The sequence below is a fragment of the Rhineura floridana genome, chromosome 6, assembly GCF_030035675.1.
Source record: "Rhineura floridana isolate rRhiFlo1 chromosome 6, rRhiFlo1.hap2, whole genome shotgun sequence".
NCBI lineage: Eukaryota > Metazoa > Chordata > Lepidosauria > Squamata > Rhineuridae > Rhineura > Rhineura floridana.
Genome location: NC_084485.1, coordinates 130,315,880 through 130,457,418, shown reverse-complemented (window position 1 = coordinate 130,457,418; position 141,539 = coordinate 130,315,880).

Sequence of the window (141,539 nt, the reverse complement as noted above, 5' to 3'; positions counted from 1 at the left end):
AGGAGAGAAAAAGCAGGCAAAAAGTGTGACCCGCGGGTCAGGATTTTTTCAAAAAAATGAAAAGTATCCAAAGCGTCTCAAACTCACGTCATGTGATGCCCGAGATCTGAAAGGGCAGATAAAGTTTACAGAACATGTTTCCCTGCTCTAGATTCTGAACAAGCTGCAGAAACCTGAGTGCACCTCAGGAGATAAAAAGCAGGCAAAAAGTGTGACCCGCGGGTCAGGATTTTTTCAAAAAAATGAAAAGTATACAAAGCGTCTCAAACTCACATCATATGATGCCGGAGATCCGAAAGGGCAGAAAAAGTTTACGGAACCTGTTTCCCTGCTCTAGATTATGAACAAGCTGCAGAAACCTGAGTGCACCTCGGGAGAGAAAAAGCAGGCGAAAAGTGTGACCCGCGGGTCAGGATTTTTTCAAAAAAATGAAAAGTATCCAAAGCGTCTCAAACTCACATCATATGATGCCCGAGATCCGAAAGGGCAGAAAAAGTTTACGGAACCTGTTTCCCTGCTCTAGATTCTGAACAAGCTGCAGAAACCAGAGTGCACCTCGGGAGAGAAAAAGCAGGGAAAAAGTGTGACCCGCGGGTCAGGATTTTTTCAAAAAAATGAAAAGTATCCAAAGCGTCTCAAACTCACATCATATGATGCCCGAGATCCGAAAGGGCAGAAAAAGTTTACGGAACCTGTTTCCCTGCTCTAGATTCTGAACAAGCTGCAGAAACCTGAGTGCACCTCAGGCGAGAAAAAGCAGGCAAAAAGTGTGACCCGCGGGTCAGGATTTTTTCAAAAAAATGAAAAGTATCCAAAGCGTCTCAAACTCGCGTCATATCATGCCCGAAATCCGAAGGGGCAGAAAAAGTTCACGGAACATGTTTCCCTGCTCTAGATTCTGAACAAGCTGCAGAAACCTGAGTGCACTTCAGGAGAGAAAAAGCAGGCAAAAAGTGTGACCCGCGGGTCAGGATTTTTTCAAAAAAATGAAAAGTATACAAAGCGTCTCAAACACACATCATATGATGCCGGAGATCCGAAAGGGCAGAAAAAGTTTACGAAACCTGTTTCCCTGCTCTAGATTCTGAACAAGCTGCAGAAACCTGAGTGCACCTCAGGAGAGAAAAAGCAGGCAAAAAGTGTGACCCGCGGGTCAGGATTTTTTCAAAAAAATGAAAAGTATTCAAAGCGTCTCAAACTCGCGTCATATGATGCCCGAGATCCGAAGGGGCAGAAAAAGTTTACGGAACATGTTTCCCTGCTCTAGATTCTGAACAAGCTGCAGAAACCTGAGTGCAGCTCAGGAGAGAAAAAGCAGGCAAAAAGTGTGACCCGCGGGTCAGGATTTTTTCAAAAAAATGAAAAGTATCCAAAGCGTCTCAAACTCGCGTCATATGATGCCCGAGATCCGAAGGGGCAGAAAAAGTTTACGGAACATGTTTCCCTGCTCTAGATTCTGAACAAGCTGCAGAAACCTGAGTGCACTTCAGGAGAGAAAAAGCAGGCAAGAAGTGTGACCCGCGGGTCAGGATTTTTTCAAAAAAATGAAAAGTATCCAAAGCGTCTCAAACTCACATCATATGATGCCCGAGATCCGAAAGGGCAGAAAAAGTTTGCGGAACCTTTTTCCCTGCTCTAGATTCTGAACAAGCTGCAGAAACCTGAGTGCAGCTCAGGAAAGAAAAAGCAGCCAAAAATGTGACCCGCGGGTCCGGATTTTTTCAAAAAAATGAAAAGCATCCAAAGCGTCTCAAACTCACGTCATATGATGTCCGAGATCCGAAAGGGCAGAAAAAGTTTACGGAACCTGTTTCCCTGCTCTAGATTCTGAACAAGCTGCAGAAACCTGAGTGCAGCTCAGGAAAGAAAAATCAGGCAAAAAGTGTGACCCGCGGGTCAGGATTTTTTCAAAAAAATGAAAAGTATCCAAAGCGTCTCAAACTCACGTCATATGATGCCGGAGATCCGAAAGGGCAGAAAAAGTTTACGGAACCTGTTTCCCTGCTCTAGATTCTGAACAAGCTGCAGAAACCTGAGTGCACCTCAGGAGAGAAAAAGCAGGCAAAAAGGGTGACCCGCGGGTCAGGATTTTTTCAAAAAAATGAAAAGTATCCAAAGCGTCTCAAACTCGCGTCATATGATGCCCGAGATCCGAAGGGGCAGAAAAAGTTTACGGAACATGTTTCCCTGCTCTAGATTCTGAACAAGCTGCAGAAACCTGAGTGCACTTCAGGAGAGAAAAAGCAGGCAAAAAGTGTGACCCGCGGGTCAGGATTTTTTCAAAAAAATGAAAAATATACAAAGCGTCTCAAACTCACATCATATGATGCCGAAGATCCGAAAGGGCAGAAAAAGTTTACGGAACCTGTTTCCCTGCTCTAGATTCTGAACAAGCTGCAGAAACCTGAGTGCACCTCAGGAGAGAAAAAGCAGGCAAAAAGTGTGACCCGCGGGTCAGGATTTTTTCAAAAAAATGAAAAGTATCCAAAGCGTCTCAAACTCACGTCATGTGATGCCCGAGATCTGAAAGGGCAGATAAAGTTTACAGAACATGTTTCCCTGCTCTAGATTCTGAACAAGCTGCAGAAACCTGAGTGCACCTCAGGAGATAAAAAGCAGGCAAAAAGTGTGACCCGCGGGTCAGGATTTTTTCAAAAAAATGAAAAGTATACAAAGCGTCTCAAACTCACATCATATGATGCCGAAGATCCGAAAGGGCAGAAAAAGTTTACGGAACCTGTTTCCCTGCTCTAGATTCTGAACAAGCTGCAGAAACCTGAGTGCACCTCAGGAGAGAAAAAGCAGGCAAAAAGTGTGACCCGCGGGTCAGGATTTTTTCAAAAAAATGAAAAGTATCCAAATCGTCTCAAACTCGCGTCATATGATGCCCGAGATCCGAAAGGGCAGAAAAAGTTTACGGAACCTGTTTCCCTGCTCTAGATTATGAACAAGCTGCAGAAACCTGAGTGCACCTCGGGAGAGAAAAAGCAGGCAAAAAGTGTGACCCGCGGGTCAGGATTTTTTCAAAAAAATGAAAAGTATCCAAAGCGTCTCAAACTCACATCATATGATGCCCGAGATCCGAAAGGGCAGAAAAAGTTTACGGAACCTGTTTCCCTGCTCTAGATTCTGAACAAGCTGCAGAAACCTGACTGCAGCTCAGGAAAGAAAAATCAGGCAAAAAGTGTGACCCGCGGGTCAGGATTTTTTCAAAAAAATGAAAAGTATCCAAAGCGTCTCAAACTCACGTCATATGATGCCGGAGATCTGAAAGGGCAGAAAAAGTTTACGGAACCTGTTTCCCTGCTCTAGATTCTGAACAAGCTGCAGAAACCTGAGTGCACTTCAGGAGAGAAAAAGCAGGCAAAAAGTGTGACCCGCGGGTCAGGATTTTTTCAAAAAAATGAAAAGTATCCAAAGCGTCTCAAACTCGCGTCATATGATGCCAGAGATCCGAAGGGGCAGAAAAAGTTTACGGAACATGTTTCCCTGCTCTAGATTCTGAACAAGCTGCAGAAACCTGAGTGCACCTCAGGAGAGAAAAAGCAGGCAAAAAGTGTGACCCGCGGGTCAGGATTTTTTCAAAAAAATGAAAAGTATCCAAAGCGTCTCAAACTCACGTCATGTGATGCCCGAGATCTGAAAGGGCAGATAAAGTTTACAGAACATGTTTCCCTGCTCTAGATTCTGAACAAGCTGCAGAAACCTGAGTGCACCTCAGGAGATAAAAAGCAGGCAAAAAGTGTGACCCGCGGGTCAGGATTTTTTCAAAAAAATGAAAAGTATACAAAGCGTCTCAAACTCACATCATATGATGCCGGAGATCCGAAAGGGCAGAAAAAGTTTACGGAACCTGTTTCCCTGCTCTAGATTATGAACAAGCTGCAGAAACCTGAGTGCACCTCGGGAGAGAAAAAGCAGGCGAAAAGTGTGACCCGCGGGTCAGGATTTTTTCAAAAAAATGAAAAGTATCCAAAGCGTCTCAAACTCACATCATATGATGCCCGAGATCCGAAAGGGCAGAAAAAGTTTACGGAACCTGTTTCCCTGCTCTAGATTCTGAACAAGCTGCAGAAACCTGAGTGCACCTCAGGCGAGAAAAAGCAGGCAAAAAGTGTGACCCGCGGGTCAGGATTTTTTCAAAAAAATGAAAAGTATCCAAAGCGTCTCAAACTCGCGTCATATCATGCCCGAAATCCGAAGGGGCAGAAAAAGTTCACGGAACATGTTTCCCTGCTCTAGATTCTGAACAAGCTGCAGAAACCTGAGTGCACTTCAGGAGAGAAAAAGCAGGCAAAAAGTGTGACCCGCGGGTCAGGATTTTTTCAAAAAAATGAAAAGTATCCAAAGCGTCTCAAACTCACATCATATGATGCCCGAGATCCGAAGGGGCACAAAAAGTTTACGGAACATGTTTCCCTGCTCTAGATTCTGAACAAGCTGCAGAAACCTGAGTGCACTTCAGGAGAGAAAAAGCAGGCAAAAAGTGTGACCCACGGGTCAGGATTTTTTCAAAAAAATGAAAAGTATACAAAGCGTCTCAAACACACATCATATGATGCCGGAGATCCGAAAGGGCAGAAAAAGTTTACGAAACCTGTTTCCCTGCTCTAGATTCTGAACAAGCTGCAGAAACCTGAGTGCACCTCAGGAGAGAAAAAGCAGGCAAAAAGTGTGACCCGCGGGTCAGGATTTTTTCAAAAAAATGAAAAGTATTCAAAGCGTCTCAAACTCGCGTCATATGATGCCCAAGATCCGAAGGGGCAGAAAAAGTTTACAGAACATGTTTCCCTGCTCTAGATTCTGAACAAGCTGCAGAAACCTGAGTGCAGCTCAGGAGAGAAAAAGCAGGCAAAAAGTGTGACCCGCGGGTCAGGATTTTTTCAAAAAAATGAAAAGTATCCAAAGCGTCTCAAACTCGCATCATATTATGCCCGAGACCAGAAAGGGCAGAAAAAGTTTACGGAACCTGTTTCCCTGCTCTACATTCTAAACAAGCTGCAGAAACCTGAGTGCAGCTCAGGAAAGAAAAAGCAGGCAAAAAGTGTGACCCGCGGGTCAGGATTTTTTCAAAAAAATGAAAAGTATCCAAAGCGTCTCAAACTCGCGTCATATGATGCCCGAGATCCAAAAGGGCAGAAAAAGTTTGCGGAACCTGTTTCCCTGCTCTAGATTCTGAACAAGCTGCAGAAACCTGAGTGCACCTCAGGAGAGAAAAAGCAGGCAAAAAGTGTGACCCGCGGGTCAGGATTTTTTCAAAAAAATGAAAAGTATCCAAAGCTTCTCAAAGTCACATCATATGATGCCCGAGATCCGGAAGGGCAGAAAAAGTATACAGAACCTGTTTCCCTGCTCTAGATTCTGAACAAGCTGCAGAAACCTGAGTGCACCTCAGGAGAGAAAAAGCAGGCAAAAAGTGTGACCCGCGGGTCAGGATTTCCTCAAAAAAATGAAAAGTATCCAAAGCGTCTCAAAGTCACGTCATATGATGCCCGAGATCCGAAAGGGCAGAAAAAGTTTGCGGACCCTGTTTCCCTGCTCTAGATTCTGAACAAGCAGCAGAAACCTGAGTGCACCTCAGGAGAGAAAAAGCAGGCAAAAAGTGTGACCCGCGGGTCAGGATTTTTTCAAAAAAAGAAAAGTATCCAAAGCGTCTCAAACTCACATCATATGATGCCCGAGATCCGAAAGGACAGAAAAAGTTTACAGAACATGTTTCCCTGCTCTAGATTCTGAACAAGCTGCAGAAACCTGAGTGCACCTCAGGAGATAAAAAGCAGGCAAAAAGTGTGACCCGCGGGTCAGGATTTTTTCAAAAAAATGAAAAGTATACAAAGCGTCTCAACCTCACATCATATGATGCCGGAGATCCGAAAGGGCAGAAAAAGTTTACGGAACCTGTTTCCCTGCTCTAGATTATGAACAAGCTGCAGAAACCTGAGTGCACCTCGGGAGAGAAAAAGCAGGCGAAAAGTGTGACCCGCGGGTCAGGATTTTTTCAAAAAAATGAAAAGTATCCAAAGCGTCTCAAACTCACATCATATGATGCCCGAGATCCGAAGGGGCAGAAAAAGTTTACGGAACATGTTTCCCTGCTCTAGATTCTGAACAAGCTGCAGAAACCTGAGTGCACTTCAGGAGAGAAAAAGCAGGCAAAAAGTGTGACCCGCGGGTCAGGATTTTTTCAAAAAAATGAAAAGTATCCAAAGCGTCTCAAACTCACGTCATGTGATGCCCGAGATCTGAATGGGCAGAAAAAGTTTACAGAACATGTTTCCCTGCTCTAGATTCTGAACAAGCTGCAGAAACCTGAGTGCACCTCAGGAGATAAAAAGCAGGCAAAAAGTGTGACCCGTGGGTCAGGATTTTTTCAAAAAAATGAAAAGTATACAAAGCGTCTCAAACTCACATCATATGATGCCGAAGATCCGAAGGGGCAGAAAAAGTTTACGGAACATGTTTCCCTGCTCTAGATTCTGAACAAGCTGCAGAAACCTGAGTGCACTTCAGGAGAGAAAAAGCAGGCAAAAAGTGTGACCTGCGGGTCAGGATTTTTTCAAAAAAATGAAAAGTATCCAAAGCGTCTCAAACACACATCATATGATGCCGGAGATCCGAAAGGGCAGAAAAAGTTTACGGAACCTGTTTCCCTGCTCTAGATTCTGAACAAGCTGCAGAAACCTGAGTGCACCTCAGGAGAGAAAAAGCAGGCAAAAAGTGTGACCCGCGGGTCAGGATTTTTTCAAAAAAATGAAAAGTATCCAAAGCGTCTCAAACTCGCGTCATATGATGCCCGAGATCCGAAGGGGCAGAAAAAGTTTACGGAACATGTTTCCCTGCTCTAGATTCTGAACAAGCTGCAGAAACCTGAGTGCACTTCAGGAGAGAAAAAGCAGGCAAGAAGTGTGACCCGCGGGTCAGGATTTTTTCAAAAAAATGAAAAGTATCCAAAGCGTCTCAAACTCACATCATATGATGCCCGAGATCCGAAAGGGCAGAAAAAGTTTGCGGAACCTTTTTCCCTGCTCTAGATTCTGAACAAGCTGCAGAAACCTGAGTGCAGCTCAGGAAAGAAAAAGCAGCCAAAAATGTGACCCGCGGGTCCGGATTTTTTCAAAAAAATGAAAAGCATCCAAAGCGTCTCAAACTCACGTCATATGATGTCCGAGATCCGAAAGGGCAGAAAAAGTTTACGGAACCTGTTTCCCTGCTCTAGATTCTGAACAAGCTGCAGAAACCTGAGTGCAGCTCAGGAAAGAAAAATCAGGCAAAAAGTGTGACCCGCGGGTCAGGATTTTTTCAAAAAAATGAAAAGTATCCAAAGCGTCTCAAACTCACGTCATATGATGCCGGAGATCCGAAAGGGCAGAAAAAGTTTACGGAACCTGTTTCCCTGCTCTAGATTCTGAACAAGCTGCAGAAACCTGAGTGCACCTCAGGAGAGAAAAAGCAGGCAAAAAGGGTGACCCGCGGGTCAGGATTTTTTCAAAAAAATGAAAAGTATCCAAAGCGTCTCAAACTCGCGTCATATGATGCCCGAGATCCGAAGGGGCAGAAAAAGTTTACGGAACATGTTTCCCTGCTCTAGATTCTGAACAAGCTGCAGAAACCTGAGTGCACTTCAGGAGAGAAAAAGCAGGCAAAAAGTGTGACCCGCGGGTCAGGATTTTTTCAAAAAAATGAAAAATATACAAAGCGTCTCAAACTCACATCATATGATGCCGAAGATCCGAAAGGGCAGAAAAAGTTTACGGAACCTGTTTCCCTGCTCTAGATTCTGAACAAGCTGCAGAAACCTGAGTGCACCTCAGGAGATAAAAAGCAGGCAAAAAGTGTGACCCGCGGGTCAGGATTTTTTCAAAAAAATGAAAAGTATACAAAGCGTCTCAAACTCACATCATATGATGCCGAAGATCCGAAAGGGCAGAAAAAGTTTACGGAACCTGTTTCCCTGCTCTAGATTCTGAACAAGCTGCAGAAACCTGAGTGCACCTCAGGAGAGAAAAAGCAGGCAAAAAGTGTGACCCGCGGGTCAGGATTTTTTCAAAAAAATGAAAAGTATCCAAAGCGTCTCAAACTCGCGTCATATGATGCCCGAGATCCGAAAGGGCAGAAAAAGTTTACGGAACCTGTTTCCCTGCTCTAGATTATGAACAAGCTGCAGAAACCTGAGTGCACCTCGGGAGAGAAAAAGCAGGCAAAAAGTGTGACCCGCGGGTCAGGATTTTTTCAAAAAAATGAAAAGTATCCAAAGCGTCTCAAACTCACATCATATGATGCCCGAGATCCGAAAGGGCAGAAAAAGTTTACGGAACCTGTTTCCCTGCTCTAGATTCTGAACAAGCTGCAGAAACCTGACTGCAGCTCAGGAAAGAAAAATCAGGCAAAAAGTGTGACCCGCGGGTCAGGATTTTTTCAAAAAAATGAAAAGTATCCAAAGCGTCTCAAACTCACGTCATATGATGCCGGAGATCCGAAAGGGCAGAAAAAGTTTACGGAACCTGTTTCCCTGCTCTAGATTCTGAACAAGCTGCAGAAACCTGAGTGCACTTCAGGAGAGAAAAAGCAGGCAAAAAGTGTGACCCGCGGGTCAGGATTTTTTCAAAAAAATGAAAAGTATCCAAAGCGTCTCAAACTCGCGTCATATGATGCCAGAGATCCGAAGGGGCAGAAAAAGTTTACGGAACATGTTTCCCTGCTCTAGATTCTGAACAAGCTGCAGAAACCTGAGTGCACTTCAGGAGAGAAAAAGCAGGCAAAAAGTGTGACCCGCGGGTCAGGATTTTTTCAAAAAAATGAAAAGTATCCAAAGCGTCTCAAACTCACATCATATGATGCCCGAGATCCGAAAGGGCAGAAAAAGTTTACGGAACCTGTTTCCCTGCTCTAGATTCTGAACAAGCTGCAGAAACCTGAGTGCACCTCAGGAGAGAAAAAGCAGGCAAAAAGTGTGACCCGCGGGTCAGGATTTTTTCAAAAAAATGAAAAGTATCCAAAGCGTCTCAAACTCACGTCATGTGATGCCCGAGATCTGAAAGGGCAGATAAAGTTTACAGAACATGTTTCCCTGCTCTAGATTCTGAACAAGCTGCAGAAACCTGAGTGCACCTCAGGAGATAAAAAGCAGGCAAAAAGTGTGACCCGCGGGTCAGGATTTTTTCAAAAAAATGAAAAGTATACAAAGCGTCTCAAACTCACATCATATGATGCCGGAGATCCGAAAGGGCAGAAAAAGTTTACGGAACCTGTTTCCCTGCTCTAGATTATGAACAAGCTGCAGAAACCTGAGTGCACCTCGGGAGAGAAAAAGCAGGGAAAAAGTGTGACCCGCGGGTCAGGATTTTTTCAAAAAAATGAAAAGTATCCAAAGCGTCTCAAACTCACATCATATGATGCCCGAGATCCGAAAGGGCAGAAAAAGTTTACGGAACCTGTTTCCCTGCTCTAGATTCTGAACAAGCTGCAGAAACCTGAGTGCACCTCAGGCGAGAAAAAGCAGGCAAAAAGTGTGACCCGCGGGTCAGGATTTTTTCAAAAAAATGAAAAGTATCCAAAGCGTCTCAAACTCACATCATATGATGCCCGAGATCCGAAGGGGCACAAAAAGTTTACGGAACATGTTTCCCTGCTCTAGATTCTGAACAAGCTGCAGAAACCTGAGTGCACTTCAGGAGAGAAAAAGCAGGCAAAAAGTGTGACCCGCGGGTCAGGATTTTTTCAAAAAAATGAAAAGTATACAAAGCGTCTCAAACACACATCATATGATGCCGGAGATCCGAAAGGGCAGAAAAAGTTTACGAAACCTGTTTCCCTGCTCTAGATTCTGAACAAGCTGCAGAAACCTGAGTGCACCTCAGGAGAGAAAAAGCAGGCAAAAAGTGTGACCCGCGGGTCAGGATTTTTTCAAAAAAATGAAAAGTATCCAAAGCGTCTCAAACTCGCATCATATGATGCCCGAGACCAGAAAGGGCAGAAAAAGTTTACGGAACCTGTTTCCCTGCTCTACATTCTAAACAAGCTGCAGAAACCTGAGTGCAGCTCAGGAAAGAAAAAGCAGGCAAAAAGTGTGACCCGCGGGTCAGGATTTTTTCAAAAAAATGAAAAGTATCCAAAGCGTCTCAAACTCGCGTCATATGATGCCCGAGATCCAAAAGGGCAGAAAAAGTTTGCGGAACCTGTTTCCCTGCTCTAGATTCTGAACAAGCTGCAGAAACCTGAGTGCACCTCAGGAGAGAAAAAGCAGGCAAAAAGTGTGACCCGCGGGTCAGGATTTTTTCAAAAAAATGAAAAGTATCCAAAGCTTCTCAAACTCACATCATATGATGCCCGAGATCCGGAAGGGCAGAAAAAGTATACAGAACCTGTTTCCCTGCTCTAGATTCTGAACAAGCTGCAGAAACCTGAGTGCACCTCAGGAGAGAAAAAGCAGGCAAAAAGTGTGACCCGCGGGTCAGGATTTCCTCAAAAAAATGAAAAGTATCCAAAGCGTCTCAAAGTCACGTCATATGATGCCCGAGATCCGATAGGGCAGAAAAAGTTTGCGGACCCTGTTTCCCTGCTCTAGATTCTGAACAAGCAGCAGAAACCTGAGTGCACCTCAGGAGAGAAAAAGCAGGCAAAAAGTGTGACCCGCGGGTCAGGATTTTTTCAAAAAAATGAAAAGTATCCAAAGCTTCTCAAACTCACATCATATGATGCCCGAGATCCGGAAGGGCAGAAAAAGTATACAGAACCTGTTTCCCTGCTCTAGATTCTGAACAAGCTGCAGAAACCTGAGTGCACCTCAGGAGAGAAAAAGCAGGCAAAAAGTGTGACCCGCGGGTCAGGATTTCCTCAAAAAAATGAAAAGTATCCAAAGCGTCTCAAAGTCACGTCATATGATGCCCGAGATCCGAAAGGGCAGAAAAAGTTTGCGGACCCTGTTTCCCTGCTCTAGATTCTGAACAAGCAGCAGAAACCTGAGTGCACCTCAGGAGAGAAAAAGCAGGCAAAAAGTGTGACCCGCGGGTCAGGATTTTTTCAAAAAAAGAAAAGTATCCAAAGCGTCTCAAACTCACATCATATGATGCCCGAGATCCGAAAGGACAGAAAAAGTTTACAGAACATGTTTCCCTGCTCTAGATTCTGAACAAGCTGCAGAAACCTGAGTGCAGCTCAGGAAAGAAAAAGCAGGCAAAAAGTGTGACCCGCAGGTCAGGATTTTTTCAAAAAAATGAAAAGTATCCAAAGCGTCTCAAACTCGCGTCATATGATGCCCGAGATCCGAAGGGGCAGAAAAAGTTTACGGAACATGTTTCCCTGCTCTAGATTCTGAACAAGCTGCAGAAACCTGAGTGCACTTCAGGAGAGAAAAAGCAGGCAAAAAGTGTGACCCGCGGGTCAGGATTTTTTCAAAAAAATGAAAAGTATCCAAAGCGTCTCAAACTCGCATCATATTATGCCCGAGATCAGAAAGGGCAGAAAAAGTTTACGGAACCTGTTTCCCTGCTCTACATTCTAAACAAGCTGCAGAAACCTGAGTGCAGCTCAGGAAAGAAAAAGCAGGCAAAAAGTGTGACCAGCGGGTCAGGATTTTTTCAAAAAAATGAAAAGTATCCAAAGCGTCTCAAACTCGCGTCATATGATGCCCGAGATCCAAAAGGGCAGAAAAAGTTTGCGGAACCTGTTTCCCTGCTCTAGATTCTGAACAAGCTGCAGAAACCTGAGTGCAGCTTAGGAAAGAAAAAGCAGGCAAAAATGTGACCCGCGGGTCAGGATTTTTTCAAAAAAATGAAAAGCATCCAAAGCGTCTCAAACTCAGATCGTATGATGCCCGAGATCCGGAAGGGCAGAAAAAGTATACAGAACCTGTTTCCCTGCTCTAGATTCTGAACAAGCTGCAGAAACCTGAGTGCACCTCGGGAGAGAAAAGGCAGGCAAAAAGTGTGACCCGCGGGTCAGGATTTTTTCAAAAAAATGAAAAGTATCCAAAGCGTCTCAAACTCACGTCATATGATGCCCAAGATCCGAAAGGGCAGAAAAAGTTTACGGAACAGGTTTCCCTGCTCTAGATTCTGAACAAGCTGCAGAAACCTGAGTGCTGCTCAGGAGAGAAAAAGCAGGCAAAAAGTGTGACCCGCCGGTCAGGATTTTTTCAAAAAAATGAAAAGTATCCAAAGCATCTCAAACTCGCGTCATATGATGCCTGAGATCCGAAAGGGCAGAAAAAGTTTACGGAACCTGTTTCCCTGCTCTAGATTCTGAACAAGGTGCAGAAACCTGAGTGCACCTCAGGAGAGAAAAAGCAGGCAAAAAGTGTGACCCGCGGGTCAGGATTTTTTCAAAAAAATGAAAAGTATCCAAAGCGTCTCAAACTCGCGTCATATGATGCCCGAGATCCGAAGGGGCAGAAAAAGTTTACGGAACCTGTTTCCCTGCTCTAGATTCTGAACAAGCTGCAGAAACCTGAGTGCACTTCAGGAGAGAAAAAGCAGGCAAAAAGTGTGACCCGCGGGTCAGGATTTTTTCAAAAAAATGAAAAGTATACAAAGCGTCTCAAACTCACGTCATGTGATGCCCGAGATCTGAAAGGGCAGATAAAGTTAACAGAACATGTTTCCCTGCTCTAGATTCTGAACAAGCTGCAGAAACCTGAGTGCACCTCAGGAGAGAAAAAGCAGGCAAAAAGTGTGACCCGCGGGTCAGGATTTTTTCAAAAAAATGAAAAGTATCCAAAGCTTCTCAAACTCACATCATATGATGCCCGAGATCCGGAAGGGCAGAAAAAGTATACAGAACCTGTTTCCCTGCTCTAGATTCTGAACAAGCTGCAGAAACCTGAGTGCACCTCAGGAGAGAAAAAGCAGGCAAAAAGTGTGACCCGCGGGTCAGGATTTCTTCAAAAAAATGAAAAGTATCCAAAGGGTCTCAAACTCGCATCATATTATGCCCGAGATCAGAAAGGGCAGAAAAAGTTTACGGAACCTGTTTCCCTGCTCTACATTCTAAACAAGCTGCAGAAACCTGAGTGCAGCTCAGGAAAGAAAAAGCCGGCAAAAAGTGTGACCCGCGGGTCAGGATTTTTTCAAAAAAATGAAAAGTATCCAAAGCGTCTCAAACTCGCGTCATATGAAGCCCGAGATCCAAAAGGGCAGAAAAAGTTTGCGGAACCTGTTTCCCTGCTCTAGATTCTGAACAAGCTGCAGAAACCTGAGTGCAGCTTAGGAAAGAAAAAGCAGGCAAAAATGTGACCCGCGGGTCAGGATTTTTTCAAAAAAATGAAAAGCATCCAAAGCGTCTCAAACTCAGATCGTATGATGCCCGAGATCCGGAAGGGCAGAAAAAGTATACAGAACCTGTTTCCCTGCTCTAGATTCTGAACAAGCTGCAGAAACCTGAGTGCACCTCGGGAGAGAAAAGGCAGGCAAAAAGTGTGACCCGCGGGTCAGGATTTTTTCAAAAAAATGAAAAGTATCCAAAGCGTCTCAAACTCACGTCATATGATGCCCAAGATCCGAAAGGGCAGAAAAAGTTTACGGAACAGGTTTCCCTGCTCTAGATTCTGAACAAGCTGCAGAAACCTGAGTGCTGCTCAGGAGAGAAAAAGCAGGCAAAAAGTGTGACCCGCCGGTCAGGATTTTTTCAAAAAAATGAAAAGTATCCAAAGCATCTCAAACTCGCGTCATATGATGCCTGAGATCCGAAAGGGCAGAAAAAGTTTACGGAACCTGTTTCCCTGCTCTAGATTCTGAACAAGGTGCAGAAACCTGAGTGCACCTCAGGAGAGAAAAAGCAGGCAAAAAGTGTGACCCGCGGGTCAGGATTTTTTCAAAAAAATGAAAAGTATCCAAAGCGTCTCAAACTCGCGTCATATGATGCCCGAGATCCGAAGGGGCAGAAAAAGTTTACGGAACCTGTTTCCCTGCTCTAGATTCTGAACAAGCTGCAGAAACCTGAGTGCACTTCAGGAGAGAAAAAGCAGGCAAAAAGTGTGACCCGCGGGTCAGGATTTTTTCAAAAAAATGAAAAGTATACAAAGCGTCTCAAACTCACGTCATGTGATGCCCGAGATCTGAAAGGGCAGATAAAGTTAACAGAACATGTTTCCCTGCTCTAGATTCTGAACAAGCTGCAGAAACCTGAGTGCACCTCAGGAGAGAAAAAGCAGGCAAAAAGTGTGACCCGCGGGTCAGGATTTTTTCAAAAAAATGAAAAGTATCCAAAGCTTCTCAAACTCACATCATATGATGCCCGAGATCCGGAAGGGCAGAAAAAGTATACAGAACCTGTTTCCCTGCTCTAGATTCTGAACAAGCTGCAGAAACCTGAGTGCACCTCAGGAGAGAAAAAGCAGGCAAAAAGTGTGACCCGCGGGTCAGGATTTCTTCAAAAAAATGAAAAGTATCCAAAGGGTCTCAAACTCGCATCATATTATGCCCGAGATCAGAAAGGGCAGAAAAAGTTTACGGAACCTGTTTCCCTGCTCTACATTCTAAACAAGCTGCAGAAACCTGAGTGCAGCTCAGGAAAGAAAAAGCCGGCAAAAAGTGTGACCCGCGGGTCAGGATTTTTTCAAAAAAATGAAAAGTATCCAAAGCGTCTCAAACTCGCGTCATATGATGCCCGAGATCCAAAAGGGCAGAAAAAGTTTGCGGAACCTGTTTCCCTGCTCTAGATTCTGAACAAGCTGCAGAAACCTGAGTGCACCTCAGGAGAGAAAAAGCAGGCAAAAAGTGTGACCCGCGGGTCAGGATTTTTTCAAAAAAATGAAAAGTATCCAAAGCGTCTCAAACTCGCGTCATATGATGCCCGAGATCCGAAGGGGCAGAAAAAGTTTACGGAACCTGTTTCCCTGCTCTACATTCTAAACAAGCTGCAGAAACCTGAGTGCAGCTCAGGAAAGAAAAAGCAGGCAAAAAGTGTGACCAGCGGGTCAGGATTTTTTCAAAAAAATGAAAAGTATCCAAAGCGTCTCAAACTCGCGTCATATGATGCCCGAGATCCAAAAGGGCAGAAAAAGTTTGCGGAACCTGTTTCCCTGCTCTAGATTCTGAACAAGCTGCAGAAACCTGAGTGCAGCTTAGGAAAGAAAAAGCAGGCAAAAATGTGACCCGCGGGTCAGGATTTTTTCAAAAAAATGAAAAGCATCCAAAGCGTCTCAAACTCAGATCGTATGATGCCCGAGATCCGGAAGGGCAGAAAAAGTATACAGAACCTGTTTCCCTGCTCTAGATTCTGAACAAGCTGCAGAAACCTGAGTGCACCTCGGGAGAGAAAAGGCAGGCAAAAAGTGTGACCCGCGGGTCAGGATTTTTTCAAAAAAATGAAAAGTATCCAAAGCGTCTCAAACTCACGTCATATGATGCCCAAGATCCGAAAGGGCAGAAAAAGTTTACGGAACAGGTTTCCCTGCTCTAGATTCTGAACAAGCTGCAGAAACCTGAGTGCTGCTCAGGAGAGAAAAAGCAGGCAAAAAGTGTGACCCGCCGGTCAGGATTTTTTCAAAAAAATGAAAAGTATCCAAAGCATCTCAAACTCGCGTCATATGATGCCTGAGATCCGAAAGGGCAGAAAAAGTTTACGGAACCTGTTTCCCTGCTCTAGATTCTGAACAAGGTGCAGAAACCTGAGTGCACCTCAGGAGAGAAAAAGCAGGCAAAAAGTGTGACCCGCGGGTCAGGATTTTTTCAAAAAAATGAAAAGTATCCAAAGCGTCTCAAACTCGCGTCATATGATGCCCGAGATCCGAAGGGGCAGAAAAAGTTTACGGAACCTGTTTCCCTGCTCTAGATTCTGAACAAGCTGCAGAAACCTGAGTGCACTTCAGGAGAGAAAAAGCAGGCAAAAAGTGTGACCCGCGGGTCAGGATTTTTTCAAAAAAATGAAAAGTATACAAAGCGTCTCAAACTCACGTCATGTGATGCCCGAGATCTGAAAGGGCAGATAAAGTTAACAGAACATGTTTCCCTGCTCTAGATTCTGAACAAGCTGCAGAAACCTGAGTGCACCTCAGGAGAGAAAAAGCAGGCAAAAAGTGTGACCCGCGGGTCAGGATTTTTTCAAAAAAATGAAAAGTATCCAAAGCTTCTCAAACTCACATCATATGATGCCCGAGATCCGGAAGGGCAGAAAAAGTATACAGAACCTGTTTCCCTGCTCTAGATTCTGAACAAGCTGCAGAAACCTGAGTGCACCTCAGGAGAGAAAAAGCAGGCAAAAAGTGTGACCCGCGGGTCAGGATTTCTTCAAAAAAATGAAAAGTATCCAAAGCGTCTCAAACTCGCATCATATTATGCCCGAGATCAGAAAGGGCAGAAAAAGTTTACGGAACCTGTTTCCCTGCTCTACATTCTAAACAAGCTGCAGAAACCTGAGTGCAGCTCAGGAAAGAAAAAGCCGGCAAAAAGTGTGACCCGCGGGTCAGGATTTTTTCAAAAAAATGAAAAGTATCCAAAGCGTCTCAAACTCGCGTCATATGATGCCCGAGATCCAAAAGGGCAGAAAAAGTTTGCGGAACCTGTTTCCCTGCTCTAGATTCTGAACAAGCTGCAGAAACCTGAGTGCACCTCAGGAGAGAAAAAGCAGGCAAAAAGTGTGACCCGCGGGTCAGGATTTTTTCAAAAAAATGAAAAGTATCCAAAGCGTCTCAAACTCGCGTCATATGATGCCCGAGATCCGAAGGGGCAGAAAAAGTTTACGGAACCTGTTTCCCTGCTCTAGATTCTGAACAAGCTGCAGAAACCTGAGTGCACTTCAGGAGAGAAAAAGCAGGCAAAAAGTGTGACCCGCGGGTCAGGATTTTTTCAAAAAAATGAAAAGTATACAAAGCGTCTCAAACTCACGTCATGTGATGCCCGAGATCTGAAAGGGCAGATAAAGTTAACAGAACATGTTTCCCTGCTCTAGATTCTGAACAAGCTGCAGAAACCTGAGTGCACCTCAGGAGAGAAAAAGCAGGCAAAAAGTGTGACCCGCGGGTCAGGATTTTTTCAAAAAAATGAAAAGTATCCAAAGCTTCTCAAACTCACATCATATGATGCCCGAGATCCGGAAGGGCAGAAAAAGTATACAGAACCTGTTTCCCTGCTCTAGATTCTGAACAAGCTGCAGAAACCTGAGTGCACCTCAGGAGAGAAAAAGCAGGCAAAAAGTGTGACCCGCGGGTCAGGATTTTTTCAAAAAAATGAAAAGTATCCAAAGCTTCTCAAACTCACATCATATGATGCCCGAGATCCGGAAGGGCAGAAAAAGTATACAGAACCTGTTTCCCTGCTCTAGATTATGAACAAGCTGCAGAAACCTGAGTGCACCTCAGGAGAGAAAAAGCAGGCAAAAAGTGTGACCCGCGGGTCAGGATTTTTTCAAAAAAAGAAAAGTATCCAAAGCGTCTCAAACTCACATCATATGATGCCCGAGATCAGAAAGGACAGAAAAAGTTTACAGAACATGTTTCCCTGCTCTAGATTCTGAAGAAGCTGCAGAAACCTGAGTGCAGCTCAGGAAAGAAAAAGCAGGCAAAAAGTGTGACCCGCGGTTCAGGATTTTTTCAAAAAAATGAAAAGTATCCAAAGCATCTCAAACTCGTGTCATATGATGCCTGAGATCCGAATGGGCAGAAAAAGTTTGCGGAACCTTTTTCCCTGCTCTAGATTCTGAACAAGCTGCAGAAACCTGAGTGCAGCTCAGGAGAGAAAAAGCAGCCAAAAAGTGTGACCCGCCGGTCAGGATTTTTTCAAAAAAATGAAAAGTATCCAAAGCGTCTCAAACTCGCGTCATATGATGCCCGAGATCCAAAAGGGCAGAAAAAGTTTGCGGAACCTGTTTCCCTGCTCTAGATTCTGAACAAGGTGCAGAAACCTGAGTGCAGCTCAGGAAAGAAAAAGCAGCCAAAAATGTGACCCGCGGGTCCGGATTTTTTCAAAAAAATGAAAAGTATCCAAAGCTTCTCAAACTCACATCATATGATGCCCGAGATCCGGAAGGGCAGAAAAAGTTTACGGAACCTGTTTCCCTGCTCTAGATTCTGAACAAGCTGCAGAAACCTGAGTGCACCTCAGGAGAGAAAAAGCAGGCAAAAAGTGTGACCCGCGGGTCAGGATTTCTTCAAAAAAAGAAAAGTATCCAAAGCGTCTCAAACTCACATCATATGATGCCCGAGATCCGAAAGGACAGAAAAAGTTTACAGAACATGTTTCCCTGCTCTAGATTCTGAACAAGCTGCAGAAACCTGAGTGCACTTCAGGAGAGAAAAAGCAGGCAAAAAGTGTGACCCGCGGGTCAGGATTTTTTCAAAAAAATGAAAAGTATACAAAGCGTCTCAAACACACATCATATGATGCCGGAGATCCGAAAGGGCAGAAAAAGTTTACGAAACCTGTTTCCCTGCTCTAGATTCTGAACAAGCTGCAGAAACCTGAGTGCACCTCAGGAGAGAAAAAGCAGGCAAAAAGTGTGACCCGCGGGTCAGGATTTTTTCAAAAAAATGAAAAGTATTCAAAGCGTCTCAAACTCGCGTCATATGATGCCCGAGATCCGAAGGGGCAGAAAAAGTTTACGGAACATGTTTCCCTGCTCTAGATTCTGAACAAGCTGCAGAAACCTGAGTGCACCTCAGGAGAGAAAAAGCAGGCAAAAAGTGTGACCCGCGGGTCAGGATTTTTTCAAAAAAATGAAAAGTATCCAAAGCGTCTCAAACTCGCATCATATTATGCCCGAGACCAGAAAGGGCAGAAAAAGTTTACGGAACCTGTTTCCCTGCTCTACATTCTAAACAAGCTGCAGAAACCTGAGTGCAGCTCAGGAAAGAAAAAGCAGGCAAAAAGTGTGACCCGCGGGTCAGGATTTTTTCAAAAAAATGAAAAGTATCCAAAGCGTCTCAAACTCGCGTCATATGATGCCCGAGATCCAAAAGGGCAGAAAAAGTTTGCGGAACCTGTTTCCCTGCTCTAGATTCTGAACAAGCTGCAGAAACCTGAGTGCACCTCAGGAGAGAAAAAGCAGGCAAAAAGTGTGACCCGCGGGTCAGGATTTTTTCAAAAAAATGAAAAGTATCCAAAGCTTCTCAAACTCACATCATATGATGCCCGAGATCCGGAAGGGCAGAAAAAGTATACAGAACCTGTTTCCCTGCTCTAGATTCTGAACAAGCTGCAGAAACCTGAGTGCACCTCAGGAGAGAAAAAGCAGGCAAAAAGTGTGACCCGCGGGTCAGGATTTCCTCAAAAAAATGAAAAGTATCCAAAGCGTCTCAAAGTCACGTCATATGATGCCCGAGATCCGATAGGGCAGAAAAAGTTTGCGGACCCTGTTTCCCTGCTCTAGATTCTGAACAAGCAGCAGAAACCTGAGTGCACCTCAGGAGAGAAAAAGCAGGCAAAAAGTGTGACCCGCGGGTCAGGATTTTTTCAAAAAAATGAAAAGTATCCAAAGCTTCTCAAACTCACATCATATGATGCCCGAGATCCGGAAGGGCAGAAAAAGTATACAGAACCTGTTTCCCTGCTCTAGATTCTGAACAAGCTGCAGAAACCTGAGTGCACCTCAGGAGAGAAAAAGCAGGCAAAAAGTGTGACCCGCGGGTCAGGATTTCCTCAAAAAAATGAAAAGTATCCAAAGCGTCTCAAAGTCACGTCATATGATGCCCGAGATCCGAAAGGGCAGAAAAAGTTTGCGGACCCTGTTTCCCTGCTCTAGATTCTGAACAAGCAGCAGAAACCTGAGTGCACCTCAGGAGAGAAAAAGCAGGCAAAAAGTGTGACCCGCGGGTCAGGATTTTTTCAAAAAAAGAAAAGTATCCAAAGCGTCTCAAACTCACATCATATGATGCCCGAGATCCGAAAGGACAGAAAAAGTTTACAGAACATGTTTCCCTGCTCTAGATTCTGAACAAGCTGCAGAAACCTGAGTGCAGCTCAGGAAAGAAAAAGCAGGCAAAAAGTGTGACCCGCAGGTCAGGATTTTTTCAAAAAAATGAAAAGTATCCAAAGCGTCTCAAACTCGCGTCATATGATGCCCGAGATCCGAAGGGGCAGAAAAAGTTTACGGAACATGTTTCCCTGCTCTAGATTCTGAACAAGCTGCAGAAACCTGAGTGCACTTCAGGAGAGAAAAAGCAGGCAAAAAGTGTGACCCGCGGGTCAGGATTTTTTCAAAAAAATGAAAAGTATCCAAAGCGTCTCAAACTCGCATCATATTATGCCCGAGATCAGAAAGGGCAGAAAAAGTTTACGGAACCTGTTTCCCTGCTCTACATTCTAAACAAGCTGCAGAAACCTGAGTGCAGCTCAGGAAAGAAAAAGCAGGCAAAAAGTGTGACCAGCGGGTCAGGATTTTTTCAAAAAAATGAAAAGTATCCAAAGCGTCTCAAACTCGCGTCATATGATGCCCGAGATCCAAAAGGGCAGAAAAAGTTTGCGGAACCTGTTTCCCTGCTCTAGATTCTGAACAAGCTGCAGAAACCTGAGTGCAGCTTAGGAAAGAAAAAGCAGGCAAAAATGTGACCCGCGGGTCAGGATTTTTTCAAAAAAATGAAAAGCATCCAAAGCGTCTCAAACTCAGATCGTATGATGCCCGAGATCCGGAAGGGCAGAAAAAGTATACAGAACCTGTTTCCCTGCTCTAGATTCTGAACAAGCTGCAGAAACCTGAGTGCACCTCGGGAGAGAAAAGGCAGGCAAAAAGTGTGACCCGCGGGTCAGGATTTTTTCAAAAAAATGAAAAGTATCCAAAGCGTCTCAAACTCACGTCATATGATGCCCAAGATCCGAAAGGGCAGAAAAAGTTTACGGAACAGGTTTCCCTGCTCTAGATTCTGAACAAGCTGCAGAAACCTGAGTGCTGCTCAGGAGAGAAAAAGCAGGCAAAAAGTGTGACCCGCCGGTCAGGATTTTTTCAAAAAAATGAAAAGTATCCAAAGCATCTCAAACTCGCGTCATATGATGCCTGAGATCCGAAAGGGCAGAAAAAGTTTACGGAACCTGTTTCCCTGCTCTAGATTCTGAACAAGGTGCAGAAACCTGAGTGCACCTCAGGAGAGAAAAAGCAGGCAAAAAGTGTGACCCGCGGGTCAGGATTTTTTCAAAAAAATGAAAAGTATCCAAAGCGTCTCAAACTCGCGTCATATGATGCCCGAGATCCGAAGGGGCAGAAAAAGTTTACGGAACCTGTTTCCCTGCTCTAGATTCTGAACAAGCTGCAGAAACCTGAGTGCACTTCAGGAGAGAAAAAGCAGGCAAAAAGTGTGACCCGCGGGTCAGGATTTTTTCAAAAAAATGAAAAGTATACAAAGCGTCTCAAACTCACGTCATGTGATGCCCGAGATCTGAAAGGGCAGATAAAGTTAACAGAACATGTTTCCCTGCTCTAGATTCTGAACAAGCTGCAGAAACCTGAGTGCACCTCAGGAGAGAAAAAGCAGGCAAAAAGTGTGACCCGCGGGTCAGGATTTTTTCAAAAAAATGAAAAGTATCCAAAGCTTCTCAAACTCACATCATATGATGCCCGAGATCCGGAAGGGCAGAAAAAGTATACAGAACCTGTTTCCCTGCTCTAGATTCTGAACAAGCTGCAGAAACCTGAGTGCACCTCAGGAGAGAAAAAGCAGGCAAAAAGTGTGACCCGCGGGTCAGGATTTCTTCAAAAAAATGAAAAGTATCCAAAGGGTCTCAAACTCGCATCATATTATGCCCGAGATCAGAAAGGGCAGAAAAAGTTTACGGAACCTGTTTCCCTGCTCTACATTCTAAACAAGCTGCAGAAACCTGAGTGCAGCTCAGGAAAGAAAAAGCCGGCAAAAAGTGTGACCCGCGGGTCAGGATTTTTTCAAAAAAATGAAAAGTATCCAAAGCGTCTCAAACTCGCGTCATATGATGCCCGAGATCCAAAAGGGCAGAAAAAGTTTGCGGAACCTGTTTCCCTGCTCTAGATTCTGAACAAGCTGCAGAAACCTGAGTGCACCTCAGGAGAGAAAAAGCAAGCAAAAAGTGTGACCCGCGGGTCAGGATTTTTTCAAAAAAATGAAAAGTATCCAAAGCGTCTCAAACTCGCGTCATATGATGCCCGAGATCCGAAGGGGCAGAAAAAGTTTACGGAACCTGTTTCCCTGCTCTACATTCTAAACAAGCTGCAGAAACCTGAGTGCAGCTCAGGAAAGAAAAAGCAGGCAAAAAGTGTGACCAGCGGGTCAGGATTTTTTCAAAAAAATGAAAAGTATCCAAAGCGTCTCAAACTCGCGTCATATGATGCCCGAGATCCAAAAGGGCAGAAAAAGTTTGCGGAACCTGTTTCCCTGCTCTAGATTCTGAACAAGCTGCAGAAACCTGAGTGCAGCTTAGGAAAGAAAAAGCAGGCAAAAATGTGACCCGCGGGTCAGGATTTTTTCAAAAAAATGAAAAGCATCCAAAGCGTCTCAAACTCAGATCGTATGATGCCCGAGATCCGGAAGGGCAGAAAAAGTATACAGAACCTGTTTCCCTGCTCTAGATTCTGAACAAGCTGCAGAAACCTGAGTGCACCTCGGGAGAGAAAAGGCAGGCAAAAAGTGTGACCCGCGGGTCAGGATTTTTTCAAAAAAATGAAAAGTATCCAAAGCGTCTCAAACTCACGTCATATGATGCCCAAGATCCGAAAGGGCAGAAAAAGTTTACGGAACAGGTTTCCCTGCTCTAGATTCTGAACAAGCTGCAGAAACCTGAGTGCTGCTCAGGAGAGAAAAAGCAGGCAAAAAGTGTGACCCGCCGGTCAGGATTTTTTCAAAAAAATGAAAAGTATCCAAAGCATCTCAAACTCGCGTCATATGATGCCTGAGATCCGAAAGGGCAGAAAAAGTTTACGGAACCTGTTTCCCTGCTCTAGATTCTGAACAAGGTGCAGAAACCTGAGTGCACCTCAGGAGAGAAAAAGCAGGCAAAAAGTGTGACCCGCGGGTCAGGATTTTTTCAAAAAAATGAAAAGTATCCAAAGCGTCTCAAACTCGCGTCATATGATGCCCGAGATCCGAAGGGGCAGAAAAAGTTTACGGAACCTGTTTCCCTGCTCTAGATTCTGAACAAGCTGCAGAAACCTGAGTGCACTTCAGGAGAGAAAAAGCAGGCAAAAAGTGTGACCCGCGGGTCAGGATTTTTTCAAAAAAATGAAAAGTATACAAAGCGTCTCAAACTCACGTCATGTGATGCCCGAGATCTGAAAGGGCAGATAAAGTTAACAGAACATGTTTCCCTGCTCTAGATTCTGAACAAGCTGCAGAAACCTGAGTGCACCTCAGGAGAGAAAAAGCAGGCAAAAAGTGTGACCCGCGGGTCAGGATTTTTTCAAAAAAATGAAAAGTATCCAAAGCTTCTCAAACTCACATCATATGATGCCCGAGATCCGGAAGGGCAGAAAAAGTATACAGAACCTGTTTCCCTGCTCTAGATTCTGAACAAGCTGCAGAAACCTGAGTGCACCTCAGGAGAGAAAAAGCAGGCAAAAAGTGTGACCCGCGGGTCAGGATTTCTTCAAAAAAATGAAAAGTATCCAAAGGGTCTCAAACTCGCATCATATTATGCCCGAGATCAGAAAGGGCAGAAAAAGTTTACGGAACCTGTTTCCCTGCTCTACATTCTAAACAAGCTGCAGAAACCTGAGTGCAGCTCAGGAAAGAAAAAGCCGGCAAAAAGTGTGACCCGCGGGTCAGGATTTTTTCAAAAAAATGAAAAGTATCCAAAGCGTCTCAAACTCGCGTCATATGATGCCCGAGATCCAAAAGGGCAGAAAAAGTTTGCGGAACCTGTTTCCCTGCTCTAGATTCTGAACAAGCTGCAGAAACCTGAGTGCACCTCAGGAGAGAAAAAGCAAGCAAAAAGTGTGACCCGCGGGTCAGGATTTTTTCAAAAAAATGAAAAGTATCCAAAGCGTCTCAAACTCGCGTCATATGATGCCCGAGATCCGAAGGGGCAGAAAAAGTTTACGGAACCTGTTTCCCTGCTCTACATTCTAAACAAGCTGCAGAAACCTGAGTGCAGCTCAGGAAAGAAAAAGCAGGCAAAAAGTGTGACCAGCGGGTCAGGATTTTTTCAAAAAAATGAAAAGTATCCAAAGCGTCTCAAACTCGCGTCATATGATGCCCGAGATCCAAAAGGGCAGAAAAAGTTTGCGGAACCTGTTTCCCTGCTCTAGATTCTGAACAAGCTGCAGAAACCTGAGTGCAGCTTAGGAAAGAAAAAGCAGGCAAAAATGTGACCCGCGGGTCAGGATTTTTTCAAAAAAATGAAAAGCATCCAAAGCGTCTCAAACTCAGATCGTATGATGCCCGAGATCCGGAAGGGCAGAAAAAGTATACAGAACCTGTTTCCCTGCTCTAGATTCTGAACAAGCTGCAGAAACCTGAGTGCACCTCGGGAGAGAAAAGGCAGGCAAAAAGTGTGACCCGCGGGTCAGGATTTTTTCAAAAAAATGAAAAGTATCCAAAGCGTCTCAAACTCACGTCATATGATGCCCAAGATCCGAAAGGGCAGAAAAAGTTTACGGAACAGGTTTCCCTGCTCTAGATTCTGAACAAGCTGCAGAAACCTGAGTGCTGCTCAGGAGAGAAAAAGCAGGCAAAAAGTGTGACCCGCCGGTCAGGATTTTTTCAAAAAAATGAAAAGTATCCAAAGCATCTCAAACTCGCGTCATATGATGCCTGAGATCCGAAAGGGCAGAAAAAGTTTACGGAACCTGTTTCCCTGCTCTAGATTCTGAACAAGGTGCAGAAACCTGAGTGCACCTCAGGAGAGAAAAAGCAGGCAAAAAGTGTGACCCGCGGGTCAGGATTTTTTCAAAAAAATGAAAAGTATCCAAAGCGTCTCAAACTCGCGTCATATGATGCCCGAGATCCGAAGGGGCAGAAAAAGTTTACGGAACCTGTTTCCCTGCTCTAGATTCTGAACAAGCTGCAGAAACCTGAGTGCACTTCAGGAGAGAAAAAGCAGGCAAAAAGTGTGACCCGCGGGTCAGGATTTTTTCAAAAAAATGAAAAGTATACAAAGCGTCTCAAACTCACGTCATGTGATGCCCGAGATCTGAAAGGGCAGATAAAGTTAACAGAACATGTTTCCCTGCTCTAGATTCTGAACAAGCTGCAGAAACCTGAGTGCACCTCAGGAGAGAAAAAGCAGGCAAAAAGTGTGACCCGCGGGTCAGGATTTTTTCAAAAAAATGAAAAGTATCCAAAGCTTCTCAAACTCACATCATATGATGCCCGAGATCCGGAAGGGCAGAAAAAGTATACAGAACCTGTTTCCCTGCTCTAGATTCTGAACAAGCTGCAGAAACCTGAGTGCACCTCAGGAGAGAAAAAGCAGGCAAAAAGTGTGACCCGCGGGTCAGGATTTCTTCAAAAAAATGAAAAGTATCCAAAGCGTCTCAAACTCGCATCATATTATGCCCGAGATCAGAAAGGGCAGAAAAAGTTTACGGAACCTGTTTCCCTGCTCTACATTCTAAACAAGCTGCAGAAACCTGAGTGCAGCTCAGGAAAGAAAAAGCCGGCAAAAAGTGTGACCCGCGGGTCAGGATTTTTTCAAAAAAATGAAAAGTATCCAAAGCGTCTCAAACTCGCGTCATATGATGCCCGAGATCCAAAAGGGCAGAAAAAGTTTGCGGAACCTGTTTCCCTGCTCTAGATTCTGAACAAGCTGCAGAAACCTGAGTGCACCTCAGGAGAGAAAAAGCAGGCAAAAAGTGTGACCCGCGGGTCAGGATTTTTTCAAAAAAATGAAAAGTATCCAAAGCGTCTCAAACTCGCGTCATATGATGCCCGAGATCCGAAGGGGCAGAAAAAGTTTACGGAACCTGTTTCCCTGCTCTAGATTCTGAACAAGCTGCAGAAACCTGAGTGCACTTCAGGAGAGAAAAAGCAGGCAAAAAGTGTGACCCGCGGGTCAGGATTTTTTCAAAAAAATGAAAAGTATACAAAGCGTCTCAAACTCACGTCATGTGATGCCCGAGATCTGAAAGGGCAGATAAAGTTAACAGAACATGTTTCCCTGCTCTAGATTCTGAACAAGCTGCAGAAACCTGAGTGCACCTCAGGAGAGAAAAAGCAGGCAAAAAGTGTGACCCGCGGGTCAGGATTTTTTCAAAAAAATGAAAAGTATCCAAAGCTTCTCAAACTCACATCATATGATGCCCGAGATCCGGAAGGGCAGAAAAAGTATACAGAACCTGTTTCCCTGCTCTAGATTCTGAACAAGCTGCAGAAACCTGAGTGCACCTCAGGAGAGAAAAAGCAGGCAAAAAGTGTGACCCGCGGGTCAGGATTTTTTCAAAAAAATGAAAAGTATCCAAAGCTTCTCAAACTCACATCATATGATGCCCGAGATCCGGAAGGGCAGAAAAAGTATACAGAACCTGTTTCCCTGCTCTAGATTATGAACAAGCTGCAGAAACCTGAGTGCACCTCAGGAGAGAAAAAGCAGGCAAAAAGTGTGACCCGCTGGTCAGGATTTTTTCAAAAAAAGAAAAGTATCCAAAGCGTCTCAAACTCACATCATATGATGCCCGAGATCAGAAAGGACAGAAAAAGTTTACAGAACATGTTTCCCTGCTCTAGATTCTGAAGAAGCTGCAGAAACCTGAGTGCAGCTCAGGAAAGAAAAAGCAGGCAAAAATTGTGACCCGCGGTTCAGGATTTTTTCAAAAAAATGAAAAGTATCCAAAGCATCTCAAACTCGTGTCATATGATGCCTGAGATCCGAATGGGCAGAAAAAGTTTGCGGAACCTTTTTCCCTGCTCTAGATTCTGAACAAGCTGCAGAAACCTGAGTGCAGCTCAGGAGAGAAAAAGCAGCCAAAAAGTGTGACCCGCCGGTCAGGATTTTTTCAAAAAAATGAAAAGTATCCAAAGCGTCTCAAACTCGCGTCATATGATGCCCGAGATCCAAAAGGGCAGAAAAAGTTTGCGGAACCTGTTTCCCTGCTCTAGATTCTGAACAAGGTGCAGAAACCTGAGTGCAGCTCAGGAAAGAAAAAGCAGCCAAAAATGTGACCCGCGGGTCCGGATTTTTTCAAAAAAATGAAAAGTATCCAAAGCTTCTCAAACTCACATCATATGATGCCCGAGATCCGGAAGGGCAGAAAAAGTTTACGGAACCTGTTTCCCTGCTCTAGATTCTGAACAAGCTGCAGAAACCTGAGTGCACCTCAGGAGAGAAAAAGCAGGCAAAAAGTGTGACCCGCGGGTCAGGATTTCTTCAAAAAAAGAAAAGTATCCAAAGCGTCTCAAACTCACATCATATGATGCCCGAGATCCGAAAGGACAGAAAAAGTTTACAGAACATGTTTCCCTGCTCTAGATTCTGAACAAGCTGCAGAAACCTGAGTGCAGCTCAGGAAAGAAAAAGCAGGCAAAAAGTGTGACCCGCGGTTCAGGATTTTTTCAAAAAAATGAAAAGTATCCAAAGCATCTCAAACTCGTGTCATATGATGCCTGAGATCCGAATGGGCAGAAAAAGTTTGCGGAACCTTTTTCCCTGCTCTAGATTCTGAACAAGCTGCAGAAACCTGAGTGCAGCTCAGGAGAGAAAAAGCAGGCAAAAAGTGTGACCCGCCGGTCAGGATTTTTTCAAAAAAATGAAAAGTATCCAAAGCATCTCAAACTAGCATCATATTATGCCCGAGATCCGAAAGGGCAGAAAAAGTTTACGGAACCTGTTTCCCTGCTCTAGATTCTAAACAAGCTGCAGAAACCTGAGTGCAGCTCAGGAAAGAAAAAGCAGGCAAAAAGTGTGACCCGCGGGTCAGGATTTTTTCAAAAAAATGAAAAGTATCCAAAGCGTCTCAAACTCGCGTCATATGATGCCCGAGATCCAAAAGGGCAGAAAAAGTTTGCGGAACCTGTTTCCCTGCTCTAGATTCTGAACAAGCTGCAGAAACCTGAGTGCAGCTCAGGAAAGAAAAAGCAGGCAAAAATGTGACCCACGGGTCAGGATTTTTTCAAAAAAATGAAAAGTATCCAAAGTGTCTCAAACTCGCGTCATATGATGCCCGAGATCCGAAAGGGCAGAAAAAGTTTGCGGAACCTTTTCCCCTGCTCTAGATTCTGAACAAGCTGCAGAAACCTGAGTGCAGCTCAGGAGAGAAAAAGCAGGCAAAAAGTGTGACCCGCCGGTCAGGATTTTTTCAAAAAAATGAAAAGTATCCAAAGCGTCTCAAACTCGCGTCATATGATGCCCGAGATCCAAAAGGGCAGAAAAAGTTTGCGGAACCTGTTTCCCTGCTCTAGATTCTGAACAAGGTGCAGAAGCCTGAGTGCAGCTCAGGAAAGAAAAAGCAGCCAAAAATGTGACCCGCGGGTCCGGATTTTTTCAAAAAAATGAAAAGTATCCAAAGCTTCTCAAACTCACATCATATGATGCCCGAGATCCGGAAGGGCAGAAAAAGTATACAGAACCTGTTTCCCTGCTCTAGATTCTGAACAAGCTGCAGAAACCTGAGTGCACCTCAGGAGAGAAAAAGCAGGCAAAAAGTGTGACCCGCGGGTCAGGATTTCTTCAAAAAAAGAAAAGTATCCAAAGCGTCTCAAACTCACATCATATGATGCCCGAAATCCGAAAGGACAGAAAAAGTTTACAGAACATGATTCCCTGCTCTAGATTCTGAACAAGCTTCAGAAACCTGAGTGCAGCTCAGGAAAGAAAAAGCAGGCAAAAAGTGTGACCCGTGGTTCAGGATTTTTTCAAAAAAATGAAAAGTATCCAAAGCATCTCAAACTCGTGTCATATGATGCCTGAGATCCGAATGGGCAGAAAAAGTTTGCGGAACCTTTTTCCCTGCTCTAGATTCTGAACAAGCTGCAGAAACCTGAGTGCAGCTCAGGAGAGAAAAAGCAGGCAAAAAGTGTGACCCGCCGGTCAGGATTTTTTCAAAAAAATGAAAAGTATCCAAAGCATCTCAAACTAGCATCATATTATGCCCGAGATCCGAAAGGGCAGAAAAAGTTTACGGAACCTGTTTCCCTGCTCTAGATTCTAAACAAGCTGCAGAAACCTGAGTGCAGCTCAGGAAAGAAAAAGCAGGCAAAAAGTGTGACCCGCGGGTCAGGATTTTTTCAAAAAAATGAAAAGTATCCAAAGCGTCTCAAACTCGCGTCATATGATGCCCGAGATCCAAAAGGGCAGAAAAAGTTTGCGGAACCTGTTTCCCTGCTCTAGATTCTGAACAAGCTGCAGAAACCTGAGTGCAGCTCAGGAAAGAAAAAGCAGGCAAACATGTGACCCGCGGGTCAGGATTTTTTCAAAAAAATGAAAAGTATCCAAAGTGTCTCAAACTCGCGTCATATGATGCCCGAGATCCGAAAGGGCAGAAAAAGTTTGCGGAACCTGTTTCCCTGCTCTAGATTCTGAACAAGCTGCAGAAACCTGAGTGCAGCTCAGGAAAGAAAAAGTAGCCAAAAATGTGACTCGCGGGTCCGGATTTTTTCAAAAAAATGAAAAGTATCCAAAGCGTCTCAAACTCACGTCATATGATGTCCGAGATCCAAAAGGGGAGAAAAAGTTTACGGAACCTGTTTCCCTGCTCTAGATTCTGAACAAGCTGCAGAAACCTGAGTGCACCTCAGGAGAGAAAAAGCAGGCAAAAAGTGTGACCCGCGGGTCAGGATTTTTTCAAAAAAATGAAAAGTATCCAAAGCGTCTCAAACTCGCGTCATATGATGCCCGAGATCCGAAGGGGCAGAAAAAGTTTACGGAACATGTTTCCCTGCTCTAGATTCTGAAGAAGCTGCAGAAACCTGAGTGCAGCTCAGGAAAGAAAAAGCAGGCAAAAAGAGTGACCCGCGGTTCAGGATTTTTTCAAAAAAATGAAAAGTACCCAAAGCATCTCAAACTCGTGTCATATGATGCCTGAGATCCGAATGGGCCGAAAAAGTTTGCGGAACCTTTTTCCCTGCTCTAGATTCTGAACAAGCTGCAGAAACCTGAGTGCAGCTCAGGAGAGAAAAAGCAGGCAAAAAGTGTGACCCGCCGGTCAGGATTTTTTCAAAAAAATGAAAAGTATCCAAAGCATCTCAAACTCGCGTCATATGATGCCTGAGATCCGAAAGGGCAGAAAAAGTTTACGGAACCTGTTTCCCTGCTCTAGATTCTGAACAAGGTGCAGAAACCTGAGTGCAGCTCAGGAAAGAAAAAGCAGGCAAAAATGTGACCCGCGGGTCCGGATTTTTTCAAAAAAATGAAAAGTATCCAAAGCTTCTCAAACTCACATCATATGATGCCCGAGATCCGGAAGGGCAGAAAAAGTATACAGAACCTGTTTCCCTGCTCTAGATTCTGAACAAGCTGCAGAAACCTGAGTGCACCTCAGGAGAGAAAAAGCAGGCAAAAAGTGTGACCCGCGGGTCAGGATTTCTTCAAAAAAAGAAAAGTATCCAAAGCGTCTCAAACTCACATCATATGATGCCCGAGATCCGAAAGGACAGAAAAAGTTTACAGAACATGTTTCCCTGCTCTAGATTCTGAACAAGCTGCAGAAACCTGAATGCAGCTCAGGAAAGAAAAAGCAGGCAAAAAGTGTGACCCGCGGTTCAGGATTTTTTCAAAAAAATGAAAAGTATCCAAAGCATCTCAAACTCGTGTCATATGATGCCTGAGATCCGAATGGGCAGAAAAAGTTTGCGGAACCTTTTTCCCTGCTCTAGATTCTGAACAAGCTGCAGAAACCTGAGTGCAGCTCAGGAGAGAAAAAGCAGGCAAAAAGTGTGACCCGCCGGTCCGGATTTTTTCAAAAAAATGAAAAGTATCCAAAGCATCTCAAACTCGCGTCATATGATGCCTGAGATCCGAAAGGGCAGAAAAAGTTTACGGAACCTGTTTCCCTGCTCTACATTCTGAACAAGGTGCAGAAACCTGAGTGCAGCTCAGGAAAGAAAAAGCAGGCAAAAAGTGTTACCCGCGGGTCAGGATTTTTTCAAAAGAATGAAAAGTATCCAAAGCATCTCAAACTAGCATCATATTATGCCCGAGATCCGAAAGGGCAGAAAAAGTTTACGGAACCTGTTTCCCTGCTCTAGATTCTAAACAAGCTGCAGAAACCTGAGTGCAGCTCAGGAAAGAAAAAGCAGGCAAAAAGTGTGACCCGCGGGTCAGGATTTTTTCAAAAAAATGAAAAGTATCCAAAGCGTCTCAAACTCGCGTCATATGATGCCCGAGATCCAAAAGGGCAGAAAAAGTTTGCGGAACCTGTTTCCCTGCTCTAGATTCTGAACAAGCTGCAGAAACCTGAGTGCAGCTCAGGAAAGAAAAAGCAGGCAAAAATGTGACCCGCGGGTCAGGATTTTTTCAAAAAAATGAAAAGTATCCAAAGTGTCTCAAACTCGCGTCATATGATGTCCGAGATCCGAAAGGGCAGAAAAAGTTTGCGGAACCTGTTTCCCTGCTCTAGATTCTGAACAAGCTGCAGAAACCTGAGTGCAGCTCAGGAAAGAAAAAGCAGCCAAAAATGTGACCCGCGGGTCCGGATTTTTTCAAAAAAATGAAAAGTATCCAAAGCGTCTCAAACTCACGTCATATGATGTCCGAGATCCAAAAGGGCAGAAAAAGTTTACAGAACCTGTTTCCCTGCTCTAGATTCTGAACAAGCTGCAGAAACCTGAGTGCACCTCAGGAGAGAAAAAGCAGGCAAAAAGTGTGACCCGCGGGTCAGGATTTTTTCAAAAAAATGAAAAGTATCCAAAGCGTCTCAAACTCGCGTCATATGATGCCCGAGATCCGAAGGGGCAGAAAAAGTTTACGGAACCTGTTTCCCTGCTCTAGATTATGAACAAGCTGCAGAAACCTGAGTGCACCTCGGGAGAGAAAAAGCAGGCAAAAAGTGTGACCCGCGGGTCAGGATTTTTTCAAAAAAATGAAAAGTATCCAAAGCGTCTCAAACTCACATCATATGATGCCCGAGATCCGAAAGGGCAGAAAAAGTTTACGGAACCTGTTTCCCTGCTCTAGATTCTGAACAAGCTGCAGAAACCTGAGTGCACCTCAGGAGAGAAAAAGCAGGCAAAAAGTGTGACCCGCGGGTCAGGATTTTTTCAAAAAAATGAAAAGTATCCAAAGCGTCTCAAACTCGCGTCATATGATGCCCGAGATCCGAAGGGGCAGAAAAAGTTTACGGAACATGTTTCCCTGCTCTAGATTCTGAACAAGCTGCAGAAACCTGAGTGCACTTCAGGAGAGAAAAAGCAGGCAAAAAGTGTGACCTGCGGGTCAGGATTTTTTCAAAAAAATGAAAAGTATCCAAAGCGTCTCAAACTCACATCATATGATGCCCGAGATCCGAAAGGGCAGAAAAAGTTTACGGAACCTGTTTCCCTGCTCTAGATTCTGAACAAGCTGCAGAAACCTGAGTGCACCTCAGGAGAGAAAAAGCAGGCAAAAAGTGTGACCCGTGGGTCAGGATTTTTTCAAAAAAATGAAAAGTATACAAAGCGTCTCAAACTCACGTCATGTGATGCCCGAGATCTGAAAGGGCAGATAAAGTTTACAGAACATGTTTCCCTGCTCTAGATTCTGAACAAGCTGCAGAAACCTGAGTGCACCTCCGGAGAGAAAAAGCAGGCAAAAAGTGTGACCCGCGGGTCAGGATTTTTTCAAAAAAATGAAAAGTATACAAAGCGTCTCAAACTCGCGTCATATGATGCCCGAGATCCGAAAGGGCAGAAAAAGTTTACGGAACCTGTTTCCCTGCTCTAGATTCTGAACTGGCTGCAGAAACTTGAGTGCACTTCAGGAGAGAAAAAGCAGGCAAAATGTGTGACCCGCGGGTCAGGATTTTTTCAAAAAAATGAAAAGTATCCAAAGCGTCTCAAACTCACGTCATATGATGCCCGAGATCCGAAAGGGCAGAAAAAGTTTACGGAACCTGTTTCCCTGCTCTAGATTCTGAACAAGCTGCAGAAACCTGAGTGCACCTCAGGAGAGAAAAAGCAGGCAAAAAGTGTGACCCGCGGGTCAGGATTTTTTCAAAAAAATGAAAAGTATCCAAAGCGTCTCAAACTCACGTCATATGATGCCCGAGATCCGAAAGGGCAGAAAAAGTTTACGGAACCTGTTTCCCTGCTCTAGATTCTGAACAAGCTGCAGAAACCTGAGTGCACCTCAGGAGAGAAAAAGCAGGCAAAAAGTGTGACCCGCGGGTCAGGATTTTTTCAAAAAAATGAAAAGTATACAAAGCGTCTCAAACTCACGTCATGTGATGCCCGAGATCTGAAAGGGCAGATAAAGTTTACAGAACATGTTTCCCTGCTCTAGATTCTGAACATGCTGCAGAAACCTGAGTGCACCTCAGGAGAGAAAAAGCAGGCAAAAAGTGTGACCCGCGGGTCAGGATTTTCTCAAAAAAATGAAAAGTATCCAAAGCGTCTCAAACTCGCGTCATATGATGCCCGAGATCCGAAAGGGCAGAAAACTTTACGGAACCTGTTTCCCTGCTCTAGATTATGAACAAGCTGCAGAAACCTGAGTGCACCTCGGGAGAGAAAAAGCAGGCAAAAAGTGTGACCCGCAGGTCAGGATTTTTTCAAAAAAATGAAAAGTATCCAAAGCGTCTCAAACTCACATCATATGATGCCCGAGATCCGAAAGGGCAGAAAAAGTTTACGGAACCTGTTTCCCTGCTCTAGATTCTGAACAAGCTGCAGAAACCTGTGCACCTCAGGAGAGAAAAAGCAGGCAAAAAGTGTGACCCGCGGGTCAGGATTTTTTCAAAAAAATGAAAAGTATCCAAAGCGTCTCAAACTCGCGTCATATGATGCCCGAGATCCGAAGGGGCAGAAAAAGTTTACGGAACATGTTTCCCTGCTCTAGATTCTGAACAAGCTGCAGAAACCTGAGTGCACTTCAGGAGAGAAAAAGCAGGCAAAAAGTGTGACCTGCGGGTCAGGATTTTTTCAAAAAAATGAAAAGTATCCAAAGCGTCTCAAACTCACATCATATGATGCCCGAGATCCGAAAGGGCAGAAAAAGTTTACGGAACCTGTTTCCCTGCTCTAGATTCTGAACAAGCTGCAGAAACCTGAGTGCACCTCAGGAGAGAAAAAGCAGGCAAAAAGTGTGACCCGCGGGTCAGGATTTTTTCAAAAAAATGAAAAGTATACAAAGCGTCTCAAACTCACGTGATGTGATGCCCGAGATCTGAAAGGGCAGATAAAGTTTACAGAACATGTTTCCCTGCTCTAGATTCTGAACAAACTGCAGAAACCTGAGTGCACCTCAGGAGAGAAAAAGCAGGCAAAAAGTGTGACCCGCGGGTCAGGATTTTTTCAAAAAAATGAAAAGTATACAAAGCATCTCAAACTCGCGTCATATGATGCCCGAGATCCGAAAGGGCAGAAAAAGTTTACGGAACCTGTTTCCCTGCTCTAGATTCTGAACAAGCTGCAGAAACCTGAGTGCACCTCAGGAGAGAAAAAGCAGGCAAAAAGTGTGACCCGCGGGTCAGGATTTTTTCAAAAAAATGAAAAGTATACAAAGCGTCTCAAACTCACGTCATGTGATGCCCGAGATCTGAAAGGGCAGATAAAGTTTACAGAACATGTTTCCCTGCTCTAGATTCTGAACAAGCTGCAGAAACCTGAGTGCACCTCAGGAGAGAAAAAGCAGGCAAAAAGTGTGACCCGCGGGTCAGGATTTTTTCAAAAAAATGAAAAGTATACAAAGCGTCTCAAACTCGCGTCATATGATGCCCGAGATCCGAAAGGGCAGAAAAAGTTTACGGAACCTGTTTCCCTGCTCTAGATTCTGAACTGGCTGCAGAAACCTGAGTGCACTTCAGGAGAGAAAAAGCAGGCAAAATGTGTGACCCGCGGGTCAGGATTTTTTCAAAAAAATGAAAAGTATCCAAAGCGTCTCAAACTCACGTCATATGATGCCCGAGATCCGAAAGGGCAGAAAAAGTTTACGGAACCTGTTTCCCTGCTCTAGATTCTGAACAAGCTGCAGAAACCTGAGTGCACTTCAGGAGAGAAAAAGCAGGCAAAAAGTGTGACCCGCGGGTCAGGATTTTTTCAAAAAAATGAAAAGTATCCAAAGCGTCTCAAACTCACGTCATATGATGCCCGAGATCCGAAAGGGCAGAAAAAGTTTACGGAACCTGTTTCCCTGCTCTAGATTCTGAACAAGCTGCAGAAACCTGAGTGCACCTCAGGAGAGAAAAAGCAGGCAAAAAGTGTGACCCGCGGGTCAGGATTTTTTCAAAAAAATGAAAAGTATACAAAGCGTCTCAAACTCACGTCATGTGATGCCCGAGATCTAAAAGGGCAGATAAAGTTTACAGAACATGTTTCCCTGCTCTAGATTCTGAACATGCTGCAGAAACCTGAGTGCACCTCAGGAGAGAAAAAGCAGGCAAAAAGTGTGACCCGCGGGTCAGGATTTTTTCAAAAAAATGAAAAGTATCCAAAGCGTCTCAAACTCGCGTCATATGATGCCCGAGATCCGAAAGGGCAGAAAAAGTTTACGGAACCTGTTTCCCTGCTCTAGATTATGAACAAGCTGCAGAAACCTGAGTGCACCTCGGGAGAGAAAAAGCAGGCAAAAAGTGTGACCCGCGGGTCAGGATTTTTTCAAAAAAATGAAAAGTATCCAAAGCGTCTCAAACTCACATCATATGATGCCCGAGATCCGAAAGGGCAGAAAAAGTTTACGGAACCTGTTTCCCTGCTCTAGATTCTGAACAAGCTGCAGAAACCTGTGCACCTCAGGAGAGAAAAAGCAGGCAAAAAGTGTGACCCGCGGGTCAGGATTTTTTCAAAAAAATGAAAAGTATCCAAAGCGCCTCAAACTCGCGTCATATGATGCCCGAGATCCGAAGGGGCAGAAAAAGTTTACGGAACATGTTTCCCTGCTCTAGATTCTGAACAAGCTGCAGAAACCTGAGTGCACTTCAGGAGAGAAAAAGCAGGCAAAAAGTGTGACCTGCGGGTCAGGATTTTTTCAAAAAAATGAAAAGTATCCAAAGCGTCTCAAACTCACATCATATGATGCCCGAGATCCGAAAGGGCAGAAAAAGTTTACGGAACCTGTTTCCCTGCTCTAGATTCTGAACAAGCTGCAGAAACCTGAGTGCACCTCAGGAGAGAAAAAGCAGGCAAAAAGTGTGACCCGTGGGTCAGGATTTTTTCAAAAAAATGAAAAGTATACAAAGCGTCTCAAACTCACGTCATGTGATGCCCGAGATCTGAAAGGGCAGATAAAGTTTACAGAACATGTTTCCCTGCTCTAGATTCTGAACAAGCTGCAGAAACCTGAGTGCACCTCAGGAGAGAAAAAGCAGGCAAAAAGTGTGACCCGCGGGTCAGGATTTTTTCAAAAAAATGAAAAGTATACAAAGCATCTCAAACTCGCGTCATATGATGCCCGAGATCCGAAAGGGCAGAAAAAGTTTACGGAACCTGTTTCCCTGCTCTAGATTCTGAACAAGCTGCAGAAACCTGAGTGCACCTCAGGAGAGAAAAAGCAGGCAAAAAGTGTGACCCGCGGGTCAGGATTTTTTCAAAAAAATGAAAAGTATACAAAGCGTCTCAAACTCACGTCATGTGATGCCCGAGATCTGAAAGGGCAGATAAAGTTTACAGAACATGTTTCCCTGCTCTAGATTCTGAACAAGCTGCAGAAACCTGAGTGCACCTCAGGAGAGAAAAAGCAGGCAAAAAGTGTGACCCGCGGGTCAGGATTTTTTCAAAAAAATGAAAAGTATCCAAAGCTTCTCAAACTCAGATCATATGATGCCCGAGATCCGGAAGGGCAGAAAAAGTATACAGAACCTGTTTCCCTGCTCTAGATTCTGAACAAGCTGCAGAAACCTGAGTGCACCTCAGGAGAGAAAAAGCAGGCAAAAAGTGTGACCCGCGGGTCAGGATTTCTTCAAAAAAATGAAAAGTATCCAAAGCGTCTCAAACTCACGTCATATGATGCCCGAGATCCGAAAGGGCAGAAAAAGTTTGCGGAACCTGTTTCCCTGCTCTAGATTCTGAACAAGGTGCAGAAACCTGAGTGCAGCTCAGGAAAGAAAAAGCAGGCAAAAAGTGTTACCCGCGGGTCAGGATTTTTTCAAAAAAATGAAAAGTATCCAAAGCATCTCAAACTAGCATCATATTATGCCCGAGATCCGAAAGGGCAGAAAAAGTTTACGGAACCTGTTTCCCTGCTCTAGATTCTAAACAAGCTGCAGAAACCTGAGTGCAGCTCAGGAAAGAAAAAGCAGGCAAAAAGTGTGACCCGCGGGTCAGGATTTTTTCAAAAAAATGAAAAGTATCCAAAGCGTCTCAAACTCGCGTCATATGATGCCCGAGATCCAAAAGGGCAGAAAAAGTTTGCGGAACCTGTTTCCCTGCTCTAGATTCTGAACAAGCTGCAGAAACCTGAGTGCAGCTCAGGAAAGAAAAAGCAGCCAAAAATGTGACCCGCGGGTCCGGATTTTTTCAAAAAATGAAAAGTATCCAAAGCTTCTCAAACTCACATCATATGATGCCCGAGATCCGGAAGGGCAGAAAAAGTATACAGAACCTGTTTCCCTGCTCTAGATTCTGAACAAGCTGCAGAAACCTGAGTGCACCTCAGGAGAGAAAAAGCAGGCAAAAAGTGTGACCCGCGGGTCAGGATTTTTTCAAAAAAATGAAAAGTATCGAAAGCTTCTCAAACTCACATCATATGATGCCCGAGATCCGGAAATGCAGAAAAAGTATACAGAACCTGTTTCCCTGCTCTAGATTCTGAACAAGCTGCAGAAACCTGAGTGCACCTCAGGAGAGAAAAAGCAGGCAAAAAGTGTGACCCGCGGGTCAGGATTTCTTCAAAAAAATGAAAAGTATCCAAAGCGTCTCAAACTCACGTCATATGATGCCCGAGATCCGAAAGGGCAGAAAAACTTTGCGGAACCTGTTTCCCTGCTCTAGATTCTGAACAAGGTGCAGAAACCTGAGTGCAGCTCAGGAGAGAAAAAGCAGGCAAAAAGTGTGACCCGCGGGTCAGGATTTCTTCAAAAAAAGAAAAGTATCCAAAGCGTCTCAAACTCACATCATATGATGCCCGAGATCCGAAAGGACAGAAAAAGTTTACAGAACATGTTTCCCTGCTCTAGATTCTGAACAAGCTGCAGAAACCTGAGTGCAGCTCAGGAAAGAAAAAGCAGGCAAAAAGTGTGACCCGCGGGTCAGGATTTTTTCAAAAAAATGAAAAGTATCCAAAGCATCTCAAACTCGTGTCATATGATGCCTGAGATCCGAATGGGCAGAAAAAGTTTGCGGAACCTTTTTCCCTGCTCTAGATTCTGAACAAGCTGCAGAAACCTGAGTGCAGCTCAGGAGAGAAAAAGCAGGCAAAAAGTGTGACCCGCCGGTCAGGATTTTTTCAAAAAAATGAAAAGTATCCAAAGCATCTCAAACTCGCGTCATATGATGCCTGAGATCCGAAAGGGCAGAAAAAGTTTACGGAACCTGTTTCCCTGCTCTAGATTCTGAACAAGGTGCAGAAACCTGAGTGCAGCTCAGGAAAGAAAAAGCAGGCAAAAAGTGTTACCCGCGGGTCAGGATTTTTTCAAAAAAATGAAAAGTATCCAAAGCATCTCAAACTAGCATCATATTATGCCCGAGATCCGAAAGGGCAGAAAAAGTTTACGGAACCTGTTTCCCTGCTCTAGATTCTAAACAAGCTGCAGAAACCTGAGTGCAGCTCAGGAAAGAAAAAGCAGGCAAAAATGTGACCCGCGGGTCAGGATTTTTTCAAAAAAATGAAAAGTATCCAAAGTGTCTCAAACTCGCGTCATATGATGCCCGAGATCCGAAAGGGCAGAAAAAGTTTGCGGAACCTGTTTCCCTGCTCTAGATTCTGAACAAGCTGCAGAAACCTGAGTGCAGCTCAGGAGAGAAAAAGCAGCCAAAAATGTGACCCGCGGGTCTGGATTTTTTCAAAAAAATGAAAAGTATCCAAAGCGTCTCAAACTCACGTCATATGATGTCCGAGATCCAAAAGGGCAGAAAAAGTTTACGGAACCTGTTTCCCTGCTCTAGATTCTGAACAAGCTGCAGAAACCTGAGTGCACCTCAGGAGAGAAAAAGCAGGCAAAAAGTGTGACCCGCGGGTCAGGATTTTTTCAAGAAAATGAAAAGTATCCAAAGCGTCTAAAACTCGCGTCATATGATGCCCGAGATCCGAAGGGGCAGAAAAAGTTTACGGAACATGTTTCCCTGCTCTAGATTCTGAACAAGCTGCAGAAACCTGAGTGCACCTCAGGAGAGAAAAAGCAGGCAAAAAGTGTGACCCGCGGGTCAGGATTTCTTCAAAAAAAGAAAAGTATCCAAAGCGTCTCAAACTCACATCATATGATGCCCGAGATCCGAAAGGACAGAAAAAGTTTACAGAACATGTTTCCCTGCTCTAGATTCTGAACAAGCTGCAGAAACCTGAGTGCAGCTCAGGAAAGAAAAAGCAGGCAAAAAGTGTGACCCGCGGGTCAGGATTTTTTCAAAAAAATGAAAAGTATCCAAAGCATCTCAAACTCGTGTCATATGATGCCTGAGATCCGAATGGGCAGAAAAAGTTTGCGGAACCTTTTTCCCTGCTCTAGATTCTGAACAAGCTGCAGAAACCTGAGTGCAGCTCAGGAGAGAAAAAGCAGGCAAAAAGTGTGACCCGCCAGTCAGGATTTTTTCAAAAAAATGAAAAGTATCCAAAGCATCTCAAACTCGCGTCATATGATGCCCGAGATCCAAAAGGGCAGAAAAAGTTTGCGGAACCTGTTTCCCTGCTCTAGATTCTGAACAAGCTGCAGAAACCTGAGTGCAGCTCAGGAAAGAAAAAGCAGGCAAAAATGTGACCCGCGGGTCAGGATTTTTTCAAAAAAATGAAAAGTATCCAAAGTGTCTCTAACTCGCGTCATATGATGCCCGAGATCCGAAAGGGCAGAAAAAGTTTACGGAACCTGTTTCCCTGCTCTAGATTCTGAACAAGCTACAGAAACCTGAGTGCACCTCAGTAGAGAAAAAGCAGGCAAAAAGTGTGACCCGCGGGTCAGGATTTTTTCAAAAAAATGAAAAGTATCCAAAGCGTCTAAAACTCGCGTCATATGATGCCCGAGATCCGAAAGGGCAGAAAAAGTTTGCGGAACCTGTTTCCCTGCTCTAGATTCTGAACAAGCTGCAGAAACCTGAGTGCACCTCAGGAGAGAAAAAGCAGGCAAAAAGTGTGACCCACGGGTCAGGATTTTTTCAAAAAAATGAAAAGTATCCAAAGCGTCTCAAACTCACATCATTTGATGCCCGAGATCCGAAAGGGCAGAAAAAGTTTACGGAACCTGTTTCCCTGCTCTAGATTCTGAACAAGCTGCAGAAACCTGAGTGCACCTCGGGAGAGAAAAAGCAGGCAAAAAGTGTGACCCGCGGGTCAGGATTTTTTCAAAAAAATGAAAAGTATCCAAAGCGTCTCAAACTCACATCATATGATGCCCGAGATCCGAAAGGGCAGAAAAAGTTTATGGAACCTGTTTCCCTGCTCTAGATTCTGAACAAGCTGCAGAAACCTGAGTGCACATCAGGAGAGAAAAAGCAGGCAAAAACTGTGACCCGCGGGTCAGGATTTTTTCAAAAAAATGAAAAGTATCCAAAGCGTCTCAAACTCACGTCATGTGATGCTCGAGATCTGAAAGGGCAGATAAAGTTTACAGAACCTGATTCCCTGCTCTAGATTCTGAACAAGCTGCAGAAACCTGAGTGCACCTCAGGAGAGAAAAAGCAGGCAAAAAGTGTGACCCGCGGGTCAGGATTTTTTCAAAAAAATGAAAAGTATCCAAAGCGTCTCAAACTCACATCATATGATGCCGGAGATCCGAAAGGGCAGAAAAAGTTTACGGAACCTGTTTCCCTGCTCTAGATTCTGAAGAAGCTGCAGAAACCTGAGTGCACCTCAGGAGAGAAAAAGCAGGCAAAAAGTGTGACCCGCGGGTGAGGATTTTTTCAAAAAAATGAAAAGTATCCAAAGCGTCTCAAACTCGCGTCATATGATGCCCGAGATCCGAAAGGGCAGAAAAAGTTTACGGAACCTGTTTCCCTGCTCTAGATTCTGAACAAGCTGCAGAAACCTGAGTGCACCTCAGGAAAGAAAAATCAGGCAAAAAGTGTGACCCACGGGTTAGGATTTTTTCAAAAAAATGAAAAGTATCCAAAGCATCTCAAACTCACATCATATGATGCCCGAGATCCGAAAGGGCAGAAAAAGTTTACGGAACCTGTTTCCCTGCTCTAGATTCTGAACAAGCTGCAGAAACCTGAGTGCACCTCAGGAGAGAAAAAGCAGGCAAAAAGTGTGACCCGCGGGTCAGGATTTTTTCAAAAAAATGAAAAGTATCCAAAGCGTCTCAAACTCGCGTCATATGATGCCCGAGATCCGAAAGGGCAGAAAAAGTTTACGGAACCTGTTTCCCTGCTCTAGATTCTGAACAAGCTGCAGAAACCTGAGTGCACCTCGGGAGAGAAAAAGCAGGCAAAAAGTGTGACCCGCGGGTCAGGATTTTTTCAAAAAAATGAAAATTATCCAAAGCGTCTCAAACTCACATCATATGATGCCCGAGATCCGAAAGGGCAGAAAAAGTTTACGGAACCTGTTTCCCTGCTCTAGATTCTGAACAAGCTGCAGAAACCTGAGTGCAGCTCAGGAAAGAAAAATCAGGCAAAAAGTGTGACCCGCGGGTCAGGATTTTTTCAAAAAAATGAAAAGTATCCAAAGCATCTCAAACTCACGTCATAAGATGTCCGAGATCCGAAAGGGCAGAAAAAGTTTACGGAACCTGTTTCCCTGCTCTAGATTCTGAACAAGCTGCAGAAACCTGAGTGCAGCTCAGGAAAGAAAAATCAGGCAAAAGTGTGACCCGTGGGTCAGGATTTTTTCAAAAAAATGAAAAGTATCCAAAGCGTCTCAAACTCACATCATATGATGCCGGAGACCCGAAAGGGCAGAAAAAGTTTACGGAACCTGTTTCCCTGCTCTAGATTCTGAACAAGCTGCAGAAACCTGAGTGCACCTCAGGAGAGAAAAAGCAGGCAAAAAGTGTGACCCGCGGGTCAGGATTTTTTCAAAAAAATGAAAAGTATCCAAAGCGTCTAAAACTCACATCATATGATGCCCGAGATCCGAAAGGGCAGAAAAAGTTTACGGAACCTGTTTCCCTGCTCTAGATTCTGAACAAGCTGCAGAAACCTGAGTGCACCTCGGGAGAGAAAAAGCAGGCAAAAAGTGTGACCCGCGGGTCAGGATTTTTTCAAAAAAATGAAAAGTATCCAAAGCGTCTCAAACTCACGTCATATGATGCCCGAGATCCGAAAGGGCAGAAAAAGTTTACGGAACCTGTTTCCCTGCTCTAGATTCTGAACAAGCTGCAGAAACCTGAGTGCACCTCAGGAGAGAAAAAGCAGACAAAAAGTGTGACCCGCGGGTCAGGATTTTTTCAAAAAAATGAAAAGTATCCAAAGCGTCTCAAACTCACGTCATGTGATGCTCGAGATCTGAAAGGGCAGATAAAGTTTACAGAACATGTTTCCCTGCTCTAGATTCTGAACAAGCTGCAGAAACCTGAGTGCACCTCAGGAGAGAAAAAGCAGGCAAAAAGTGTGACCCGCGGGTCAGGATTTTTTCAAAAAAATGAAAAGTATCCAAAGCGTCTCAAACTCACGTCATGTGATGCCCGAGATCTGAAAGGGCAGAAAAAGTTTACAGAACCTGTTTCCCTGCTCTAGATTCTGAACAAGCTACAGAAACCTGAGTGCACCTCAGTAGAGAAAAAGCAGGCAAAAAGTGTGACCCGCAGGTCAGGATTTTTTCAAAAAAATGAAAAGTATCCAAAGCGTCTCAAACTCACGTCATATGATGCCCGAGATCGGAAAGGGCAGAAAAAGATTACGGAACCTGTTTCCCTGCTCTAGATTCTGAACAAGCTGCAGAAACCTGAGTGCACATCAGGAGAGAAAAAGCAGGCAAAAAGTGTGACCCGCGGGTCAGGATTTTTTCAAAAAAATGAAAAGTATCCAAAGCGTCTCAAACTCACGTCATGTGATGCTCGAGATCCGAAAGGGCAGAAAAAGTTTACAGAACCTATTTCCCTGCTCTAGATTCTGAACAAGCTGCAGAAACCTGAGTGCACCTCAGGAGAGAAAAAGCAGGCAAAAAGTGTGACCCGCGGGTCAGGATTTTTTCAAAAAAATGAAAAGTATCCAAAGCATCTCAAACTCACATCATATGATGCCGGAGATCCGAAAGGGCAGAAAAAGTTTACGGAACCTGTTTCCCTGCTCTAGATTCTGAAGAAGCTGCAGAAACCTGAGTGCACCTCAGGAGAGAAAAAGCAGGCAAAAAGTGTGACCCGAGGGTGAGGATTTTTTCAAAAAATTGAAAAGTATCCAAAGCGTCTCAAACTCGCGTCATATGATGCCCGAGATCCGAAAGGGCAGAAAAAGTTTACGGAACCTGTTTCCCTGCTCTAGATTCTGAACAAGCTGCAGAAACCTGAGTGCAGCTCAGGAAAGAAAAATCAGGCAAAAAGTGTGACCCACGGGTCAGGATTTTTTCAAAAAAATGAAAAGTATCCAAAGCATCTCAAACTCACATCATATGATGCCCGAGATCCGAAAGGGCAGAAAAAGTTTACGGAACCTGTTTCCCTGCTCTAGGTTCTGAACAAGCTGCAGAAACCTGAGTGCACCTCAGGAGAGAAAAAGCAGGCAAAAAGTGTGACCCGCGGGTCAGGATTTTTTCAAAAAAATGAAAAGTATCCAAAGCATCTCAAACTCGCGTCATATGATGCCCGAGATCCGAAAGGGCAGAAAAAGTTTACGGAACCTGTTTCCCTGCTCTAGATTCTGAACAAGCTGCAGAAACCTGAGTGCACCTCGGGAGAGAAAAAGCAGGCAAAAAGTGTGACCCGCGGGTCAGGATTTTTTCAAAAAAATGAAAATTATCCGAAGCGTCTCAAACTCACATCATATGATGCCCGAGATCCGAAAGGGCAGAAAAAGTTTACGGAACCTGTTTCCCTGCTCTAGATTCTGAACAAGCTGCAGAAACCTGAGTGCAGCTCAGGAAAGAAAAATCAGGCAAAAAGTGTGACCCGCGGGTCAGGATTTTTTCAAAAAAATGAAAAGTATCCAAAGCATCTCAAACTCACGTCATAAGATGTCCGAGATCCGAAAGGGCAGAAAAAGTTTAAGGAACCTGTTTCCCTGCTCTAGATTCTGAACAAGCTGCAGAAACCTGAGTGCAGCTCAGGAAAGAAAAATCAGGCAAAAGTGTGACCCGCGGGTCAGGATTTTTTCAAAAAAATGAAAAGTATCCAAAGCGTCTCAAACTCACATCATATGATGCCGGAGACCCGAAAGGGCAGAAAAAGTTTACGGAACATGTTTCCCTGCTCTAGATTCTGAACAAGCTGCAGAAACCTGAGTGCACTTCAGGAGAGAAAAAGCAGGCAAAAAGTGTGACCCGCGGGTCAGGATTTTTTCAAAAAAATGAAAAGTATCCAAAGCGTCTCAAACTCGCGTCATATGATGCCCGAGATCCGAAAGGGCAGAAAAAGTTTACGGAACCTGTTTCCCTGCTCTAGATTCTGAACAAGCTGCAGAAACCTGAGTGCACCTCGGGAGAGAAAAAGCAGGCAAAAAGTGTGACCCGCGGGTCAGGATTTTTTCAAAAAAATGAAAATTATCCAAAGCGTCTCAAACTCATATCATATGATGCCCGAGATCCGAAAGGGCAGAAAAAGTTTACGGAACCTGTTTCCCTGCTCTAGATTCTGAACAAGCTGCAGAAACCTGAGTGCACCTCAGGAGAGAAAAAGCAGGCAAAAAGTGTGACCCGCGGGTCAGGATTTTTTCAAAAAAATGAAAAGTATCCAAAGCGTCTCAAACTCGCGTCATATGATGCCCGAGATCCGAAAGGGCAGAAAAAGTTTACGGAACCTGTTTCCCTGCTCTAGATTCTGAACAAGCTGCAGAAACCTGAGTGCACCTCAGGAGAGAAAAAGCAGGCAAAAAGTGTGACCCGCGGGTCAGGATTTTTTCAAAAAAATGAAAAGTATCCAAAGCGTCTCAAACTCGCGTCATATGATGCCCGAGATCCGAAAGGGCAGAAAAAGTTTACGGAACCTGTTTCCCTGCTCTAGATTCTGAACAAGCTGCAGAAACCTGAGTGCACCTCGGGAGAGAAAAAGCAGGCAAAAAGTGTGACCCGCGGGTCAGGATTTTTTCAAAAAAATGAAAATTATCCAAAGCGTCTCAAACTCACATCATATGATGCCCGAGATCCGAAAGGGCAGAAAAAGTTTACGGAACCTGTTTCCCTGCTCTAGGTTCTGAACAAGCTGCAGAAACCTGAGTGCACCTCAGGAGAGAAAAAGCAGGCAAAAAGTGTGACCCGCGGGTCAGGATTTTTTCAAAAAAATGAAAAGTATCCAAAGCGTCTCAAACTCGCGTCATATGATGCCCGAGATCCGAAAGGGCAGAAAAAGTTTACGGAACCTGTTTCCCTGCTCTACATTCTGAACAAGCTGCAGAAACCTGAGTGCACCTCGGGAGAGAAAAAGCAGGCAAAAAGTGTGACCCGCGGGTCAGGATTTTTTCAAAAAAATGAAAATTATCCAAAGCGTCTCAAACTCACATCATATGATGCCCGAGATCCGAAAGGGCAGAAAAAGTTTACGGAACCTGTTTCCCTGCTCTAGATTCTGAACAAGCTGCAGAAACCTGAGTGCAGCTCAGGAAAGAAAAATCAGGCAAAAAGTGTGACCCGCGGGTCAGGATTTTTTCAAAAAAATGAAAAGTATCCAAAGCATCTCAAACTCACGTCATAAGATGTCCGAGATCCGAAAGGGCAGAAAAAGTTTAAGGAACCTGTTTCCCTGCTCTAGATTCTGAACAAGCTGCAGAAACCTGAGTGCAGCTCAGGAAAGAAAAATGAGGCAAAAGTGTGACCCGCGGGTCAGGATTTTTTCAAAAAAATGAAAAGTATCCAAAGCGTCTCAAACTCACATCATATGATGCCGGAGACCCGAAAGGGCAGAAAAAGTTTACGGAACATGTTTCCCTGCTCTAGATTCTGAACAAGCTGCAGAAACCTGAGTGCACTTCAGGAGAGAAAAAGCAGGCAAAAAGTGTGACCCGCGGGTCAGGATTTTTTCAAAAAAATGAAAAGTATCCAAAGCGTCTCAAACTCGCGTCATATGATGCCCGAGATCCGAAAGGGCAGAAAAAGTTTACGGAACCTGTTTCCCTGCTCTAGATTCTGAACAAGCTGCAGAAACCTGAGTGCACCTCGGGAGAGAAAAAGCAGGCAAAAAGTGTGACCCGCGGGTCAGGATTTTTTCAAAAAAATGAAAATTATCCAAAGCGTCTCAAACTCACATCATATGATGCCCGAGATCCGAAAGGGCAGAAAAAGTTTACGGAACCTGTTTCCCTGCTCTAGATTCTGAACAAGCTGCAGAAACCTGAGTGCACCTCAGGAGAGAAAAAGCAGGCAAAAAGTGTGACCCGCGGGTCAGGATTTTTTCAAAAAAATGAAAAGTATCCAAAGCGTCTCAAACTCGCGTCATATGATGCCCGAGATCCGAAAGGGCAGAAAAAGTTTACGGAACCTGTTTCCCTGCTCTAGATTCTGAACAAGCTGCAGAAACCTGAGTGCACCTCGGGAGAGAAAAAGCAGGCAAAAAGTGTGACCCGCGGGTCAGGATTTTTTCAAAAAAATGAAAATTATCCAAAGCGTCTCAAACTCACATCATATGATGCCCAAGATCCGAAAGGGCAGAAAAAGTTTACGGAACCTGTTTCCCTGCTCTAGATTCTGAACAAGCTGCAGAAACCTGAGTGCACCTCGGGAGAGAAAAAGCAGGCAAAAAGTGTGACCCGCGGGTCAGGATTTTTTCAAAAAAATGAAAAGTATCCAAAGCGTCTCAAACTCACGTCATGTGATGCCCGAGATCTGAAAGGGCAGATAAAGTTTACAGAACATGTTTCCCTGCTCTAGATTCTGAACAAGCTGCAGAAACCTGAGTGCACCTCAGGAGAGAAAAAGCAGGCAAAAAGTGTGACCCGCGGGTCAGGATTTTTTCAAAAAAATGAAAAGTATCCAAAGCGTCTCAAACTCGCGTCATATGATGCCCGAGATCCGAAAGGGCAGAAAAAGTTTACGGAACCTGTTTCCCTGCTCTAGATTATGAACAAGCTGCAGAAACCTGAGTGCACCTCGGGAGAGAAAAAGCAGGCAAAAAGTGTGACCCGCGGGTCAGGATTTTTTCAAAAAAATGAAAAGTATCCAAAGCGTCTCAAACTCACATCATATGATGCCCGAGATCCGAAAGGGCAGAAAAAGTTTACGGAACCTGTTTCCCTGCTCTAGATTCTGAACAAGCTGCAGAAACCTGAGTGCACTTCAGGAGAGAAAAAGCAGGCAAAAAGTGTGACCCGCGGGTCAGGATTTTTTCAAAAAAATGAAAAGTATCCAAAGCGTCTCAAACTCGCGTCATATGATGCCAGAGATCCGAAGGGGCAGAAAAAGTTTACGGAACATGTTTCCCTGCTCTAGATTCTGAACAAGCTGCAGAAACCTGAGTGCACTTCAGGAGAGAAAAAGCAGGCAAAAAGTGTGACCCGCGGGTCAGGATTTTTTCAAAAAAATGAAAAGTATCCAAAGCGTCTCAAACTCACATCATATGATGCCCGAGATCCGAAAGGGCAGAAAAAGTTTACGGAACCTGTTTCCCTGCTCTAGATTCTGAACAAGCTGCAGAAACCTGAGTGCACCTCAGGAGAGAAAAAGCAGGCAAAAAGTGTGACCCGCGGGTCAGGATTTTTTCAAAAAAATGAAAAGTATCCAAAGCGTCTCAAACTCACGTCATGTGATGCCCGAGATCTGAAAGGGCAGATAAAGTTTACAGAACATGTTTCCCTGCTCTAGATTCTGAACAAGCTGCAGAAACCTGAGTGCAGCTCAGGAGATAAAAAGCAGGCAAAAAGTGTGACCCGCGGGTCAGGATTTTTTCAAAAAAATGAAAAGTATACAAAGCGTCTCAAACTCACATCATATGATGCCGGAGATCCGAAAGGGCAGAAAAAGTTTACGGAACCTGTTTCCCTGCTCTAGATTATGAACAAGCTGCAGAAACCTGAGTGCACCTCGGGAGAGAAAAAGCAGGCGAAAAGTGTGACCCGCGGGTCAGGATTTTTTCAAAAAAATGAAAAGTATCCAAAGCGTCTCAAACTCACATCATATGATGCCCGAGATCCGAAAGGGCAGAAAAAGTTTACGGAACCTGTTTCCCTGCTCTAGATTCTGAACAAGCTGCAGAAACCAGAGTGCACCTCGGGAGAGAAAAAGCAGGGAAAAAGTGTGACCCGCGGGTCAGGATTTTTTAAAAAAAATGAAAAGTATCCAAAGCGTCTCAAACTCACATCATATGATGCCCGAGATCCGAAAGGGCAGAAAAAGTTTACGGAACCTGTTTCCCTGCTCTAGTTTCTGAACAAGCTGCAGAAACCTGAGTGCACCTCAGGCGAGAAAAAGCATGCAAAAAGTGTGACCCGCGGGTCAGGATTTTTTCAAAAAAATGAAAAGTATCCAAAGCGTCTCAAACTCGCGTCATATCATGCCCGAAATCCGAAGGGGCAGAAAAAGTTTACGGAACATGTTTCCCTGCTCTAGATTCTGAACAAGCTGCAGAAACCTGAGTGCACTTCAGGAGAGAAAAAGCAGGCAAAAAGTGTGACCCGCGGGTCAGGATTTTTTAAAAAAAATGAAAAGTATCCAAAGCGTCTCAAACTCACATCATATGATGCCCGAGATCCGAAAGGGCAGAAAAAGTTTACGGAACCTGTTTCCCTGCTCTAGTTTCTGAACAAGCTGCAGAAACCTGAGTGCACCTCAGGCGAGAAAAAGCATGCAAAAAGTGTGACCCGCGGGTCAGGATTTTTTCAAAAAAATGAAAAGTATCCAAAGCGTCTCAAACTCGCGTCATATCATGCCCGAAATCCGAAGGGGCAGAAAAAGTTTACGGAACATGTTTCCCTGCTCTAGATTCTGAACAAGCTGCAGAAACCTGAGTGCACTTCAGGAGAGAAAAAGCAGGCAAAAAGTGTGACCCGCGGGTCAGGATTTTTTCAAAAAAATGAAAAGTATCCAAAGCGTCTCAAACTCACATCATATGATGCCCGAGATCCGAAGGGGCACAAAAAGTTTACGGAACATGTTTCCCTGCTCTAGATTCTGAACAAGCTGCAGAAACCTGAGTGCACTTCAGGAGAGAAAAAGCAGGCAAAAAGTGTGACCCGCGGGTCAGGATTTTTTCAAAAAAATGAAAAGTATCCAAAGCGTCTCAAACACACATCATATGATGCCGGAGATCCGAAAGGGCAGAAAAAGTTTACGAAACCTGTTTCCCTGCTCTAGATTCTGAACAAGCTGCAGAAACCTGAGTGCACCTCAGGAGAGAAAAAGCAGGCAAAAAGTGTGACCCGCGGGTCAGGATTTTTTCAAAAAAATGAAAAGTATTCAAAGCGTCTCAAACTCGCGTCATATGATGCCCGAGATCCGAAGGGGCAGAAAAAGTTTACGGAACATGTTTCCCTGCTCTAGATTCTGAACAAGCTGCAGAAACCTGAGTGCAGCTCAGGAGAGAAAAAGCAGGCAAAAAGTGTGACCCGCGGGTCAGGATTTTTTCAAAAAAATGAAAAGTATCCAAAGCTTCTCAAACTCACATCATATGATGCCCGAGATCCGGAAGGGCAGAAAAAGTATACAGAACCTGTTTCCCTGCTCTAGATTCTGAACAAGCTGCAGAAACCTGAGTGCACCTCAGGAGAGAAAAAGCAGGCAAAAAGTGTGACCCGCGGGTCAGGATTTCCTCAAAAAAATGAAAAGTATCCAAAGCGTCTCAAAGTCACGTCATATGATGCCCGAGATCCGAAAGGGCAGAAAAGGTTTGCGGACCCTGTTTCCCTGCTCTAGATTCTGAACAAGCAGCAGAAACCTGAGTGCACCTCAGGAGAGAAAAAGCAGGCAAAAAGTGTGACCCGCGGGTCAGGATTTTTTCAAAAAAAGAAAAGTATCCAAAGCGTCTCAAACTCACATCATATGATGCCCGAGATCCGAAAGGACAGAAAAAGTTTACAGAACATGTTTCCCTGCTCTAGATTCTGAACAAGCTGCAGAAACCTGAGTGCAGCTCAGGAAAGAAAAAGCAGGCAAAAAGTGTGACCCGCAGGTCAGGATTTTTTCAAAAAAATGAAAAGTATCCAAAGCGTCTCAAACTCGCGTCATATGATGCCCGAGATCCGAAGGGGCAGAAAAAGTTTACGGAACATGTTTCCCTGCTCTAGATTCTGAACAAGCTGCAGAAACCTGAGTGCACTTCAGGAGAGAAAAAGCAGGCAAAAAGTGTGACCCGCGGGTCAGGATTTTTTCAAAAAAATGAAAAGTATCCAAAGCGTCTCAAACTCGCATCATATTATGCCCGAGATCAGAAAGGGCAGAAAAAGTTTACGGAACCTGTTTCCCTGCTCTACATTCTAAACAAGCTGCAGAAACCTGAGTGCAGCTCAGGAAAGAAAAAGCAGGCAAAAAGTGTGACCAGCGGGTCAGGATTTTTTCAAAAAAATGAAAAGTATCCAAAGCGTCTCAAACTCGCGTCATATGATGCCCGAGATCCAAAAGGGCAGAAAAAGTTTGCGGAACCTGTTTCCCTGCTCTAGATTCTGAACAAGCTGCAGAAACCTGAGTGCAGCTTAGGAAAGAAAAAGCAGGCAAAAATGTGACCCGCGGGTCAGGATTTTTTCAAAAAAATGAAAAGCATCCAAAGCGTCTCAAACTCAGATCGTATGATGCCCGAGATCCGGAAGGGCAGAAAAAGTATACAGAACCTGTTTCCCTGCTCTAGATTCTGAACAAGCTGCAGAAACCTGAGTGCACCTCGGGAGAGAAAAAGCAGGCAAAAAGTGTGACCCGCGGGTCAGGATTTTTTCAAAAAAATGAAAAGTATCCAAAGCGTCTCAAACTCACGTCATATGATGCCCAAGATCCGAAAGGGCAGAAAAAGTTTACGGAACAGGTTTCCCTGCTCTAGATTCTGAACAAGCTGCAGAAACCTGAGTGCTGCTCAGGAGAGAAAAAGCAGGCAAAAAGTGTGACCCGCCGGTCAGGATTTTTTCAAAAAAATGAAAAGTATCCAAAGCATCTCAAACTCGCGTCATATGATGCCTGAGATCCGAAAGGGCAGAAAAAGTTTACGGAACCTGTTTCCCTGCTCTAGATTCTGAACAAGGTGCAGAAACCTGAGTGCACCTCAGGAGAGAAAAAGCAGGCAAAAAGTGTGACCCGCGGGTCAGGATTTTTTCAAAAAAATGAAAAGTATCCAAAGCGTCTCAAACTCGCGTCATATGATGCCCGAGATCCGAAGGGGCAGAAAAAGTTTACGGAACCTGTTTCCCTGCTCTAGATTCTGAACAAGCTGCAGAAACCTGAGTGCACTTCAGGAGAGAAAAAGCAGGCAAAAAGTGTGACCCGCGGGTCAGGATTTTTTCAAAAAAATGAAAAGTATCCAAAGCGTCTCAAACTCACGTCATGTGATGCCCGAGATCTGAAAGGGCAGATAAAGTTAACAGAACATGTTTCCCTGCTCTAGATTCTGAACAAGCTGCAGAAACCTGAGTGCACCTCAGGAGAGAAAAAGCAGGCAAAAAGTGTGACCCGCGGGTCAGGATTTTTTCAAAAAAATGAAAAGTATCCAAAGCTTCTCAAACTCACATCATATGATGCCCGAGATCCGGAAGGGCAGAAAAAGTATACAGAACCTGTTTCCCTGCTCTAGATTCTGAACAAGCTGCAGAAACCTGAGTGCACCTCAGGAGAGAAAAAGCAGGCAAAAAGTGTGACCCGCGGGTCAGGATTTCTTCAAAAAAATGAAAAGTATCCAAAGCGTCTCAAACTCGCATCATATTATGCCCGAGATCAGAAAGGGCAGAAAAAGTTTACGGAACCTGTTTCCCTGCTCTACATTCTAAACAAGCTGCAGAAACCTGAGTGCAGCTCAGGAAAGAAAAAGCCGGCAAAAAGTGTGATCCGCGGGTCAGGATTTTTTCAAAAAAATGAAAAGTATCCAAAGCGTCTCAAACTCGCGTCATATGATGCCCGAGATCCAAAAGGGCAGAAAAAGTTTGCGGAACCTGTTTCCCTGCTCTAGATTCTGAACAAGCTGCAGAAACCTGAGTGCACCTCAGGAGAGAAAAAGCAGGCAAAAAGTGTGACCCGCGGGTCAGGATTTTTTCAAAAAAATGAAAAGTATCCAAAGCGTCTCAAACTCGCGTCATATGATGCCCGAGATCCGAAGGGGCAGAAAAAGTTTACGGAACCTGTTTCCCTGCTCTAGATTCTGAACAAGCTGCAGAAACCTGAGTGCACTTCAGGAGAGAAAAAGCAGGCAAAAAGTGTGACCCGCGGGTCAGGATTTTTTCAAAAAAATGAAAAGTATACAAAGCGTCTCAAACTCACGTCATGTGATGCCCGAGATCTGAAAGGGCAGATAAAGTTAACAGAACATGTTTCCCTGCTCTAGATTCTGAACAAGCTGCAGAAACCTGAGTGCACCTCAGGAGAGAAAAAGCAGGCAAAAAGTGTGACCCGCGGGTCAGGATTTTTTCAAAAAAATGAAAAGTATCCAAAGCTTCTCAAACTCACATCATATGATGCCCGAGATCCGGAAGGGCAGAAAAAGTATACAGAACCTGTTTCCCTGCTCTAGATTCTGAACAAGCTGCAGAAACCTGAGTGCACCTCAGGAGAGAAAAAGCAGGCAAAAAGTGTGACCCGCGGGTCAGGATTTTTTCAAAAAAATGAAAAGTATCCAAAGCTTCTCAAACTCACATCATATGATGCCCGAGATCCGGAAGGGCAGAAAAAGTATACAGAACCTGTTTCCCTGCTCTAGATTATGAACAAGCTGCAGAAACCTGAGTGCACCTCAGGAGAGAAAAAGCAGGCAAAAAGTGTGACCCGCGGGTTAGGATTTTTTCAAAAAAAGAAAAGTATCCAAAGCGTCTCAAACTCACATCATATGATGCCCGAGATCAGAAAGGACAGAAAAAGTTTACAGAACATGTTTCCCTGCTCTAGATTCTGAAGAAGCTGCAGAAACCTGAGTGCAGCTCAGGAAAGAAAAAGCAGGCAAAAAGTGTGACCCGCCGGTCAGGATTTTTTCAAAAAAATGAAAAGTATCCAAAGCGTCTCAAACTCGCGTCATATGATGCCCGAGATCCAAAAGGGCAGAAAAAGTTTGCGGAACCTGTTTCCCTGCTCTAGATTCTGAACAAGGTGCAGAAACCTGAGTGCAGCTCAGGAAAGAAAAAGCAGCCAAAAATGTGACCCGCGGGTCCGGATTTTTTCAAAAAAATGAAAAGTATCCAAAGCTTCTCAAACTCACATCATATGATGCCCGAGATCCGGAAGGGCAGAAAAAGTTTACGGAACCTGTTTCCCTGCTCTAGATTCTGAACAAGCTGCAGAAACCTGAGTGCACCTCAGGAGAGAAAAAGCAGGCAAAAAGTGTGACCCGCGGGTCAGGATTTCTTCAAAAAAAGAAAAGTATCCAAAGCGTCTCAAACTCACATCATATGATGCCCGAGATCCGAAAGGACAGAAAAAGTTTACAGAACATGTTTCCCTGCTCTAGATTCTGAACAAGCTGCAGAAACCTGAGTGCAGCTCAGGAAAGAAAAAGCAGGCAAAAATGTGACCCACGGGTCAGGATTTTTTCAAAAAAATGAAAAGTATCCAAAGTGTCTCAAACTCGCGTCATATGATGCCCGAGATCCGAAAGGGCAGAAAAAGTTTGCGGAACCTTTTCCCCTGCTCTAGATTCTGAACAAGCTGCAGAAACCTGAGTGCAGCTCAGGAGAGAAAAAGCAGGCAAAAAGTGTGACCCGCCGGTCAGGATTTTTTCAAAAAAATGAAAAGTATCCAAAGCGTCTCAAACTCGCGTCATATGATGCCCGAGATCCAAAAGGGCAGAAAAAGTTTGCGGAACCTGTTTCCCTGCTCTAGATTCTGAACAAGGTGCAGAAGCCTGAGTGCAGCTCAGGAAAGAAAAAGCAGCCAAAAATGTGACCCGCGGGTCCGGATTTTTTCAAAAAAATGAAAAGTATCCAAAGCTTCTCAAACTCACATCATATGATGCCCGAGATCCGGAAGGGCAGAAAAAGTATACAGAACCTGTTTCCCTGCTCTAGATTCTGAACAAGCTGCAGAAACCTGAGTGCACCTCAGGAGAGAAAAAGCAGGCAAAAAGTGTGACCCGCGGGTCAGGATTTCTTCAAAAAAAGAAAAGTATCCAAAGCGTCTCAAACTCACATCATATGATGCCCGAGATCCGAAAGGACAGAAAAAGTTTACAGAACATGTTTCCCTGCTCTAGATTCTGAACAAGCTGCAGAAACCTGAGTGCAGCTCAGGAAAGAAAAAGCAGGCAAAAAGTGTGACCCGTGGTTCAGGATTTTTTCAAAAAAATGAAAAGTATCCAAAGCATCTCAAACTCGTGTCATATGATGCCTGAGATCCGAATGGGCAGAAAAAGTTTGCGGAACCTTTTTCCCTGCTCTAGATTCTGAACAAGCTGCAGAAACCTGAGTGCAGCTCAGGAGAGAAAAAGCAGGCAAAAAGTGTGACCCGCCGGTCAGGATTTTTTCAAAAAAATGAAAAGTATCCAAAGCATCTCAAACTAGCATCATATTATGCCCGAGATCCGAAAGGGCAGAAAAAGTTTACGGAACCTGTTTCCCTGCTCTAGATTCTAAACAAGCTGCAGAAACCTGAGTGCAGCTCAGGAAAGAAAAAGCAGGCAAAAAGTGTGACCCGCGGGTCAGGATTTTTTCAAAAAAATGAAAAGTATCCAAAGCGTCTCAAACTCGCGTCATATGATGCCCGAGATCCAAAAGGGCAGAAAAAGTTTGCGGAACCTGTTTCCCTGCTCTAGATTCTGAACAAGCTGCAGAAACCTGAGTGCAGCTCAGGAAAGAAAAAGCAGGCAAACATGTGACCCGCGGGTCAGGATTTTTTCAAAAAAATGAAAAGTATCCAAAGTGTCTCAAACTCGCGTCATATGATGCCCGAGATCCGAAAGGGCAGAAAAAGTTTGCGGAACCTGTTTCCCTGCTCTAGATTCTGAACAAGCTGCAGAAACCTGAGTGCAGCTCAGGAAAGAAAAAGTAGCCAAAAATGTGACTCGCGGGTCCGGATTTTTTCAAAAAAATGAAAAGTATCCAAAGCGTCTCAAACTCACGTCATATGATGTCCGAGATCCAAAAGGGCAGAAAAAGTTTACGGAACCTGTTTCCCTGCTCTAGATTCTGAACAAGCTGCAGAAACCTGAGTGCACCTCAGGAGAGAAAAAGCAGGCAAAAAGTGTGACCCGCGGGTCAGGATTTTTTCAAAAAAATGAAAAGTATCCAAAGCGTCTCAAACTCGCGTCATATGATGCCCGAGATCCGAAGGGGCAGAAAAAGTTTACGGAACATGTTTCCCTGCTCTAGATTCTGAAGAAGCTGCAGAAACCTGAGTGCAGCTCAGGAAAGAAAAAGCAGGCAAAAAGAGTGACCCGCGGTTCAGGATTTTTTCAAAAAAATGAAAAGTATCCAAAGCATCTCAAACTCGTGTCATATGATGCCTGAGATCCGAATGGGCCGAAAAAGTTTGCGGAACCTTTTTCCCTGCTCTAGATTCTGAACAAGCTGCAGAAACCTGAGTGCAGCTCAGGAGAGAAAAAGCAGGCAAAAAGTGTGACCCGCCGGTCAGGATTTTTTCAAAAAAATGAAAAGTATCCAAAGCATCTCAAACTCGCGTCATATGATGCCTGAGATCCGAAAGGGCAGAAAAAGTTTACGGAACCTGTTTCCCTGCTCTAGATTCTGAACAAGGTGCAGAAACCTGAGTGCAGCTCAGGAAAGAAAAAGCAGGCAAAAATGTGACCCGCGGGTCCGGATTTTTTCAAAAAAATGAAAAGTATCCAAAGCTTCTCAAACTCACATCATATGATGCCCGAGATCCGGAAGGGCAGAAAAAGTATACAGAACCTGTTTCCCTGCTCTAGATTCTGAACAAGCTGCAGAAACCTGAGTGCACCTCAGGAGAGAAAAAGCAGGCAAAAAGTGTGACCCGCGGGTCAGGATTTCTTCAAAAAAAGAAAAGTATCCAAAGCGTCTCAAACTCACATCATATGATGCCCGAGATCCGAAAGGACAGAAAAAGTTTACAGAACATGTTTCCCTGCTCTAGATTCTGAACAAGCTGCAGAAACCTGAATGCAGCTCAGGAAAGAAAAAGCAGGCAAAAAGTGTGACCCGCGGTTCAGGATTTTTTCAAAAAAATGAAAAGTATCCAAAGCATCTCAAACTCGTGTCATATGATGCCTGAGATCCGAATGGGCAGAAAAAGTTTGCGGAACCTTTTTCCCTGCTCTAGATTCTGAACAAGCTGCAGAAACCTGAGTGCAGCTCAGGAGAGAAAAAGCAGGCAAAAAGTGTGACCCGCCGGTCAGGATTTTTTCAAAAAAATGAAAAGTATCCAAAGCATCTCAAACTCGCGTCATATGATGCCTGAGATCCGAAAGGGCAGAAAAAGTTTACGGAACCTGTTTCCCTGCTCTAGATTCTGAACAAGGTGCAGAAACCTGAGTGCAGCTCAGGAAAGAAAAAGCAGGCAAAAAGTGTTACCCGCGGGTCAGGATTTTTTCAAAAAAATGAAAAGTATCCAAAGCATCTCAAACTAGCATCATATTATGCCCGAGATCCGAAAGGGCAGAAAAAGTTTACGGAACCTGTTTCCCTGCTCTAGATTCTAAACAAGCTGCAGAAACCTGAGTGCAGCTCAGGAAAGAAAAAGCAGGCAAAAAGTGTGACCCGCGGGTCAGGATTTTTTCAAAAAAATGAAAAGTATCCAAAGCGTCTCAAACTCGCGTCATATGATGCCCGAGATCCAAAAGGGCAGAAAAAGTTTGCGGAACCTGTTTCCCTGCTCTAGATTCTGAACAAGCTGCAGAAACCTGAGTGCAGCTCAGGAAAGTAAAAGCAGGCAAAAATGTGACCCGCGGGTCAGGATTTTTTCAAAAAAATGAAAAGTATCCAAAGTGTCTCAAACTCGCGTCATATGATGTCCGAGATCCGAAAGGGCAGAAAAAGTTTGCGGAACCTGTTTCCCTGCTCTAGATTCTGAACAAGCTGCAGAAACCTGAGTGCAGCTCAGGAAAGAAAAAGCAGCCAAAAATGTGACCCGCGGGTCCGGATTTTTTCAAAAAAATGAAAAGTATCCAAAGCGTCTCAAACTCACGTCATATGATGTCCGAGATCCAAAAGGGCAGAAAAAGTTTACAGAACCTGTTTCCCTGCTCTAGATTCTGAACAAGCTGCAGAAACCTGAGTGCACCTCAGGAGAGAAAAAGCAGGCAAAAAGTGTGACCCGCGGGTCAGGATTTTTTCAAAAAAATGAAAAGTATCCAAAGCGTCTCAAACTCGCGTCATATGATGCCCGAGATCCGAAGGGGCAGAAAAAGTTTACGGAACCTGTTTCCCTGCTCTAGATTCTGAACTGGCTGCAGAAACCTGAGTGCACTTCAGGAGAGAAAAAGCAGGCAAAAAGTGTGACCCGCGGGTCAGGATTTTTTCAAAAAAATGAAAAGTATACAAAGCGTCTCAAACTCACGTCATGTGATGCCCGAGATCTGAAAGGGCAGATAAAGTTTACAGAACATGTTTCCCTGCTCTAGATTCTGAACATGCTGCAGAAACCTGAGTGCACCTCAGGAGAGAAAAAGCAGGCAAAAAGTGTGACCCGCGGGTCAGGATTTTTTCAAAAAAATGAAAAGTATCCAAAGCGTCTCAAACTCAGATCATATGATGCCGGAGATCCGAAAGGGCAGAAAAAGTTTACGGAACCTGTTTCCCTGCTCTAGATTCTGAACAAGCTGCAGAAACCTGAGTGCACCTCAGGAGAGAAAAAGCAGGCAAAAAGTGTGACCCGCGGGTCAGGATTTTTTCAAAAAAATGAAAAGTATCCAAAGCATCTCAAACTCGCGTCATATGATGCCCGAGATCCGAAAGGGCAGAAAAAGTTTACGGAACCTGTTTCCCTGCTCTAGATTCTGAACAAGCTGCAGAAACCTGAGTGCACCTCGGGAGAGAAAAAGCAGGCAAAAAGTGTGACCCGCGGGTCAGGATTTTTTCAAAAAAATGAAAAGTATCCAAAGCGTCTCAAACTCACATCATATGATGCCCGAGATCCGAAAGGGCAGAAAAAGTTTACGGAACCTGTTTCCCTGCTCTAGATTCTGAACAAGCTGCAGAAACCTGAGTGCACCTCAGGAGAGAAAAAGCAGGCAAAAAGTGTGACCCGCGGGTCAGGATTTTTTCAAAAAAATGAAAAGTATCCAAAGCGTCTCAAACTCGCGTCATATGATGCCCGAGATCCGAAGGGGCAGAAAAAGTTTACGGAACATGTTTCCCTGCTCTAGATTCTGAACAAGCTGCAGAAACCTGAGTGCACTTCAGGAGAGAAAAAGCAGGCAAAAAGTGTGACCTGCGGGTCAGGATTTTTTCAAAAAATTGAAAAGTATCCAAAGCGTCTCAAACTCACATCATATGATGCCCGAGATCTGAAAGGGCAGAAAAAGTTTACGGAACCTGTTTCCCTGCTCTAGATTCTGAACAAGCTGCAGAAACCTGAGTGCACCTCAGGAGAGAAAAAGCAGGCAAAAAGTGTGACCCGTGGGTCAGGATTTTTTCAAAAAAATGAAAAGTATACAAAGCGTCTCAAACTCACGTCATGTGATGCCCGAGATCTGAAAGGGCAGATAAAGTTTACAGAACATGTTTCCCTGCTCTAGATTCTGAACAAGCTGCAGAAACCTGAGTGCACCTCAGGAGAGAAAAAGCAGGCAAAAAGTGTGACCCGCGGGTCAGGATTTTTTCAAAAAAATGAAAAGTATACAAAGCGTCTCAAACTCGCGTCATATGATGCCCGAGATCCGAAAGGGCAGAAAAAGTTTACGGAACCTGTTTCCCTGCTCTAGATTCTGAACTGGCTGCAGAAACCTGAGTGCACTTCAGGAGAGAAAAAGCAGGCAAAATGTGTGACCCGCGGGTCAGGATTTTTTCAAAAAAATGAAAAGTATCCAAAGCGTCTCAAACTCACGTCATATGATGCCCGAGATCCGAAAGGGCAGAAAAAGTTTACGGAACCTGTTTCCCTGCTCTAGATTCTGAACAAGCTGCAGAAACCTGAGTGCACCTCAGGAGAGAAAAAGCAGGCAAAAAGTGTGACCCGCGGGTCAGGATTTTTTCAAAAAAATGAAAAGTATCCAAAGCGTCTCAAACTCACGTCATATGATGCCCGAGATCCGAAAGGGCAGAAAAAGTTTACGGAACCTGTTTCCCTGCTCTAGATTCTGAACAAGCTGCAGAAACCTGAGTGCACCTCAGGAGAGAAAAAGCAGGCAAAAAGTGTGACCCGCGGGTCAGGATTTTTTCAAAAAAATGAAAAGTATACAAAGCGTCTCAAACTCACGTCATGTGATGCCCGAGATCTGAAAGGGCAGATAAAGTTTACAGAACATGTTTCCCTGCTCTAGATTCTGAACATGCTGCAGAAACCTGAGTGCACCTCAGGAGAGAAAAAGCAGGCAAAAAGTGTGACCCGCGGGTCAGGATTTTCTCAAAAAAATGAAAAGTATCCAAAGCGTCTCAAACTCGCGTCATATGATGCCCGAGATCCGAAAGGGCAGAAAAAGTTTACGGAACCTGTTTCCCTGCTCTAGATTATGAACAAGCTGCAGAAACCTGAGTGCACCTCGGGAGAGAAAAAGCAGGCAAAAAGTGTGACCTGCGGGTCAGGATTTTTTCAAAAAAATGAAAAGTATCCAAAGCGTCTCAAACTCACATCATATGATGCCCGAGATCCGAAAGGGCAGAAAAAGTTTACGGAACCTGTTTCCCTGCTCTAGATTCTGAACAAGCTGCAGAAACCTGTGCACCTCAGGAGAGAAAAAGCAGGCAAAAAGTGTGACCCGCGGGTCAGGATTTTTTCAAAAAAATGAAAAGTATCCAAAGCGTCTCAAACTCGCGTCATATGATGCCCGAGATCAGAAGGGGCAGAAAAAGTTTACGGAACCTGTTTCCCTGCTCTAGATTCTGAACAAGCTGCAGAAACCTGAGTGCACTTCAGGAGAGAAAAAGCAGGCAAAAAGTGTGACCTGCGGGTCAGGATTTTTTCAAAAAAATGAAAAGTATCCAAAGCGTCTCAAACTCACATCATATGATGCCCGAGATCCGAAAGGGCAGAAAAAGTTTACGGAACCTGTTTCCCTGCTCTAGATTCTGAACAAGCTGCAGAAACCTGAGTGCACCTCAGGAGAGAAAAAGCAGGCAAAAAGTGTGACCCGTGGGTCAGGATTTTTTCAAAAAAATGAAAAGTATACAAAGCGTCTCAAACTCACATGATGTGATGCCCGAGATCTGAAAGGGCAGATAAAGTTTACAGAACATGTTTCCCTGCTCTAGATTCTGAACAAACTGCAGAAACCTGAGTGCACCTCAGGAGAGAAAAAGCAGGCAAAAAGTGTGACCCGCGGGTCAGGATTTTTTCAAAAAAATGAAAAGTATACAAAGCATCTCAAACTCGCGTCATATGATGCCCGAGATCCGAAAGGGCAGAAAAAGTTTACGGAACCTGTTTCCCTGCTCTAGATTCTGAACAAGCTGCAGAAACCTGAGTGCACCTCAGGAGAGAAAAAGCAGGCAAAAAGTGTGACCCGCGGGTCAGGATTTTTTCAAAAAAATGAAAAGTATACAAAGCGTCTCAAACTCACGTCATGTGATGCCCGAGATCTGAAAGGGCAGATAAAGTTTACAGAACATGTTTCCCTGCTCTAGATTCTGAACAAGCTGCAGAAACCTGAGTGCACCTCAGGAGAGAAAAAGCAGGCAAAAAGTGTGACCCGCGGGTCAGGATTTTTTCAAAAAAATGAAAAGTATACAAAGCGTCTCAAACTCGCGTCATATGATGCCCGAGATCCGAAAGGGCAGAAAAAGTTTACGGAACCTGTTTCCCTGCTCTAGATTCTGAACAAGCTGCAGAAACCTGAGTGCACCTCAGGAGAGAAAAAGCAGGCAAAAAGTGTGACCCGCGGGTCAGGATTTTTTCAAAAAAATGAAAAGTATCCAAAGCGTCTCAAACTCACGTCATATGATGCCCGAGATCCGAAAGGGCAGAAAAAGTTTACGGAACCTGTTTCCCTGCTCTAGATTCTGAACAAGCTGCAGAAACCTGAGTGCACCTCAGGAGAGAAAAAGCAGGCAAAAAGTGTGACCCGCGGGTCATAATTTTTTCAAAAAAATGAAAAGTATACAAAGCGTCTCAAACTCACGTCATGTGATGCCCGAGATCTGAAAGGGCAGATAAAGTTTACAGAACATGTTTCCCTGCTCTAGATTCTGAACATGCTGCAGAAACCTGAGTGCACCTCAGGAGAGAAAAAGCAGGCAAAAAGTGTGACCCGCGGGTCAGGATTTTTTCAAAAAAATGAAAAGTATCCAAAGCGTCTCAAACTCGCGTCATATGATGCCCGAGATCCGAAAGGGCAGAAAAAGTTTACGGAACCTGTTTCCCTGCTCTAGATTATGAACAAGCTGCAGAAACCTGAGTGCACCTCGGGAGAGAAAAAGCAGGCAAAAAGTGTGACCCACGGGTCAGGATTTTTTCAAAAAAATGAAAAGTATCCAAAGCGTCTCAAACTCACATCATATGATGCCCGAGATCCGAAAGGGCAGAAAAAGTTTACGGAACCTGTTTCCCTGCTCTAGATTCTGAACAAGCTGCAGAAACCTGTGCACCTCAGGAGAGAAAAAGCAGGCAAAAAGTGTGACCCGCGGGTCAGGATTTTTTCAAAAAAATGAAAAGTATCCAAAGCGTCTCAAACTCGCGTCATATGATGCCCGAGATCCGAAGGGGCAGAAAAAGTTTACGGAACATGTTTCCCTGCTCTAGATTCTGAACAAGCTGCAGAAACCTGAGTGCACTTCAGGAGAGAAAAAGCAGGCAAAAAGTGTGACCTGCGGGTCAGGATTTTTTCAAAAAAATGAAAAGTATCCAAAGCGTCTCAAACTCACATCATATGATGCCCGAGATCCGAAAGGGCAGAAAAAGTTTACGGAACCTGTTTCCCTGCTCTAGATTCTGAACAAGCTGCAGAAACCTGAGTGCACCTCAGGAGAGAAAAAGCAGGCAAAAAGTGTGACCCGTGGGTCAGGATTTTTTCAAAAAAATGAAAAGTATACAAAGCGTCTCAAACTCACGTCATGTGATGCCCGAGATCTGAAAGGGCAGATAAAGTTTACAGAACATGTTTCCCTGCTCTAGATTCTGAACAAGCTGCAGAAACCTGAGTGCACCTCAGGAGAGAAAAAGCAGGCAAAAAGTGTGACCCGCGGGTCAGGATTTTTTCAAAAAAATGAAAAGTATACAAAGCATCTCAAACTCGCGTCATATGATGCCCGAGATCCGAAAGGGCAGAAAAAGTTTACGGAACCTGTTTCCCTGCTCTAGATTCTGAACAAGCTGCAGAAACCTGAGTGCACCTCAGGAGAGAAAAAGCAGGCAAAAAGTGTGACCCGCGGGTCAGGATTTTTTCAAAAAAATGAAAAGTATACAAAGCGTCTCAAACTCACGTCATGTGATGCCCGAGATCTGAAAGGGCAGATAAAGTTTACAGAACATGTTTCCCTGCTCTAGATTCTGAACAAGCTGCAGAAACCTGAGTGCACCTCAGGAGAGAAAAAGCAGGCAAAAAGTGTGACCCGCGGGTCAGGATTTTTTCAAAAAAATGAAAAGTATCCAAAGCTTCTCAAACTCAGATCATATGATGCCCGAGATCCGGAAGGGCAGAAAAAGTATACAGAACCTGTTTCCCTGCTCTAGATTCTGAACAAGCTGCAGAAACCTGAGTGCACCTCAGGAGAGAAAAAGCAGGCAAAAAGTGTGACCCGCGGGTCAGGATTTTTTCAAAAAAATGAAAAGTATCCAAAGCTTCTCAAACTCAGATCATATGATGCCCGAGATCCGAAAGGGCAGAAAAAGTTTGCGGAACCTGTTTCCCTGCTCTAGATTCTGAACAAGGTGCAGAAACCTGAGTGCAGCTCAGGAAAGAAAAAGCAGGCAAAAAGTGTTACCCGCGGGTCAGGATTTTTTCAAAAAAATGAAAAGTATCCAAAGCATCTCAAACTAGCATCATATTATGCCCGAGATCCGAAAGGGCAGAAAAAGTTTACGGAACCTGTTTCCCTGCTCTAGATTCTAAACAAGCTGCAGAAACCTGAGTGCAGCTCAGGAAAGAAAAAGCAGGCAAAAAGTGTGACCCGCGGGTCAGGATTTTTTCAAAAAAATGAAAAGTATCCAAAGCGTCTCAAACTCGCGTCATATGATGCCCGAGATCCAAAAGGGCAGAAAAAGTTTGCGGAACCTGTTTCCCTGCTCTAGATTCTGAACAAGCTGCAGAAACCTGAGTGCAGCTCAGGAAAGAAAAAGCAGCCAAAAATGTGACCCGCGGGTCCGGATTTTTTCAAAAAATGAAAAGTATCCAAAGCTTCTCAAACTCACATCATATGATGCCCGAGATCCGGAAGGGCAGAAAAAGTATACAGAACCTGTTTCCCTGCTCTAGATTCTGAACAAGCTGCAGAAACCTGAGTGCACCTCAGGAGAGAAAAAGCAGGCAAAAAGTGTGACCCGCGGGTCAGGATTTTTTCAAGAAAATGAAAAGTATCCAAAGCGTCTAAAACTCGCGTCATATGATGCCCGAGATCCGAAGGGGCAGAAAAAGTTTACGGAACATGTTTCCCTGCTCTAGATTCTGAACAAGCTGCAGAAACCTGAGTGCACCTCAGGAGAGAAAAAGCAGGCAAAAAGTGTGACCCGCGGGTCAGGATTTCTTCAAAAAAAGAAAAGTATCCAAAGCGTCTCAAACTCACATCATATGATGCCCGAGATCCGAAAGGACAGAAAAAGTTTACAGAACATGTTTCCCTGCTCTAGATTCTGAACAAGCTGCAGAAACCTGAGTGCAGCTCAGGAAAGAAAAAGCAGGCAAAAAGTGTGACCCGCGGGTCAGGATTTTTTCAAAAAAATGAAAAGTATCCAAAGCATCTCAAACTCGTGTCATATGATGCCTGAGATCCGAATGGGCAGAAAAAGTTTGCGGAACCTTTTTCCCTGCTCTAGATTCTGAACAAGCTGCAGAAACCTGAGTGCAGCTCAGGAAAGAAAAAGCAGGCAAAAATGTGACCCGCGGGTCAGGATTTTTTCAAAAAAATGAAAAGTATCCAAAGTGTCTCTAACTCGCGTCATATGATGCCCGAGATCCGAAAGGGCAGAAAAAGTTTACGGAACCTGTTTCCCTGCTCTAGATTCTGAACAAGCTACAGAAACCTGAGTGCACCTCAGTAGAGAAAAAGCAGGCAAAAAGTGTGACCCGCGGGTCAGGATTTTTTCAAAAAAATGAAAAGTATCCAAAGCGTCTAAAACTCGCGTCATATGATGCCCGAGATCCGAAAGGGCAGAAAAAGTTTGCGGAACCTGTTTCCCTGCTCTAGATTCTGAACAAGCTGCAGAAACCTGAGTGCACCTCAGGAGAGAAAAAGCAGGCAAAAAGTGTGACCCGCGGGTCAGGATTTTTTCAAAAAAATGAAAAGTATCCAAAGCGTCTCAAACTCACATCATATGATGCCGGAGATCCGAAAGGGCAGAAAAAGTTTACGGAACCTGTTTCCCTGCTCTAGATTCTGAACAAGCTGCAGAAACCTGAGTGCACCTCAGGAGAGAAAAAGCAGGCAAAAAGTGTGACCCGCGGGTGAGGATTTTTTCAAAAAAATGAAAAGTATCCAAAGCGTCTCAAACTCGCGTCATATGATGCCCGAGATCCGAAAGGGCAGAAAAAGTTTACGGAACCTGTTTCCCTGCTCTAGATTATGAACAAGCTGCAGAAACCTGAGTGCACCTCGGGAGAGAAAAAGCAGGCAAAAAGTGTGACCCGCTGGTCAGGATTTTTTCAAAAAAATGAAAAGTATCCAAAGCGTCTCAAACTCACATCATATGATGCCCGAGATCCGAAAGGGCAGAAAAAGTTTACGGAACCTGTTTCCCTGCTCTAGATTCTGAACAAGCTGCAGAAACCTGAGTGCAGCTCAGGAAAGAAAAATCAAGCAAAAAGTGTGACCCACGGGTCAGGATTTTTTCAAAAAAATGAAAAGTATCCAAAGCGTCTCAAACTCACATCATTTGATGCCCGAGATCCGAAAGGGCAGAAAAACTTTACGGAACCTGTTTCCCTGCTCTAGATTCTGAACAAGCTGCAGAAACCTGAGTGCAGCTCAGGAAAGAAAAAGCAGGCAAAAAGTGTGATCCGCGGGTCAGGATTTTTTCAAAAAAATGAAAAGTATCCAAAGCGTCTCAAACTCCCATCATATAATGCCCGAGATCCGAAAGGGCAGAAAAAGTTTACGGAACCTGTTTCCCTGCTCTAGATTCTGAACAAGCTGCAGAAACCTGAGTGCACCTCAGGAGAGAAAAAGCAGGCAAAAAGTGTGACCCGCGGGTCAGGATTTTTTCAAAAAAATGAAAAGTATACAAAGCGTCTCAAACTCACGTCATGTGATGCCCGAGATCTGAAAGGGCAGATAAAGTTTACAGAACATGTTTCCCTGCTCTAGATTCTGAACAAGCTGCAGAAACCTGAGTGCACCTCAGGAGAGAAAAAGCAGGCAAAAAGTGTGACCCGCGGGTCAGGATTTTTTCAAAAAAATGAAAAGTATCCAAAGCTTCTCAAACTCAGATCATATGATGCCCGAGATCCGGAAGGGCAGAAAAAGTATACAGAACCTGTTTCCCTGCTCTAGATTCTGAACAAGCTGCAGAAACCTGAGTGCACCTCAGGAGAGAAAAAGCAGGCAAAAAGTGTGACCCGCGGGTCAGGATTTTTTCAAAAAAATGAAAAGTATCCAAAGCTTCTCAAACTCAGATCATATGATGCCCGAGATCCGAAAGGGCAGAAAAAGTTTGCGGAACCTGTTTCCCTGCTCTAGATTCTGAACAAGGTGCAGAAACCTGAGTGCAGCTCAGGAAAGAAAAAGCAGGCAAAAAGTGTTACCCGCGGGTCAGGATTTTTTCAAAAAAATGAAAAGTATCCAAAGCATCTCAAACTAGCATCATATTATGCCCGAGATCCGAAAGGGCAGAAAAAGTTTACGGAACCTGTTTCCCTGCTCTAGATTCTAAACAAGCTGCAGAAACCTGAGTGCAGCTCAGGAAAGAAAAAGCAGGCAAAAAGTGTGACCCGCGGGTCAGGATTTTTTCAAAAAAATGAAAAGTATCCAAAGCGTCTCAAACTCGCGTCATATGATGCCCGAGATCCAAAAGGGCAGAAAAAGTTTGCGGAACCTGTTTCCCTGCTCTAGATTCTGAACAAGCTGCAGAAACCTGAGTGCAGCTCAGGAAAGAAAAAGCAGCCAAAAATGTGACCCGCGGGTCCGGATTTTTTCAAAAAATGAAAAGTATCCAAAGCTTCTCAAACTCACATCATATGATGCCCGAGATCCGGAAGGGCAGAAAAAGTATACAGAACCTGTTTCCCTGCTCTAGATTCTGAACAAGCTGCAGAAACCTGAGTGCACCTCAGGAGAGAAAAAGCAGGCAAAAAGTGTGACCCGCGGGTCAGGATTTTTTCAAGAAAATGAAAAGTATCCAAAGCGTCTAAAACTCGCGTCATATGATGCCCGAGATCCGAAGGGGCAGAAAAAGTTTACGGAACATGTTTCCCTGCTCTAGATTCTGAACAAGCTGCAGAAACCTGAGTGCACCTCAGGAGAGAAAAAGCAGGCAAAAAGTGTGACCCGCGGGTCAGGATTTCTTCAAAAAAAGAAAAGTATCCAAAGCGTCTCAAACTCACATCATATGATGCCCGAGATCCGAAAGGACAGAAAAAGTTTACAGAACATGTTTCCCTGCTCTAGATTCTGAACAAGCTGCAGAAACCTGAGTGCAGCTCAGGAAAGAAAAAGCAGGCAAAAAGTGTGACCCGCGGGTCAGGATTTTTTCAAAAAAATGAAAAGTATCCAAAGCATCTCAAACTCGTGTCATATGATGCCTGAGATCCGAATGGGCAGAAAAAGTTTGCGGAACCTTTTTCCCTGCTCTAGATTCTGAACAAGCTGCAGAAACCTGAGTGCAGCTCAGGAAAGAAAAAGCAGGCAAAAATGTGACCCGCGGGTCAGGATTTTTTCAAAAAAATGAAAAGTATCCAAAGTGTCTCTAACTCGCGTCATATGATGCCCGAGATCCGAAAGGGCAGAAAAAGTTTACGGAACCTGTTTCCCTGCTCTAGATTCTGAACAAGCTACAGAAACCTGAGTGCACCTCAGTAGAGAAAAAGCAGGCAAAAAGTGTGACCCGCGGGTCAGGATTTTTTCAAAAAAATGAAAAGTATCCAAAGCGTCTAAAACTCGCGTCATATGATGCCCGAGATCCGAAAGGGCAGAAAAAGTTTGCGGAACCTGTTTCCCTGCTCTAGATTCTGAACAAGCTGCAGAAACCTGAGTGCACCTCAGGAGAGAAAAAGCAGGCAAAAAGTGTGACCCGCGGGTCAGGATTTTTTCAAAAAAATGAAAAGTATCCAAAGCGTCTCAAACTCACATCATATGATGCCGGAGATCCGAAAGGGCAGAAAAAGTTTACGGAACCTGTTTCCCTGCTCTAGATTCTGAACAAGCTGCAGAAACCTGAGTGCACCTCAGGAGAGAAAAAGCAGGCAAAAAGTGTGACCCGCGGGTGAGGATTTTTTCAAAAAAATGAAAAGTATCCAAAGCGTCTCAAACTCGCGTCATATGATGCCCGAGATCCGAAAGGGCAGAAAAAGTTTACGGAACCTGTTTCCCTGCTCTAGATTATGAACAAGCTGCAGAAACCTGAGTGCACCTCGGGAGAGAAAAAGCAGGCAAAAAGTGTGACCCGCTGGTCAGGATTTTTTCAAAAAAATGAAAAGTATCCAAAGCGTCTCAAACTCACATCATATGATGCCCGAGATCCGAAAGGGCAGAAAAAGTTTACGGAACCTGTTTCCCTGCTCTAGATTCTGAACAAGCTGCAGAAACCTGAGTGCAGCTCAGGAAAGAAAAATCAAGCAAAAAGTGTGACCCACGGGTCAGGATTTTTTCAAAAAAATGAAAAGTATCCAAAGCGTCTCAAACTCACATCATTTGATGCCCGAGATCCGAAAGGGCAGAAAAACTTTACGGAACCTGTTTCCCTGCTCTAGATTCTGAACAAGCTGCAGAAACCTGAGTGCAGCTCAGGAAAGAAAAAGCAGGCAAAAAGTGTGATCCGCGGGTCAGGATTTTTTCAAAAAAATGAAAAGTATCCAAAGCGTCTCAAACTCCCATCATATAATGCCGGAGATCCGAAAGGGCAGAAAAAGTTTACGGAACCTGTTTCCCTGCTCTAGATTCTGAACAAGCTGCAGAAACCTGAGTGCACCTCAGGAGAGAAAAAGCAGGCAAAAAGTGTGACCCGCGGGTCAGGATTTTTTCAAAAAAATGAAAAGTATCCAAAGCGTCTCAAACTCGCGTCATATGATGCCCGAGATCCGAAGGGGCAGAAAAAGTTTACAGAACCTGTTTCCCTGCTCTAGATTCTGAACAAGCTGCAGAAACCTGAGTGCACTTCAGGAGAGAAAAAGCAGGCAGAAAGTGTGACCCGCGGGTCAGGATTTTTTCAAAAAAATGAAAAGTATCCAAAGCATCTCAAACTCACATCATATGATGCCCAAGATCCGAAAGGGCAGAAAAAGTTTACGGAACCTGTTTCCCTGCTCTAGATTCTGAACAAGCTGCAGAAACCTGAGTGCACCTCGGGAGAGAAAAAGCAGGCAAAAAGTGTGACCCGCGGGTCAGGATTTTTTCAAAAAAATGAAAAGTATCCAAAGCGTCTCAAACTCACATCATATGATGCCCGAGATCCGAAAGGGCAGAAAAAGTTTATGGAACCTGTTTCCCTGCTCTAGATTCTGAACAAGCTGCAGAAACCTGAGTGCACATCAGGAGAGAAAAAGCAGGCAAAAAGTGTGACCCGCGGGTCAGGATTTTTTCAAAAAAATGAAAAGTATCCAAAGCGTCTCAAACTCACGTCATGTGATGCTCGAGATCTGAAAGGGCAGATAAAGTTTACAGAACCTGTTTCCCTGCTCTAGATTCTGAACAAGCTGCAGAAACCTGAGTGCACCTCAGGAGAGAAAAAGCAGGCAAAAAGTGTGACCCGCGGGTCAGGATTTTTTCAAAAAAATGAAAAGTATCCAAAGCGTCTCAAACTCACATCATATGATGCCGGAGATCCGAAAGGGCAGAAAAAGTTTACGGAACCTGTTTCCCTGCTCTAGATTCTGAAGAAGCTGCAGAAACCTGAGTGCACCTCAGGAGAGAAAAAGCAGGCAAAAAGTGTGACCCGCGGGTGAGGATTTTTTCAAAAAAATGAAAAGTATCGAAAGCATCTCAAACTCACATCATATGATGCCCGAGATCCGAAAGGGCAGAAAAAGTTTATGGAACCTGTTTCCCTGCTCTAGATTCTGAACAAGCTGCAGAAACCTGAGTGCACATCAGGAGAGAAAAAGCAGGCAAAAAGTGTGACCCGCGGGTCAGGATTTTTTCAAAAAAATGAAAAGTATCCAAAGCGTCTCAAACTCACGTCATGTGATGCTCGAGATCTGAAAGGGCAGATAAAGTTTACAGAACCTGTTTCCCTGCTCTAGATTCTGAACAAGCTGCAGAAACCTGAGTGCACCTCAGGAGAGAAAAAGCAGGCAAAAAGTGTGACCCGCGGGTCAGGATTTTTTCAAAAAAATGAAAAGTATCCAAAGCGTCTCAAACTCACATCATATGATGCCGGAGATCCGAAAGGGCAGAAAAAGTTTACGGAACCTGTTTCCCTGCTCTAGATTCTGAAGAAGCTGCAGAAACCTGAGTGCACCTCAGGAGAGAAAAAGCAGGCAAAAAGTGTGACCCGCGGGTGAGGATTTTTTCAAAAAAATGAAAAGTATCCAAAGCGTCTCAAACTCGCGTCATATGATGCCCGAGATCCGAAAGGGCAGAAAAAGTTTACGGAACCTGTTTCCCTGCTCTAGATTCTGAACAAGCTGCAGAAACCTGAGTGCAGCTCAGGAAAGAAAAATCAGGCAAAAAGTGTGACCCACGGGTTAGGATTTTTTCAAAAAAATGAAAAGTATCCAAAGCATCTCAAACTCACATCATATGATGCCCGAGATCCGAAAGGGCAGAAAAAGTTTACGGAACCTGTTTCCCTGCTCTAGATTCTGAACAAGCTGCAGAAACCTGAGTGCACCTCAGGAGAGAAAAAGCAGGCAAAAAGTGTGACCCGCGGGTCAGGATTTTTTCAAAAAAATGAAAAGTATCCAAAGCGTCTCAAACTCGCGTCATATGATGCCCGAGATCCGAAAGGGCAGAAAAAGTTTACGGAACCTGTTTCCCTGCTCTAGATTCTGAACAAGCTGCAGAAACCTGAGTGCACCTCGGGAGAGAAAAAGCAGGCAAAAAGTGTGACCCGCGGGTCAGGATTTTTTCAAAAAAATGAAAATTATCCAAAGCGTCTCAAACTCACATCATATGATGCCCGAGATCCGAAAGGGCAGAAAAAGTTTACGGAACCTGTTTCCCTGCTCTAGATTCTGAACAAGCTGCAGAAACCTGAGTGCAGCTCAGGAAAGAAAAATCAGGGAAAAAGTGTGACCCGCGGGTCAGGATTTTTTCAAAAAAATGAAAAGTATCCAAAGCATCTCAAACTCACGTCATAAGATGTCCGAGATCCGAAAGGGCAGAAAAAGTTTACGGAACCTGTTTCCCTGCTCTAGATTCTGAACAAGCTACAGAAACCTGAGAGCAGCTCAGGAAAGAAAAATCAGGCAAAAGTGTGACCCGCGGGTCAGGATTTTTTCAAAAAAATGAAAAGTATCCAAAGCGTCTCAAACTCACATCATATGATGCCGGAGACCCGAAAGGGCAGAAAAAGTTTACGGAACCTGTTTCCCTGCTCTAGATTCTGAACAAGCTGCAGAAACCTGAGTGCACCTCAGGAGAGAAAAAGCAGGCAAAAAGTGTGACCCGCGGGTCAGGATTTTTTCAAAAAAATGAAAAGTATCCAAAGCGTCTAAAACTCACATCATATGATGCCCGAGATCCGAAAGGGCAGAAAAAGTTTACGGAACCTGTTTCCCTGCTCTAGATTCTGAACAAGCTGCAGAAACCTGAGTGCACCTCGGGAGAGAAAAAGCAGGCAAAAAGTGTGACCCGCGGGTCAGGATTTTTTCAAAAAAATGAAAAGTATCCAAAGCGTCTCAAACTCACGTCATATGATGCCCGAGATCCGAAAGGGCAGAAAAAGTTTACGGAACCTGTTTCCCTGCTCTAGATTCTGAACAAGCTGCAGAAACCTGAGTGCACCTCAGGAGAGAAAAAGCAGACAAAAAGTGTGACCCGCGGGTCAGGATTTTTTCAAAAAAATGAAAAGTATCCAAAGCGTCTCAAACTCACGTCATGTGATGCTCGAGATCTGAAAGGGCAGATAAAGTTTACAGAACATGTTTCCCTGCTCTAGATTCTGAACAAGCTGCAGAAACCTGAGTGCACCTCAGGAGAGAAAAAGCAGGCAAAAAGTGTGACCCGCGGGTCAGGATTTTTTCAAAAAAATGAAAAGTATCCAAAGCGTCTCAAACTCACGTCATGTGATGCCCGAGATCTGAAAGGGCAGAAAAAGTTTACAGAACCTGTTTCCCTGCTCTAGATTCTGAACAAGCTACAGAAACCTGAGTGCACCTCAGTAGAGAAAAAGCAGGCAAAAAGTGTGACCCGCAGGTCAGGATTTTTTCAAAAAAATGAAAAGTATCCAAAGCGTCTCAAACTCACGTCATATGATGCCCGAGATCGGAAAGGGCAGAAAAAGATTACGGAACCTGTTTCCCTGCTCTAGATTCTGAACAAGCTGCAGAAACCTGAGTGCACATCAGGAGAGAAAAAGCAGGCAAAAAGTGTGACCCGCGGGTCAGGATTTTTTCAAAAAAATGAAAAGTATCCAAAGCGTCTCAAACTCACGTCATGTGATGCTCGAGATCCGAAAGGGCAGAAAAAGTTTACGGAACCTGTTTCCCTGCTCTAGATTCTGAACAAGCTGCAGAAACCTGAGTGCAGCTCAGGAAAGAAAAATCAGGCAAAAAGTGTGACCCACGGGTTAGGATTTTTTCAAAAAAATGAAAAGTATCCAAAGCATCTCAAACTCACATCATATGATGCCCGAGATCCGAAAGGGCAGAAAAAGTTTACGGAACCTGTTTCCCTGCTCTAGATTCTGAACAAGCTGCAGAAACCTGAGTGCACCTCAGGAGAGAAAAAGCAGGCAAAAAGTGTGACCCGCGGGTCAGGATTTTTTCAAAAAAATGAAAAGTATCCAAAGCGTCTCAAACTCGCGTCATATGATGCCCGAGATCCGAAAGGGCAGAAAAAGTTTACGGAACCTGTTTCCCTGCTCTAGATTCTGAACAAGCTGCAGAAACCTGAGTGCACCTCGGGAGAGAAAAAGCAGGCAAAAAGTGTGACCCGCGGGTCAGGATTTTTTCAAAAAAATGAAAATTATCCAAAGCGTCTCAAACTCACATCATATGATGCCCGAGATCCGAAAGGGCAGAAAAAGTTTACGGAACCTGTTTCCCTGCTCTAGATTCTGAACAAGCTGCAGAAACCTGAGTGCAGCTCAGGAAAGAAAAATCAGGGAAAAAGTGTGACCCGCGGGTCAGGATTTTTTCAAAAAAATGAAAAGTATCCAAAGCATCTCAAACTCACGTCATAAGATGTCCGAGATCCGAAAGGGCAGAAAAAGTTTACGGAACCTGTTTCCCTGCTCTAGATTCTGAACAAGCTACAGAAACCTGAGAGCAGCTCAGGAAAGAAAAATCAGGCAAAAGTGTGACCCGCGGGTCAGGATTTTTTCAAAAAAATGAAAAGTATCCAAAGCGTCTCAAACTCACATCATATGATGCCGGAGACCCGAAAGGGCAGAAAAAGTTTACGGAACCTGTTTCCCTGCTCTAGATTCTGAACAAGCTGCAGAAACCTGAGTGCACCTCAGGAGAGAAAAAGCAGGCAAAAAGTGTGACCCGCGGGTCAGGATTTTTTCAAAAAAATGAAAAGTATCCAAAGCGTCTAAAACTCACATCATATGATGCCCGAGATCCGAAAGGGCAGAAAAAGTTTACGGAACCTGTTTCCCTGCTCTAGATTCTGAACAAGCTGCAGAAACCTGAGTGCACCTCGGGAGAGAAAAAGCAGGCAAAAAGTGTGACCCGCGGGTCAGGATTTTTTCAAAAAAATGAAAAGTATCCAAAGCGTCTCAAACTCACGTCATATGATGCCCGAGATCCGAAAGGGCAGAAAAAGTTTACGGAACCTGTTTCCCTGCTCTAGATTCTGAACAAGCTGCAGAAACCTGAGTGCACCTCAGGAGAGAAAAAGCAGACAAAAAGTGTGACCCGCGGGTCAGGATTTTTTCAAAAAAATGAAAAGTATCCAAAGCGTCTCAAACTCACGTCATGTGATGCTCGAGATCTGAAAGGGCAGATAAAGTTTACAGAACATGTTTCCCTGCTCTAGATTCTGAACAAGCTGCAGAAACCTGAGTGCACCTCAGGAGAGAAAAAGCAGGCAAAAAGTGTGACCCGCGGGTCAGGATTTTTTCAAAAAAATGAAAAGTATCCAAAGCGTCTCAAACTCACGTCATGTGATGCCCGAGATCTGAAAGGGCAGAAAAAGTTTACAGAACCTGTTTCCCTGCTCTAGATTCTGAACAAGCTACAGAAACCTGAGTGCACCTCAGTAGAGAAAAAGCAGGCAAAAAGTGTGACCCGCAGGTCAGGATTTTTTCAAAAAAATGAAAAGTATCCAAAGCGTCTCAAACTCACGTCATATGATGCCCGAGATCGGAAAGGGCAGAAAAAGATTACGGAACCTGTTTCCCTGCTCTAGATTCTGAACAAGCTGCAGAAACCTGAGTGCACATCAGGAGAGAAAAAGCAGGCAAAAAGTGTGACCCGCGGGTCAGGATTTTTTCAAAAAAATGAAAAGTATCCAAAGCGTCTCAAACTCACGTCATGTGATGCTCGAGATCCGAAAGGGCAGAAAAAGTTTACAGAACCTATTTCCCTGCTCTAGATTCTGAACAAGCTGCAGAAACCTGAGTGCACCTCAGGAGAGAAAAAGCAGGCAAAAAGTGTGACCCGCGGGTCAGGATTTTTTCAAAAAAATGAAAAGTATCCAAAGCGTCTCAAACTCACATCATATGATGCCGGAGATCCGAAAGGGCAGAAAAAGTTTACGGAACCTGTTTCCCTGCTCTAGATTCTGAAGAAGCTGCAGAAACCTGAGTGCACCTCAGGAGAGAAAAAGCAGGCAAAAAGTGTGACCCGAGGGTGAGGATTTTTTCAAAAAATTGAAAAGTATCCAAAGCGTCTCAAACTCGCGTCATATGATGCCCGAGATCCGAAAGGGCAGAAAAAGTTTACGGAACCTGTTTCCCTGCTCTAGATTCTGAACAAGCTGCAGAAACCTGAGTGCACCTCAGGAGAGAAAAAGCAGGCAAAAAGTGTGACCCGCGGGTCAGGATTTTTTCAAAAAAATGAAAAGTATCCAAAGCGTCTCAAACTCACGTCATGTGATGCTCGAGATCTGAAAGGGCAGATAAAGTTTACAGAACCTGTTTCCCTGCTCTAGATTCTGAACAAGCTGCAGAAACCTGAGTGCACCTCAGGAGAGAAAAAGCAGGCAAAAAGTGTGACCCGCGGGTCAGGATTTTTTCAAAAAAATGAAAAGTATCCAAAGCGTCTCAAACTCACATCATATGATGCCGGAGATCCGAAAGGGCAGAAAAAGTTTACGGAACCTGTTTCCCTGCTCTAGATTCTGAAGAAGCTGCAGAAACCTGAGTGCACCTCAGGAGAGAAAAAGCAGGCAAAAAGTGTGACCCGCGGGTGAGGATTTTTTCAAAAAAATGAAAAGTATCCAAAGCGTCTCAAACTCGCGTCATATGATGCCCGAGATCCGAAAGGGCAGAAAAAGTTTACGGAACCTGTTTCCCTGCTCTAGATTCTGAACAAGCTGCAGAAACCTGAGTGCAGCTCAGGAAAGAAAAATCAGGCAAAAAGTGTGACCCACGGGTTAGGATTTTTTCAAAAAAATGAAAAGTATCCAAAGCATCTCAAACTCACATCATATGATGCCCGAGATCCGAAAGGGCAGAAAAAGTTTACGGAACCTGTTTCCCTGCTCTAGATTCTGAACAAGCTGCAGAAACCTGAGTGCACCTCAGGAGAGAAAAAGCAGGCAAAAAGTGTGACCCGCGGGTCAGGATTTTTTCAAAAAAATGAAAAGTATCCAAAGCGTCTCAAACTCGCGTCATATGATGCCCGAGATCCGAAAGGGCAGAAAAAGTTTACGGAACCTGTTTCCCTGCTCTAGATTCTGAACAAGCTGCAGAAACCTGAGTGCACCTCGGGAGAGAAAAAGCAGGCAAAAAGTGTGACCCGCGGGTCAGGATTTTTTCAAAAAAATGAAAAGTATCCAAAGCGTCTCAAACTCGCGTCATATGATGCCCGAGATCCGAAAGGGCAGAAAAAGTTTACGGAACCTGTTTCCCTGCTCTAGATTCTGAACAAGCTGCAGAAACCTGAGTGCACCTCGGGAGAGAAAAAGCAGGCAAAAAGTGTGACCCGCGGGTCAGGATTTTTTCAAAAAAATGAAAATTATCCAAAGCGTCTCAAACTCACATCATATGATGCCCGAGATCCGAAAGGGCAGAAAAAGTTTACGGAACCTGTTTCCCTGCTCTAGATTCTGAACAAGCTGCAGAAACCTGAGTGCAGCTCAGGAAAGAAAAATCAGGGAAAAAGTGTGACCCGCGGGTCAGGATTTTTTCAAAAAAATGAAAAGTATCCAAAGCATCTCAAACTCACGTCATAAGATGTCCGAGATCCGAAAGGGCAGAAAAAGTTTACGGAACCTGTTTCCCTGCTCTAGATTCTGAACAAGCTGCAGAAACCTGAGTGCAGCTCAGGAAAGAAAAATCAGGCAAAAGTGTGACCCGCGGGTCAGGATTTTTTCAAAAAAATGAAAAGTATCCAAAGCGTCTCAAACTCACATCATATGATGCCGGAGACCCGAAAGGGCAGAAAAAGTTTACGGAACCTGTTTCCCTGCTCTAGATTCTGAACAAGCTGCAGAAACCTGAGTGCACCTCAGGAGAGAAAAAGCAGGCAAAAAGTGTGACCCGCGGGTCAGGATTTTTTCAAAAAAATGAAAAGTATCCAAAGCGTCTAAAACTCACATCATATGATGCCCGAGATCCGAAAGGGCAGAAAAAGTTTACGGAACCTGTTTCCCTGCTCTAGATTCTGAACAAGCTGCAGAAACCTGAGTGCACCTCGGGAGAGAAAAAGCAGGCAAAAAGTGTGACCCGCGGGTCAGGATTTTTTCAAAAAAATGAAAAGTATCCAAAGCGTCTCAAACTCACGTCATATGATGCCCGAGATCCGAAAGGGCAGAAAAAGTTTACGGAACCTGTTTCCCTGCTCTAGATTCTGAACAAGCTGCAGAAACCTGAGTGCACCTCAGGAGAGAAAAAGCAGACAAAAAGTGTGACCCGCGGGTCAGGATTTTTTCAAAAAAATGAAAAGTATCCAAAGCGTCTCAAACTCACGTCATGTGATGCTCGAGATCTGAAAGGGCAGATAAAGTTTACAGAACATGTTTCCCTGCTCTAGATTCTGAACAAGCTGCAGAAACCTGAGTGCACCTCAGGAGAGAAAAAGCAGGCAAAAAGTGTGACCCGCGGGTCAGGATTTTTTCAAAAAAATGAAAAGTATCCAAAGCGTCTCAAACTCACGTCATGTGATGCCCGAGATCTGAAAGGGCAGAAAAAGTTTACAGAACCTGTTTCCCTGCTCTAGATTCTGAACAAGCTACAGAAACCTGAGTGCACCTCAGTAGAGAAAAAGCAGGCAAAAAGTGTGACCCGCAGGTCAGGATTTTTTCAAAAAAATGAAAAGTATCCAAAGCGTCTCAAACTCACGTCATATGATGCCCGAGATCGGAAAGGGCAGAAAAAGATTACGGAACCTGTTTCCCTGCTCTAGATTCTGAACAAGCTGCAGAAACCTGAGTGCACATCAGGAGAGAAAAAGCAGGCAAAAAGTGTGACCCGCGGGTCAGGATTTTTTCAAAAAAATGAAAAGTATCCAAAGCGTCTCAAACTCACGTCATGTGATGCTCGAGATCCGAAAGGGCAGAAAAAGTTTACAGAACCTATTTCCCTGCTCTAGATTCTGAACAAGCTGCAGAAACCTGAGTGCACCTCAGGAGAGAAAAAGCAGGCAAAAAGTGTGACCCGCGGGTCAGGATTTTTTCAAAAAAATGAAAAGTATCCAAAGCGTCTCAAACTCACATCATATGATGCCGGAGATCCGAAAGGGCAGAAAAAGTTTACGGAACCTGTTTCCCTGCTCTAGATTCTGAAGAAGCTGCAGAAACCTGAGTGCACCTCAGGAGAGAAAAAGCAGGCAAAAAGTGTGACCCGAGGGTGAGGATTTTTTCAAAAAATTGAAAAGTATCCAAAGCGTCTCAAACTCGCGTCATATGATGCCCGAGATCCGAAAGGGCAGAAAAAGTTTACGGAACCTGTTTCCCTGCTCTAGATTCTGAACAAGCTGCAGAAACCTGAGTGCACCTCAGGAGAGAAAAAGCAGGCAAAAAGTGTGACCCGCGGGTCAGGATTTTTTCAAAAAAATGAAAAGTATCCAAAGCGTCTCAAACTCGCGTCATATGATGCCCGAGATCCGAAAGGGCAGAAAAAGTTTACGGAACCTGTTTCCCTGCTCTAGATTCTGAACAAGCTGCAGAAACCTGAGTGCACCTCGGGAGAGAAAAAGCAGGCAAAAAGTGTGACCCGCGGGTCAGGATTTTTTCAAAAAAATGAAAATTATCCAAAGCGTCTCAAACTCACATCATATGATGCCCGAGATCCGAAAGGGCAGAAAAAGTTTACGGAACCTGTTTCCCTGCTCTAGATTCTGAACAAGCTGCAGAAACCTGAGTGCACCTCAGGAGAGAAAAAGCAGGCAAAAAGTGTGACCCGCGGGTCAGGATTTTTTCAAAAAAATGAAAAGTATCCAAAGCGTCTCAAACTCGCGTCATATGATGCCCGAGATCCGAAAGGGCAGAAAAAGTTTAAGGAACCTGTTTCCCTGCTCTAGATTCTGAACAAGCTGCAGAAACCTGAGTGCAGCTCAGGAAAGAAAAATCAGGCAAAAGTGTGACCCGCGGGTCAGGATTTTTTCAAAAAAATGAAAAGTATCCAAAGCGTCTCAAACTCACATCATATGATGCCGGAGACCCGAAAGGGCAGAAAAAGTTTACGGAACCTGTTTCCCTGCTCTAGATTCTGAACAAGCTGCAGAAACCTGAGTGCACCTCAGGAGAGAAAAAGCAGGCAAAAAGTGTGACCCGCGGGTGAGGATTTTTTTGAAAAAAATGAAAAGTATCCAAAGCGTCTCAAACTCGCGTCATATGATGCCCGAGATCCGAAAGGGCAGAAAAAGTTTACGGAACCTGTTTCCCTGCTCTAGATTATGAACAAGCTGCAGAAACCTGAGTGCACCTCAGGAGAGAAAAAGCAGGCAAAAAGTGTGACCCGCGGGTCAGGATTTTTTCAAAAAAATGAAAAGTATCCAAAGCGTCTAAAACTCACATCATATGATGCCCGAGATCCGAAAGGGCAGAAAAAGTTTACGGAACCTGTTTCCCTGCTCTAGATTCTGAACAAGCTGCAGAAACCTGAGTGCACCACGGGAGAGAAAAAGCAGGCAAAAAGTGTGACCCGCGGGTCAGGATTTTTTCAAAAAAATGAAAAGTATCCAAAGCGTCTCAAACTCACGTCATGTGATGCCCGAGATCTGAAAGGGCAGAAAAAGTTTACAGAACCTGTTTCCCTGCTCTAGATTCTGAACAAGCTACAGAAACCTGAGTGCACCTCAGTAGAGAAAAAGCAGGCAAAAAGTGTGACCCGCAGGTCAGGATTTTTTCAAAAAAATGAAAAGTATCCAAAGCGTCTCAAACTCACGTCATATGATGCCCGAGATCGGAAAGGGCAGAAAAAGATTACGGAACCTGTTTCCCTGCTCTAGATTCTGAACAAGCTGCAGAAACCTGAGTGCACATCAGGAGAGAAAAAGCAGGCAAAAAGTGTGACCCGCGGGTCAGGATTTTTTCAAAAAAATGAAAAGTATCCAAAGCGTCTCAAACTCACGTCATGTGATGCTCGAGATCCGAAAGGGCAGAAAAAGTTTACAGAACCTATTTCCCTGCTCTAGATTCTGAACAAGCTGCAGAAACCTGAGTGCACCTCAGGAGAGAAAAAGCAGGCAAAAAGTGTGACCCGCGGGTCAGGATTTTTTCAAAAAAATGAAAAGTATCCAAAGCGTCTCAAACTCACATCATATGATGCCGGAGATCCGAAAGGGCAGAAAAAGTTTACGGAACCTGTTTCCCTGCTCTAGATTCTGAAGAAGCTGCAGAAACCTGAGTGCACCTCAGGAGAGAAAAAGCAGGCAAAAAGTGTGACCCGAGGGTGAGGATTTTTTCAAAAATTGAAAAGTATCCAAAGCGTCTCAAACTCGCGTCATATGATGCCCGAGATCCGAAAGGGCAGAAAAAGTTTACGGAACCTGTTTCCCTGCTCTAGATTCTGAACAAGCTGCAGAAACCTGAGTGCACCTCAGGAGAGAAAAAGCAGGCAAAAAGTGTGACCCGCGGGTCAGGATTTTTTCAAAAAAATGAAAAGTATCCAAAGCGTCTCAAACTCGCGTCATATGATGCCCGAGATCCGAAAGGGCAGAAAAAGTTTACGGAACCTGTTTCCCTGCTCTAGATTCTGAACAAGCTGCAGAAACCTGAGTGCACCTCGGGAGAGAAAAAGCAGGCAAAAAGTGTGACCCGCGGGTCAGGATTTTTTCAAAAAAATGAAAATTATCCAAAGCGTCTCAAACTCACATCATATGATGCCCGAGATCCGAAAGGGCAGAAAAAGTTTACGGAACCTGTTTCCCTGCTCTAGATTCTGAACAAGCTGCAGAAACCTGAGTGCACCTCAGGAGAGAAAAAGCAGGCAAAAAGTGTGACCCGCGGGTCAGGATTTTTTCAAAAAAATGAAAAGTATCCAAAGCGTCTCAAACTCGCGTCATATGATGCCCGAGATCCGAAAGGGCAGAAAAAGTTTACGGAACCTGTTTCCCTGCTCTAGATTCTGAACAAGCTGCAGAAACCTGAGTGCAGCTCAGGAAAGAAAAATCAGGCAAAAAGTGTGACCCACGGGTCAGGATTTTTTCAAAAAAATGAAAAGTATCCAAAGCATCTCAAACTCACATCATATGATGCCCGAGATCCGAAAGGGCAGAAAAAGTTTACGGAACCTGTTTCCCTGCTCTAGATTCTGAACAAGCTGCAGAAACCTGAGTGCACCTCAGGAGAGAAAAAGCAGGCAAAAAGTGTGACCCGCGGGTCAGAATTTTTTCAAAAAAATGAAAAGTATCCAAAGCGTCTCAAACTCGCGTCATATGATGCCCGAGATCCGAAAGGGCAGAAAAAGTTTACGGAACCTGTTTCCCTGCTCTAGATTCTGAACAAGCTGCAGAAACCTGAGTGCACCTCGGGAGAGAAAAAGCAGGCAAAAAGTGTGACCCGCAGGTCAGGATTTTTTCAAAAAAATGAAAAGTATCCAAAGCGTCTCAAACTCACGTCATATGATGCCCGAGATCCGAAAGGGCAGAAAAAGTTTACGGAACCTGTTTCCCTGCTCTAGATTCTGAACAAGCTGCAGAAACCTGAGTGCACCTCAGGAGAGAAAAAGCAGACAAAAAGTGTGACCCGCGGGTCAGGATTTTTTCAAAAAAATGAAAAGTATCCAAAGCGTCTCAAACTCACGTCATGTGATGCTCGAGATCTGAAAGGGCAGATAAAGTTTACAGAACATGTTTCCCTGCTCTAGATTCTGAACAAGCTGCAGAAACCTGAGTGCACCTCAGGAGAGAAAAAGCAGGCAAAAAGTGTGACCCGCGGGTCAGGATTTTTTCAAAAAAATGAAAAGTATCCAAAGCGTCTCAAACTCACGTCATGTGATGCCCGAGATCTGAAAGGGCAGAAAAAGTTTACAGAACCTGTTTCCCTGCTCTAGATTCTGAACAAGCTACAGAAACCTGAGTGCACCTCAGGAGAGAAAAAGCAGGCAAAAAGTGTGACCCGCAGGTCAGGATTTTTTCAAAAAAATGAAAAGTATCCAAAGCGTCTCAAACTCACGTCATATGATGCCCGAGATCGGAAAGGGCAGAAAAAGATTACGGAACCTGTTTCCCTGCTCTAGATTCTGAACAAGCTGCAGAAACCTGAGTGCACTTCAGGAGAGAAAAAGCAGGCAAAAAGTGTGACCCGCGGGTCAGGATTTTTTCAAAAAAATGAAAAGTATCCAAAGCGTCTCAAACTCGCGTCATATGATGCCCGAGATCCAAAAGGGCAGAAAAAGTTTGCGGAACCTGTTTCCCTGCTCTAGATTCTGAACAAGCTGCAGAAACCTGAGTGCAGCTCAGGAAAGAAAAAGCAGGCAAAAATGTGACCCGCGGGTTAGGATTTTTTCAAAAAAATGAAAAGTATCCAAAGCGTCTCAAACTCGCGTCATATGATGCCCGAGATCCGAAAGGGCAGAAAAAGTTTGCGGAACCTGTTTCCCTGCTCTAGATTCTGAAGAAGCTGCAGAAACCTGAGTGCACTTCAGGAGAGAAAAAGCAGGCAAAAAGTGTGACCCGCGGGTCAGGATTTTTTCAAAAAAATGAAAAGTATCCAAACCGTCTCAAACTCGCGTCATATGATGCCCGAGATCCAAAAGGGCAGAAAAAGTTTGCGGAACCTTTTTCCCTGCTCTAGATTCTGAAGAAGCTGCAGAAACCTGAGTGCAGCTCAGGAAAGAAAAAGCAGGGAAAAATGTGACCCGCGGGTTAGGATTTTTTCAAAAAAATGAAAAGTATCCAAAGCGTCTCAAACTCGCGTCATATGATGCCCGAGATCCGAAAGGGCAGAAAAAGTTTGCGGAACCTGTTTCCCTGCTCTAGATTCTGAACAAGCTGCAGAAACCTGAGTGCACCTCGGGAGAGAAAAAGCAGGCAAAAAGTGTGACCCGCGGGTCAGGATTTTTTCAAAAAAATGAAAAGTATCCAAAGCGTCTCAAACTCACGTCATATGATGCCCGAGATCCGAAAGGGCAGAAAAAGTTTACGGAACCTGTTTCCCTGCTCTAGATTCTGAACAAGCTGCAGAAACCTGAGTGCACCTCAGGAGAGAAAAAGCAGACAAAAAGTGTGACCCGCGGGTCAGGATTTTTTCAAAAAAATGAAAAGTATCCAAAGCGTCTCAAACTCACGTCATGTGATGCTCGAGATCTGAAAGGGCAGATAAAGTTTACAGAACATGTTTCCCTGCTCTAGATTCTGAACAAGCTGCAGAAACCTGAGTGCACCTCAGGAGAGAAAAAGCAGGCAAAAAGTGTGACCCGCGGGTCAGGATTTTTTCAAAAAAATGAAAAGTATCCAAAGCATCTCAAACTCACGTCATGTGATGCCCGAGATCTGAAAGGGCAGAAAAAGTTTACAGAACCTGTTTCCCTGCTCTAGATTCTGAACAAGCTACAGAAACCTGAGTGCACCTCAGTAGAGAAAAAGCAGGCAAAAAGTGTGACCCGCAGGTCAGGATTTTTTCAAAAAAATGAAAAGTATCCAAAGCGTCTCAAACTCACGTCATATGATGCCCGAGATCGGAAAGGGCAGAAAAAGATTACGGAACCTGTTTCCCTGCTCTAGATTCTGAACAAGCTGCAGAAACCTGAGTGCACATCAGGAGAGAAAAAGCAGGCAAAAAGTGTGACCCGCGGGTCAGGATTTTTTCAAAAAAATGAAAAGTATCCAAAGCGTCTCAAACTCACGTCATGTGATGCTCGAGATCCGAAAGGGCAGAAAAAGTTTACAGAACCTGTTTCCCTGCTCTAGATTCTGAACAAGCTGCAGAAACCTGAGTGCACCTCAGGAGAGAAAAAGCAGGCAAAAAGTGTGACCCGCGGGTCAGGATTTTTTCAAAAAAATGAAAAGTATCCAAAGCGTCTCAAACTCACATCATATGATGCCGGAGATCCGAAAGGGCAGAAAAGTTTACGGAACCTGTTTCCCTGCTCTAGATTCTGAAGAAGCTGCAGAAACCTGAGTGCACCTCAGGAGAGAAAAAGCAGGCAAAAAATGTGACCCGCGGGTGAGGATTTTTTGAAAAAATTGAAAAGTATCCAAAGCGTCTCAAACTCGCGTCATATGATGCCCGAGATCCGAAAGGGCAGAAAAAGTTTACGGAACCTGTTTCCCTGCTCTAGATTCTGAACAAGCTGCAGAAACCTGAGTGCAGCTCAGGAAAGAAAAATCAGGCAAAAAGTGTGACCCACGGGTCAGGATTTTTTCAAAAAAATGAAAAGTATCCAAAGCGTCTCAAACTCACGTCATATGATGCCCGAGATCGGAAAGGGCAGAAAAAGATTACGGAACCTGTTTCCCTGCTCTAGATTCTGAACAAGCTGCAGAAACCTGAGTGCACATCAGGAGAGAAAAAGCAGGCAAAAAGTGTGACCCGCGGGTCAGGATTTTTTCAAAAAAATGAAAAGTATCCAAAGCGTCTCAAACTCACGTCATGTGATGCTCGAGATCCGAAAGGGCAGAAAAAGTTTACAGAACCTGTTTCCCTGCTCTAGATTCTGAACAAGCTGCAGAAACCTGAGTGCACCTCAGGAGAGAAAAAGCAGGCAAAAAGTGTGACCCGCGGGTCAGGATTTTTTCAAAAAAATGAAAAGTATCCAAAGCGTCTCAAACTCACATCATATGATGCCGGAGATCCGAAAGGGCAGAAAAAGTTTACGGAACCTGTTTCCCTGCTCTAGATTCTGAAGAAGCTGCAGAAACCTGAGTGCACCTCAGGAGAGAAAAAGCAGGCAAAAAATGTGACCCGCGGGTGAGGATTTTTTGAAAAAATTGAAAAGTATCCAAAGCGTCTCAAACTCGCGTCATATGATGCCCGAGATCCGAAAGGGCAGAAAAAGTTTACGGAACCTGTTTCCCTGCTCTAGATTCTGAACAAGCTGCAGAAACATGAGTGCAGCTCAGGAAAGAAAAATCAGGCAAAAAGTGTGACCCACGGGTCAGGATTTTTTCAAAAAAATGAAAAGTATCCAAAGCATCTCAAACTCACATCATATGATGCCCGAGATCCGAAAGGGCAGAAAAAGTTTACGGAACCTGTTTCCCTGCTCTAGATTCTGAACAAGCTGCAGAAACCTGAGTGCACCTCAGGAGAGAAAAAGCAGGCAAAAAGTGTGACCCGCGGGTCAGAATTTTTTCAAAAAAATGAAAAGTATCCAAAGCGTCTCAAACTCGCGTCATATGATGCCCGAGATCCGAAAGGGCAGAAAAAGTTTACGGAACCTGTTTCCCTGCTCTAGATTCTGAACAAGCTGCAGAAACCTGAGTGCACCTCGGGAGAGAAAAAGCAGGCAAAAAGTGTGACCCGCGGGTCAGGATTTTTTCAAAAAAATGAAAAGTATCCAAAGCGTCTCAAACTCACGTCATATGATGCCCGAGATCCGAAAGGGCAGAAAAAGTTTACGGAACCTGTTTCCCTGCTCTAGATTCTGAACAAGCTGCAGAAACCTGAGTGCACCTCAGGAGAGAAAAAGCAGACAAAAAGTGTGACCCGCGGGTCAGGATTTTTTCAAAAAAATGAAAAGTATCCAAAGCGTCTCAAACTCACGTCATGTGATGCTCGAGATCTGAAAGGGCAGATAAAGTTTACAGAACATGTTTCCCTGCTCTAGATTCTGAACAAGCTGCAGAAACCTGAGTGCACCTCAGGAGAGAAAAAGCAGGCAAAAAGTGTGACCCGCGGGTCAGGATTTTTTCAAAAAAATGAAAAGTATCCAAAGCGTCTCAAACTCACGTCATGTGATGCCCGAGATCTGAAAGGGCAGAAAAAGTTTACAGAACCTGTTTCCCTGCTCTAGATTCTGAACAAGCTACAGAAACCTGAGTGCACCTCAGGAGAGAAAAAGCAGGCAAAAAGTGTGACCCGCAGGTCAGGATTTTTTCAAAAAAATGAAAAGTATCCAAAGCGTCTCAAACTCACGTCATATGATGCCCGAGATCGGAAAGGGCAGAAAAAGATTACGGAACCTGTTTCCCTGCTCTAGATTCTGAACAAGCTGCAGAAACCTGAGTGCACTTCAGGAGAGAAAAAGCAGGCAAAAAGTGTGACCCGCGGGTCAGGATTTTTTCAAAAAAATGAAAAGTATCCAAAGCGTCTCAAACTTGCGTCATATGATGCCCGAGATCCAAAAGGGCAGAAAAAGTTTGCGGAACCTGTTTCCCTGCTCTAGATTCTGAACAAGCTGCAGAAACCTGAGTGCAGCTCAGGAAAGAAAAAGCAGGCAAAAATGTGACCCGCGGGTTAGGATTTTTTCAAAAAAATGAAAAGTATCCAAAGCGTCTCAAACTCGCGTCATATGATGCCCGAGATCCGAAAGGGCAGAAAAAGTTTGCGGAACCTGTTTCCCTGCTCTAGATTCTGAAGAAGCTGCAGAAACCTGAGTGCACTTCAGGAGAGAAAAAGCAGGCAAAAAGTGTGACCCGCGGGTCAGGATTTTTTCAAAAAAATGAAAAGTATCCAAACCGTCTCAAACTCGCGTCATATGATGCCCGAGATCCAAAAGGGCAGAAAAAGTTTGCGGAACCTTTTTCCCTGCTCTAGATTCTGAAGAAGCTGCAGAAACCTGAGTGCAGCTCAGGAAAGAAAAAGCAGGGAAAAATGTGACCCGCGGGTTAGGATTTTTTCAAAAAAATGAAAAGTATCCAAAGCGTCTCAAACTCGCGTCATATGATGCCCGAGATCCGAAAGGGCAGAAAAAGTTTGCGGAACCTGTTTCCCTGCTCTAGATTCTGAACAAGCTGCAGAAACCTGAGTGCACTTCAGGAGAGAAAAAGCAGGCAAAAAGTGTGACCGGCGGGTCAGGATTTTTTCAAAAAATTGAAAAGTATCCAAAGCGTCTCAAACTCACATCATATGATGCCGGAGATCCGAAAGGGCAGAAAAAGTTTACGGAACCTGTTTCCCTGCTCTAGATTCTGAACAAGCTGCAGAAACCTGAGTGCTGCTCAGGAAAGAAAAAGCAGGCAAAAAGTGTGACCCGCGGGTCAGGATATTTTCAAAAAAATGTAAAGTATCCAAAGCATCTCAAACTCGCGTCATATGATGCCCGAGATCCAAAAGGGCAGAAAAAGTTTGCGGAACCTGTTTCCCTGCTCTAGATTCTGAACAAGCTGCAGAAACCTGAGTGCAGCTCAGGAAAGAAAAAGCAGCCAAAAATGTGACCCGCGGGTCCGGATTTTTTCAAAAAAATGAAAAGTATCCAAAGCGTCTCAAACTCACGTCATATGATGTCTGAGATCCGAACGGGCAGAAAAAGTTTATGGAACCTGTTTCCCTGCTCTAGATTCTGAACAAGCTGCAGAAACCTGAGTGCACCTCCGTAGAGAAGAAGCAGGCAAAAAGTGTGACCCGCGGGTCAGGATTTTTTCAAAAAAATGAAAAGTATCCAAAGTGTCTCAAACTCACGTCATATGATGCCCGAGATCCAAAAGGGCAGAAAAAGTTTGCGGAACCTGTTTCCCTGCTCTAGATTCTGAACAAGCTGCAGAAACCTGAGTGCAGCTCAGGAAAGAAAAAGCAGGCAAAAATGTGACCCACGGGTCAGGATTTTTTCAAAAAAATGAAAAGTATCCAAAGCGTCTCAAACTCGCGTCATATGATGCCCGAGATCGGAAAGGGCAGAAAAAGTTTACGGAACCTGTTTCCCTGCTCTAGATTCTGAACAAGCTGCAGAAACCTGAGTGCAGCTCAGGAAAGAAAAAGCAGCCAAAAATGTGACCCGCGGGTCCGGATTTTTTCAAAAAAATGAAAAGTATCCAAAGTGTCTCAAACTCACGTCATATGATGCCCGAGATCCGAAAGGGCAGAAAAAGTTTACGGAACCTGTTTCCCTGCTCTGGATTCTGAACAAGCTGCAGAAACCTGAGTGCAGCTCAGGAAAGAAAAATCAGGCAAAAAGTGTGACCCGCGGGTCAGGATTTTTTCAAAAAAATGAAAAGTATCCAAAGCGTCTCAAACTCGCGTCATATGATGCCCGAGATCCAAAAGGGCAGAAAAAGTTTGCGGAACCTGTTTCCCTGCTCTAGATTCTGAACAAGCTGCAGAAACCTGAGTGCAGCTCAGGAAAGAAAAAGCAGGCAAAAATGTGACCCACGGGTCAGGATTTTTTCAAAAAAATGAAAAGTATCCAAAGCGTCTCAAACTCGCGTCATATGATGCCCGAGATCGGAAAGGGCAGAAAAAGTTTACGGAACCTGTTTCCCTGCTCTAGATTCTGAACAAGCTGCAGAAACCTGAGTGCAGCTCAGGAAAGAAAAAGCAGCCAAAAATGTGACCCGCGGGTCCGGATTTTTTCAAAAAAATGAAAAGTATCCAAAGTGTCTCAAACTCACGTCATATGATGCCCGAGATCCGAAAGGGCAGAAAAAGTTTACGGAACCTGTTTCCCTGCTCTGGATTCTGAACAAGCTGCAGAAACCTGAGTGCAGCTCAGGAAAGAAAAATCAGGCAAAAAGTGTGACCCGCGGGTCAGGATTTTTTCAAAAAAATGAAAAGTATCCAAAGCGTCTCAAACTCGCGTCATATGATGCCCGAGATCCAAAAGGGCAGAAAAAGTTTGCGGAACCTGTTTCCCTGCTCTAGATTCTGAACAAGCTGCAGAAACCTGAGTGCAGCTCAGGAAAGAAAAAGCAGGCAAAAATGTGACCCACGGGTCAGGATTTTTTCAAAAAAATGAAAAGTATCCAAAGCGTCTCAAACTCGCGTCATATGATGCCCGAGATCGGAAAGGGCAGAAAAAGTTTACGGAACCTGTTTCCCTGCTCTAGATTCTGAACAAGCTGCAGAAACCTGAGTGCAGCTCAGGAAAGAAAAAGCAGCCAAAAATGTGACCCGCGGGTCCGGATTTTTTCAAAAAAATGAAAAGTATCCAAAGCGTCTCAAACTCACGTCATATGATGTCCGAGATCTGAAAGGGCAGAAAAAGTTTACGGAACCTGTTTCCCTGCTCTAGATTCTGAACAAGCTACAGAAACCTGAGTGCACCTCAGGAGAGAAAAAGCAGGCAAAAAGTGTGACCCGCGGGTCAGGATTTTTTCAAAAAAATGAAAAGTATCCAAAGCGTCTCAAACTCACGTCATATGATGCCCGAGATCCGAAAGGGCAGAAAAAGTTTACGGAACCTGTTTCCCTGCTCTAGATTCTGAACAAGCTGCAGAAACCTGAGTGCACCTCAGGAGAGAAAAAGCAGGCAAAAAGTGTGACCCACAGGTCAGGATTTTTTCAAAAAAATTAAAAGTATCCAAAGCGTCTCAAACTCACGTCATATGATGCCCGAGATCTGAAAGAGCAGAAAAAGTTTACAGAACATGTTTCCCTGCTCTAGATTCTGAACAAGCTGCAGAAACCTGAGTGCACCTCAGGAGAGAAAAAGCAGGCAAAAAGTGTGACCCGCGGGTCAGGATTTTTTCAAAAAAATGAAAAGTATCCAAAGCGTCTCAAACTCACGTCATATGATGTCCGAGATCCGAAAGGGCAGAAAAAGTTTATGGAACCTGTTTCCCTGCTCTAGATTCTGAACAAGCTGCAGAAACCTGAGTGCACCTCCGTAGAGAAGAAGCAGGCAAAAAGTGTGACCCGCGGGTCAGGATTTTTTCAAAAAAATGAAAAGTATCCAAAGTGTCTCAAACTCACGTCATATGATGCCCGAGATCCGAAAGGGCAGAAAAAGTTTACGGAACCTGTTTCCCTGCTCTAGATTCTGAACAAGCTGCAGAAACCTGAGTGCAGCTCAGGAAAGAAAAATCAGGCAAAAAGTGTGACCCGCGGGTCAGGATTTTTTCAAAAAAATGAAAAGTATCCAAAGCGTCTCAAACTCACGTCATATGATGCCCGAGATCCAAAAGGGCAGAAAAAGTTTGCGGAACCTGTTTCCCTGCTCTAGATTCTGAACAAGCTGCAGAAACCTGAGTGCAGCTCAGGAAAGAAAAAGCAGGCAAAAATGTGACCCACGGGTCAGGATTTTTTCAAAAAAATGAAAAGTATCCAAAGCGTCTCAAACTCGCGTCATATGATGCCCGAGATCGGAAAGGGCAGAAAAAGTTTACGGAACCTGTTTCCCTGCTCTAGATTCTGAACAAGCTGCAGAAACCTGAGTGCAGCTCAGGAAAGAAAAAGCAGCCAAAAATGTGACCCGCGGGTCCGGATTTTTTCAAAAAAATGAAAAGTATCCAAAGCGTCTCAAACTCACGTCATATGATGTCCGAGATCTGAAAGGGCAGAAAAAGTTTACGGAACCTGTTTCCCTGCTCTAGATTCTGAACAAGCTACAGAAACCTGAGTGCACCTCAGGAGAGAAAAAGCAGGCAAAAAGTGTGACCCGCGGGTCAGGATTTTTTCAAAAAAATGAAAAGTATCCAAAGCGTCTCAAACTCACGTCATATGATGCCCGAGATCCGAAAGGGCAGAAAAAGTTTACGGAACCTGTTTCCCTGCTCTAGATTCTGAACAAGCTGCAGAAACCTGAGTGCACCTCAGGAGAGAAAAAGCAGGCAAAAAGTGTGACCCGCGGGTCAGGATTTTTTCAAAAAAATGAAAAGTATCCAAAGCGTCTCAAACTCACGTCATATGATGCCCGAGATCCGAAAGGGCAGAAAAAGTTTACGGAACCTGTTTCCCTGCTCTAGATTCTGAACAAGCTGCAGAAACCTGAGTGCACCTCAGGAGAGAAAAAGCAGGCAAAAAGTGTGACCCGCGGGTCAGGATTTTTTCAAAAAAATTAAAAGTATCCAAAGCGTCTCAAACTCACGTCATATGATGCCCGAGATCTGAAAGAGCAGAAAAAGTTTACAGAACATGTTTCCCTGCTCTAGATTCTGAACAAGCTGCAGAAACCTGAGTGCACCTCAGGAGAGAAAAAGCAGGCAAAAAGTGTGACCCGCGGGTCAGGATTTTTTCAAAAAAATGAAAAGTATCCAAAGCGTCTCAAACTCACATCATATGATGCCGGAGATCCGAAAGGGCAGAAAAAGTTTACGGAACCTGTTTCCCTGCTCTAGATTCTGAACAAGCTGCAGAAACCTGAGTGCACCTCAGGAGAGAAAAAGCAGGCAAAAAGTGTGACCCGCGGGTCAGGATTTTTTCAAAAAAATGAAAAGTATCCAAAGCTTCTCAAACTCGCGTCATATGATGCCCGAGATCCGAAAGGGCAGAAAAAGTTTACAGAACCTGTTTCCCTGCTCTAGATTCTGAAGAAGCTGCAGAAACCTGAGTGCAGCTCAGGAAAGAAAAAGCAGGCAAAAAGTGTGACCCGCGGGTCAGGATTTTTTCAAAAAAATGAAAAGTATCCAAAGCGTCTCAAACTCGCATGATATGATGCCCGAGATCCGAAAGGGCAGAAAATGTTTACGGAACCTGTTTCCCTGCTCTAGATTCTGAACAAGCTGCAGAAACCTGAGTGCACTTCAGGAGAGAAAAAGCAGGCAAAAAGTGTGACCCGCGGGTCAGGATTTTTTCAAAAAATTGAAAAGTATCCAAAGCGTCTCAAACTCACATCATATGATGCCGGAGATCCGAAAGGGCAGAAAAAGTTTACGGAACCTGTTTCCCTGCTCTAGATTCTGAACAAGCTGCAGAAACCTGAGTGCAGCTCAGGAAAGAAAAATCAGGCAAAAAGTGTGACCCGCGGGTCAGGATTTTTTCAAAAAAATGAAAAGTATCCAAAGCGTCTCAAACTCGCGTCATATGATGCCCGAGATCGGAAAGGGCAGAAAAAGTTTACGGAACCTGTTTCCCTGCTCTAGATTCTGAACAAGCTGCAGAAACCTGAGTGCAGCTCAGGAAAGAAAAAGCAGCCAAAAATGTGACCCGCGGGTCCGGATTTTTTCAAAAAAATGAAAAGTATCCAAAGCGTCTCAAACTCGCGTCATATGATGCCCGAGATCGGAAAGGGCAGAAAAAGTTTACGGAACCTGTTTCCCTGCTCTAGATTCTGAACAAGCTGCAGAAACCTGAGTGCAGCTCAGGAAAGAAAAAGCAGCCAAAAATGTGACCCGCGGGTCCGGATTTTTTCAAAAAAATGAAAAGTATCCAAAGCGTCTCAAACTCACATCATATGATGCCGGAGATCCGAAAGGGCAGAAAAAGTTTACGGAACCTGTTTCCCTGCTCTAGATTCTGAACAAGCTGCAGAAACCTGAGTGCACCTCAGGAGAGAAAAAGCAGGCAAAAAGTGTGACCCGGGTCAGGATTTTTTCAAAAAAATGAAAAGTATCCAAAGCTTCTCAAACTCGCGTCATATGATGCCCGAGATCCGAAAGGGCAGAAAAAGTTTACAGAACCTGTTTCCCTGCTCTAGATTCTGAAGAAGCTGCAGAAACCTGAGTGCAGCTCAGGAAAGAAAAAGCAGGCAAAAAGTGTGACCCGCGGGTCAGGATTTTTTCAAAAAAATGAAAAGTATCCAAAGCGTCTCAAACTCGCATCATATGATGCCCGAGATCCGAAAGGGCAGAAAATGTTTACGGAACCTGTTTCCCTGCTCTAGATTCTGAACAAGCTGCAGAAACCTGAGTGCACTTCAGGAGAGAAAAAGCAGGCAAAAAGTGTGACCGGCGGGTCAGGATTTTTTCAAAAAATTGAAAAGTATCCAAAGCGTCTCAAACTCACGTCATATGATGCCCGAGATCTGAAAGAGCAGAAAAAGTTTACAGAACATGTTTCCCTGCTCTAGATTCTGAACAAGCTGCAGAAACCTGAGTGCACCTCAGGAGAGAAAAAGCAGGCAAAAAGTGTGACCCGCGGGTCAGGATTTTTTCAAAAAAATGAAAAGTATCCAAAGCGTCTCAAACTCACATCATATGATGCCGGAGATCCGAAAGGGCAGAAAAAGTTTACGGAACCTGTTTCCCTGCTCTAGATTCTGAACAAGCTGCAGAAACCTGAGTGCACCTCAGGAGAGAAAAAGCAGGCAAAAAGTGTAACCCGCGGGTCAGGATTTTTTCAAAAAAATGAAAAGTATCCAAAGCTTCTCAAACTCGCGTCATATGATGCCCGAGATCCGAAAGGGCAGAAAAAGTTTACAGAACCTGTTTCCCTGCTCTAGATTCTGAAGAAGCTGCAGAAACCTGAGTGCAGCTCAGGAAAGAAAAAGCAGGCAAAAAGTGTGACCCGCGGGTCAGGATTTTTTCAAAAAAATGAAAAGTATCCAAAGCGTCTCAAACTCGCATCATATGATGCCCGAGATCCGAAAGGGCAGAAAATGTTTACGGAACCTGTTTCCCTGCTCTAGATTCTGAACAAGCTGCAGAAACCTGAGTGCACTTCAGGAGAGAAAAAGCAGGCAAAAAGTGTGACCGGCAGGTCAGGATTTTTTCAAAAAATTGAAAAGTATCCAAAGCGTCTCAAACTCACATCATATGATGCCGGAGATCCGAAAGGGCAGAAAAAGTTTACGGAACCTGTTTCCCTGCTCTAGATTCTGAACAAGCTGCAGAAACCTGAGTGCAGCTCAGGAAAGAAAAATCAGGCAAAAAGTGTGACCCGCGGGTCAGGATTTTTTCAAAAAAATGAAAAGTATCCAAAGCGTCTCAAACTCACGTCATATGATGCCCGAGATCCAAAAGGGCAGAAAAAGTTTGCGGAACCTGTTTCCCTGCTCTAGATTCTGAACAAGCTGCAGAAACCTGAGTGCACCTCAGGAGAGAAAAAGCAGGCAAAAAGTGTGACCCGCGGGTCAGGATTTTTTCAAAAAAATGAAAAGTATCCAAAGCGTCTCAAACTCGCGTCATATGATGCCCGAGATCCGAAAGGGCAGAAAAAGTTTACAGAACCTGTTTCCCTGCTCTAGATTCTGAAGAAGCTGCAGAAACCTGAGTGCAGCTCAGGAAAGAAAAAGCAGGCAAAAAGTGTGACCCGCGGGTCAGGATTTTTTCAAAAAAATGAAAAGTATCCAAAGCGTCTCAAACTCGCATCATATGATGCCCGAGATCCGAAAGGGCAGAAAATGTTTACGGAACCTGTTTCCCTGCTCTAGATTCTGAACAAGCTGCAGAAACCTGAGTGCACTTCAGGAGAGAAAAAGCAGGCAAAAAGTGTGACCCGCGGGTCAGGATTTTTTCAAAAAAATTAAAAGTATCCAAAGCGTCTCAAACTCACGTCATATGATGCCCGAGATCTGAAAGAGCAGAAAAAGTTTACAGAACATGTTTCCCTGCTCTAGATTCTGAACAAGCTGCAGAAACCTGAGTGCACCTCGGGAGAGAAAAAGCAGGCAAAAAGTGTGACCCGCGGGTCAGGATTTTTTCAAAAAAATGAAAAGTATCCAAAGCGTCTCAAACTCACATCATATGATGCCGGAGATCCGAAAGGGCAGAAAAAGTTTACGGAACCTGTTTCCCTGCTCTAGATTCTGAACAAGCTGCAGAAACCTGAGTGCACCTCAGGAGAGAAAAAGCAGGCAAAAAGTGTGACCCGCGGGTCAGGATTTCTTCAAAAAAATGAAAAGTATCCAAAGCGTCTCAAACTCACGTCATATGATGCCTGAGATCCGAAAGGGCAGAAAAAGGTTACGGAACCTGTTTCCCTGCTCTAGATTCTGAACAAGGTGCAGAAACCTGAGTGCACCTCAGGAGAGAAAAAGCAGGCAAAAAGTGTGACCCGCGGGTCAGGGTTTTTTCAAAAAAATGAAAAGTATACAAAGCGTCTCAAACTCACGTCATGTGATGCCCGAGATCTGAAAGGGCACATAAAGTTAACAGAACATGTTTCCCTGCTCTAGATTCTGAACAAGCTGCAGAAACCTGAGTGCACCTCAGGAGAGAAAAAGCAGGCAAAAAGTGTGACCCGCGGGTCAGGATTTTTTCAAAAAAATGAAAAGTATCCAAAGCTTCTCAAACTCACATCATATGATGCCCGAGATCCGGAAGGGCAGAAAAAGTATACAGAACCTGTTTCCCTGCTCTAGATTATGAACAAGCTGCAGAAACCTGAGTGCACCTCAGGAGAGAAAAAGCAGGCAAAAAGTGTGACCCGCGGGTCAGGATTTCTTCAAAAAAATGAAAAGTATCCAAAGCGTCTCAAACTCACGTCATATGATGCCCGAGATCCGAAAGGGCAGAAAAAGTTTGCGGAACCTGTTTCCCTGCTCTAGATTCTGAACAAGCAGCAGAAACCTGAGTGCACCTCAGGAGAGAAAAAGCAGGCAAAAAGTGTGACCCGCGGGTTAGGATTTTTTCAAAAAAAGAAAAGTATCCAAAGCGTCTCAAACTCACATCATATGATGCCCGAGATCAGAAAGGACAGAAAAAGTTTACAGAACATGTTTCCCTGCTCTAGATTCTGAAGAAGCTGCAGAAACCTGAGTGCAGCTCAGGAAAGAAAAAGCAGGCAAAAAGTGTGACCCGCGGTTCAGGATTTTTTCAAAAAAATGAAAAGTATCCAAAGCATCTCAAACTCGTGTCATATGATGCCTGAGATCCGAATGGGCAGAAAAAGTTTGCGGAACCTTTTTCCCTGCTCTAGATTCTGAACAAGCTGCAGAAACCTGAGTGCAGCTCAGGAGAGAAAAAGCAGGCAAAAAGTGTGACCCGCCGGTCAGGATTTTTTCAAAAAAATGAAAAGTATCCAAAGCGTCTCAAACTCGCGTCATATGATGCCCGAGATCCAAAAGGGCAGAAAAAGTTTGCGGAACCTGTTTCCCTGCTCTAGATTCTGAACAAGGTGCAGAAACCTGAGTGCAGCTCAGGAAAGAAAAAGCAGCCAAAAATGTGACCCGCGGGTCCGGATTTTTTCAAAAAAATGAAAAGTATCCAAAGCTTCTCAAACTCACATCATATGATGCCCGAGATCCGGAAGGGCAGAAAAAGTTTACGGAACCTGTTTCCCTGCTCTAGATTCTGAACAAGCTGCAGAAACCTGAGTGCACCTCAGGAGAGAAAAAGCAGGCAAAAAGTGTGACCCGCGGGTCAGGATTTCTTCAAAAAAAGAAAAGTATCCAAAGCGTCTCAAACTCACATCATATGATGCCCGAGATCCGAAAGGACAGAAAAAGTTTAAAGAACATGTTTCCCTGCTCTAGATTCTGAACAAGCTGCAGAAACCTGAGTGCAGCTCAGGAAAGAAAAAGCAGGCAAAAAGTGTGACCCGCGGTTCAGGATTTTTTCAAAAAAATGAAAAGTATCCAAAGCATCTCAAACTCGTGTCATATGATGCCTGAGATCCGAATGGGCAGAAAAAGTTTGCGGAACCTTTTTCCCTGCTCTAGATTCTGAACAAGCTGCAGAAACCTGAGTGCACCTCAGGAGAGAAAAAGCAGGCAAAAAGTGTGACCCGCCGGTCAGGATTTTTTCAAAAAAATGAAAAGTATCCAAAGCATCTCAAACTAGCATCATATTATGCCCGAGATCCGAAAGGGCAGAAAAAGTTTACGGAACCTGTTTCCCTGCTCTAGATTCTAAACAAGCTGCAGAAACCTGAGTGCAGCTCAGGAAAGAAAAAGCAGGCAAAAAGTGTGACCCGCGGGTCAGGATTTTTTCAAAAAAATGAAAAGTATCCAAAGCGTCTCAAACTCGCGTCATATGATGCCCGAGATCCAAAAGGGCAGAAAAAGTTTGCGGAACCTGTTTCCCTGCTCTAGATTCTGAACAAGCTGCAGAAACCTGAGTGCAGCTCAGGAAAGAAAAAGCAGGCAAAAATGTGACCCACGGGTCAGGATTTTTTCAAAAAAATGAAAAGTATCCAAAGTGTCTCAAACTCGCGTCATATGATGCCCGAGATCCGAAAGGGCAGAAAAAGTTTGCGGAACCTTTTTCCCTGCTCTAGATTCTGAACAAGCTGCAGAAACCTGAGTGCAGCTCAGGAGAGAAAAAGCAGGCAAAAAGTGTGACCCGCCGGTCAGGATTTTTTCAAAAAAATGAAAAGTATCCAAAGCGTCTCAAACTCGCGTCATATGATGCCCGAGATCCAAAAGGGCAGAAAAAGTTTGCGGAACCTGTTTCCCTGCTCTAGATTCTGAACAAGGTGCAGAAGCCTAAGTGCAGCTCAGGAAAGAAAAAGCAGCCAAAAATGTGACCCGCGGGTCCGGATTTTTTCAAAAAAATGAAAAGTATCCAAAGCTTCTCAAACTCACATCATATGATGCCCGAGATCCGGAAGGGCAGAAAAAGTATACAGAAACTGTTTCCCTGCTCTAGATTCTGAACAAGCTGCAGAAACCTGAGTGCACCTCAGGAGAGAAAAAGCAGGCAAAAAGTGTGACCCGCGGGTCAGGATTTCTTCAAAAAAAGAAAAGTATCCAAAGCGTCTCAAACTCACATCATATGATGCCCGAGATCCGAAAGGACAGAAAAAGTTTACAGAACATGTTTCCCTGCTCTAGATTCTGAACAAGCTGCAGAAACCTGAGTGCAGCTCAGGAAAGAAAAAGCAGGCAAAAAGTGTGACCCGTGGTTCAGGATTTTTTCAAAAAAATGAAAAGTATCCAAGGCATCTCAAACTCGTGTCATATGATGCCTGAGATCCGAATGGGCAGAAAAAGTTTGCGGAACCTTTTTCCCTGCTCTAGATTCTGAACAAGCTGCAGAAACCTGAGTGCAGCTCAGGAGAGAAAAAGCAGGCAAAAAGTGTGACCCGCCGGTCAGGATTTTTTCAAAAAAATGAAAAGTATCCAAAGCATCTCAAACTAGCATCATATTATGCCCGAGATCCGAAAGGGCAGAAAAAGTTTACGGAACCTGTTTCCCTGCTCTAGATTCTAAACAAGCTGCAGAAACCTGAGTGCAGCTCAGGAAAGAAAAAGCAGGCAAAAAGTGTGATCCGCGGGTCAGGATTTTTTCAAAAAAATGAAAAGTATCCAAAGCGTCTCAAACTCGCGTCATATGATGCCCGAGATCCAAAAGGGCAGAAAAAGTTTGCGGAACCTGTTTCCCTGCTCTAGATTCTGAACAAGCTGCAGAAACCTGAGTGCAGCTCAGGAAAGAAAAAGCAGGCAAACATGTGACCCGCGGGTCAGGATTTTTTCAAAAAAATGAGAAGTATCCAAAGTGTCTCAAACTCGCGTCATATGATGCCCGAGATCCGAAAGGGCAGAAAAAGTTTGCGGAACCTGTTTCCCTGCTCTAGATTCTGAACAAGCTGCAGAAACCTGAGTGCAGCTCAGGAAAGAAAAAGTAGCCAAAAATGTGACTCGCGGGTCCGGATTTTTTCAAAAAAATGAAAAGTATCCAAAGCGTCTCAAACTCACGTCATATGATGTCCGAGATCCAAAAGGGCAGAAAAAGTTTACGGAACCTGTTTCCCTGCTCTAGATTCTGAACAAGCTGCAGAAACCTGAGTGCACCTCAGGAGAGAAAAAGCAGGCAAAAAGTGTGACCCGCGGGTCAGGATTTTTTCAAAAAAATGAAAAGTATCCAAAGCGTCTCAAACTCGCGTCATATGATGCCCGAGATCCGAAGGGGCAGAAAAAGTTTACGGAACATGTTTCCCTGCTCTAGATTCTGAAGAAGCTGCAGAAACCTGAGTGCAGCTCAGGAAAGAAAAAGCAGGCAAAAAGAGTGACCCGCGGTTCAGGATTTTTTCAAAAAAATGAAAAGTATCCAAAGCATCTCAAACTCGTGTCATATGATGCCTGAGATCCGAATGGGCCGAAAAAGTTTGCGGAACCTTTTTCCCTGCTCTAGATTCTGAACAAGCTGCAGAAACCTGAGTGCAGCTCAGGAGAGAAAAAGCAGGCAAAAAGTGTGACCCGCCGGTCAGGATTTTTTCAAAAAAATGAAAAGTATCCAAAGCATCTCAAACTCGCGTCATATGATGCCTGAGATCCGAAAGGGCAGAAAAAGTTTACGGAACCTGTTTCCCTGCTCTAGATTCTGAACAAGGTGCAGAAACCTGAGTGCAGCTCAGGAAAGAAAAAGCAGGCAAAAATGTGACCCGCGGGTCCGGATTTTTTCAAAAAAATGAAAAGTATCCAAAGCTTCTCAAACTCACATCATATGATGCCCGAGATCCGGAAGGGCAGAAAAAGTATACAGAACCTGTTTCCCTGCTCTAGATTCTGAACAAGCTGCAGAAACCTGAGTGCACCTCAGGAGAGAAAAAGCAGGCAAAAAGTGTGACCCGCGGGTCAGGATTTCTTCAAAAAAAGAAAAGTATCCAAAGCGTCTCAAACTCACATCATATGATGCCCGAGATCCGAAAGGACAGAAAAAGTTTACAGAACATGTTTCCCTGCTCTAGATTCTGAACAAGCTGCAGAAACCTGAATGCAGCTCAGGAAAGAAAAAGCAGGCAAAAAGTGTGACCCGCGGTTCAGGATTTTTTCAAAAAAATGAAAAGTATCCAAAGCATCTCAAACTCGTGTCATATGATGCCTGAGATCCGAATGGGCAGAAAAAGTTTGCGGAACCTTTTTCCCTGCTCTAGATTCTGAACAAGCTGCAGAAACCTGAGTGCAGCTCAGGAGAGAAAAAGCAGGCAAAAAGTGTGACCCGCCGGTCAGGATTTTTTCAAAAAAATGAAAAGTATCCAAAGCATCTCAAACTCGCGTCATATGATGCCTGAGATCCGAAAGGGCAGAAAAAGTTTACGGAACCTGTTTCCCTGCTCTAGATTCTGAACAAGGTGCAGAAACCTGAGTGCAGCTCAGGAAAGAAAAAGCAGGCAAAAAGTGTTACCCGCGGGTCAGGATTTTTTCAAAAAAATGAAAAGTATCCAAAGCATCTCAAACTAGCATCATATTATGCCCGAGATCCGAAAGGGCAGAAAAAGTTTACGGAACCTGTTTCCCTGCTCTACATTCTAAACAAGCTGCAGAAACCTGAGTGCAGCTCAGGAAAGAAAAAGCAGGCAAAAAGTGTGACCCGCGGGTCAGGATTTTTTCAAAAAAATGAAAAGTATCCAAAGCGTCTCAAACTCGCGTCATATGATGCCCGAGATCCAAAAGGGCAGAAAAAGTTTGTGGAACCTGTTTCCCTGCTCTAGATTCTGAACAAGCTGCAGAAACCTGAGTGCAGCTCAGGAAAGAAAAAGCAGGCAAAAATGTGACCCGCGGGTCAGGATTTTTTCAAAAAAATGAAAAGTATCCAAAGTGTCTCAAACTCGCGTCATATGATGTCCGAGATCCGAAAGGGCAGAAAAAGTTTGCGGAACCTGTTTCCCTGCTCTAGATTCTGAACAAGCTGCAGAAACCTGAGTGCAGCTCAGGAAAGAAAAAGCAGCCAAAAATGTGACCCGCGGGTCCGGATTTTTTCAAAAAAATGAAAAGTATCCAAAGCGTCTCAAACTCGCGTCATATGATGCCCGAGATCCGAAAGGGCAGAAAAAGTTTGCGGAACCTGTTTCCCTGCTCTAGATTCTGAACAAGCTGCAGAAACCTGAGTGCAGCTCAGGAAAGAAAAAGCAGCCAAAAATGTGACCCGCGGGTCCGGATTTTTTCAAAAAAATGAAAAGTATCCAAAGCGTCTCAAACTCACGTCATATGATGTCCGAGATCCAAAAGGGCAGAAAAAGTTTACAGAACCTGTTTCCCTGCTGTAGATTCTGAACAAGCTGCAGAAACCTGAGTGCACCTCAGGAGAGAAAAAGCAGGCAAAAAGTGTGACCCGCGGGTCAGGATTTTTTCAAAAAAATGAAAAGTATCCAAAGCGTCTCAAACTCGCGTCATATGATGCCCGAGATCCGAAGGGGCAGAAAATTTTACGGAACCTGTTTCCCTGCTCTAGATTCTGAACTGGCTGCAGAAACCTGAGTGCACTTCAGGAGAGAAAAAGCAGGCAAAAAGTGTGACCCGCGGGTCAGGATTTCTTCAAAAAAATGAAAAGTATCCAAAGCGTCTCAAACTCACGTCATATGATGCCCGAGATCCGAAAGGGCAGAAAAAGTTTGCGGAACCTGTTTCCCTGCTCTAGATTCTGAACAAGCAGCAGAAACCTGAGTGCACCTCAGGAGAGAAAAAGCAGGCAAAAAGTGTGACCCGCGGGTTAGGATTTTTTCAAAAAAAGAAAAGTATCCAAAGCGTCTCAAACTCACATCATATGATGCCCGAGATCAGAAAGGACAGAAAAAGTTTACAGAACATGTTTCCCTGCTCTAGATTCTGAAGAAGCTGCAGAAACCTGAGTGCAGCTCAGGAAAGAAAAAGCAGGCAAAAAGTGTGACCCGCGGTTCAGGATTTTTTCAAAAAAATGAAAAGTATCCAAAGCATCTCAAACTCGTGTCATATGATGCCTGAGATCCGAATGGGCAGAAAAAGTTTGCGGAACCTTTTTCCCTGCTCTAGATTCTGAACAAGCTGCAGAAACCTGAGTGCAGCTCAGGAGAGAAAAAGCAGGCAAAAAGTGTGACCCGCCGGTCAGGATTTTTTCAAAAAAATGAAAAGTATCCAAAGCGTCTCAAACTCGCGTCATATGATGCCCGAGATCCAAAAGGGCAGAAAAAGTTTGCGGAACCTGTTTCCCTGCTCTAGATTCTGAACAAGGTGCAGAAACCTGAGTGCAGCTCAGGAAAGAAAAAGCAGCCAAAAATGTGACCCGCGGGTCCGGATTTTTTCAAAAAAATGAAAAGTATCCAAAGCTTCTCAAACTCACATCATATGATGCCCGAGATCCGGAAGGGCAGAAAAAGTTTACGGAACCTGTTTCCCTGCTCTAGATTCTGAACAAGCTGCAGAAACCTGAGTGCACCTCAGGAGAGAAAAAGCAGGCAAAAAGTGTGACCCGCGGGTCAGGATTTCTTCAAAAAAAGAAAAGTATCCAAAGCGTCTCAAACTCACATCATATGATGCCCGAGATCCGAAAGGACAGAAAAAGTTTACAGAACATGTTTCCCTGCTCTAGATTCTGAACAAGCTGCAGAAACCTGAGTGCAGCTCAGGAAAGAAAAAGCAGGCAAAAAGTGTGACCCGCGGTTCAGGATTTTTTCAAAAAAATGAAAAGTATCCAAAGCATCTCAAACTCGTGTCATATGATGCCTGAGATCCGAATGGGCAGAAAAAGTTTGCGGAACCTTTTTCCCTGCTCTAGATTCTGAACAAGCTGCAGAAACCTGAGTGCACCTCAGGAGAGAAAAAGCAGGCAAAAAGTGTGACCCGCCGGTCAGGATTTTTTCAAAAAAATGAAAAGTATCCAAAGCATCTCAAACTAGCATCATATTATGCCCGAGATCCGAAAGGGCAGAAAAAGTTTACGGAACCTGTTTCCCTGCTCTAGATTCTAAACAAGCTGCAGAAACCTGAGTGCAGCTCAGGAAAGAAAAAGCAGGCAAAAAGTGTGACCCGCGGGTCAGGATTTTTTCAAAAAAATGAAAAGTATCCAAAGCGTCTCAAACTCGCGTCATATGATGCCCGAGATCCAAAAGGGCAGAAAAAGTTTGCGGAACCTGTTTCCCTGCTCTAGATTCTGAACAAGCTGCAGAAACCTGAGTGCAGCTCAGGAAAGAAAAAGCAGGCAAAAATGTGACCCACGGGTCAGGATTTTTTCAAAAAAATGAAAAGTATCCAAAGTGTCTCAAACTCGCGTCATATGATGCCCGAGATCCGAAAGGGCAGAAAAAGTTTGCGGAACCTTTTTCCCTGCTCTAGATTCTGAACAAGCTGCAGAAACCTGAGTGCAGCTCAGGAGAGAAAAAGCAGGCAAAAAGTGTGACCCGCCGGTCAGGATTTTTTCAAAAAAATGAAAAGTATCCAAAGCGTCTCAAACTCGCGTCATATGATGCCCGAGATCCAAAAGGGCAGAAAAAGTTTGCGGAACCTGTTTCCCTGCTCTAGATTCTGAACAAGGTGCAGAAGCCTAAGTGCAGCTCAGGAAAGAAAAAGCAGCCAAAAATGTGACCCGCGGGTCCGGATTTTTTCAAAAAAATGAAAAGTATCCAAAGCTTCTCAAACTCACATCATATGATGCCCGAGATCCGGAAGGGCAGAAAAAGTATACAGAACCTGTTTCCCTGCTCTAGATTCTGAACAAGCTGCAGAAACCTGAGTGCACCTCAGGAGAGAAAAAGCAGGCAAAAAGTGTGACCCGCGGGTCAGGATTTCTTCAAAAAAAGAAAAGTATCCAAAGCGTCTCAAACTCACATCATATGATGCCCGAGATCCGAAAGGACAGAAAAAGTTTACAGAACATGTTTCCCTGCTCTAGATTCTGAACAAGCTGCAGAAACCTGAGTGCAGCTCAGGAAAGAAAAAGCAGGCAAAAAGTGTGACCCGTGGTTCAGGATTTTTTCAAAAAAATGAAAAGTATCCAAGGCATCTCAAACTCGTGTCATATGATGCCTGAGATCCGAATGGGCAGAAAAAGTTTGCGGAACCTTTTTCCCTGCTCTAGATTCTGAACAAGCTGCAGAAACCTGAGTGCAGCTCAGGAGAGAAAAAGCAGGCAAAAAGTGTGACCCGCCGGTCAGGATTTTTTCAAAAAAATGAAAAGTATCCAAAGCATCTCAAACTCGCGTCATATGATGCCTGAGATCCGAAAGGGCAGAAAAAGTTTACGGAACCTGTTTCCCTGCTCTAGATTCTGAACAAGGTGCAGAAACCTGAGTGCAGCTCAGGAAAGAAAAAGCAGGCAAAAAGTGTTACCCGCGGGTCAGGATTTTTTCAAAAAAATGAAAAGTATCCAAAGCATCTCAAACTAGCATCATATTATGCCCGAGATCCGAAAGGGCAGAAAAAGTTTACGGAACCTGTTTCCCTGCTCTACATTCTAAACAAGCTGCAGAAACCTGAGTGCAGCTCAGGAAAGAAAAAGCAGGCAAAAAGTGTGACCCGCGGGTCAGGATTTTTTCAAAAAAATGAAAAGTATCCAAAGCGTCTCAAACTCGCGTCATATGATGCCCGAGATCCAAAAGGGCAGAAAAAGTTTGTGGAACCTGTTTCCCTGCTCTAGATTCTGAACAAGCTGCAGAAACCTGAGTGCAGCTCAGGAAAGAAAAAGCAGGCAAAAATGTGACCCGCAGGTCAGGATTTTTTCAAAAAAATGAAAAGTATCCAAAGTGTCTCAAACTCGCGTCATATGATGTCCGAGATCCGAAAGGGCAGAAAAAGTTTGCGGAACCTGTTTCCCTGCTCTAGATTCTGAACAAGCTGCAGAAACCTGAGTGCAGCTCAGGAAAGAAAAAGCAGCCAAAAATGTGACCCGCGGGTCCGGATTTTTTCAAAAAAATGAAAAGTATCCAAAGCGTCTCAAACTCGCGTCATATGATGCCCGAGATCCGAAAGGGCAGAAAAAGTTTGCGGAACCTGTTTCCCTGCTCTAGATTCTGAACAAGCTGCAGAAACCTGAGTGCAGCTCAGGAAAGAAAAAGCAGCCAAAAATGTGACCCGCGGGTCCGGATTTTTTCAAAAAAATGAAAAGTATCCAAAGCGTCTCAAACTCACGTCATATGATGTCCGAGATCCAAAAGGGCAGAAAAAGTTTACAGAACCTGTTTCCCTGCTGTAGATTCTGAACAAGCTGCAGAAACCTGAGTGCACCTCAGGAGAGAAAAAGCAGGCAAAAAGTGTGACCCGCGGGTCAGGATTTTTTCAAAAAAATGAAAAGTATCCAAAGCGTCTCAAACTCGCGTCATATGATGCCCGAGATCCGAAAGGGCAGAAAAAGTTTGCGGAACCTGTTTCCCTGCTCTAGATTCTGAACAAGCAGCAGAAACCTGAGTGCACCTCAGGAGAGAAAAAGCAGGCAAAAAGTGTGACCCGCGGTTCAGGATTTTTTCAAAAAAATGAAAAGTATCCAAAGCATCTCAAACTCGTGTCATATGATGCCTGAGATCCGAATGGGCAGAAAAAGTTTGCGGAACCTTTTTCCCTGCTCTAGATTCTGAACAAGCTGCAGAAACCTGAGTGCAGCTCAGGAGAGAAAAAGCAGGCAAAAAGTGTGACCCGCCGGTCAGGATTTTTTCAAAAAAATGAAAAGTATCCAAAGCGTCTCAAACTCGCGTCATATGATGCCCGAGATCCAAAAGGGCAGAAAAAGTTTGCGGAACCTGTTTCCCTGCTCTAGATTCTGAACAAGGTGCAGAAACCTGAGTGCAGCTCAGGAAAGAAAAAGCAGCCAAAAATGTGACCCGCGGGTCCGGATTTTTTCAAAAAAATGAAAAGTATCCAAAGCTTCTCAAACTCACATCATATGATGCCCGAGATCCGGAAGGGCAGAAAAAGTTTACGGAACCTGTTTCCCTGCTCTAGATTCTGAACAAGCTGCAGAAACCTGAGTGCACCTCAGGAGAGAAAAAGCAGGCAAAAAGTGTGACCCGCGGGTCAGGATTTCTTCAAAAAAAGAAAAGTATCCAAAGCGTCTCAAACTCACATCATATGATGCCCGAGATCCGAAAGGACAGAAAAAGTTTACAGAACATGTTTCCCTGCTCTAGATTCTGAACAAGCTGCAGAAACCTGAGTGCAGCTCAGGAAAGAAAAAGCAGGCAAAAAGTGTGACCCGCGGTTCAGGATTTTTTCAAAAAAATGAAAAGTATCCAAAGCGTCTCAAACTCGCGTCATATGATGCCCGAGATCCAAAAGGGCAGAAAAAGTTTGCGGAACCTGTTTCCCTGCTCTAGATTCTGAACAAGCTGCAGAAACCTGAGTGCAGCTCAGGAAAGAAAAAGCAGGCAAAAATGTGACCCACGGGTCAGGATTTTTTCAAAAAAATGAAAAGTATCCAAAGTGTCTCAAACTCGCGTCATATGATGCCCGAGATCCGAAAGGGCAGAAAAAGTTTGCGGAACCTTTTTCCCTGCTCTAGATTCTGAACAAGCTGCAGAAACCTGAGTGCAGCTCAGGAGAGAAAAAGCAGGCAAAAAGTGTGACCCGCCGGTCAGGATTTTTTCAAAAAAATGAAAAGTATCCAAAGCGTCTCAAACTCGCGTCATATGATGCCCGAGATCCAAAAGGGCAGAAAAAGTTTGCGGAACCTGTTTCCCTGCTCTAGATTCTGAACAAGGTGCAGAAGCCTAAGTGCAGCTCAGGAAAGAAAAAGCAGCCAAAAATGTGACCCGCGGGTCCGGATTTTTTCAAAAAAATGAAAAGTATCCAAAGCTTCTCAAACTCACATCATATGATGCCCGAGATCCGGAAGGGCAGAAAAAGTATACAGAACCTGTTTCCCTGCTCTAGATTCTGAACAAGCTGCAGAAACCTGAGTGCACCTCAGGAGAGAAAAAGCAGGCAAAAAGTGTGACCCGCGGGTCAGGATTTCTTCAAAAAAAGAAAAGTATCCAAAGCGTCTCAAACTCACATCATATGATGCCCGAGATCCGAAAGGACAGAAAAAGTTTACAGAACATGTTTCCCTGCTCTAGATTCTGAACAAGCTGCAGAAACCTGAGTGCAGCTCAGGAAAGAAAAAGCAGGCAAAAAGTGTGACCCGTGGTTCAGGATTTTTTCAAAAAAATGAAAAGTATCCAAGGCATCTCAAACTCGTGTCATATGATGCCTGAGATCCGAATGGGCAGAAAAAGTTTGCGGAACCTTTTTCCCTGCTCTAGATTCTGAACAAGCTGCAGAAACCTGAGTGCAGCTCAGGAGAGAAAAAGCAGGCAAAAAGTGTGACCCGCCGGTCAGGATTTTTTCAAAAAAATGAAAAGTATCCAAAGCATCTCAAACTAGCATCATATTATGCCCGAGATCCGAAAGGGCAGAAAAAGTTTACGGAACCTGTTTCCCTGCTCTAGATTCTAAACAAGCTGCAGAAACCTGAGTGCAGCTCAGGAAAGAAAAAGCAGGCAAAAAGTGTGATCCGCGGGTCAGGATTTTTTCAAAAAAATGAAAAGTATCCAAAGCGTCTCAAACTCGCGTCATATGATGCCCGAGATCCAAAAGGGCAGAAAAAGTTTGCGGAACCTGTTTCCCTGCTCTAGATTCTGAACAAGCTGCAGAAACCTGAGTGCAGCTCAGGAAAGAAAAAGCAGGCAAACATGTGACCCGCGGGTCAGGATTTTTTCAAAAAAATGAAAAGTATCCAAAGTGTCTCAAACTCGCGTCATATGATGCCCGAGATCCGAAAGGGCAGAAAAAGTTTGCGGAACCTGTTTCCCTGCTCTAGATTCTGAACAAGCTGCAGAAACCTGAGTGCAGCTCAGGAAAGAAAAAGTAGCCAAAAATGTGACTCGCGGGTCCGGATTTTTTCAAAAAAATGAAAAGTATCCAAAGCGTCTCAAACTCACGTCATATGATGTCCGAGATCCAAAAGGGCAGAAAAAGTTTACGGAACCTGTTTCCCTGCTCTAGATTCTGAACAAGCTGCAGAAACCTGAGTGCACCTCAGGAGAGAAAAAGCAGGCAAAAAGTGTGACCCGCGGGTCAGGATTTTTTCAAAAAAATGAAAAGTATCCAAAGCGTCTCAAACTCGCGTCATATGATGCCCGAGATCCGAAGGGGCAGAAAAAGTTTACGGAACATGTTTCCCTGCTCTAGATTCTGAAGAAGCTGCAGAAACCTGAGTGCAGCTCAGGAAAGAAAAAGCAGGCAAAAAGAGTGACCCGCGGTTCAGGATTTTTTCAAAAAAATGAAAAGTATCCAAAGCATCTCAAACTCGTGTCATATGATGCCTGAGATCCGAATGGGCCGAAAAAGTTTGCGGAACCTTTTTCCCTGCTCTAGATTCTGAACAAGCTGCAGAAACCTGAGTGCAGCTCAGGAGAGAAAAAGCAGGCAAAAAGTGTGACCCGCCGGTCAGGATTTTTTCAAAAAAATGAAAAGTATCCAAAGCATCTCAAACTCGCGTCATATGATGCCTGAGATCCGAAAGGGCAGAAAAAGTTTACGGAACCTGTTTCCCTGCTCTAGATTCTGAACAAGGTGCAGAAACCTGAGTGCAGCTCAGGAAAGAAAAAGCAGGCAAAAATGTGACCCGCGGGTCCGGATTTTTTCAAAAAAATGAAAAGTATCCAAAGCTTCTCAAACTCACATCATATGATGCCCGAGATCCGGAAGGGCAGAAAAAGTATACAGAACCTGTTTCCCTGCTCTAGATTCTGAACAAGCTGCAGAAACCTGAGTGCACCTCAGGAGAGAAAAAGCAGGCAAAAAGTGTGACCCGCGGGTCAGGATTTCTTCAAAAAAAGAAAAGTATCCAAAGCGTCTCAAACTCACATCATATGATGCCCGAGATCCGAAAGGACAGAAAAAGTTTACAGAACATGTTTCCCTGCTCTAGATTCTGAACAAGCTGCAGAAACCTGAATGCAGCTCAGGAAAGAAAAAGCAGGCAAAAAGTGTGACCCGCGGTTCAGGATTTTTTCAAAAAAATGAAAAGTATCCAAAGCATCTCAAACTCGTGTCATATGATGCCTGAGATCCGAATGGGCAGAAAAAGTTTGCGGAACCTTTTTCCCTGCTCTAGATTCTGAACAAGCTGCAGAAACCTGAGTGCAGCTCAGGAGAGAAAAAGCAGGCAAAAAGTGTGACCCGCCGGTCAGGATTTTTTCAAAAAAATGAAAAGTATCCAAAGCATCTCAAACTCGCGTCATATGATGCCTGAGATCCGAAAGGGCAGAAAAAGTTTACGGAACCTGTTTCCCTGCTCTAGATTCTGAACAAGGTGCAGAAACCTGAGTGCAGCTCAGGAAAGAAAAAGCAGGCAAAAAGTGTTACCCGCGGGTCAGGATTTTTTCAAAAAAATGAAAAGTATCCAAAGCATCTCAAACTAGCATCATATTATGCCCGAGATCCGAAAGGGCAGAAAAAGTTTACGGAACCTGTTTCCCTGCTCTACATTCTAAACAAGCTGCAGAAACCTGAGTGCAGCTCAGGAAAGAAAAAGCAGGCAAAAAGTGTGACCCGCGGGTCAGGATTTTTTCAAAAAAATGAAAAGTATCCAAAGCGTCTCAAACTCGCGTCATATGATGCCCGAGATCCAAAAGGGCAGAAAAAGTTTGCGGAACCTGTTTCCCTGCTCTAGATTCTGAACAAGCTGCAGAAACCTGAGTGCAGCTCAGGAAAGAAAAAGCAGGCAAAAATGTGACCCGCGGGTCAGGATTTTTTCAAAAAAATGAAAAGTATCCAAAGTGTCTCAAACTCGCGTCATATGATGTCCGAGATCCGAAAGGGCAGAAAAAGTTTGCGGAACCTGTTTCCCTGCTCTAGATTCTGAACAAGCTGCAGAAACCTGAGTGCAGCTCAGGAAAGAAAAAGCAGCCAAAAATGTGACCCGCGGGTCCGGATTTTTTCAAAAAAATGAAAAGTATCCAAAGCGTCTCAAACTCGCGTCATATGATGCCCGAGATCCGAAAGGGCAGAAAAAGTTTGCGGAACCTGTTTCCCTGCTCTAGATTCTGAACAAGCTGCAGAAACCTGAGTGCAGCTCAGGAAAGAAAAAGCAGCCAAAAATGTGACCCGCGGGTCCGGATTTTTTCAAAAAAATGAAAAGTATCCAAAGCGTCTCAAACTCACGTCATATGATGTCCGAGATCCAAAAGGGCAGAAAAAGTTTACAGAACCTGTTTCCCTGCTGTAGATTCTGAACAAGCTGCAGAAACCTGAGTGCACCTCAGGAGAGAAAAAGCAGGCAAAAAGTGTGACCCGCGGGTCAGGATTTTTTCAAAAAAATGAAAAGTATCCAAAGCGTCTCAAACTCGCGTCATATGATGCCCGAGATCCGAAGGGGCAGAAAAAGTTTACGGAACCTGTTTCCCTGCTCTAGATTCTGAACTGGCTGCAGAAACCTGAGTGCACTTCAGGAGAGAAAAAGCAGGCAAAATGTGTGACCCGCGGGTCAGGATTTTTTCAAAAAAATGAAAAGTATCCAAAGCGTCTCAAACTCACGTCATATGATGCCCGAGATCCGAAAGGGCAGAAAAAGTTTACGGAACCTGTTTCCCTGCTCTAGATTCTGAACAAGCTGCAGAAACCTGAGTGCACCTCAGGAGAGAAAAAGCAGGCAAAAAGTGTGACCCGCGGGTCAGGATTTTTTCAAAAAAATGAAAAGTATCCAAAGCGTCTCAAACTCACGTCATATGATGCCCGAGATCCGAAAGGGCAGAAAAAGTTTACGGAACCTGTTTCCCTGCTCTAGATTCTGAACAAGCTGCAGAAACCTGAGTGCACCTCAGGAGAGAAAAAGCAGGCAAAAAGTGTGACCCGCGGGTCAGGATTTTTTCAAAAAAATGAAAAGTATACAAAGCGTCTCAAACTCACGTCATGTGATGCCCGAGATCTGAAAGGGCAGATAAAGTTTACAGAACATGTTTCCCTGCTCTAGATTCTGAACATGCTGCAGAAACCTGAGTGCACCTCAGGAGAGAAAAAGCAGGCAAAAAGTGTGACCCGCGGGTCAGGATTTTTTCAAAAAAATGAAAAGTATCCAAAGCGTCTCAAACTCAGATCATATGATGCCGGAGATCCGAAAGGGCAGAAAAAGTTTACGGAACCTGTTTCCCTGCTCTAGATTCTGAACAAGCTGCAGAAACCTGAGTGCACCTCAGGAGAGAAAAAGCAGGCAAAAAGTGTGACCCGCGGGTCAGGATTTTTTCAAAAAAATGAAAAGTATCCAAAGCGTCTCAAACTCGCGTCATATGATGCCCGAGATCCGAAAGGGCAGAAAAAGTTTACGGAACCTGTTTCCCTGCTCTAGATTATGAACAAGCTGCAGAAACCTGAGTGCACCTCGGGAGAGAAAAAGCAGGCAAAAAGTGTGACCCGCGGGTCAGGATTTTTTCAAAAAAATGAAAAGTATCCAAAGCGTCTCAAACTCACATCATATGATGCCCGAGATCCGAAAGGGCAGAAAAAGTTTACGGAACCTGTTTCCCTGCTCTAGATTCTGAACAAGCTGCAGAAACCTGAGTGCACCTCAGGAGAGAAAAAGCAGGCAAAAAGTGTGACCCGCGGGTCAGGATTTTTTCAAAAAAATGAAAAGTATCCAAAGCGTCTCAAACTCGCGTCATATGATGCCCGAGATCCGAAGGGGCAGAAAAAGTTTACGGAACATGTTTCCCTGCTCTAGATTCTGAACAAGCTGCAGAAACCTGAGTGCACTTCAGGAGAGAAAAAGCAGGCAAAAAGTGTGACCTGCGGGTCAGGATTTTTTCAAAAAAATGAAAAGTATCCAAAGCGTCTCAAACTCACATCATATGATGCCCGAGATCCGAAAGGGCAGAAAAAGTTTACGGAACCTGTTTCCCTGCTCTAGATTCTGAACAAGCTGCAGAAACCTGAGTGCACCTCAGGAGAGAAAAAGCAGGCAAAAAGTGTGACCCGTGGGTCAGGATTTTTTCAAAAAAATGAAAAGTATACAAAGCGTCTCAAACTCACGTCATGTGATGCCCGAGATCTGAAAGGGCAGATAAAGTTTACAGAACATGTTTCCCTGCTCTAGATTCTGAACAAGCTGCAGAAACCTGAGTGCACCTCAGGAGAGAAAAAGCAGGCAAAAAGTGTGACCCGCGGGTCAGGATTTTTTCAAAAAAATGAAAAGTATACAAAGCGTCTCAAACTCGCGTCATATGATGCCCGAGATCCGGAAGGGCAGAAAAAGTATACAGAACCTGTTTCCCTGCTCTAGATTCTGAACAAGCTGCAGAAACCTGAGTGCACCTCAGGAGAGAAAAAGCAGGCAAAAAGTGTGACCCGCGGGTCAGGATTTCTTCAAAAAAAGAAAAGTATCCAAAGCGTCTCAAACTCACATCATATGATGCCCGAGATCCGAAAGGACAGAAAAAGTTTACAGAACATGTTTCCCTGCTCTAGATTCTGAACAAGCTGCAGAAACCTGAATGCAGCTCAGGAAAGAAAAAGCAGGCAAAAAGTGTGACCCGCGGTTCAGGATTTTTTCAAAAAAATGAAAAGTATCCAAAGCATCTCAAACTCGTGTCATATGATGCCTGAGATCCGAATGGGCAGAAAAAGTTTGCGGAACCTTTTTCCCTGCTCTAGATTCTGAACAAGCTGCAGAAACCTGAGTGCAGCTCAGGAGAGAAAAAGCAGGCAAAAAGTGTGACCCGCCGGTCAGGATTTTTTCAAAAAAATGAAAAGTATCCAAAGCATCTCAAACTCGCGTCATATGATGCCTGAGATCCGAAAGGGCAGAAAAAGTTTACGGAACCTGTTTCCCTGCTCTAGATTCTGAACAAGGTGCAGAAACCTGAGTGCAGCTCAGGAAAGAAAAAGCAGGCAAAAAGTGTTACCCGCGGGTCAGGATTTTTTCAAAAAAATGAAAAGTATCCAAAGCATCTCAAACTAGCATCATATTATGCCCGAGATCCGAAAGGGCAGAAAAAGTTTACGGAACCTGTTTCCCTGCTCTACATTCTAAACAAGCTGCAGAAACCTGAGTGCAGCTCAGGAAAGAAAAAGCAGGCAAAAAGTGTGACCCGCGGGTCAGGATTTTTTCAAAAAAATGAAAAGTATCCAAAGCGTCTCAAACTCGCGTCATATGATGCCCGAGATCCAAAAGGGCAGAAAAAGTTTGCGGAACCTGTTTCCCTGCTCTAGATTCTGAACAAGCTGCAGAAACCTGAGTGCAGCTCAGGAAAGAAAAAGCAGGCAAAAATGTGACCCGCGGGTCAGGATTTTTTCAAAAAAATGAAAAGTATCCAAAGTGTCTCAAACTCGCGTCATATGATGTCCGAGATCCGAAAGGGCAGAAAAAGTTTGCGGAACCTGTTTCCCTGCTCTAGATTCTGAACAAGCTGCAGAAACCTGAGTGCAGCTCAGGAAAGAAAAAGCAGCCAAAAATGTGACCCGCGGGTCCAGATTTTTTCAAAAAAATGAAAAGTATCCAAAGCGTCTCAAACTCGCGTCATATGATGCCCGAGATCCGAAAGGGCAGAAAAAGTTTGCGGAACCTGTTTCCCTGCTCTAGATTCTGAACAAGCTGCAGAAACCTGAGTGCAGCTCAGGAAAGAAAAAGCAGCCAAAAATGTGACCCGCGGGTCCGGATTTTTTCAAAAAAATGAAAAGTATCCAAAGCGTCTCAAACTCACGTCATATGATGTCCGAGATCCAAAAGGGCAGAAAAAGTTTACAGAACCTGTTTCCCTGCTGTAGATTCTGAACAAGCTGCAGAAACCTGAGTGCACCTCAGGAGAGAAAAAGCAGGCAAAAAGTGTGACCCGCGGGTCAGGATTTTTTCAAAAAAATGAAAAGTATCCAAAGCGTCTCAAACTCGCGTCATATGATGCCCGAGATCCGAAGGGGCAGAAAAAGTTTACGGAACCTGTTTCCCTGCTCTAGATTCTGAACTGGCTGCAGAAACCTGAGTGCACTTCAGGAGAGAAAAAGCAGGCAAAATGTGTGACCCGCGGGTCAGGATTTTTTCAAAAAAATGAAAAGTATCCAAAGCGTCTCAAACTCACGTCATATGATGCCCGAGATCCGAAAGGGCAGAAAAAGTTTACGGAACCTGTTTCCCTGCTCTAGATTCTGAACAAGCTGCAGAAACCTGAGTGCACCTCAGGAGAGAAAAAGCAGGCAAAAAGTGTGACCCGCGGGTCAGGATTTTTTCAAAAAAATGAAAAGTATCCAAAGCGTCTCAAACTCACGTCATATGATGCCCGAGATCCGAAAGGGCAGAAAAAGTTTACGGAACCTGTTTCCCTGCTCTAGATTCTGAACAAGCTGCAGAAACCTGAGTGCACCTCAGGAGAGAAAAAGCAGGCAAAAAGTGTGACCCGCGGGTCAGGATTTTTTCAAAAAAATGAAAAGTATACAAAGCGTCTCAAACTCACGTCATGTGATGCCCGAGATCTGAAAGGGCAGATAAAGTTTACAGAACATGTTTCCCTGCTCTAGATTCTGAACATGCTGCAGAAACCTGAGTGCACCTCAGGAGAGAAAAAGCAGGCAAAAAGTGTGACCCGCGGGTCAGGATTTTTTCAAAAAAATGAAAAGTATCCAAAGCGTCTCAAACTCAGATCATATGATGCCGGAGATCCGAAAGGGCAGAAAAAGTTTACGGAACCTGTTTCCCTGCTCTAGATTCTGAACAAGCTGCAGAAACCTGAGTGCACCTCAGGAGAGAAAAAGCAGGCAAAAAGTGTGACCCGCGGGTCAGGATTTTTTCAAAAAAATGAAAAGTATCCAAAGCGTCTCAAACTCGCGTCATATGATGCCCGAGATCCGAAAGGGCAGAAAAAGTTTACGGAACCTGTTTCCCTGCTCTAGATTATGAACAAGCTGCAGAAACCTGAGTGCACCTCGGGAGAGAAAAAGCAGGCAAAAAGTGTGACCCGCGGGTCAGGATTTTTTCAAAAAAATGAAAAGTATCCAAAGCGTCTCAAACTCACATCATATGATGCCCGAGATCCGAAAGGGCAGAAAAAGTTTACGGAACCTGTTTCCCTGCTCTAGATTCTGAACAAGCTGCAGAAACCTGAGTGCACCTCAGGAGAGAAAAAGCAGGCAAAAAGTGTGACCCGCGGGTCAGGATTTTTTCAAAAAAATGAAAAGTATCCAAAGCGTCTCAAACTCGCGTCATATGATGCCCGAGATCCGAAGGGGCAGAAAAAGTTTACGGAACATGTTTCCCTGCTCTAGATTCTGAACAAGCTGCAGAAACCTGAGTGCACTTCAGGAGAGAAAAAGCAGGCAAAAAGTGTGACCTGCGGGTCAGGATTTTTTCAAAAAAATGAAAAGTATCCAAAGCGTCTCAAACTCACATCATATGATGCCCGAGATCCGAAAGGGCAGAAAAAGTTTACGGAACCTGTTTCCCTGCTCTAGATTCTGAACAAGCTGCAGAAACCTGAGTGCACCTCAGGAGAGAAAAAGCAGGCAAAAAGTGTGACCCGTGGGTCAGGATTTTTTCAAAAAAATGAAAAGTATACAAAGCGTCTCAAACTCACGTCATGTGATGCCCGAGATCTGAAAGGGCAGATAAAGTTTACAGAACATGTTTCCCTGCTCTAGATTCTGAACAAGCTGCAGAAACCTGAGTGCACCTCAGGAGAGAAAAAGCAGGCAAAAAGTGTGACCCGCGGGTCAGGATTTTTTCAAAAAAATGAAAAGTATACAAAGCGTCTCAAACTCGCGTCATATGATGCCCGAGATCCGAAAGGGCAGAAAAAGTTTACGGAACCTGTTTCCCTGCTCTAGATTCTGAACTGGCTGCAGAAACCTGAGTGCACTTCAGGAGAGAAAAAGCAGGCAAAATGTGTGACCCGCGGGTCAGGATTTTTTCAAAAAAATGAAAAGTATCCAAAGCGTCTCAAACTCACGTCATATGATGCCCGAGATCCGAAAGGGCAGAAAAAGTTTACGGAACCTGTTTCCCTGCTCTAGATTCTGAACAAGCTGCAGAAACCTGAGTGCACCTCAGGAGAGAAAAAGCAGGCAAAAAGTGTGACCCGCGGGTCCGGATTTTTTCAAAAAAATGAAAAGTATCCAAAGCGTCTCAAACTCACGTCATATGATGCCCGAGATCCGAAAGGGCAGAAAAAGTTTACGGAACCTGTTTCCCTGCTCTAGATTCTGAACAAGCTGCAGAAACCTGAGTGCACCTCAGGAGAGAAAAAGCAGGCAAAAAGTGTGACCCGCGGGTCAGGATTTTTTCAAAAAAATGAAAAGTATACAAAGCGTCTCAAACTCACGTCATGTGATGCCCGAGATCTGAAAGGGCAGATAAAGTTTACAGAACATGTTTCCCTGCTCTAGATTCTGAACATGCTGCAGAAACCTGAGTGCACCTCAGGAGAGAAAAAGCAGGCAAAAAGTGTGACCCGCGGGTCAGGATTTTCTCAAAAAAATGAAAAGTATCCAAAGCGTCTCAAACTCGCGTCATATGATGCCCGAGATCCAAAAGGGCAGAAAAAGTTTACGGAACCTGTTTCCCTGCTCTAGATTATGAACAAGCTGCAGAAACCTGAGTGCACCTCGGGAGAGAAAAAGCAGGCAAAAAGTGTGACCCGCGGGTCAGGATTTTTTCAAAAAAATGAAAAGTATCCAAAGCGTCTCAAACTCACATCATATGATGCCCGAGATCCGAAAGGGCAGAAAAAGTTTACGGAACCTGTTTCCCTGCTCTAGATTCTGAACAAGCTGCAGAAACCTGTGCACCTCAGGAGAGAAAAAGCAGGCAAAAAGTGTGACCCACGGGTCAGGATTTTTTCAAAAAAATGAAAAGTATCCAAAGCGTCTCAAACTCGCGTCATATGATGCCCGAGATGAGAAGGGGCAGAAAAAGTTTACGGAACATGTTTCCCTGCTCTAGATTCTGAACAAGCTGCAGAAACCTGAGTGCACTTCAGGAGAGAAAAAGCAGGCAAAAAGTGTGACCTGCGGGTCAGGATTTTTTCAAAAAAATGAAAAGTATCCAAAGCGTCTCAAACTCACATCATATGATGCCCGAGATCCGAAAGGGCAGAAAAAGTTTACGGAACCTGTTTCCCTGCTCTAGATTCTGAACAAGCTGCAGAAACCTGAGTGCACCTCAGGAGAGAAAAAGCAGGCAAAAAGTGTGACCCGTGGGTCAGGATTTTTTCAAAAAAATGAAAAGTATACAAAGCGTCTCAAACTCACGTGATGTGATGCCCGAGATCTGAAAGGGCAGATAAAGTTTACAGAACATGTTTCCCTGCTCTAGATTCTGAACAAACTGCAGAAACCTGAGTGCACCTCAGGAGAGAAAAAGCAGGCAAAAAGTGTGACCCGCGGGTCAGGATTTTTTCAAAAAAATGAAAAGTATACAAAGCATCTCAAACTCGCGTCATATGATGCCCGAGATCCGAAAGGGCAGAAAAAGTTTACGGAACCTGTTTCCCTGCTCTAGATTCTGAACAAGCTGCAGAAACCTGAGTGCACCTCAGGAGAGAAAAAGCAGGCAAAAAGTGTGACCCGCGGGTCAGGATTTTTTCAAAAAAATGAAAAGTATACAAAGCGTCTCAAACTCACGTCATGTGATGCCCGAGATCTGAAAGGGCAGATAAAGTTTACAGAACATGTTTCCCTGCTCTAGATTCTGAACAAGCTGCAGAAACCTGAGTGCACCTCAGGAGAGAAAAAGCAGGCAAAAAGTGTGACCCGCGGGTCAGGATTTTTTCAAAAAAATGAAAAGTATACAAAGCGTCTCAAACTCGCGTCATATGATGCCCGAGATCCGAAAGGGCAGAAAAAGTTTACGGAACCTGTTTCCCTGCTCTAGATTCTGAACTGGCTGCAGAAACCTGAGTGCACTTCAGGAGAGAAAAAGCAGGCAAAATGTGTGACCCGCGGGTCAGGATTTTTTCAAAAAAATGAAAAGTATCCAAAGCGTCTCAAACTCACGTCATATGATGCCCGAGATCCGAAAGGGCAGAAAAAGTTTACGGAACCTGTTTCCCTGCTCTAGATTCTGAACAAGCTGCAGAAACCTGAGTGCACCTCAGGAGAGAAAAAGCAGGCAAAAAGTGTGACCCGCGGGTCAGGATTTTTTCAAAAAAATGAAAAGTATCCAAAGCGTCTCAAACTCACGTCATATGATGCCCGAGATCCGAAAGGGCAGAAAAAGTTTACGGAACCTGTTTCCCTGCTCTAGATTCTGAACAAGCTGCAGAAACCTGAGTGCACCTCAGGAGAGAAAAAGCAGGCAAAAAGTGTGACCCGCGGGTCCGGATTTTTTCAAAAAAATGAAAAGTATCCAAAGCGTCTCAAACTCACGTCATGTGATGCCCGAGATCCGAAAGGGCAGAAAAAGTTTACGGAACCTGTTTCCCTGCTCTAGATTCTGAACAAGCTGCAGAAACCTGAGTGCACCTCAGGAGAGAAAAAGCAGGCAAAAAGTGTGACCCGCGGGTCAGGATTTTTTCAAAAAAATGAAAAGTATACAAAGCGTCTCAAACTCACGTCATGTGATGCCCGAGATCTGAAAGGGCAGATAAAGTTTACAGAACATGTTTCCCTGCTCTAGATTCTGAACATGCTGCAGAAACCTGAGTGCACCTCAGGAGAGAAAAAGCAGGCAAAAAGTGTGACCCGCGGGTCAGGATTTTCTCAAAAAAATGAAAAGTATCCAAAGCGTCTCAAACTCGCGTCATATGATGCCCGAGATCCAAAAGGGCAGAAAAAGTTTACGGAACCTGTTTCCCTGCTCTAGATTATGAACAAGCTGCAGAAACCTGAGTGCACCTCGGGAGAGAAAAAGCAGGCAAAAAGTGTGACCCGCGGGTCAGGATTTTTTCAAAAAAATGAAAAGTATCCAAAGCGTCTCAAACTCACATCATATGATGCCCGAGATCCGAAAGGGCAGAAAAAGTTTACGGAACCTGTTTCCCTGCTCTAGATTCTGAACAAGCTGCAGAAACCTGTGCACCTCAGGAGAGAAAAAGCAGGCAAAAAGTGTGACCCACGGGTCAGGATTTTTTCAAAAAAATGAAAAGTATCCAAAGCGTCTCAAACTCGCGTCATATGATGCCCGAGATGAGAACGGGCAGAAAAAGTTTACGGAACATGTTTCCCTGCTCTAGATTCTGAACAAGCTGCAGAAACCTGAGTGCACTTCAGGAGAGAAAAAGCAGGCAAAAAGTGTGACCTGCGGGTCAGGATTTTTTCAAAAAAATGAAAAGTATCCAAAGCGTCTCAAACTCACATCATATGATGCCCGAGATCCGAAAGGGCAGAAAAAGTTTACGGAACCTGTTTCCCTGCTCTAGATTCTGAACAAGCTGCAGAAACCTGAGTGCACCTCAGGAGAGAAAAAGCAGGCAAAAAGTGTGACCCGTGGGTCAGGATTTTTTCAAAAAAATGAAAAGTATACAAAGCGTCTCAAACTCACGTGATGTGATGCCCGAGATCTGAAAGGGCAGATAAAGTTTACAGAACATGTTTCCCTGCTCTAGATTCTGAACAAACTGCAGAAACCTGAGTGCACCTCAGGAGAGAAAAAGCAGGCAAAAAGTGTGACCCGCGGGTCAGGATTTTTTCAAAAAAATGAAAAGTATACAAAGCATCTCAAACTCGCGTCATATGATGCCCGAGATCCGAAAGGGCAGAAAAAGTTTACGGAACCTGTTTCCCTGCTCTAGATTCTGAACAAGCTGCAGAAACCTGAGTGCACCTCAGGAGAGAAAAAGCAGGCAAAAAGTGTGACCCGCGGGTCAGGATTTTTTCAAAAAAATGAAAAGTATACAAAGCGTCTCAAACTCACGTCATGTGATGCCCGAGATCTGAAAGGGCAGATAAAGTTTACAGAACATGTTTCCCTGCTCTAGATTCTGAACAAGCTGCAGAAACCTGAGTGCACCTCAGGAGAGAAAAAGCAGGCAAAAAGTGTGACCCGCGGGTCAGGATTTTTTCAAAAAAATGAAAAGTATACAAAGCGTCTCAAACTCGCGTCATATGATGCCCGAGATCCGAAAGGGCAGAAAAAGTTTACGGAACCTGTTTCCCTGCTCTAGATTCTGAACTGGCTGCAGAAACCTGAGTGCACTTCAGGAGAGAAAAAGCAGGCAAAATGTGTGACCCGCGGGTCAGGATTTTTTCAAAAAAATGAAAAGTATCCAAAGCGTCTCAAACTCACGTCATATGATGCCCGAGATCCGAAAGGGCAGAAAAAGTTTACGGAACCTGTTTCCCTGCTCTAGATTCTGAACAAGCTGCAGAAACCTGAGTGCACCTCAGGAGAGAAAAAGCAGGCAAAAAGTGTGACCCGCGGGTCAGGATTTTTTCAAAAAAATGAAAAGTATCCAAAGCGTCTCAAACTCACGTCATATGATGCCCGAGATCCGAAAGGGCAGAAAAAGTTTACGGAACCTGTTTCCCTGCTCTAGATTCTGAACAAGCTGCAGAAACCTGAGTGCACCTCAGGAGAGAAAAAGCAGGCAAAAAGTGTGACCCGCGGGTCAGGATTTTTTCAAAAAAATGAAAAGTATACAAAGCGTCTCAAACTCACGTCATGTGATGCCCGAGATCTGAAAGGGCAGATAAAGTTTACAGAACATGTTTCCCTGCTCTAGATTCTGAACATGCTGCAGAAACCTGAGTGCACCTCAGGAGAGAAAAAGCAGGCAAAAAGTGTGACCCGCGGGTCAGGATTTTTTCAAAAAAATGAAAAGTATCCAAAGCGTCTCAAACTCGCGTCATATGATGCCCGAGATCCGAAAGGGCAGAAAAAGTTTACGGAACCTGTTTCCCTGCTCTAGATTATGAACAAGCTGCAGAAACCTGAGTGCACCTCGGGAGAGAAAAAGCAGGCAAAAAGTGTGACCCGCGGGTCAGGATTTTTTCAAAAAAATGAAAAGTATCCAAAGCGTCTCAAACTCACATCATATGATGCCCGAGATCCGAAAGGGCAGAAAAAGTTTACGGAACCTGTTTCCCTGCTCTAGATTCTGAACAAGCTGCAGAAACCTGTGCACCTCAGGAGAGAAAAAGCAGGCAAAAAGTGTGACCCGCGGGTCAGGATTTTTTCAAAAAAATGAAAAGTATCCAAAGCGTCTCAAACTCGCGTCATATGATGCCCGAGATCCGAAGGGGCAGAAAAAGTTTACGGAACATGTTTCCCTGCTCTAGATTCTGAACAAGCTGCAGAAACCTGAGTGCACTTCAGGAGAGAAAAAGCAGGCAAAAAGTGTGACCTGCGGGTCAGGATTTTTTCAAAAAAATGAAAAGTATCCAAAGCGTCTCAAACTCACATCATATGATGCCCGAGATCCGAAAGGGCAGAAAAAGTTTACGGAACCTGTTTCCCTGCTCTAGATTCTGAACAAGCTGCAGAAACCTGAGTGCACCTCAGGAGAGAAAAAGCAGGCAAAAAGTGTGACCCGTGGGTCAGGATTTTTTCAAAAAAATGAAAAGTATACAAAGCGTCTCAAACTCACGTCATGTGATGCCCGAGATCTGAAAGGGCAGATAAAGTTTACAGAACATGTTTCCCTGCTCTAGATTCTGAACAAGCTGCAGAAACCTGAGTGCACCTCAGGAGAGAAAAAGCAGGCAAAAAGTGTGACCCGCGGGTCAGGATTTTTTCAAAAAAATGAAAAGTATACAAAGCATCTCAAACTCGCGTCATATGATGCCCGAGATCCGAAAGGGCAGAAAAAGTTTACGGAACCTGTTTCCCTGCTCTAGATTCTGAACAAGCTGCAGAAACCTGAGTGCACCTCAGGAGAGAAAAAGCAGGCAAAAAGTGTGACCCGCGGGTCAGGATTTTTTCAAAAAAATGAAAAGTATACAAAGCGTCTCAAACTCACGTCATGTGATGCCCGAGATCTGAAAGGGCAGATAAAGTTTACAGAACATGTTTCCCTGCTCTAGATTCTGAACAAGCTGCAGAAACCTGAGTGCACCTCAGGAGAGAAAAAGCAGGCAAAAAGTGTGACCCGCGGGTCAGGATTTTTTCAAAAAAATGAAAAGTATCCAAAGCTTCTCAAACTCAGATCATATGATGCCCGAGATCCGGAAGGGCAGAAAAAGTATACAGAACCTGTTTCCCTGCTCTAGATTCTGAACAAGCTGCAGAAACCTGAGTGCACCTCAGGAGAGAAAAAGCAGGCAAAAAGTGTGACCCGCGGGTCAGGATTTCTTCAAAAAAATGAAAAGTATCCAAAGCGTCTCAAACTCACGTCATATGATGCCCGAGATCCGAAAGGGCAGAAAAAGTTTGCGGAACCTGTTTCCCTGCTCTAGATTCTGAACAAGGTGCAGAAACCTGAGTGCAGCTCAGGAAAGAAAAAGCAGGCAAAAAGTGTTACCCGCGGGTCAGGATTTTTTCAAAAAAATGAAAAGTATCCAAAGCATCTCAAACTAGCATCATATTATGCCCGAGATCCGAAAGGGCAGAAAAAGTTTACGGAACCTGTTTCCCTGCTCTAGATTCTAAACAAGCTGCAGAAACCTGAGTGCAGCTCAGGAAAGAAAAAGCAGGCAAAAAGTGTGACCCGCGGGTCAGGATTTTTTCAAAAAAATGAAAAGTATCCAAAGCGTCTCAAACTCGCGTCATATGATGCCCGAGATCCAAAAGGGCAGAAAAAGTTTGCGGAACCTGTTTCCCTGCTCTAGATTCTGAACAAGCTGCAGAAACCTGAGTGCAGCTCAGGAAAGAAAAAGCAGCCAAAAATGTGACCCGCGGGTCCGGATTTTTTCAAAAAATGAAAAGTATCCAAAGCTTCTCAAACTCACATCATATGATGCCCGAGATCCGGAAGGGCAGAAAAAGTATACAGAACCTGTTTCCCTGCTCTAGATTCTGAACAAGCTGCAGAAACCTGAGTGCACCTCAGGAGAGAAAAAGCAGGCAAAAAGTGTGACCCGCGGGTCAGGATTTTTTCAAAAAAATGAAAAGTATCCAAAGCTTCTCAAACTCACATCATATGATGCCCGAGATCCGGAAGGGCAGAAAAAGTATACAGAACCTTTTTCCCTGCTCTAGATTCTGAAGAAGCTGCAGAAACCTGAGTGCAGCTCAGGAAAGAAAAAGCAGCCAAAAATGTGACCCGCGGGTCCGGATTTTTTCAAAAAAAGAAAAGTATCCAAAGCGTCTCAAACTCACATCATATGATGCCCGAGATCCGAAAGGACAGAAAAAGTTTACAGAACATGTTTCCCTGCTCTAGATTCTGAACAAGCTGCAGAAACCTGAGTGCAGCTCAGGAAAGAAAAAGCAGGCAAAAAGTGTGACCCGCGGGTCAGGATTTTTTCAAAAAAATGAAAAGTATCCAAAGCATCTCAAACTCGTGTCATATGATGCCTGAGATCCGAATGGGCAGAAAAAGTTTGCGGAACCTTTTTCCCTGCTCTAGATTCTGAACAAGCTGCAGAAACCTGAGTGCAGCTCAGGAGAGAAAAAGCAGGCAAAAAGTGTGACCCGCCGGTCAGGATTTTTTCAAAAAAATGAAAAGTATCCAAAGCATCTCAAACTCGCGTCATATGATGCCTGAGATCCGAAAGGGCAGAAAAAGTTTACGGAACCTGTTTCCCTGCTCTAGATTCTGAACAAGGTGCAGAAACCTGAGTGCAGCTCAGGAAAGAAAAAGCAGGCAAAAAGTGTTACCCGCGGGTCAGGATTTTTTCAAAAAAATGAAAAGTATCCAAAGCATCTCAAACTAGCATCATATTATGCCCGAGATCCGAAAGGGCAGAAAAAGTTTACGGAACCTGTTTCCCTGCTCTAGATTCTAAACAAGCTGCAGAAACCTGAGTGCAGCTCAGGAAAGAAAAAGCAGGCAAAAAGTGTGACCCGCGGGTCAGGATTTTTTCAAAAAAATGAAAAGTATCCAAAGCGTCTCAAACTCGCGTCATATGATGCCCGAGATCCAAAAGGGCAGAAAAAGTTTGCGGAACCTGTTTCCCTGCTCTAGATTCTGAACAAGCTGCAGAAACCTGAGTGCAGCTCAGGAGAGAAAAAGCAGCCAAAAATGTGACCCGCGGGTCTGGATTTTTTCAAAAAAATGAAAAGTATCCAAAGCGTCTCAAACTCACGTCATATGATGTCCGAGATCCAAAAGGGCAGAAAAAGTTTACGGAACCTGTTTCCCTGCTCTAGATTCTGAACAAGCTGCAGAAACCTGAGTGCACCTCAGGAGAGAAAAAGCAGGCAAAAAGTGTGACCCGCGGGTCAGGATTTTTTCAAGAAAATGAAAAGTATCCAAAGCGTCTAAAACTCGCGTCATATGATGCCCGAGATCCGAAGGGGCAGAAAAAGTTTACGGAACATGTTTCCCTGCTCTAGATTCTGAACAAGCTGCAGAAACCTGAGTGCAGCTCAGGAAAGAAAAAGCAGGCAAAAAGTGTGACCCGCGGTTCAGGATTTTTTCAAAAAAATGAAAAGTATCCAAAGCATCTCAAACTCGTGTCATATGATGCCTGAGATCCGAATGGGCAGAAAAAGTTTGCGGAACCTTTTTCCCTGCTCTAGATTCTGAACAAGCTGCAGAAACCTGAGTGCAGCTCAGGAGAGAAAAAGCAGGCAAAAAGTGTGACCCGCCGGTCAGGATTTTTTCAAAAAAATGAAAAGTATCCAAAGCATCTCAAACTCGCGTCATATGATGCCCGAGATCCAAAAGGGCAGAAAAAGTTTGCGGAACCTGTTTCCCTGCTCTAGATTCTGAACAAGCTGCAGAAACCTGAGTGCAGCTCAGGAAAGAAAAAGCAGGCAAAAATGTGACCCGCGGGTCAGGATTTTTTCAAAAAAATGAAAAGTATCCAAAGTGTCTCTAACTCGCGTCATATGATGCCCGAGATCCGAAAGGGCAGAAAAAGTTTACGGAACCTGTTTCCCTGCTCTAGATTCTGAACAAGCTACAGAAACCTGAGTGCACCTCAGTAGAGAAAAAGCAGGCAAAAAGTGTGACCCGCGGGTCAGGATTTTTTCAAAAAAATGAAAAGTATCCAAAGCGTCTAAAACTCGCGTCATATGATGCCCGAGATCCGAAAGGGCAGAAAAAGTTTGCGGAACCTGTTTCCCTGCTCTAGATTCTGAACAAGCTGCAGAAACCTGAGTGCACCTCAGGAGAGAAAAAGCAGGCAAAAAGTGTGACCCGCGGGTCAGGATTTTTTCAAAAAAATGAAAAGTATCCAAAGCGTCTCAAACTCACGTCATGTGATGCTCGAGATCCGAAAGGGCAGAAAAAGTTTACAGAACCTATTTCCCTGCTCTAGATTCTGAACAAGCTGCAGAAACCTGAGTGCACCTCAGGAGAGAAAAAGCAGGCAAAAAGTGTGACCCGCGGGTCAGGATTTTTTCAAAAAAATGAAAAGTATCCAAAGCGTCTCAAACTCACATCATATGATGCCGGAGATCCGAAAGGGCAGAAAAAGTTTACGGAACCTGTTTCCCTGCTCTAGATTCTGAAGAAGCTGCAGAAACCTGAGTGCACCTCAGGAGAGAAAAAGCAGGCAAAAAGTGTGACCCGAGGGTGAGGATTTTTTCAAAAAATTGAAAAGTATCCAAAGCGTCTCAAACTCGCGTCATATGATGCCCGAGATCCGAAAGGGCAGAAAAAGTTTACGGAACCTGTTTCCCTGCTCTAGATTGTGAACAAGCTGCAGAAACCTGAGTGCACCTCGGGAGAGAAAAAGCAGGCAAAAAGTGTGACCCGCGGGTCAGGATTTTTTCAAAAAAATGAAAATTATCCAAAGCGTCTCAAACTCACATCATATGATGCCCGAGATCCGAAAGGGCAGAAAAAGTTTACGGAACCTGTTTCCCTGCTCTAGATTCTGAACAAGCTGCAGAAACCTGAGTGCACCTCAGGAGAGAAAAAGCAGGCAAAAAGTGTGACCCGCGGGTCAGGATTTTTTCAAAAAAATGAAAAGTATCCAAAGCGTCTCAAACTCGCGTCATATGATGCCCGAGATCCGAAAGGGCAGAAAAAGTTTACGGAACCTGTTTCCCTGCTCTAGATTCTGAACAAGCTGCAGAAACCTGAGTGCACCTCGGGAGAGAAAAAGCAGGCAAAAAGTGTGACCCGCGGGTCAGGATTTTTTCAAAAAAATGAAAATTATCCAAAGCGTCTCAAACTCACATCATATGATGCCTGAGATCCGAAAGGGCAGAAAAAGTTTACGGAACCTGTTTCCCTGCTCTAGATTCTGAACAAGCTGCAGAAACCTGAGTGCAGCTCAGGAAAGAAAAATCAGGCAAAAAGTGTGACCCGCGGGTCAGGATTTTTTCAAAAAAATGAAAAGTATCCAAAGCATCTCAAACTCACGTCATAAGATGTCCGAGATCCGAAAGGGCAGAAAAAGTTTAAGGAACCTGTTTCCCTGCTCTAGATTCTGAACAAGCTGCAGAAACCTGAGTGCAGCTCAGGAAAGAAAAATCAGGCAAAAGTGTGACCCGCGGGTCAGGATTTTTTCAAAAAAATGAAAAGTATCCAAAGCGTCTCAAACTCACATCATATGATGCCGGAGACCCGAAAGGGCAGAAAAAGTTTACGGAACCTGTTTCCCTGCTCTAGATTCTGAACAAGCTGCAGAAACCTGAGTGCACCTCAGGAGAGAAAAAGCAGGCAAAAAGTGTGACCCGCGGGTGAGGATTTTTTTGAAAAAAATGAAAAGTATCCAAAGCGTCTCAAACTCGCGTCATATGATGCCCGATATCCGAAAGGGCAGAAAAAGTTTACGGAACCTGTTTCCCTGCTCTAGATTATGAACAAGCTGCAGAAACCTGAGTGCACCTCAGGAGAGAAAAAGCAGGCAAAAAGTGTGACCCGCGGGTCAGGATTTTTTCAAAAAAATGAAAAGTATCCAAAGCGTCTAAAACTCACATCATATGATGCCCGAGATCCGAAAGGGCAGAAAAAGTTTACGGAACCTGTTTCCCTGCTCTAGATTCTGAACAAGCTGCAGAAACCTGAGTGCACCACGGGAGAGAAAAAGCAGGCAAAAAGTGTGACCCGCGGGTCAGGATTTTTTCAAAAAAATGAAAAGTATCCAAAGCGTCTCAAACTCACGTCATATGATGCCCGAGATCCGAAAGGGCAGAAAAAGTTTACGGAACCTGTTTCCCTGCTCTAGATTCTGAACAAGCTGCAGAAACCTGAGTGCACCTCAGGAGAGAAAAAGCAGACAAAAAGTGTGACCCGCGGGTCAGGATTTTTTCAAAAAAATGAAAAGTATCCAAAGCGTCTCAAACTCACGTCATGTGATGCTCGAGATCTGAAAGGGCAGATAAAGTTTACAGAACATGTTTCCCTGCTCTAGATTCTGAACAAGCTGCAGAAACCTGAGTGCACCTCAGGAGAGAAAAAGCAGGCAAAAAGTGTGACCCGCGGGTCAGGATTTTTTCAAAAAAATGAAAAGTATCCAAAGCGTCTCAAACTCACGTCATGTGATGCCCGAGATCTGAAAGGGCAGAAAAAGTTTACAGAACCTGTTTCCCTGCTCTAGATTCTGAACAAGCTACAGAAACCTGAGTGCACCTCAGGAGAGAAAAAGCAGGCAAAAAGTGTGACCCGCAGGTCAGGATTTTTTCAAAAAAATGAAAAGTATCCAAAGCGTCTCAAACTCACGTCATATGATGCCCGAGATCGGAAAGGGCAGAAAAAGATTACGGAACCTGTTTCCCTGCTCTAGATTCTGAACAAGCTGCAGAAACCTGAGTGCACTTCAGGAGAGAAAAAGCAGGCAAAAAGTGTGACCCGCGGGTCAGGATTTTTTCAAAAAAATGAAAAGTATCCAAAGCGTCTCAAACTCGCGTCATATGATGCCCGAGATCCAAAAGGGCAGAAAAAGTTTGCGGAACCTGTTTCCCTGCTCTAGATTCTGAACAAGCTGCAGAAACCTGAGTGCAGCTCAGGAAAGAAAAAGCAGGCAAAAATGTGACCCGCGGGTTAGGATTTTTTCAAAAAAATGAAAAGTATCCAAAGCGTCTCAAACTCGCGTCATATGATGCCCGAGATCCGAAAGGGCAGAAAATGTTTGCGGAACCTGTTTCCCTGCTCTAGATTCTGAAGAAGCTGCAGAAACCTGAGTGCACTTCAGGAGAGAAAAAGCAGGCAAAAAGTGTGACCCGCGGGTCAGGATTTTTTCAAAAAAATGAAAAGTATCCAAACCGTCTCAAACTCGCGTCATATGATGCCCGAGATCCAAAAGGGCAGAAAAAGTTTGCGGAACCTGTTTCCCTGCTCTAGATTCTGAAGAAGCTGCAGAAACCTGAGTGCAGCTCAGGAAAGAAAAAGCAGGGAAAAATGTGACCCGCGGGTTAGGATTTTTTCAAAAAAATGAAAAGTATCCAAAGCGTCTCAAACTCGCGTCATATGATGCCCGAGATCCGAAAGGGCAGAAAAAGTTTGCGGAACCTGTTTCCCTGCTCTAGATTCTGAACAAGCTGCAGAAACCTGAGTGCACCTCGGGAGAGAAAAAGCAGGCAAAAAGTGTGACCCGCGGGTCAGGATTTTTTCAAAAAAATGAAAAGTATCCAAAGCGTCTCAAACTCACGTCATATGATGCCCGAGATCCGAAAGGGCAGAAAAAGTTTACGGAACCTGTTTCCCTGCTCTAGATTCTGAACAAGCTGCAGAAACCTGAGTGCACCTCAGGAGAGAAAAAGCAGACAAAAAGTGTGACCCGCGGGTCAGGATTTTTTCAAAAAAATGAAAAGTATCCAAAGCGTCTCAAACTCACGTCATGTGATGCTCGAGATCTGAAAGGGCAGATAAAGTTTACAGAACATGTTTCCCTGCTCTAGATTCTGAACAAGCTGCAGAAACCTGAGTGCACCTCAGGAGAGAAAAAGCAGGCAAAAAGTGTGACCCGCGGGTCAGGATTTTTTCAAAAAAATGAAAAGTATCCAAAGCGTCTCAAACTCACGTCATGTGATGCCCGAGATCTGAAAGGGCAGAAAAAGTTTACAGAACCTGTTTCCCTGCTCTAGATTCTGAACAAGCTACAGAAACCTGAGTGCACCTCAGTAGAGAAAAAGCAGGCAAAAAGTGTGACCCGCAGGTCAGGATTTTTTCAAAAAAATGAAAAGTATCCAAAGCGTCTCAAACTCACGTCATATGATGCCCGAGATCGGAAAGGGCAGAAAAAGATTACGGAACCTGTTTCCCTGCTCTAGATTCTGAACAAGCTGCAGAAACCTGAGTGCACATCAGGAGAGAAAAAGCAGGCAAAAAGTGTGACCCGCGGGTCAGGATTTTTTCAAAAAAATGAAAAGTATCCAAAGCGTCTCAAACTCACGTCATGTGATGCTCGAGATCCGAAAGGGCAGAAAAAGTTTACAGAACCTGTTTCCCTGCTCTAGATTCTGAACAAGCTGCAGAAACCTGAGTGCACCTCAGGAGAGAAAAAGCAGGCAAAAAGTGTGACCCGCGGGTCAGGATTTTTTCAAAAAAATGAAAAGTATCCAAAGCGTCTCAAACTCACATCATATGATGCCGGAGATCCGAAAGGGCAGAAAAAGTTTACGGAACCTTTTTCCCTGCTCTAGATTCTGAAGAAGCTGCAGAAACCTGAGTGCACCTCAGGAGAGAAAAAGCAGGCAAAAAATGTGACCCGCGGGTGAGGATTTTTTCAAAAAATTGAAAAGTATCCAAAGCGTCTCAAACTCGCGTCATATGATGCCCGAGATCCGAAAGGGCAGAAAAAGTTTACGGAAACTGTTTCCCTGCTCTAGATTCTGAACAAGCTGCAGAAACCTGAGTGCAGCTCAGGAAAGAAAAATCAGGCAAAAAGTGTGACCCACGGGTCAGGATTTTTTCAAAAAAATGAAAAGTATCCAAAGCATCTCAAACTCACATCATATGATGCCCGAGATCCGAAAGGGCAGAAAAAGTTTACGGAACCTGTTTCCCTGCTCTAGATTCTGAACAAGCTGCAGAAAGCTGAGTGCACCTCAGGAGAGAAAAAGCAGGCAAAAAGTGTGACCCGCGGGTCAGGATTTTTTCAAAAAAATGAAAAGTATCCAAAGCGTCTCAAACTCGCGTCATATGATGCCCGAGATCCGAAAGGGCAGAAAAAGTTTACGGAACCTGTTTCCCTGCTCTAGATTCTGAACAAGCTGCAGAAACCTGAGTGCACCTCGGGAGAGAAAAAGCAGGCAAAAAGTGTGACCCGCGGGTCAGGATTTTTTCAAAAAAATGAAAAGTATCCAAAGCGTCTCAAACTCACGTCATATGATGCCCGAGATCCGAAAGGGCAGAAAAAGTTTACGGAACCTGTTTCCCTGCTCTAGATTCTGAACAAGCTGCAGAAACCTGAGTGCACCTCAGGAGAGAAAAAGCAGACAAAAAGTGTGACCCGCGGGTCAGGATTTTTTCAAAAAAATGAAAAGTATCCAAAGCGTCTCAAACTCACGTCATGTGATGCTCGAGATCTGAAAGGGCAGATAAAGTTTACAGAACATGTTTCCCTGCTCTAGATTCTGAACAAGCTGCAGAAACCTGAGTGCACCTCAGGAGAGAAAAAGCAGGCAAAAAGTGTGACCCGCGGGTCAGGATTTTTTCAAAAAAATGAAAAGTATCCAAAGCGTCTCAAACTCACGTCATGTGATGCCCGAGATCTGAAAGGGCAGAAAAAGTTTACAGAACCTGTTTCCCTGCTCTAGATTCTGAACAAGCTACAGAAACCTGAGTGCACCTCAGTAGAGAAAAAGCAGGCAAAAAGTGTGACCCGCAGGTCAGGATTTTTTCAAAAAAATGAAAAGTATCCAAAGCGTCTCAAACTCACGTCATATGATGCCCGAGATCGGAAAGGGCAGAAAAAGATTACGGAACCTGTTTCCCTGCTCTAGATTCTGAACAAGCTGCAGAAACCTGAGTGCAGCTCAGGAAAGAAAAAGCAGGCAAAAATGTGACCCGCGGGTTAGGATTTTTTCAAAAAATTGAAAAGTATCCAAAGCGTCTCAAACTCGCGTCATATGATGCCCGAGATCCGAAAGGGCAGAAAAAGTTTACGGAACCTGTTTCCCTGCTCTAGATTCTGAACAAGCTGCAGAAACCTGAGTGCAGCTCAGGAAAGAAAAATCAGGCAAAAAGTGTGACCCACGGGTCAGGATTTTTTCAAAAAAATGAAAAGTATCCAAAGCATCTCAAACTCACATCATATGATGCCCGAGATCCGAAAGGGCAGAAAAAGTTTACGGAACCTGTTTCCCTGCTCTAGATTCTGAACAAGCTGCAGAAACCTGAGTGCACCTCAGGAGAGAAAAAGCAGGCAAAAAGTGTGACCCGCGGGTCAGGATTTTTTCAAAAAAATGAAAAGTATCCAAAGCGTCTCAAACTCGCGACATATGATGCCCGAGATCCGAAAGGGCAGAAAAAGTTTACGGAACCTGTTTCCCTGCTCTAGATTCTGAACAAGCTGCAGAAACCTGAGTGCACCTCGGGAGAGAAAAAGCAGGCAAAAAGTGTGACCCGCGGGTCAGGATTTTTTCAAAAAAATGAAAAGTATCCAAAGCGTCTCAAACTCACGTCATATGATGCCCGAGATCCGAAAGGGCAGAAAAAGTTTACGGAACCTGTTTCCCTGCTCTAGATTCTGAACAAGCTGCAGAAACCTGAGTGCACCTCAGGAGAGAAAAAGCAGACAAAAAGTGTGACCCGCGGGTCAGGATTTTTTCAAAAAAATGAAAAGTATCCAAAGCGTCTCAAACTCACGTCATGTGATGCTCGAGATCTGAAAGGGCAGATAAAGTTTACAGAACATGTTTCCCTGCTCTAGATTCTGAACAAGCTGCAGAAACCTGAGTGCACCTCAGGAGAGAAAAAGCAGGCATAAAGTGTGACCCGCGGGTCAGGATTTTTTCAAAAAAATGAAAAGTATCCAAAGCGTCTCAAACTCACGTCATGTGATGCCCGAGATCTGAAAGGGCAGAAAAAGTTTACAGAACCTGTTTCCCTGCTCTAGATTCTGAACAAGCTACAGAAACCTGAGTGCACCTCAGTAGAGAAAAAGCAGGCAAAAAGTGTGACCCGCAGGTCAGGATTTTTTCAAAAAAATGAAAAGTATCCAAAGCGTCTCAAACTCACGTCATATGATGCCCGAGATCGGAAAGGGCAGAAAAAGATTACGGAACCTGTTTCCCTGCTCTAGATTCTGAACAAGCTGCAGAAACCTGAGTGCACTTCAGGAGAGAAAAAGCAGGCAAAAAGTGTGACCCGCGGGTCAGGATTTTTTCAAAAAAATGAAAAGTATCCAAAGCGTCTCAAACTCGCGTCATATGATGCCCGAGATCCAAAAGGGCAGAAAAAGTTTGCGGAACCTGTTTCCCTGCTCTAGATTCTGAACAAGCTGCAGAAACCTGAGTGCAGCTCAGGAAAGAAAAAGCAGGCAAAAAGTGTGACCCGCGGGTCAGGATTTTTTCAAAAAAATGAAAAGTATCCAAACCGTCTCAAACTCGCGTCATATGATGCCCGAGATCCAAAAGGGCAGAAAAAGTTTGCGGAACCTTTTTCCCTGCTCTAGATTCTGAAGAAGCTGCAGAAACCTGAGTGCAGCTCAGGAAAGAAAAAGCAGGGAAAAATGTGACCCGCGGGTTAGGATTTTTTCAAAAAAATGAAAAGTATCCAAAGCGTCTCAAACTCGCGTCATATGATGCCCGAGATCCGAAAGGGCAGAAAAAGTTTGCGGAACCTGTTTCCCTGCTCTAGATTCTGAACAAGCTGCAGAAACCTGAGTGCACTTCAGGAGAGAAAAAGCAGGCAAAAAGTGTGACCGGCGGGTCAGGATTTTTTCAAAAAATTGAAAAGTATCCAAAGCGTCTCAAACTCACATCATATGATGCCGGAGATCCGAAAGGGCAGAAAAAGTTTACGGAACCTGTTTCCCTGCTCTAGATTCTGAACAAGCTGCAGAAACCTGAGTGCTGCTCAGGAAAGAAAAAGCAGGCAAAAAGTGTGACCCGCGGGTCAGGATATTTTCAAAAAAATGTAAAGTATCCAAAGCATCTCAAACTCGCGTCATATGATGCCCGAGATCCAAAAGGGCAGAAAAAGTTTGCGGAACCTGTTTCCCTGCTCTAGATTCTGAACAAGCTGCAGAAACCTGAGTGCAGCTCAGGAAAGAAAAAGCAGCCAAAAATGTGACCCGCGGGTCCGGATTTTTTCAAAAAAATGAAAAGTATCCAAAGCGTCTCAAACTCACGTCATATGATGTCCGAGATCCGAAAGGGCAGAAAAAGTTTATGGAACCTGTTTCCCTGCTCTAGATTCTGAACAAGCTGCAGAAACCTGAGTGCACCTCCGTAGAGAAGAAGCAGGCAAAAAGTGTGACCCGCGGGTCAGGATTTTTTCAAAAAAATGAAAAGTATCCAAAGTGTCTCAAACTCACATCATATGATGCCCGAGATCCGAAAGGGCAGAAAAAGTTTACGGAACCTGTTTCCCTGCTCTAGATTCTGAACAAGCTGCAGAAACCTGAGTGCAGCTCAGGAAAGAAAAATCAGGCAAAAAGTGTGACCCGCGGGTCAGGATTTTTTCAAAAAAATGAAAAGTATCCAAAGCGTCTCAAACTCGCGTCATATGATGCCCGAGATCCAAAAGGGCAGAAAAAGTTTGCGGAACCTGTTTCCCTGCTCTAGATTCTGAACAAGCTGCAGAAACCTGAGTGCAGCTCAGGAAAGAAAAAGCAGGCAAAAATGTGACCCACGGGTCAGGATTTTTTCAAAAAAATGAAAAGTATCCAAAGCGTCTCAAACTCGCGTCATATGATGCCCGAGATCGGAAAGGGCAGAAAAAGTTTACGGAACCTGTTTCCCTGCTCTAGATTCTGAACAAGCTGCAGAAACCTGAGTGCAGCTCAGGAAAGAAAAAGCAGCCAAAAATGTGACCCGCGGGTCCGGATTTTTTCAAAAAAATGAAAAGTATCCAAAGTGTCTCAAACTCACGTCATATGATGCCCGAGATCCGAAAGGGCAGAAAAAGTTTACGGAACCTGTTTCCCTGCTCTAGATTCTGAACAAGCTGCAGAAACCTGAGTGCAGCTCAGGAAAGAAAAATCAGGCAAAAAGTGTGACCGGCGGGTCAGGATTTTTTCAAAAAAATGAAAAGTATCCAAAGCGTCTCAAACTCGCGTCATATGATGCCCGAGATCCAAAACGGCAGAAAAAGTTTGCGGAACCTGTTTCCCTGCTCTAGATTCTGAACAAGCTGCAGAAACCTGAGTGCAGCTCAGGAAAGAAAAAGCAGGCAAAAATGTGACCCACGGGTCAGGATTTTTTCAAAAAAATGAAAAGTATCCAAAGCGTCTCAAACTCGCGTCATATGATGCCCGAGATCGGAAAGGGCAGAAAAAGTTTACGGAACCTGTTTCCCTGCTCTAGATTCTGAACAAGCTGCAGAAACCTGAGTGCAGCTCAGGAAAGAAAAAGCAGCCAAAAATGTGACCCGCGGGTCCGGATTTTTTCAAAAAAATGAAAAGTATCCAAAGCGTCTCAAACTCACGTCATATGATGTCCGAGATCTGAAAGGGCAGAAAAAGTTTACGGAACCTGTTTCCCTGCTCTAGATTCTGAACAAGCTACAGAAACCTGAGTGCACCTCAGGAGAGAAAAAGCAGGCAAAAAGTGTGACCCGCGGGTCAGGATTTTTTCAAAAAAATGAAAAGTATCCAAAGCGTCTCAAACTCACGTCATATGATGCCCGAGATCCGAAAGGGCAGAAAAAGTTTACGGAACCTGTTTCCCTGCTCTAGATTCTGAACAAGCTGCAGAAACCTGAGTGCACCTCAGGAGAGAAAAAGCAGGCAAAAAGTGTGACCCGCAGGTCAGGATTTTTTCAAAAAAATTAAAAGTATCCAAAGCGTCTCAAACTCACGTCATATGATGCCCGAGATCTGAAAGAGCAGAAAAAGTTTACAGAACATGTTTCCCTGCTCTAGATTCTGAACAAGCTGCAGAAACCTGAGTGCACCTCAGGAGAGAAAAAGCAGGCAAAAAGTGTGACCCGCGGGTCAGGATTTTTTCAAAAAAATGAAAAGTATCCAAAGCGTCTCAAACTCACATCATATGATGCCGGAGATCCGAAAGGGCAGAAAAAGTTTACGGAACCTGTTTCCCTGCTCTAGATTCTGAACAAGCTGCAGAAACCTGAGTGCACCTCAGGAGAGAAAAAGCAGGCAAAAAGTGTGACCCGCGGGTCAGGATTTTTTCAAAAAAATGAAAAGTATCCAAAGCGTCTCAAACTCGCGTCATATGATGCCCGAGATCGGAAAGGGCAGAAAAAGTTTACGGAACCTGTTTCCCTGCTCTAGATTCTGAACAAGCTGCAGAAACCTGAGTGCAGCTCAGGAAAGAAAAAGCAGCCAAAAATGTGACCCGCGGGTCCGGATTTTTTCAAAAAAATGAAAAGTATCCAAAGCGTCTCAAACTCACATCATATGATGCCGGAGATCCGAAAGGGCAGAAAAAGTTTACGGAACCTGTTTCCCTGCTCTAGATTCTGAACAAGCTGCAGAAACCTGAGTGCACCTCAGGAGAGAAAAAGCAGGCAAAAAGTGTGACCCGCGGGTCAGGATTTTTTCAAAAAAATGAAAAGTATCCAAAGCTTCTCAAACTCGCGTCATATGATGCCCGAGATCCGAAAGGGCAGAAAAAGTTTACAGAACCTGTTTCCCTGCTCTAGATTCTGAAGAAGCTGCAGAAACCTGAGTGCAGCTCAGGAAAGAAAAAGCAGGCAAAAAGTGTGACCCGCGGGTCAGGATTTTTTCAAAAAAATGAAAAGTATCCAAAGCGTCTCAAACTCGCATCATATGATGCCCGAGATCCGAAAGGGCAGAAAATGTTTACGGAACCTGTTTCCCTGCTCTAGATTCTGAACAAGCTGCAGAAACCTGAGTGCACTTCAGGAGAGAAAAAGCAGGCAAAAAGTGTGACCCGCGGGTCAGGATTTTTTCAAAAAATTGAAAAGTATCCAAAGCGTCTCAAACTCACATCATATGATGCCGGAGATCCGAAAGTGCAGAAAAAGTTTACGGAACCTGTTTCCCTGCTCTAGATTCTGAACAAGCTGCAGAAACCTGAGTGCAGCTCAGGAAAGAAAAATCAGGCAAAAAGTGTGACCCGCGGGTCAGGATTTTTTCAAAAAAATGAAAAGTATCCAAAGCGTCTCAAACTCACGTCATATGATGCCCGAGATCCAAAAGGGCAGAAAAAGTTTGCGTAACCTGTTTCCCTGCTCTAGATTCTGAACAAGCTGCAGAAACCTGAGTGCAGCTCAGGAAAGAAAAAGCAGGCAAAAATGTGACCCACGGGTCAGGATTTTTTCAAAAAAATGAAAAGTATCCAAAGCGTCTCAAACTCGCGTCATATGATGCCCGAGATCGGAAAGGGCAGAAAAAGTTTACGGAACCTGTTTCCCTGCTCTAGATTCTGAACAAGCTGCAGAAAGCTGAGTGCACCTCAGGAGAGAAAAAGCAGGCAAAAAGTGTGACCCGCGGGTCAGGATTTTTTCAAAAAAATGAAAAGTATCCAAAGCGTCTCAAACTCGCGTCATATGATGCCCGAGATCCGAAAGGGCAGAAAAAGTTTACGGAACCTGTTTCCCTGCTCTAGATTCTGAACAAGCTGCAGAAACCTGAGTGCACCTCGGGAGAGAAAAAGCAGGCAAAAAGTGTGACCCGCGGGTCAGGATTTTTTCAAAAAAATGAAAAGTATCCAAAGCGTCTCAAACTCACGTCATATGATGCCCGAGATCCGAAAGGGCAGAAAAAGTTTACGGAACCTGTTTCCCTGCTCTAGATTCTGAACAAGCTGCAGAAACCTGAGTGCACCTCAGGAGAGAAAAAGCAGACAAAAAGTGTGACCCGCGGGTCAGGATTTTTTCAAAAAAATGAAAAGTATCCAAAGCGTCTCAAACTCACGTCATGTGATGCTCGAGATCTGAAAGGGCAGATAAAGTTTACAGAACATGTTTCCCTGCTCTAGATTCTGAACAAGCTGCAGAAACCTGAGTGCACCTCAGGAGAGAAAAAGCAGGCAAAAAGTGTGACCCGCGGGTCAGGATTTTTTCAAAAAAATGAAAAGTATCCAAAGCGTCTCAAACTCACGTCATGTGATGCCCGAGATCTGAAAGGGCAGAAAAAGTTTACAGAACCTGTTTCCCTGCTCTAGATTCTGAACAAGCTACAGAAACCTGAGTGCACCTCAGTAGAGAAAAAGCAGGCAAAAAGTGTGACCCGCAGGTCAGGATTTTTTCAAAAAAATGAAAAGTATCCAAAGCGTCTCAAACTCACGTCATATGATGCCCGAGATCGGAAAGGGCAGAAAAAGATTACGGAACCTGTTTCCCTGCTCTAGATTCTGAACAAGCTGCAGAAACCTGAGTGCAGCTCAGGAAAGAAAAAGCAGGCAAAAATGTGACCCGCGGGTTAGGATTTTTTCAAAAAATTGAAAAGTATCCAAAGCGTCTCAAACTCGCGTCATATGATGCCCGAGATCCGAAAGGGCAGAAAAAGTTTACGGAACCTGTTTCCCTGCTCTAGATTCTGAACAAGCTGCAGAAACCTGAGTGCAGCTCAGGAAAGAAAAATCAGGCAAAAAGTGTGACCCACGGGTCAGGATTTTTTCAAAAAAATGAAAAGTATCCAAAGCATCTCAAACTCACATCATATGATGCCCGAGATCCGAAAGGGCAGAAAAAGTTTACGGAACCTGTTTCCCTGCTCTAGATTCTGAACAAGCTGCAGAAACCTGAGTGCACCTCAGGAGAGAAAAAGCAGGCAAAAAGTGTGACCCGCGGGTCAGGATTTTTTCAAAAAAATGAAAAGTATCCAAAGCGTCTCAAACTCGCGTCATATGATGCCCGAGATCCGAAAGGGCAGAAAAAGTTTACGGAACCTGTTTCCCTGCTCTAGATTCTGAACAAGCTGCAGAAACCTGAGTGCACCTCGGGAGAGAAAAAGCAGGCAAAAAGTGTGACCCGCGGGTCAGGATTTTTTCAAAAAAATGAAAAGTATCCAAAGCGTCTCAAACTCACATCATATGATGCCCGAGATCCGAAAGGGCAGAAAAAGTTTACGGAACCTGTTTCCCTGCTCTAGATTCTGAACAAGCTGCAGAAACCTGAGTGCACCTCAGGAGAGAAAAAGCAGACAAAAAGTGTGACCCGCGGTTCAGGATTTTTTCAAAAAAATGAAAAGTATCCAAAGCGTCTCAAACTCACGTCATGTGATGCTCGAGATCTGAAAGGGCAGATAAAGTTTACAGAACATGTTTCCCTGCTCTAGATTCTGAACAAGCTGCAGAAACCTGAGTGCACCTCAGGAGAGAAAAAGCAGGCAAAAAGTGTGACCCGCGGGTCAGGATTTTTTCAAAAAAATGAAAAGTATCCAAAGCGTCTCAAACTCACGTCATGTGATGCCCGAGATCTGAAAGGGCAGAAAAAGTTTACAGAACCTGTTTCCCTGCTCTAGATTCTGAACAAGCTACAGAAACCTGAGTGCACCTCAGTAGAGAAAAAGCAGGCAAAAAGTGTGACCCGCAGGTCAGGATTTTTTCAAAAAAATGAAAAGTATCCAAAGCGTCTCAAACTCACGTCATATGATGCCCGAGATCGGAAAGGGCAGAAAAAGATTACGGAACCTGTTTCCCTGCTCTAGATTCTGAACAAGCTGCAGAAACCTGAGTGCACTTCAGGAGAGAAAAAGCAGGCAAAAAGTGTGACCCGCGGGTCAGGATTTTTTCAAAAAAATGAAAAGTATCCAAAGCGTCTCAAACTCGCGTCATATGATGCCCGAGATCCAAAAGGGCAGAAAAAGTTTGCGGAACCTGTTTCCCTGCTCTAGATTCTGAACAAGCTGCAGAAACCTGAGTGCAGCTCAGGAAAGAAAAAGCAGGCAAAAATGTGACCCGCGGGTTAGGATTTTTTCAAAAAAATGAAAAGTATCCAAAGCGTCTCAAACTCGCGTCATATGATGCCCGAGATCCGAAAGGGCAGAAAAAGTTTGCGGAACCTGTTTCCCTGCTCTAGATTCTGAAGAAGCTGCAGAAACCTGAGTGCACTTCAGGAGAGAAAAAGCAGGCAAAAAGTGTGACCCGCGGGTCAGGATTTTTTCAAAAAAATGAAAAGTATCCAAACCGTCTCAAACTCGCGTCATATGATGCCCGAGATCCAAAAGGGCAGAAAAAGTTTGCGGAACCTTTTTCCCTGCTCTAGATTCTGAAGAAGCTGCAGAAACCTGAGTGCAGCTCAGGAAAGAAAAAGCAGGGAAAAATGTGACCCGCGGGTTAGGATTTTTTCAAAAAAATGAAAAGTATCCAAAGCGTCTCAAACTCGCGTCATATGATGCCCGAGATCCGAAAGGGCAGAAAAAGTTTGCGGAACCTGTTTCCCTGCTCTAGATTCTGAACAAGCTGCAGAAACCTGAGTGCACTTCAGGAGAGAAAAAGCAGGCAAAAAGTGTGACCGGCGGGTCAGGATTTTTTCAAAAAATTGAAAAGTATCCAAAGCGTCTCAAACTCACATCATATGATGCCGGAGATCCGAAAGGGCAGAAAAAGTTTACGGAACCTGTTTCCCTGCTCTAGATTCTGAACAAGCTGCAGAAACCTGAGTGCTGCTCAGGAAAGAAAAAGCAGGCAAAAAGTGTGACCCGCGGGTCAGGATATTTTCAAAAAAATGTAAAGTATCCAAAGCATCTCAAACTCGCGTCATATGATGCCCGAGATCCAAAAGGGCAGAAAAAGTTTGCGGAACCTGTTTCCCTGCTCTAGATTCTGAACAAGCTGCAGAAACCTGAGTGCAGCTCAGGAAAGAAAAAGCAGCCAAAAATGTGACCCGCGGGTCCGGATTTTTTCAAAAAAATGAAAAGTATCCAAAGCGTCTCAAACTCACATCATATGATGCCGGAGATCCGAAAGGGCAGAAAAAGTTTACGGAACCTGTTTCCCTGCTCTAGATTCTGAACAAGCTGCAGAAACCTGAGTGCACCTCAGGAGAGAAAAAGCAGGCAAAAAGTGTGACCCGCGGGTCAGGATTTTTTCAAAAAAATGAAAAGTATCCAAAGCGTCTCAAACTCGCGTCATATGATGCCCGAGATCGGAAAGGGCAGAAAAAGTTTACGGAACCTGTTTCCCTGCTCTAGATTCTGAACAAGCTGCAGAAACCTGAGTGCAGCTCAGGAAAGAAAAAGCAGCCAAAAATGTGACCCGCGGGTCCGGATTTTTTCAAAAAAATGAAAAGTATCCAAAGCGTCTCAAACTCACATCATATGATGCCGGAGATCCGAAAGGGCAGAAAAAGTTTACGGAACCTGTTTCCCTGCTCTAGATTCTGAACAAGCTGCAGAAACCTGAGTGCACCTCAGGAGAGAAAAAGCAGGCAAAAAGTGTGACCCGCGGGTCAGGATTTTTTCAAAAAAATGAAAAGTATCCAAAGCTTCTCAAACTCGCGTCATATGATGCCCGAGATCCGAAAGGGCAGAAAAAGTTTACAGAACCTGTTTCCCTGCTCTAGATTCTGAAGAAGCTGCAGAAACCTGAGTGCAGCTCAGGAAAGAAAAAGCAGGCAAAAAGTGTGACCCGCGGGTCAGGATTTTTTCAAAAAAATGAAAAGTATCCAAAGCGTCTCAAACTCGCATCATATGATGCCCGAGATCCGAAAGGGCAGAAAATGTTTACGGAACCTGTTTCCCTGCTCTAGATTCTGAACAAGCTGCAGAAACCTGAGTGCACTTCAGGAGAGAAAAAGCAGGCAAAAAGTGTGACCCGCGGGTCAGGATTTTTTCAAAAAAATGAAAAGTATCCAAAGCGTCTCAAACTCACGTCATATGATGCCCGAGATCCAAAAGGGCAGAAAAAGTTTGCGGAACCTGTTTCCCTGCTCTAGATTCTGAACAAGCTGCAGAAACCTGAGTGCAGCTCAGGAAAGAAAAAGCAGGCAAAAATGTGACCCACGGGTCAGGATTTTTTCAAAAAAATGAAAAGTATCCAAAGCGTCTCAAACTCGCGTCATATGATGCCCGAGATCGGAAAGGGCAGAAAAAGTTTACGGAACCTGTTTCCCTGCTCTAGATTCTGAACAAGCTGCAGAAACCTGAGTGCAGCTCAGGAAAGAAAAAGCAGCCAAAAATGTGACCCGCGGGTCCGGATTTTTTCAAAAAAATGAAAAGTATCCAAAGCGTCTCAAACTCACGTCATATGATGTCCGAGATCTGAAAGGGCAGAAAAAGTTTACGGAACCTGTTTCCCTGCTCTAGATTCTGAACAAGCTACAGAAACCTGAGTGCACCTCAGGAGAGAAAAAGCAGGCAAAAAGTGTGACCCGCGGGTCAGGATTTTTTCAAAAAAATGAAAAGTATCCAAAGCGTCTCAAACTCACGTCATATGATGCCCGAGATCCGAAAGGGCAGAAAAAGTTTACGGAACCTGTTTCCCTGCTCTAGATTCTGAACAAGCTGCAGAAACCTGAGTGCACCTCGGGAGAGAAAAAGCAGGCAAAAAGTGTGACCCGCGGGTCAGGATTTTTTCAAAAAAATTAAAAGTATCCAAAGCGTCTCAAACTCACGTCATATGATGCCCGAGATCTGAAAGAGCAGAAAAAGTTTACAGAACATGTTTCCCTGCTCTAGATTCTGAACAAGCTGCAGAAACCTGAGTGCACCTCAGGAGAGAAAAAGCAGGCAAAAAGTGTGACCCGCGGGTCAGGATTTTTTCAAAAAAATGAAAAGTATCCAAAGCGTCTCAAACTCACATCATATGATGCCGGAGATCCGAAAGGGCAGAAAAAGTTTACGGAACCTGTTTCCCTGCTCTAGATTCTGAACAAGCTGCAGAAACCTGAGTGCACCTCAGGAGAGAAAAAGCAGGCAAAAAGTGTGACCCGCGGGTCAGGATTTTTTCAAAAAAATGAAAAGTATCCAAAGCTTCTCAAACTCGCGTCATATGATGCCCGAGATGCGAAAGGGCAGAAAAAGTTTACAGAACCTGTTTCCCTGCTCTAGATTCTGAAGAAGCTGCAGAAACCTGAGTGCAGCTCAGGAAAGAAAAAGCAGGCAAAAAGTGTGACCCGCGGGTCAGGATTTTTTCAAAAAAATGAAAAGTATCCAAAGCGTCTCAAACTCGCATCATATGATGCCCGAGATCCGAAAGGGCAGAAAATGTTTACGGAACCTGTTTCCCTGCTCTAGATTCTGAACAAGCTGCAGAAACCTGAGTGCACTTCAGGAGAGAAAAAGCAGGCAAAAAGTGTGACCGGCGGGTCAGGATTTTTTCAAAAAATTGAAAAGTATCCAAAGCGTCTCAAACTCACGTCATATGATGCCCGAGATCTGAAAGAGCAGAAAAAGTTTACAGAACATGTTTCCCTGCTCTAGATTCTGAACAAGCTGCAGAAACCTGAGTGCACCTCAGGAGAGAAAAAGCAGGCAAAAAGTGTGACCCGCGGGTCAGGATTTTTTCAAAAAAATGAAAAGTATCCAAAGCGTCTCAAACTCACATCATATGATGCCGGAGATCCGAAAGGGCAGAAAAAGTTTACGGAACCTGTTTCCCTGCTCTAGATTCTGAACAAGCTGCAGAAACCTGAGTGCACCTCAGGAGAGAAAAAGCAGGCAAAAAGTGTGACCCGCGGGTCAGGATTTTTTCAAAAAAATGAAAAGTATCCAAAGCTTCTCAAACTCGCGTCATATGATGCCCGAGATCCGAAAGGGCAGAAAAAGTTTACAGAACCTGTTTCCCTGCTCTAGATTCTGAAGAAGCTGCAGAAACCTGAGTGCAGCTCAGGAAAGAAAAAGCAGGCAAAAAGTGTGACCCGCGGGTCAGGATTTTTTCAAAAAAATGAAAAGTATCCAAAGCGTCTCAAACTCGCATCATATGATGCCCGAGATCCGAAAGGGCAGAAAATGTTTACGGAACCTGTTTCCCTGCTCTAG